The sequence below is a fragment of the Pogoniulus pusillus genome, chromosome 4, assembly GCF_015220805.1.
Source record: "Pogoniulus pusillus isolate bPogPus1 chromosome 4, bPogPus1.pri, whole genome shotgun sequence".
In the NCBI taxonomy this organism is placed as follows: domain Eukaryota; kingdom Metazoa; phylum Chordata; class Aves; order Piciformes; family Lybiidae; genus Pogoniulus; species Pogoniulus pusillus.
Genome location: NC_087267.1, coordinates 6,359,865 through 6,467,600, shown reverse-complemented (window position 1 = coordinate 6,467,600; position 107,736 = coordinate 6,359,865). Strand labels below are relative to the sequence as shown.

The window sequence follows — 107,736 nt, the reverse complement described above, 5'->3', positions numbered from 1 at the left end:
AATGTCCTTTTATTTTCTTTCCTGGCTTAATCTTTGAAGAACAAAAGTTAATGATTTCCATTACCCCCTTTCTTCTAGCCTTCAGTGTTTCTACTCTTGCCTCAGTTAGAGTTCATGGAACACAACCTTCTACTGTTTTTTTGTATCTTTGGTGGTTTTACTGGTGTTTTTAATTATCTTATCTCTTAGGGAAGGAGGTAAGAAATCACACCACACCTCTGTTTAACTACTTTCTAAAAATCACAGATGCCTACTTCTTCCTTTTTTTTTTCACTTTTAACTTCTCTCTTCTTATGCATCCCAGGCATCCTCCCACTCTCCCAGGTGTGCCCTGACTGGGTGGGCCAGTTCCTGCAAATGCGTGTTTGACCTGATTTATTAAAGCAGCAGAAAGATGGTTGAGGTTGGGAAAAGGCCCAGCCAGGACCCTGTGCAGTGAAAAAAACGAATCTCAAAGCATACGAAAAATAGCTGCAGTAACAGAATGTTTTGTGATAGGGTGCACATACAGATATTGCTCCTTACATTCACGTAAACAGAGATTGTCTTAAGATGAAGGATTTCAAATGTTGATAAATAACCAGCATAAACACATTAAATATTTTCCTTTTTATCTAAATATCTGTGTCTGTAGTCCTCCTAAACTTAGCAGTTATGGGTCATTGACTTTCACAGTTTAATTTTGTGTTGAATAACGAAATAATTTCCTCTTACTTGTGTACTATGCAAAAGTGCAAACAGAAGTGCTTGATATTCTTTCTCCTTCACATGTAGTATTTACAACAAATTTTTAATTGTTCTCTAAATTCTACTCTGCTGCTGCATTATTTCTGAGAAAAGATGAATGAGACCAAATCAAATATTTAAGAAATTGTTACATTTCTCTATAATAAAATGAAATGCTTTAATTCTTAGCTTCTACCTCATAAATTAGATTTACATCTCCTGTTGTCCACCCTGTTTCCTTGTGCTGTGTACAATTAGACCCGCAGCTGGTTCTTTCCCTCAATGGTTACACTAATTCATAAGCCATTACAGTGCATGAATAGATCATATTGTTCCTTTCATACTGGCACGGGGAAGTGTAAATTAAGCTTTTGTATGCCAGCAAGGGAGAAGTTTATCCAGGGGCAGAGTATTAAATTCATGTTTTTAATTTCTGTGATAAATGCAGTTAGAAATAAAGCTGCTATATCTGCTAATATTTTCTATTTCTTAAGTAATAAAACTGATGTGTGAGTTACAATTATTTTAATGCATACCAGCTTTTTAAAACTCTAAGAATATTGTGAGTATTGGCTGTTTTGTGAGATAATTATGAGCATATTTTGGTATTGCTTGTCCACTTAAAGCTGACATTAAGCAATATTATAGCCCTTACTGTAGCTACCTAGCTATAGAAACCCCTGGACAGGAAAGTACAAATGAACCTTTAAAATAGCTTTTGTAGATTCTGGAATCTAATCTGCAAATGCTTTCTCCAATAAATGCTTTAGAACTATTTGAATTTATAATTTCAATGCTCGATGCTGGTGTTCTGTTTCTTTGTTTTTAATTGTTGTTACTATCTCTCTCCAATCTCATACTGAAGAAAACAAGTGAGATGATCCATTTTCTCATTCTGCTGTGGGAACAAACTGAGACTCGTGTTCGTCATCATAGAATCAACCAGGTTGGAAGAGACCTCCAAGATCATCCAGTCCAACCTAGCACCCAGCCCTAGCCAGTCAACCAGACCATGGCACTAAGTGCTTCATCCAGTCTTTTCTTGAACACCTCCAGGGATGGCAACTCCACCACCTCCCTGGGCAGCCCATTCCAATGGCAAATCACTCTCTCTGGGAAGAACTTCCTCCTAACATCCAGCCTATACTTCCCCCAGCACAACATGAGACTGTGTCTCCTTGTTCTATTGCTGGTTGCGTGGGAGAAAAGATCAACCCCCAATCTGGCTACAACCTCCCTTCAGGTAGTTATAGACAGCAATGAGGTCACCCCTGAGCTTTCTCTTCTCCAGGCTAAACAACCCCAGCTCCCTCAGCCTTTCCTCACAAAGTTTGTGTTCCAGGCCTTTCACCAGCTTTGTTGCCCTGCACTGGACACGTTCCAGCACCTCAACATCTCTGATATGTTTTGTTTTTCTTCTGTGAAGAAAAGTACCTTTCCTTCAAAAGTAAATCCACATAATTTCTCATTTGAAAGACAGAATTCATGTAAAGAAATGGATCTTGGGTGTCACTAAGCAGCCCATGACTGTGAGTCCTTGGCTGTCTTCAAATGGAACCAGGAGACTCACCTCAGAATGATAACCTAGGTTGGTCTCTGACAATATGGTAGATCAGAGTTCAGGTTAATGGTCAGAATGTCGTGGAGCATGGGTTTCATCATTAAGGAGCAGATCTCCTTAACCTTTAGTTAACCAGATTCCTTTACATATCAGCCATTATATCCTCACTATGGAAAGCTTGTTTCTTTGGTAACTAACTGAAAAGTCAGGAGCCTGAGTTGCTTTATTCCTTGCCCCCTTACTTTTACAGTGTTATCTGTGGTAGCCAGTATTTTACAATAAGCCTTATTTTTGTCTGGAACACAGGAAGTGTTTTCTTGCCTGCAGCATCTGGAAGTATGCAGTATTGAAATGCTCTGCAGATTTACTTGCAACAGTGGCAGGTAGAGCTTGATCAAACTTCACATTCTGATGGTTTAGCAATTTTTTTAACTGTCATCAGAACTCTTTCTTAAGTGGAAGAATGTGTCGGGTTATTTGGAGGGGGGGAATCAGTTCTGCAGACAGTTTCTGAAAGCTGATACCTACTTTGTACTGATATCAGTGTGCTGTGATTGTCTAGCATGATTCTTACCTTCCTGTAATGTAAGCATTTTTTTTTCTTGCAGAAAAGTCATAAAGTATTTTGTAAACAGAAGAAAAAGAAAAAGTAGTTGTCTTCCACAGCTAGCTAATAGTGGGCTTCTCTTACTGTCACTTCTGTAACATAAGTTTACACAAATTCATAGGTTTGCTTTTAGCTTTTGAAGTCTGAATTGTTTAAAATACAGCTACACCTGTCTGGGTTAGCAGAAGTAGCTGCAAGATCACATCATATGAATTTTCCATTGTGTACAACGTGAAAGGTTTTTAATCAAACTCAGTAATTCATAATATTGTGCTGCCAGCTGCCATTTAAAAAAATGTAGTCCCAGTTCTTATTTTGGCTGAGAGAAAATCCTTAGTGAAAATGTCAATATGTACTCAAAAACATTGTAAGTTTCCTGGAGCCTGAATAAATAAAGGACTGTAGCCTACTAACCTGAATCTCAGCATGTCCTCTGGAAATGGGATGGATATGGGCTGAGAATGCTGAGAAAACATGGTGGAGAACAGGGTATTGTGTAACTCCTGGCCTTCTGTCTCCATTTGGAAAGCTGTTTGTTCCTTTACCTCCTCAGCAAGCAAAAAGTCCTTGAGCATATTGAGGGAGATAGTTATCCCTCCTTCTTTTTATTTTTTTCCCTTCCCAATTTTTATTCTGAAGATTAGGACAACTTCCTTACTGAAAAGGCAGTTGCAGAAGCAATTTTAGGCTATTTCAAGAAGGGAAGATGAGTAATGGTGGTGTTCACTTCAAACTTTTTCTGTTAGGATCAGAAAATAATTGAACCCATATGGAGTTATTTTGAGCAAGAACAGCATAGAGCAAACTGAGCACACTTTGAAAAGCACTGGGTTAAGGATTCACTGTATTGCCTGGATTCAGGTGGCAGACTTTATACTGCATGATATTTGTGGTAAGATTCCGGTAAAGAAGATGCCAATCTCAGTGCTGTCAGGAACTTGAGTTCTTTCTCTTTTAAACAGTTGTAAATAATTAAGCACTTTTTGTTACGCTCTAGGTGGTTCAATAATCTTTGTTGCTCAACTGTTTAAGATTGCCAGCATGTGCCTTTTATTGAGTCACACAAGGTATCAGTCTTGGATTTTTGCCCTTTTAACTTCAGTGAAATCATTGTTCTAGTGTTATTACATGACAGTATGAAGAGGAAGAAGTTAAAGCTATCTTTGGAAGCATAAACCTTGCAAGCTTGTCAGACTTGGATTCTCAGACTGTTAACTCCTCTCACATTTATTCTAGACTGAAAGCAAACAAGCCCTGAAATCTGCAGAAAACCTTATCCAACTCATTTTCTACTTTGTCTTCTGAAGAACCAGATATTTTTTACTGTGAAGTGCAAGTGTGCCTCTACATCTGATAACTGTTCTGTTTTACTGCTACATCATCTTGATTCAGTTTGGTTTTTTTCTTTAGCTTCAATATTTGTCAACAATATATTTTTTCTTTGTTTCTTTTTTTTTTCCCTAAAAAAAAATTAAAATTAAAAGGCAGCTGCCCTTTCTGCCAGGACAAATCTCATTTCTGATTAAGCTGTGACAAAACCCTCCACAAATCTTGATATTATGAGAGTTATTACCAGCAGAACTTTAACCATTTGAGCAAGTCTTTGAAAAGAAAATTGCTTTAAAATTAATAGTGTGACTTTTGTTCATTATCATGGCCTTAAGACCACTATCTAAACTTCCTCTTCTCAGATTCTAGTTCTTTCAAGGCTTTATTTGATGCAAACTTAGTCAGCAAGGCCTTGGTGAATACTTGTCTGGATTGTGTAGCAAGGCAGATCAAGACAACGCTTCAGCAGATCTAGAAGTTTTTACTAGTTTTGACACAGTGAGGTTCATCCATCAGCACAAACAGAAATGGGTTGCCACAGAATACTGTGCTTCTGAATGAACAAAATGTATTTTCAGTTCCCTTATTGTGCATGAAAAATTCCATAATGCTTAAAATATCTTACAGTTTCAAAAGGTATTCTTAAAGTTGTTCTTAGCTTCATAGACCAAGTGGCAGCCTATGAACACCTGCCTTTTGTGTTGTGGTTCCTTCTAGTGTGATGTTCTGATTTTTGTTGAATATTATACACAGTTTGAAGTGCTTTGAAGAAATTGTCCTGGAGTGTCTCTGGAATCAACCTCTGCAAATTCAGTATGAGGTGCACTAAACACTAACACACAGCTGTTCTTCTGTTCATAGAATCAACCAGGTGGGAAGAGACCTCCAAGATCATCCAGTACAACCTATCCCCCAGCCCTATCCAGTCAACTAGACCATGGCACCGAGTGCCTCATCCAGTCTTTTCTTGAACACCTCCAGGGATGGTGCCTCCACCACCTCCCTGGGCAGCCCATTCCAATGGGAAATCACTCTCTCTGTGAAGAGAAGATGTTCTTACATCAAGCCTGTGGTACATTTATCACTTTCATTAGTTTTATGCAAAAGCATATCATATGTGATCTTCTGCCCATTTTGCCTGTCCAGAGTTAAAAGTTATGGTACTTGCACAGCATTTTACCTTCCAGCTACATACCTTGTGTCAAAAAAGTATGTGCCTCATAGAAAATCTGCTTAGTTCACCTGCAATACTAAACTGTTTTCAGGATTTATTGAGACTGTACACTGAACTGGCACAGATACTGATGATGCAGTGTGGGGAAGCATACAGGACTCTGTTTGACAGAGTATCTGGTGTGCAAATGCTGGAAGCATTGGTTGAAGCAATTTTGGCAATAATAAGACAACACATTGAGGTACAGTTTTTGCTTGTGTAAATAATTCAGCAGCTGTCAGGCAGGCATCTCCCACATCTGCAAATAAAATATTCTGTCCATCTGCATTCTAAAAGTATCATGGATGTAGACTCAAAATCTATATGCCTGGTAAATATCTGTGAACAGTTTAGGTTTTTTTTTGGTGGTTGTTGTTTGTTTCCTCCCAAGAATGCTGATATAGCTTTTGTCTTGATTCTGAGTCAGTTTTTATTATATTTCCCAAGAATAAGAAAGCTTTGTGGAATTGTAGTAGTGTAAGCCAAAACGGACAAACAGTATGAAAAGCAAGACATTGGTAATCTATTATCCACAACTAGAGAGCACTCTGGGGACTACAACAACTAAAAATATTTGCAATCCATCAGATAGAATACTTTTGCTGAATATTAAATTATATATACCATTCTAGTTGGCAAAGTTATTTCATTGTTACTGCTTTACTCTTTTGAACTGGTTTTTAAGATGACCCCTGTGTTAGTATGTAAGTGGCTCTGAAATGGAGGAATCATTTGTGTAAATTAAAACAGTAAGGTAAGGTAAAGCCCTACATTATGGAAAGGTGCATAGATTGTTTTTTTTCTGCTCCCAAGAATAGTTGGAATTCTCATGAAGTTAAGCCATTTCTCAAGAGATATTTAAGAGCTATACCTTATCTTAAGGACATATCCCTATATGTCTGAACCTATATCTTAAGGACATCCCTATAAGATGACTGGAAGAAAGGTCTCCCACCATTATTTAAATCACTTGGAATGAGGAACTAAACCAGCTAGGAACATGGAAGCTTAAGGGAAAGACTATAGTGAGTTTTGTAGATCAAGACTCAGAAAAATTTGCAGGTTTGGTTAGAAATTTGATTATTAGGTCTGGTTGCTTCAATCGCTGAACAAAGAAAGATCAGAATTACAAGACTGAACAGAATACTTTTTAAGCAACAACAAAATTATCAGTGACTTGAAGTGGTGTTTTTTAAGGAGAATGAGTTTAATATAATGTTTTCTCTTTCTACTGATTTCTAGACCATTGTCCATTGACGTTAGCTAATCAAAATTTCAAATATAATTAATTTTTTTTCCCTTCTTGAAAATCAGCACCTGGATAAAGCCCAAAAAAGTTCCAGACCCCAAATGTACCTAAGAAAGGGGATGAGTAATTCCATTGGTGATTCCATGGCAGCTAACACCAGTCATTCCCAAATTCCTGCCTTTCTCCTGCCTTGGTTCTTACCATAGGGTTCATACTCCTATGAGCTCTCTATTTGGCACCAGTGTTAAGCAAGTTTTCCTCCTCCTAGGTTCAGATCTCACTGAAAATGCACCACTCTGGTGGTGTTTTCTGCTAAACCAAAAGCCTCAAGCAGCTTTGTATGCAGTCTGGTGGTCCTGGAAGGGAATGGGAATGTTTTGCTCGAGGGTAGGAGAGAAGCCAGAGTTTTGGCCCTGAGGGCACACATCACTTTAAATTGCACATGAATGTTAAAGCCAAACATGAAAGCATCTAACCAGCCAGTCTGTTTCCTGTGTGTGCAACTTCAAACTGACTATGGCATGCTGGTTCTTGTCTGGTTGAGGTACCCCACACACAAGCACAGTAGCCAGAGTTACTGCAGTGATGGCACAGGAAAGCAGCCCTCCCTTGTCCTCCCATTCACCTGCCACCTGGCTCTGTAACAACCTCACTGCAGTTTCTTCAGAGATACTCAGAAAGACGGTGGATGTGGATACAACTAAAGGATAAAGTAGCTGTTGTCACATCAGGTTGCATTTCTGTAGAAGTAAGAGAAGATCATGTAAATGAAATTCATAGATAATATTGAAATTGGAGGTATTTCAGTCCCTAGAGAGGAGAGAAATACTGCAATTTATTCCTGCTCACAGTGATGCTAATGACAAGTTTCACATTCACGTCAGCTGAACGTGTTCAAGATCCCTGAGAAGATGAGGAGTAACAGTTGCTCTGAAACTACAAAATGTTCAGTTGAAAAAAAAAGAAAAGAAAAAGGCAAGGAAATGTACCATTGGAAACTTTGTAGTCATGGTCAAGATACAGATAACACACAAAAAAAATCCATAAAACACAACTAGTTAAGGGGGCATGAGTGTGTGAAGGCAGCTGAGTTAGCTGCAAACTATCAGGTCACAGAGCAGGGCTAAAGAACGACACCCTCAGTTCTGGTGGTATTGAGCAGAGCCCTTGTTGATACTGCTTTAAGTAGCCCAGAGAATACTCTTATAGAGAGAGAATAAATTTTCAAAATTAAGCATTTAGAGAGCTTAGTATGTAAAAAGTGGAATTTTTCGTGTAAAAAAGCTACATAATAACAATGAGTGATGGGATGTCTTTGTTAGTCCCAAATTTGCTATGAATGCTCATAAGTCATCTCTGGTGTGAATAGCAATGGGCAAATACTGTTATGAAAAACTCTTCCTTTAGCCATTGACATTTTAAGCCGTTTGAACCTGATCCAGGAAAGGTTTTAAATGACTAACATACCTCACCTTCTAACGTAAGTTACAAACAAACCCCTGATCCATGCTCGGTTTCTGCTTTGTTCACCAGCACCAGAGATCTGAAGGCTAGGAAACAGCCCATAGTAGGGGTGTGTATATTGCTTGGAAGAACCCTACGGGGAGAGGCTGAGGGAGCTGGGATTGTTTAGCCTGGAGAAGAGGAGGCTCAGGGGTGACCTTATTGCTGTCTACAACTACCTGAGGGGTGGTTGTGGCCAGGAGGAGGTTGCTCTCTTCTCTCAGGTGGCCAGCGCCAGAACAAGAGGACACAGCCTCAAGCTATGCCAGGGGAAATTTAGGCTGGAGGTGAGGAGAAAGTTCTTCACTGAGAGAGTCATTGGACACTGGAATGGGCTGCCCGGGGAGGTGGTGGAGTCGCCGTCCCTGGAGCTGTTCAAGGCAGGACTGGACGTGGCACTTGGTGCCATGGTCTAGCCTTGAGCCCTGTGGTAAAGGGTTGGACTTGATGATCTGTGAGGTCTCTTCCAATCCTAATAATACTGTGATACTGTGATACTGTGATACTTGGTTTCCAGTTTGCCTTTAAGTTGGCATTTCACCGTTTTCTAACGAAGTGAAAGACTTTTGGAGGCTCAGGTGGTCTGCATGCCACGGCCTACCCAAAGAACTTCCTTCCAAGGTGCATGGAGCGCGTGGGGTCATATCTGTGGTCCGGCAAAGGAGGGATCTGAATCCCGATCTGAGTCCTCATTTGAACATCTCGACCTCTACGCGCGGCTGTCGCCACTGAGTCAGAGAACGGCGGGAGCTGCCTCCGTCGCGCTCCGGCACCAAGCCGCCCTGCGAGGCCGGGCCTCAACGCGGAGTGTGGTGCTGGGTGCAAGGTGCAGGGCAGTTTAGAGTGCGATGCTGCCCCGGATCCGGCTCCACTAGGTGGCAGGACGTCGAAGAGCTCGACGTTGCTGTCCAGAGCCAGGGCGGGTTAAGCCCTGCCTCTCCGCATTGTCTGAGGACGTGATAGAGTGCGGACAGTTTCCTGGAGTCCTGCCTGCCTCGTGCTTCTTACTGGTTTTGTCGTTAATAAAGCAGAATCGGAAAGGATCGGAGGGAGGTCTGAGACACAAAGGAGCGCAGTGCGGTGCCAGGGTAAGAGGGCACTTCTGTGCTATCCGCAGTCTGCGAGGCAGAATGGCCAAGGCAAAGAGAAATTCTTTATGAAAACACGGCGGGGTGTAGCGAGAAGTTGTGAAATACAAATTGTCTGCAAAGTTTGCAAAGAGTGACAGCTGGTTAAATTGCAGCACGATCTGTAAGTCCGTGAAGAAGCACGTTTGCCTCTGCACAGAGCCAGTTTTAGAGGGGAATGGCTGCACGCTTGGGAAAACGAGACATTTTCCGTCCGTACTTTTGTAAGTTACAGAAATGGAAGGAAACCGGAGTGCTCAAATGTCACAAAGCTTTAAATAAAATGAAGTTTTATACAAAATTAAATTGCAGGGTTTTCTTTTTCCTTTCCTGTTTCTTATCGTCTTTGTTTTAAGCATTCTTCTACTGTGTGTTCTGAAAGCTGCGACTTTGTGCGTACGGCAAGTGTACAACGCCTCAGAAACAGCGTTAGTGTTAAGCTCGGGGGCTTGGTCTGGGCTTACGAAGGTTACACCTTCCGTCCCCGTTTTTCAGGGTTCAAATGGCTGCGCCTGCCAGTAAACTTGAAAAACTGAAGCAAGAGTATTTAGAAACGGTTACGACCGCCCTCCTGGGCTCACTGTCCGCCCCCTGCTCTAAGTCCCCTGCGGTGCCGCGGGACCGCGCACAGGTGCAGGGAGCAGCTGAGGAGGGTATAAAGGGGCTTCTGGCGCAGACGCCGGCTGAGCAGCAGAGCGGCCGCAGTTCTCGCGGGTCTCAGGTGTTGCAGGCGGACGGTCGGTGTGCTGAGCAGGCTCCGCGGCGGGTAGCTGCGCGCTCGGGAGGCGAGGGGCTCTCCATGCCCCGTGAGGTGGGTTCTACTAGCTGCGCTGTCCTCGCCTACCCGGAGCGAGGGCAAAAAGCATGTCCGGAGAGGAATAATTTTCTCCCCTGGACAGAAGAGGGACTTCGTGTTAGAAAGAGACTGGAGACCTGGCTGGGATGACTCGTGAAGAGAAGTCGACAGGTGGAGTTAACGCGCTGGCCGAAGGCCGACGGGGAGCCGGTGAGGGGGAGGCGGCGGCGAGTGTCGGGAGGGGGGAGCCGCGGGGCGCGCCCGATGCGCGGTGCTGGGGGAGGAGGTGGCGGTGGCGCTGAACCGCGGGCTCCAGCCTTCCCGCTTTTGAACCTGGCAGAGCAGAGGCGGGGAGAGGAGTCGGGGCAGGCGGTGACATCAGAGTCGGCCGGGCGGATAAGGTGGGAGAGCCGCAGGAGCAGAGTGAGTGAGACGCCAGTGCTTAGCGGCTGCCGCCGGTCGCTGCGCACCGCAGCTGAGGGCAACATGCAGAGGTCCCCCCTGGAGAAGGCGAACATCTTCTCCAAACTTCTCTTCAGGTGGGAGCCTTGGCTCGGCGGGACACGCGGGCTCAAGGCAGCGGGCTTACGGTGCGGCTCCCTTCCCCGCTCCGCTCGGTGGGACAAGGGGGCCGAGCTCTGCGCTGCAGTTAGTTCTGGAAAGGTTTGCGAGGAGAGCGGTGGGAGTCTGTCTTGTTGCCACATGATGAGATCTTTCTCTTTTTTTTTTTTTGTTGTTGTTGCTGTTGCTGGGGTTTTAGCACAAGGAATGGGCTCTGTCGGTCAGGTGTCATAAATCTTCCTTGGACATGGACAGATGAATTTATGGCATAATTTGAGCAACCTTTGGTAAATTGCTCAACTAACTAATCTCTTATTTCACTGTAAATGGTGAGAACACGACGGGGAGTGGGGGTGGGGCAGCAGAGGGGAAATGCTTTCAGAGCAAAGATTCTGTTTGGCTTTTCGGGTGTCTCAGCATTTGCTCATGTGTATGAGTGGAATATAAGATCTTACTGGAAACGGTTTCTTATAAGCCTTGAAAGTGTTCTGGTGAAAGTGAAGTCCCTGACGTCTTTTCTTTCTCACAAGTTCAAATAAAAAGAGAAGAAGGAGCAAATACCAACGCCTGGACACAAAGTACTTTCTAAGACAATATAGAAGCCTGAGCATGTTTTACATGACAGTGCTAGAAATGACGGTGCCAGCTGACTTTGGCCCACGTACCACTGGTTTTGCCAGAGTGCTGGTTCCCCCCACTTTTGTTATTTGAGGGTCTTTCAGAGAGCAGGGAGAGGAGAGAAGAAGTCTTGTGTGAGATGTGAACGTGGTGACTGAAATGGGAACACGTGATGTAAAACCATAACATTGGCACGAGGTCTTTGCTTCAGCAACTAAAGGCTTTTAGCTCACTTTTGAATCCTTTCGGGATAGCTTTCCTTTTCAGCTGGTTGCCTTGGACCTTTTTTGTCAGTGTCTTAGGGAAGTGTATGAACTCTGCCTTCCTCTCCCACCTCAGCTCATTTTAGTGGGAAAGGTTCCCAAATGTAACCTGTTCCTAAAGTTTTACAAGCATCCAAAGTGACGATCGTAGAGGTGTCCTTCAGTGGTTCTGCAGTGGTAGAGAAACTATACCTGCTCTCAAATACTGTTAGAGCCAGGGAACGTGGATGATGGGAATGTAAGACTTTAATTTTCCATAGACAAAGCTTCAATCAGTGTTCTTGTCAACTACAACATACAAATACATAGGAAATAAAGCTGCATATTAAGTTCATTTTTGAGGAGCCACTTGTGTCCATTTAATTTCAGTTATTTGTAAAGCTTTTATTCAAGTTGTTCTCTTCTGGAACATCTGATGCTGAAAGTGTCAAGAAAAAAAAAACCACAATAAGATGAAGCAAATATACCTCTGATTAGTTAAAGTTCCTGTGTCTAAAACTTCACAGCAATATTGCTTCATAGAAAAAGCAGGCTATCAAAGTAAACATTATAACTGCTGGCTGGTTTTACCCAGCAAACAAAGTATCTAATATGTTTTTCATATCTTCACAAAGATGTTTCTGTGAATGGCAAAGTTCTTTGCTTAACTTGTGGTTTACCACACACATGGTGGATGTCTTTGCTTTATCACTAATGTGCAAAATAACTGAAAAGGTCACAAAAGTGAATGCCACAAGAGAATAGAATTCATTGCATCTGAACTGGAAGCAAGGATGTCTTTGTTTTAAAAATAAATAAGCATTTTGAAAACAGACATTATTTCCAGTCATGAAACATGCTCCTTTGTGTTAAAGTGTATCCAAAGGACTTCATCAGTTTCTGCCTCGCCAGAAGTAGATCAGAATCAGTGTTGTAGAATATTTAAGATATCACAGAACAATGATTCCTCAAGGTATGAGAATTCTGCAGTGTTTTGAAGTGTGTTATTTGGGATGAGCTTTCCAAAGTCAGAAACACTTGCTACATATCAGTAACAAGACACCTGTCCACTCAAGAGGAAGCATTTGCAAAGTCATGATTAATGAGTGGGGTTGGAACAAGGTTTTCTAAGATGTCAGAATATTCTGTTAGCATTTTAACATGTCATTGCTTTCTGATAACTGCTTGTATTCAGTAAAGCACTCTAGAACATCCCTACATTGTAGTACATACTTCCATGACAATGTGTGAGACAGAACTCAAAGGCATTGTATCTGAAATAATTAATCAGTTGTCTCTTTTTGATAGTTGCTTCTAAGTACAAATGCAGAGTGCTTCAGTGAAGTAACTTATAAGAGGCTCCTATGCAATCACGTGTGAAGTACCAGCCTGAATATAATGCAATAGCTTGCACTAGCAGAAGTGCTGCTGAAACATTAGAGGTTGTTATTCAGGATTTTTTTGCTGACAGATGTAATATTACTATTTAATATTATACGAGCTGCTATCAGCACCTCGATACCAGGGTCTGTAAACATGTTGGCAAGGTTATATTGCTTCATAATGTGCCATGTTTGACATGAAGGGATAGATTTAAATGTGTCAGAATGGGACTCCTTGCTCACAAGTGGGAAATTCAGACATATTACAGTATTGTTTGTACATTTTTTTTCTTAATTCTTCATACTCAAAAGTGAGAAACTGTCATGTGGATACAAGGAATAGTATTTTACAGAAAATGTTACTTTTTTTAATTCCAAGATTAATGACTTTGATGTAATAAACCAGGATAAATCATTGGGATGGTAGAAAACATTTAGATGTTAGAAATCAACTTTCATCCTAAAAATTGAACCATTTTGTGTTTAGAAACTGAGTTTTGATGCTTAAGAAATGAGGCATGGTGACAAGTGTTTTGAGTTCTTCCATTAGGATAAGACTTAGATATTAGTGTTTGAGGTTTCAGGGTTTCTCTTGCAATTTTATTCCATTTTCCTTGCTGCACTCTCAGAGTTGATCCCTTTTGTTTCCAAAGACATACCAAGACATTCTTCTGTGCACTGGAAACTTTATCTTGTTTAAACAGAACGCAGCTCTATGCAGAAGCAGTTAGGTGTTCAAATGCTTAATTTCATGTTCATTTTGAAGCTTCACTTTTGTCTTTATAAGAGTTACTTAAATTCTCAGAGCTTTGCAGGGTCAAGGCCATACCTTTTGTAGCAAATGACATCAGAATATTTTACAGTCTCTTAGTTTTTATTGTAGATTAACTGGGCTCAGATATGTTATGATTTTATTAAGGCAAGTTTGGTGTTTGGTTTGTTTGTATGTTTTTAGCTGGGTACTGGAACACAGAGTTATTGCTCAAGTTTCAGAAACAACTGTAGCTTTGAGACAATGATGGTTATTTATTTATTAATATGAATATTTAGCTAGTTAAATATAAATTCACAGAAAGTGATCCTTGTAGTCCTGTCTCTAACCATATACTGTCGCTTTGATACTTGCCAAATGTGACAAGTGTCTTGGCAAACCAAGTAGTTTAGTGCCTGGTTCATTATTTGATCCAAATGAGAAATGCAAACTAAGCCAGCTGTTGTCATGCCTTCTTGTGGACATCAGACCTGCTGCAGTAATTATTTTGTTTCCAGATTAGGGAAGAAGTAACCTACCACCTTTTTATACAGATGTTCAGCCATTCAAAGAAAAAAATAACATGTAGAGCATAAATATTGCATTCCTTTTTTCTGCCTTGTGTGTACCAGGAGGGGTGGGAAAGGGATTTAAATCCTACACTTCACCTCTGATAGGAAATAGGATCAGTGTTACCTTTGTATGGTAATGATGGTGGTTTAATTCTCTGTCTCTGCTACTCTTTCTAAAGCATGAGAGTAGTCTACTGGGTAAGAAACTCACCTGCAACTTCCGATTTCTATTCTGAGGGCACTTTCTATGATATCTGTTAATAGCCTTTAGGGTGGATACCAGAATCTTAAGTTTTGAGTACCAAAGTCATGAGCCACAGTCATGATTATCGTTTCACTCTTTCTACCTTAATCCAGTCATGGTTGCAAGTTTGAAAGTGCTTTGACCAATACAGTTTCTCTTTGGAAAAGGCCTTCTCATGAGAATTAGTTTGAATCCCTTCAAAGAAAGGAAATAAAGCCAGGCCTGCCCTATGCAGTCCCTGCTGTGTCTTTGAGCTACAAATCTCAGGATTTAATACCAAGAGAGTTTTCATTCCCAAATAGAGAGAGATTTATGTTCCTGTTTTTTCTGGAGAATTTTGGGATTAAACATCTAATGTGTGTGCTCAAAGCTTTCACTGAAAACCCTTCTGTTTTCCTAAAAATCCCAGAAATTGTGTAGGAAGCTTAATGACCTAATTCATGTTTATAAATTTTACTCTAGAGGGCAGATGGTTTGAAAGAGTTGTACCCAGACTGTATTTAGAGCATCCTGTATCAATACTTAGCTGTAACCTGTTGCTCATTTTTCCTCTCCAAGTAGGGAGCCTCTGTGTATGTTGGTGGCTCTCATCTGGTGGAATGAGTTGCACAGTGTGATGGTTCAGTTGCTGGGGCAGCTGGCTTAGGCACTATACAAGGCAAATTTCTTATAGCTTGTTCTTAGGACCTTTTATGGGTCTATTCACTCATCCCAGGTAATCTCAAATCCTGGCCGTTAGTGATAACCAAGCACAGATGCAGGCACAGCAAGACTATGGCCCCCTGAGGCTTCCTGGTCATTTGTCTGGTTGCCACAAGTGGTCCTTGGATACCCATTGGCCTTCACACCTGATTGAAAGAGTAAGCTTTCAATACAAGTCAGCCCCTGGAGACTTCAAAGATGTACACGGAGGTTTTGGATTCCTTTTGAAAAATTTAGTTCTATTAATATTTACAAGGTAAAATATAAAACTTAAAGTGGAGAAAGGATGCTGAGTTTCCTACTCTGAAATAATTTCAGCCTTATTATGATTATTTAATAATAAGGCTAATTTTTTTCCATTGCTCAACCTGATAATGCATCTTTGGACTAATGTACAGAAACGCAAACCCTGCATGGTGCAGTGACCTTCTCTGACTGCTTTGCCCCTGTAAAGCACAGTTGCCTGTACCAATTTGCATCTGAGTTTCTGAAATTTATAAAAATCTTCTTTTCCTCCTTCAGGAGGAAGAATTTCCCTCTTTATATTTAAAATAACACAAGCATTTGATAGATTTGCAGACCTTTTTGTTCTCTCTATTTGATTTTGGTGGGATAGAAAATAATTTGTCAAAGTCCTTTCATTCTTTTTTAATACTGTAGGCAATGACATGGAAAGTAGTTTTATTGTCTGAATTATTGAGGTTTCTATATGCCCTAGCAGAAATTTGACATCTTCTGTACTGAGGACTGGAAAATATTTGATAAGGACCTCTGTTCTAAAGATCTTGAAGACGAAGTAGATAGCACAAAGAATGAGCTAAAAGAAAACTTCCTTATTAGTTCTGTTGAGAAGAAAGTGAGGTGTACAAGGATTGTGATTTGTCCTAGGAGCTTGTGGTGGAGTCAGTGCAGACTGAGATCTGCTGTCCAGGATTTGAATTGCACGAAGTTATTTTTGAATAATTCTATAGCAAATAATTATCACTGCTTCCTCCCCTCCCAGTTTGTTTTTATTTGTTTGTTTCCCCTATTAAAAAAAAAGAGTATCAATCTCTGAACACCTGCATTTTTTTAATATGGTGATTTTCAGACTGGTGATAATAGTATGACCTCTTGCAGGAGAGCTCTGCAGGAGGCCATTACCTTAGTTATCACTTTTTTTCTTCACCTCCTCCTGCTTTGCAGCATATGTATGTAGGTATTGCAGTTGCAGGGAAAGGATAGTGCCAATTTGACATCTGGATATTAAACATGTCATGTTATGTCCTCTAAGGTCAAACTAAATCATAGCATATAAGAAAACTTAAGTGATGCACACTGCAAAATTTTGCAGTGTAAGCCTATAGATGCAATTCATCTGCCTTCTGGGAGAGGAGTTATGGCTCCTCTCCTTATGTGAGATGAGCAAGAGCTAACAGGTTGTGTTTACATATTGCTCCCTCTCATGTAAGCAGTTTTCACAGTAAGCAGTCAAACCAAGGCTGAGTTGTCCAGGAGCTCCCCAAATTAGGAGAGTATCAGTAGATTTTTAAGAGACGTTTTCAAAGAGCATCGTTTTCCCATTGAAACCAGAACCCTCTCTCTTTCAGGAGAGAGGGTTTGATCCTGAAAGACAGTGCATGGTGTGGCATGCTGCTATACTAATCATAGGTTGGAAGAGACATCCAAGATCATCCAGTCCAACCTATCGCCCTATCCTGTCAACTAGACCATGGCACTAAGTGCCTCAGCCAGTCTTCTCTTGAACACCTCCATGGATGGTGCCTCCACCACCTCCCTGGGCAGCCCATTCCAGTGCCAATCACTCTCTCTGGCAAGAACTTCCTCCTAACATCCAGCCTATACTTCCCTTGGCATAGCTTGAGACTGTGTCCTCTTGTTCTGTTGGTGGTTGTCTGGGAGAAGAGACCACCCCCCACCTGGCTACAACCTCCCTTCAGGTAGTTGTAGGCAGCAATGAGGTCCCCCCTGAGCCTCCTCTTGCCTTGGGCGAGTTGTGCTTTAGGAGGAAATCCTGAGTAAGAGCTGGGAAAGGTGCTTGACTAGTTTCAGGTATATTCCAATGTTTTAATGTTGGTATTGATCTTTTACTAATTTTTTCCTGCCAACTTTTAGGATAAAAGATGTGAGATTTGAGGCAGTCTGATATTTCACTTGTTTCAACTTAATTCAATTTAAGGTTAATCTATAAAATCTGTGATGCCTTTAATTCTCTGAAAAGAACAAATACAAAGAAGTCTAAACAAAATTGGCCCGAACTTGCTTTGTTCAAAGCCCAAGAGCACTTTGGAAATCAGAAGATGTGGGACATTTTCTCATTAGCTGGCAAGGGTCAGACTGAAGAGTAGCAGCATAAAATACCAGGATACAGAGAAGAAGGCATAGAGCAAGTATGAAGAAAAGGGTCTCCTAATTCAGGATTAATTCTATATTAATCTAGTCACAATTTATGCTTTGATACTTGGCATTTAAGTAAAAATCCCCAAAGCAATCTTCCCACCCTTGACTTCCTGCTTGAACCATCACAAATGTGTTCACCAGTTTGTGAAGGTGTTCACACACTGATCACCATGGTTGGAACAAATAACAGATTTGGAAAGGGCCATTACATGTGCTGTGTAGCTGTATGCTGATTTATTATGAGGTGTGTCTATAAATGCATGATTTAGGTGTTGGAGTGCTAAATTGAGTGAGATTCATTACTGTCACATTAGTGACATCTGGGAGATTTTAAAACTCAGTTCCATCATGAGTTGCACAAGTCTGCAGTGGTTTTGGTGATGCAAGCTTTCTGCAATGCTCTGACTTCTGAAAAGACTAGGAGAAACAGATCTCTTTCTCTTGTTCTTGCTATGGGATACGTGACTGCGAAAGAGTAAAAATGAAGAAGCATCCTGTCCAAGATGGTCTTTCACAGAATATTGGAAGGGACCTTCAGAGATCATCAATATCAAGCCCCCTGCCAAAACAGGATCACCTAGCATGATCCACACAGGAGTGCATCCAGGAGGGTTTCAAAAGCTCCAGAGAAGGAGACTCCACAATCTCTTTGGACAGCCTGTTCCAGTGCTCTGTAACCCTCCTCTTAACGAAGTTTCTCCTCATGTTGATGTGAAACCTTCTGTGTTCCAGTTTGTACTCATTGCTCCTCGTCTTAGCACTGTTGACCACCAAAAAGAGATTTGCCCCATTCCCTTGACACCCACCCCTCAGATATTTGTCTACATTGCTCAGATCTCTCAGTCTTCTCTTCTCCAGATTAAACAGCCCCAGGTCTCTCAGTCTCTTTCCACAGAGGACATGATCAAGTTCCCCAATCATCCTCATGCCTCTTTCTGTAGGCATATGCTGAAAGTCTTGCAAACCCTCTTCATAGCATCACCACTCTGTTACCTTGGTATCTTCGATAAATATTTGAGGCATATATTGTGCTTGTCTTTGCTACATAAATGATTATTTTAAATACATTAAATTTACAATTATGTTGATTTTAATGAAGTGAATTTCTGCTAAACATTTAGAGATTAGATAAAAACCTGAGCAAGTTTCACTTTGCAAAAACTGGGCATAAAAAGGCAATCTTTCCCCAAGAACTGCTGTGGAGTAATCCTAATTAAGATTCGCTGCTGAAATCCTGGGGTTTCAGCACAATATTGATTATTCTTAAAATGGTGCTGCTCACAGCTAGGGGCAGAATCAATTTCATTGCAGCTAAATATTTTTCCATATCAAATAACACCTCCTGGAGAAGAATTGTTTATTGGCAAATAGATGGAAATCTTAATCTCTGTGATTTGGCTTAAAACAACGAAGCAGAACTTAGTAAGGTCTGCGTTTACCTGGCGTTGTTGAAGCTCTGCAATAATGATGGGTAAATATTAAACTCAAAATTTTGCCCTTTTATTTTTAATAAGGGAGAAACACTGACATTTTAATGTAGTTTTCAGAGTATGTAACATGTTATTACAGAAGGTTACCCTCTGAAACAAAGTAACTGCCACTGCACTCTGTTGAGGGTAACCAAGGTGCAGGAATTCGGCTGCCGTGCGTGGCAGTAGTGCTCTGTGAGTATGCTGACTTTTCTCACCAGAAAGAATCAGATAGAGCTAAGCTCACCCTTGGTGGCTACATTGCTGGGTGCTCAGAGAAGTGAGCCTGTGGTGCAGACACTCTTCTGGACAAAGTTTTGAGTATGATAAGATGGCCACCTCCAGTATAAAATAAGCAACAATTTACAATGTGTTCTGCCACCAGAGGGATTGGGAACTTTTGGGAGCGGATGGGAGTGCAGAACCTCTGACAGTCTAGTCTGGTTTTACCCTTTGGGAATGCACATGGTACCTCAGTCTTTTCCTGCAGTCAGTAGGACTTCTTGTCTTTACAAGCACCTTGTAGAAATTAGCCTCCAAAGAATCATAATCATGACGTGATTATATTCCCAGTCCCTCTGTCCCTTTTAACTGTTAAGGGATAAGATAAAGCTAGAGGAATTTTCATTCTCTGTCTCCCTTAGAATTTAGGTCCTGTTCCTTAGGAGATGCAGGCAACGCACCTAACTACACAATCACAGAATCAACCAGGTTGGAAGAGACCTTCAAGATCACCCAGTCCAACCTATCCCCCAGCCCTATCCAATCAACTAGACCATGACACTAAGTGCCTCATCCAGGCTTTGCTTGAACACCTCCAGGGATGGTGCCTCCACCACCTCCCTGGGCAGCCCATTCCAGTGGCAAATCACTCTCTCTGTGAAGAACTTCCTCCTAAATACTGTGTAGAAGTGTCAGTACTTCATAAGTGAAAGAAACAAAGCTGTGGCCACTTTGGAGCTGCTGAATAGATAGCGTTGTGCACAAGACACTGGTTGGAACGGCATCAACCTGATCAGAGACCCTTGCAGGAGAGCTGCTCTGCCTTGTGGGTCTTGAGTAGTCCTGTCCTGCTGCTCTGTCACTGTCCAGACACCCTGTGCTTCTTGACCTGAAGGGCCTAGTGGAGCTGGGGAATCCCTGTGTCTGGTAGGAAGATCTGGGCAGTTGGCTTAGCAACACAGAGGCTCCTTCTGTCTCCAGTGACATGCAAAGCAGCCTTAAGGGAGAGTCAAATCCTATTGACAAGTTAACAGTCTGTGTTAATACTCTCTGGAAAGCAAAAGACATCTGTCCTTTCAGTACAATTTGCTTGAGTGGAATGGGACTGAACAGGCTGGAGAAAGAAATAGCTATAGTAGGAAATCTGTTATGTATTGCCAAAGTGAATGGCAAAGGAAATGGTCATTAGAAATCCACCAAAAGAGATGTTAAATGATATATTATGTATGTGATATTTACATGTCAATCTTGTAAGGTATTTTTTGCTACAGGCAATCAATAATAGAAGTGGAACTTGTTTTCCTTCTTTTCTTCTTTCCTACTGTACACCCTTGAAAGTTGTTCCCTGCTGCGTTCCATGTGTGTGTACCCATAATAACATTCCTAGTTAGTGGCAAAACTGACAGCACTACAGGTTTCTCTTTGAAAGAGTTCATTAACTGCCAGCCAGTAATCCGGTGGCATTTGCTAACGTAATGCTCTAAAGCCAATCTGTTTCCCTTCTTTCTTGCTCTCTTCCTTTGAAAAGAATTTTCTTGTTCTCAGCAACCGCAACAAGTGAAAACTCAGAAGCAGCCCTGGCAAATCGCTTCTATTAAGCCAAAAAAACTGGAACAGCCATAATCACTGACAAACTCTGACAGAGCTGTGTTAGGTGGTGATAAAGAAACATTGGTAAATACAGATGATATTGCAGTTAAAATAAATGTGTAGCCATTTTGCATTGTGAAACTCTGCAAAGAATCCATCGAATAGCGACCAACTGGATGCTACTGGAATATGGCAAAAGCTGAAGTCTATGAGGTATTTATGTATTCTAGGTCTAAGATACTGCTTTTAATAAAATATATGCTGCCTCTCACACTTCTTGACAGCATAACCCTAGCAGCTGCTAAAAAATCTGCCTTGAGCCAAACAGCACATGACAGGCCAACTCTTCCCATGATTACCACTCCAACCTGAAGCCACTTGGCACAGCTTGCAAATTGGCTAGATCTAGTTAGGGAGGGACTTTCGAGCCAGGCCAGGGCAGCTGATAGATTAACATCTTTGTGCAAGCCCTGCCAGCAGCCTGCGGTAGGAACTTGGCTGTGGACTAGGAGGACCCTGTGGAAAAGTGTCAGCGCTGCTCCTTTAGATGTCTGGAGGATTTAATCTACCATAACTGCAGTTACCACGAAAAGCAGAGAGATGAGTACTGCATTAGGCTTGTATCAAACTTCCTGCCTTGTGAGAATAGGATGGATATGGGGCCACGTTATTTAGTTATCACTGATAAGTGCACCTGGTCAAGCTCGGAGTAGAACAAGAGGGGAGCAGTAGATCTGCTAAACATTCTGCATTCCTCAAATGATTAAACAGCCACTTCACTCGTTTTTTAAAGGTGGCCACATTTTGTTACTTCAGGCAGTGGCAAAACGCCAGAGCAGGTGCTAATCAAAAGTATAAATAAAATCAAATGTGTGCAAGGAAACAGTGCAATGAAAAATGTTTTCCCCAAACACAAAGACTGAAACTGTAAAGCATGTCTCTTGTCAAGATAAGTCGAGAATTGCTTTTTGCAGCCTCAAAACATTATTAAGGGACTCGGAGATGTTATTACTTAGCTATCATCGTGGGAATTAAAGAGGTTGCTTAGGAAGTGCTCTTGTGCTACTTGCAGTAGTGGTTTAGTGCCCTGTAACTTGCATTCATTTTATCATTGCTGATATATCTATGTATAGAGAACTTTCAGTGAAGCCCATCCATGAGAGTTCCTGTTCCCAAAGGACAAAGATTAGCCATTTCTCCATAAGATGTGTACAAAATCAATAGCAACTGGTCCTTCCTGACATCGGGAGCTGGCAAAATGCAAACTGATACCTGACTTACCACTTAGAGTGACCATTAAGAACTTTAGCATTATCTGTTCTTTCACGTTCTCTACATTAAAGTTTTCTTCTCATCCATTTTTAAAATATCCCTGAAAACACTGTCCCTCACTTCCAGTTGAAGTAAATCTTGTGGATGTTTTACCAGTCATTCTCTCCCAGCTGCCTTGCTGTCAAATACCATGAATTGTCTGTTATTTCTCAGCTACAGCGCTGTCAGAAACTGAGCTGGAGCCTATGTGATTCATCTGAAACCATGATATGACTGCAGAACTTCTCACAATCATGCTTCTAATGCTGTGCTTACCAACACAGTTTTGTGAGTGTAAGGCAGAGTTGCACTGTGCTATGTTACAGCGTCACAGTATCAACAGGGTTGGAAGAGACCTCATAGATCATCAAGTCCAACCCTTCACCACAGAGCTCAAGGCTACACCATGGCACCAAGTGCCACGTCCAATCCTGCCTTGAACAGCTCCAGGGACGGCGACTCCACCACCTCCCCGGGCAGCCCATTCCAGTGCCCAATGACTCTCTCAGTGAAGAACTTTCTCCTCACCTGAAGCCTAAATTTCCCCTGGCACAGCCTGAGGCTGTGTCCTCTCGTTCTGGTGCTGGCTGCCTGAGAGAAGAGAGCAACCTCCCCCTGGCCACAACCACCCCTCAGGTAGTTGTAGACAGCAATAAGGTCACCCCTGAGCCTCCTCTTCTCCAGGCTAACCAATCCCAGCTCCCTCAGCCTCTCCTCGTAGGGCTGTGCTCAAGGCCTCTCACCAGCCTCGTCGCCCTTCTCTGGACACGCTCAAGCATCTCAGTGTCCCTCCTAAACTGGGGGGCCCAGAACTGAACACAGTACTCAAGGTGTGGTCTAACCAGTGCAGAGTACAGGGGCAGAATGACCTCCCTGCTCCTGCTGACCACACCATTCCTGATGCAGGCCAGGATGCCACTGGCTCTCTTGGCCACCTGGGCACACTGCTGGCTCATGTTGTATTGCATGTGTGTGTATATGTATGTCCATTCAGGGTGTGACAATGCAACTCCAGAAGTAATGTCAGAAACTGTTTGGCTCTTTTATATATATATAATTTTTTCCCCTCTACTTAGATGGACAAAGCCAATATTGAGGAAGGGTTACAGACGACGGTTGGAGCTGTCAGATATTTATCAAATCCCTTCTGCAGACTCTGCTGATAATCTTTCTGAAAAGCTAGAAAGGTATGGAAGATTCATGAAATAACTTTGTTGCAGGAACCACATGGAAATGTTTGTGAAAATCTGTTGCATTTAATGTTTAAGCAGCACAGGGTGCAAGCTCATTGGCTGGTTTAAGTGTCTTCAGCAGTTGTCCTTTGGAGGTAATTGGGATCCCTGGTGCAAGTGTATCACTTAGATGACCTAAGTTACTATATACAGTTACAGCTGACATCTACTCTTTGAGCAGGCTAGACTCAGCTTTAAAGTGAATTCCCTATTCTGCTGTTTTTTCTTCCCAAAATATCCTTTGTTTGAGTTTTGGCTTTGTTTTGTTCACTAAAAAAACATATTTTCTTTTGATACCACTGCTGAGAGATTGTTTCTGCAGCAGTCATACCCTGACTTCCCTCATTTAGGCTTCCTCTCGTATCTGCCCTATTTCAATTGGTCCTAATTCAGAAACGGTGCCGCACTTGGGATTAACTCTCACAGATACAGGTGCCTAAACCCAGTGCCTCTATTCACTCCTCTGGTGTAGCCTTCCCTGGTGTGCTGGGGACAGCCCAGGTCTGCACTTTTGTGCCAATCCAATTAAATTTAATTGCAGTGTGACACGTATTCAAAACTGGTGAAATGTGCCGAGAGCATTGTTATGCTTAATGCATTTTGATGATTTATAATTGAAATATTCTCCTTACTTAGCTGTTAAAAAATGGAAAAAAAGAGAGGAAATTCTTATGAGTGCTTTAATCTGTGAATTGAATTTTGACTAAACATATGCTTTATGTATATAATATTGCTTCTGATCAGCAATTTTTTTTATCCAGTAGAAAATTATTGTCCCAGCAATACCAGTTTAAAAAAAGAAAAAAGGAAAGCAGTACAATAGTTACATTTTTGATGCTTTGTTGGTGTTTTCTTTATTGCAGACTGGAAGAGCTCCAAAACATTTATTTGCCTATTATTTGTGCTTTGGTCTTAAGTACAGCGGGTTTCTTTAAAACATACAATGTGACCTTTTCATGAATTAATTCCCTGTGGGGTGATGTATGGCTGAGTATTTAAAACTGCCAAATATGTGGCTGAACTAGGTTTGAACTTCTATTGATCTACCAAGTCAATGAAGGCCAGGTCTTTGGGGTCTCTGCAAAGCTTTCTTTCATTAGTCACCTTAGCTAAATCTCCTTGGATATACTTGAGTGAATTGAAGTATGTCAGAGCCATAGACCCATGTATTTGCTCATGCAACTTAATGGTCTTGTTTTTTGGTTCCTTTTCAGAGAGTGGGACAGAGAGCTGGCAACTTCAAAGAAAAAACCCAAACTTATTAATGCTCTGCGACGATGCTTTTTCTGGAAGTTTATGTTTTATGGAATAATATTATATTTAGGGGTAAGAGTGTTTTTCTTTTTGTTTCTTTTCTGCAGACTTTCAGTGTCCTGTAAATAGGTACAAGTGTTAGGGATTAATACATTAATGCAGAATACTGTGAATAACTAAAGATTTTGCTCTGTGTGTGGCTTATAATAAGAAATACAGAGAGATATTTAGAGACTTTAATTTAAAAAAAAAAAGTGTTTTCTGACAGTGTTTTAAAGGTGCTAAAACATTAATCCTAATATATGGTAACGTTTTGAAATGTACATAGTGCTAGGTGCTGGTGTATGCTTCTCTAAGTGCAAGTGGAGCACCCAAAGCTTTACATCACTGCTGAAACCAGGTTTTTTCTCATGCTTCCATTTCTTTTAAGAATTCTCTAAAGAATTTCCTGCCCTTAAAGTAAATAATAGTGTGATGTCACATGATTTGATCAGCTTTGTCAAAGTGACTACCAGCCAGATTGATAGTTAATTGCTTTATTTGGGCTTATGTACGCAACAATCAAGTTATTTTTGTTACTGGTTAACAATTCCACATAGAGAACCACGTGAAAAGTACTTGGATCTCGTTGCTGTTTCTGCCACAAAGTCTGTGATCAGAAATCTGATGTGAAATTCTGAATTGATTATGTTTATCATGTTTCCAACATGCTAGATAAGATTACTTTGTAAGTGCCAGCTGCTTGACAGTCCTATCGCTGAGTTTAAGAGCTGTGAGAATAGTTTATTATTGATGGTGTCTCACCAGATCTGTTGAATGGGCAAACTGAAAACTGCAGTTAACAAACATGCACATTAAATATCCATGTTATTTTCAAGTATCTGCAATTTAGAGGTAAAACTGAGATAATAACACTCCATGCTGCTTTGTTCAAAATGCTGAGGTAAGAAAACCTGCAGTTGTAATAGCCTGGATGGCCCAAAGTTATCAGAGGTACTCAGACACTGTTTTCAGATGTGAGATGGATCTCTAGGCTAGATCTTTATTTTCAGAAGGCTGATACAAAAAGGAATTAATTCCACTTGCATTAGTATTGAATGTGGTCTGGTTTAGCTGTACTTTCAAGACCTGTGGATTTGACAGAAGTGGAGTGCGAGGGAACATCTCCCTAATATGATGAGGAAAGGTTGAGGGAGCTTGGAGAAGAGGAGACTGAGGGATGACCTCATTAATGTTTATAAGTATGTGAAGGGTGAGTGCTGGGAGGACAGAGCCAGGCTCTTCTCAGTGATGTCCAATGATGGGACGAGGGGCAATGGGTGCAAGAGTCCATGTAAACACAAGGATACACTTTTTCACAGTGAGTGTGACAGTGAAAAATCTTGGAAGTCACAAATAAATCGACAGAGATTAAATTTTCTAAGAAAATGGAAATTGCTTCCTGTTAAAAGGAAACATTCAGATACTTTTTATTCTACAGTAAATTTAGGATGTCTCTCAGCCTGTCACCTTGCTTCAGGGATTAAAAAGATATCACATAGGCATTTAGGCTGTTCCCACAATACAGCTCATAAAGAACAATTCTGAAATTTCTCAGTGCCAGGAGTTGATTTTAGAAAATAAAACCAAGAGTGAAAACGTTCTTTACATTTTATCACTTTGCTTCTTTCCTGTGGATAGAGGTGTTCCCAAGTGTGGACATAAAATCTGACTAAAAACAGAGGAATCAAGAAATTAGCTCCCAAACCAACTTTGTCTCCCAGTTCAAGTCTCTCCCACTTGTCAGACTCTTGTCATTAGTGAAGAGCCTCGTCTATCTTCTCACTGCCACTTGCCTTAGTCTGAAGTTGCCACTGATGCAGATCTGGCCCAAAGACACTTGCTATGCTGTGCTGTGCTTATCTTCTCCATACGAAAGGACTGCACAAAGAGAAAGGAGATGAGCTGATCTTTATGATACCCTCTGTGTTCGCTGTGGAGGGCTTTTCTGTCCTCCGTTTGAGCACCATGGAGGTATGACAGGAGGCAATGTGTCTAGAATGGAAGATGGTGAGTCAATTAACTGTTTAAGTAGGGCAGTTAACCATCTAAGACAGGGCTTGTTCTCCTATTAAGGAACTGTGTGTTAATCCTTCTCTTTAAACTCTTTCATGTTGTTTGGTAACTTCTTTGTGATGAGAGGCTTTCTTTGTGGATTCCTACCCCACTACTTTTATATACCCATGTAATCTCTACCTTCCAAATTCTAAACTTTTTCCCTTGCCAAGCAAGAAACTCCTTATTCCTGACAGTTTTGTATTTTAAATAAACCCAGCAGTTCCACGAATGTAGCCTATCACAAGTTACAACAGATGTTCCCACAGCATCTGCCTGCTGAAACTTCCAGGGTCATGCATTCCTGTTAGAAGTTAAGCAGCATCTAAGGGTTTTTATAGGCAGTTTTAAGGATAGCTTCCTTTCCCCAGTGTACAGGCAAGCAAAGTGCATGTGGGCACGCACGTGTGGGAACTGTGCAAGGTTTATTTCTCTGTGTGGACTTTTCAAAGGGCACAGAACTTTAGACCAGGTGAGGCTAGAACAGGACTGCAGGATTTTTGAGTCACAGTCTTCATTTTCCACTTAGGTAAGAAATTGCAGATGTGCAATTCAGCACACAGTAAAATTTTGCACCTTTCACAATGAACATGGAAATGTGAGATCTTTGTTTAAATTCTTGGTTCTGTTATCATCAGTCTTCATAGTATTGAAAGCTATAAGAGGAAAAACTTGCTGCTGAAGCTGCTGGTGTTCTTTTCAGGCTCTGCTCACGGAAATTAACGGGAGCTTTGCCATTAAATTGAATGGGGACAGGATGTTGTGCCGTACTGGCATAGGTGCAACCAAGTTGTGCATTCTTTTGAACTTCACTTTCCTTTCAACTCTTCTCTTGTCTAATCCCTGAGCTGTTCTCACTGCACCTTTCTTGGAACACGGTTTCAACTCTGCCAACATCCCTGCTGTTTGTGTAGTTGTTGCTGCAACTGGCATCACAGCTTTGCTCTCATTAGCTCCAGTAGTTTTTCTCTCTCCCCCTTTCCCCTCACACGCCGTAGGTAATGATGTTATTGCAGGGTGGACACATGCGCTCTGGCCCCCTAGAGTACTACAGCTCTCCCTCATAAGCAGCGTTGCGTTAGGCAGGTTGATTTGATGCACTGAATGTATCTGCTCCCCTGCTGTTTGCGACGGCTTCCACACTTCACCTCATCAGCAAATGCGTCTTGCAAGTTAAAAAAAGGCTGCACAGCAGCGAAACAAAAATCCTGTTTTTTAGCAGCTGATACCAGCTAACAGATTGCATTCTTTGCTGCGAGGATCAGTTTGATTCTACTTACAGTTTTCTTTGACATTCATCCCCATGAAATGTATATTTCCACTCAGGCACAGCAGCTGCTAACGTTAACTTAGAAATGGTTTTACTATCATATCCCAAAGGACCCTAATGAGGATTTCCTGAAGTTCTTGCATAGAGGTCATGGGTGTGAGTGAGAAGGCAGGGAAGGATATGAAAGTCCTGAAGCACTTCTTGGGCATATGCCAAAACAGAGATGTGCATTATTGTCTTTAAATGCAGAGTGATTGAACATATGGGGGATACACACAATGTAAAAGTTCTAATTGCATAAGAATAGTCTTACCAGCTCAGATTAGCACAGTATCCTGTGTCATGCTCTCATTTCTCTTCAGATCTTTGCTCTATTAATTAAGATTTCTATGAGAGGGATGTTTCTGAGTTTCTCAGTGGGCTATGATAGATGCAGAGTAAAGAGGGACAGGAGAAGGAAAAACATAAATCTTGAAAAATGTATTTTCTGTCAGGTTCATTAATCCCCCCCTTTCTTTTTTTTTTTTAGTCAGGTCATTCTAATCAGTTTATTTATCCATATTTATATCAGTGGGTAATTTTGAGGCCACAAGAGAAAAAAAGGGGTAGCTCTGCTTTCATCTGTCTGCAGATTTGTATCTTCAGAAAGCAAGCTGATAAATCTCCACTGCAAACCAGCAGATTTTTATGCCCCATGAGATAGAAAATGATTTGGCTTATTGCCAGTCATTATTCTACCCCTTAGTCTGTAATCACCTTTTTTTCCCCCAGTGAGCTAGGCATGTATGCAATATCTTTATAGTCATAACAAACACAGCAGCAGAGTGTGGCATTTTCACTGGAATAAGAGTAAATACAGGGGAAAAAAACCTGTCTCTTTTAAGTCTATATTTGAAAGCTTATCTTGAAATCTCTGAGAGTATGAAAGCACTGCATTGTCCTTGAGAGGTGACTGTTTCATATTTTGTGAGTTTTTGGGGAGTTTTGTTTTGCTGCTTGGGGATGCATATGGTCTAAGCACAGCTGACTTGGGTCATGTGTGTTTTAATAAACATCCCCTCCCTTTGCCCACTAATAACACTGAAGTCTTTGTCAAAACTGGCTGCAGATTTACAGCATTTGTGTTGAGACAGAGTGGTGTTTAATTTGGGAATTGTGGTGCATAACACAGGTGTCCTATTTGAGATGTAAAAATTCATCTCTTCCATGGGAAAAGCTCCACCAACAGTGACATTTAAAAGGAATTACAATACAGGTTGTAGAAGTACTTGGGATTGGTCTTGGAGAAGAAATCAAGAGGAACCCAGAGGAGAAATAAAAGAAAATTAAAGGAGATTTCCCCAATCTATTTATTACTGTAAAACATTAATTACAGATGAACTTTGCTGGTTCACTTCTCTCTGAGTCTCTGTATGGTGGTCTGTGTGAATTAAAGGCTATACTAATAACTTAATGACAGAATTTAACACATATGTACAAAAAAATTATACAGTTTCTTGCTATTTTTGCAGTATCAAATGCTTTCTGCTGAGAACAGAAAGAAGAACTAGGCAGCACTAGGTATTTTTGTGCTGAGTACAACAATGAAGCTAAAGGAGCACATACATGCTTCATATCTTTCAGATGCTCATGCAGAAGGTGAAGCAAATCATTTGACCTCAGGACACTGAATTTTTTGCATTGTTTGAGGAAGGAATAGGGAAGGTGTGCTAATTTGAGGCAAATTGGAATATTTTAATGAGAAAAATTAGATTATAGGCTGTGAAAAGGAAACAGTGGTGATGTCTACTTCACTCATAGTCTTGCTGAGATGTATAAAAAGAAGAACATAAACATAGATAAGACAGAGTGTGTGTCTCTGTTGGAGTTGGTGTCTGTGCTTTTCTCCCTGGGCGTCCTCTGTATAACTAATCCTTCTGTCTCTAACCCCACCTTACTGATCCTCCAAACTCACCTGCACATTAGGCAAACTGGCACAAGGTAGAGGGGTGGAAAGGTGGTTGAGAGCCCCTCCTGGGGGCTCTGATTTCTGGGAGGGGTGTTGTGTTTCTGTATTACCTTTAACTTGTGCATTGTTGTATATAGCTGTAAATATTGTACATACCTGCTTGTATATTACGCTAAGCTGTAAATATAAAGCTTCATTCCTTAACTTTCAGCCAGCTGAGTCTAGTTTGGGTGATTTCATAAGGGGGGGGGGGGAGGGGTGGGCAGGTAACTCCCAAACCATTACAGAAGGAAAAAATGGGCAAGAAGCAGAACTGAAAAAGAATGAGTTTATGGAAGTGAAAATATGAGGGTGACGAGATCGTGAAGGGACATGGAAGGCAAAGGTGAGATAACGCTAAGAGAGTTTAATCGCAACAGAAAAGGAGGCTAAGGCTGAATGTAATAGCAGATGAAAGTCAAGTCAGGACCATAGCAGATCATTTGGATGGCTTGTGGTTTTGCAGTCTGATACTACCTCTTTCCTCGCCTACTTTGGTTCTCTACCGTGTTGCTCATCCTAGGATGGGAAATACTGAACTGCCAATGCAGGAGGGACTGGTTTGGCTTCTCTCTGGGACCTTTATTAAATTTGCCTCAGCTACCATTTAAGCCCTCTCATCCTGCTTTTGGTGCAATCCTGGATGCAATGTCTAGAACTGTTTAATAGGATGATCCAAACTGTTTATATTTTATGATGCTGCTATTTCCTCTTACTTTATGTCTTAGCTATCTCCTTACTGTATTCTGGTGGTGAACATTTCAGGAGCAATCTGTCTTCCTGTATGTCTGGTAAAGTGTACTGAGAACTGTTCCCTAGAGGCCAAAAGAGAGATGCTACCTGCTAAACTGGATTCTGTTATATGATGTAGTTAATCCATAATCCTTTGCAACTCTGAAAATTAAATGTGCAAGCTAATTTCAGTTATCACTTCCATAGGAAATGATCAAAAAAAAGTTGCAAACTAGAGTTGTTTTAGCAGAGTTGCAGGACCATCACAGAGTAAGACAGCAGTGAGTTGCTGTTCTCCTGTGCAACTCCTCTGAAATTACTGCAACTTTCTTTAGTTTGCATAGCAAACAGATCTGGCTCCTTCATTTAAGATGTAGAGCTTGGTAAGAGTTGAAATTAAAATGTTAACCTTTTTGGAAAAAAAATCAATTAATTGCTGACCAAAATTATTTTCCCTATTTTTATCTGCAGGAAGTAACAAAATCTGTGCAACCACTTGTGCTAGGAAGAATAATAGCTTCTTATGATCCAGACAACTCTGATGAAAGATCCATAGCCTACTACCTGGGCATTGGCTTGTGCCTTCTCTTCCTTGTGAGAACACTGCTCATACATCCTGCTGTATTTGGCCTTCATCATATAGGAATGCAAATGAGGATAGCTATGTTTAGCTTGATTTATAAGAAGGTAATTGTTTAATTTACACTCAAAGCCAAACCTCTGTCTGTAGCCTACATAATGTTTAGGCCAATTTGTTGAAAGATTGATAGATTTATTAGCCAAGGTACACAAAGTACACAAAAGAATAATGTGACTAACATCAGTTTCTGACAGCTCTCTCTTTCCTAAGTTCTAAGCATTAAAGACTTGTCTACAGCTAGTTTGACTGGATATGTGGTGAAATGCCATAACTGTTCTGTGCTCCTATTATGCACTTGTATTTCAAAGGAAAGGGAGCATATGCTGTTGGCCAGAGCACATTTTCCAAAGCAAAGCTTTAAACAATGCATATAGCATAGAAGGAATTGAGTTTGAACGATACTGTGTGCAATCTCTGATGGAGAGATCAACAAGATACTGATGCATCACGTGTTCACCAACCCCAAGATTAAAAAAGGCATTTGGTTTTGCCAATACCAAAGCAGCTAATTTAAACAAGCATGTTAGTTACTCTAGTTCACAGCTCACTGTGAAAACAGTTCTCAAATATATTTGCCAAGACAGGCACAGTAGGAGACTATTGAGGATGCACAGCAGCACACAGCATGCATGCCTAATTAAAACTTAGATTTGCATATATATCTATATGCATAAAATATTCAACAGAAAGCAAGGACTAAGTCAATAAATCAATATTTGTAAAGCAGTTTAATGACTACATAAAATTCAAGTGACATAAATAACAAGTTTAATGAGACTTCCTTTACAGCATAAACAGATAAGTGAATTGTTATATGTACTACTGTACCATTGCTTATTTTATCTGTATTTGTTCTGGTTTATGGGAATGAGTTCTGTGGGTTTGTTTTCTTTTACAGATATTAAAACTGTCAAGCAGAGTTCTAGATAAAATAAGTACTGGACAACTGGTCAGTCTTCTTTCCAACAATCTGAACAAATTTGATGAGGTATGTCATCAGTTGTTTTATCTACTTGGTCATCCACCAAATACAAATGCAATGCTCCAAGTGCTTCATGAAAAATATTAAGGAAGGAAGGGGCATAAATGATGAACCACACCGGTTGCTCGTTGTAGATATAAAATGAATCACTACCTTTAGAAAATATGTTGGCATGTGGTCATGGAAATGCTTGTTCTGGTGCTTAATAACATCCTTTATCTCCTATGCTGATTAGTAGAGGAAACCTAAAAGAACAGGTACATCAGAAAAACATGTTTGTTCTACAGTCCCCTGAGAACTTGCCAGGAAAACTCTGGGTTACACAGTTAGTTTCACAGAGGTCAGAACTTGCTGCTTCAGTCCTTCCATCCTTTTTTACTGAACACTGTACCTGTTTACTAAAGTGACCCATTCTGTTCATATCATCGAACAAGTGATGATGTTCAGCATCCTGTTGGTACTATTACCCACTGTCCTAAAAGTTAGTAAGGGTTGATGTAAACCCTTATTAGGAATCATTCCTAACACATACATCTTGCAAAATATTCCCAGAGTCTCCTGTAAAACTTGTCTTTCATTAAAGACAGAGGAAAAATCCCTGGTAATGGCTTTGAGGACCATAAACTCTACTAACTTCTGTTTAGTATGTGTGTCTAATTGTCCCACTGACAGTGTGAGGTTTGCTTCCTATGAATCATAGAATCAACCAGGTTGGAAGAGACCTCCAAGATCATCCAGTCCAACCTATCTCCCAACCCTATCCAGTCAACTAGACCATGGCACTAAGTGCCTCAGCCAGTCTTTTCTTGAACACCTCCAGGGATGGTGACTCCACCACCTCCCTGGGCAGCCCATTCCAATGCCAATCACTCTCTCTGGGAAGAACTTCCTCCTAACATCCAGCCTGTACTTCCCCCAGCACAACTTGAGACTGTGTCCCCTTGTTCTGTTGCTGGTTGCCTGGGAGAAGAGGCCACCCCCCACCTGCCTACGACCTCCCTTCAGGTAGTTGTAGACAGCAATGAGGTCACCCCTGAGCCTCCTCTTCTCCAGGCTAAACAACTCCAGCTCCCTCAGCCTCTCCTCATAGGGTTTGTGTTCCACGCCCCTCGCCAGCTTTGTCACCCTTCTCTGGACATGTTCCAGCACCTCAACACCTCTCTTGAACTGAGGGGCCCAGAACTGGACACAGTACTCAAGGTGTGGTCTGACCAGTGTAGAGTATAGAGGAAGAATAACCTCCCTTGTGCTACTGTTCCTGATGCAGGCCAGGATGCCATTGGCTGTCTTGGCCATCTGGGCACACTGCTGGCTCAAAGAACAAGATCAGAAACTGTAGACATATGGCTGGTGCTGTAGGCTGTATTTACTTTAAGCACTATATTACTACATAGAGAAATATAATTTAGGACCTAACAAGCTAGGACAAGCTCTCCATCACCGCAATAGTGTGGCTGCAGTAACACAGACCTCTGTGTAATCTGATCACAGGATCATATCTGTCTGATGTGATCATGACTGATGTAGGCAGCAATCTGAAATTAGCTGTGTTCACACAGTGCTCATCTCTCCACCAAAAGTAGCATTTGCCTCCTGTATCAGATGAAATCACTCTTGGGAGATTATTTTGTGTATTTTTCTCATCGGGCAGTGGTTGAAAAGGCCAGCATCAATGGCAAATTCTGTTTGCTTTCACAAAGCCAGGATTTTAACTTGTGCAGATACACAGCAAAGAGACAACTGCAGACTGAACTTTACCTTACATAAATCACACTTCAGGTGTGGAATGTCTATGTGTTACGGCATTGTCACCATAATTAACACCCAGAATGCTATGTGCTCAGGATCACATATCCTCCTTCATAAACTCGTTTTACTACTGGAAATATTTGTACCATTCTTCACTACCTTCTTCAAAGTGTCACTTTAATGACTTCTTTCTTTCCATGTAATTTTCAGAGCACATCCATAACTTGTATTACTATTATTTTCTGCTGTGGACTTCCACAGGGTCTTGCTCTGGCTCATTTTGTATGGATTGCACCTTTACAAGTGGCACTGTTGATGGGACTGCTCTGGGATATGTTAGAAGCCTCTGCATTTTCTGGACTTGCTTTTCTAATAGTCCTGGCCATCTTCCAAGCCTGGCTGGGACAAAGGATGATGAAATACAGGTGATGAAGCTGTTTTAAAATATTCCAGTGTATTTGTCTGAAACTTTCTGGTTTAAGAAGCATATGCCACTGGATCCAGACTCTCTCATGATGACATTGTTACAAAAAGGGACTCTCAAGAGTGTTGGCAGCTCTGCGAAAACCACAGCCAAGCCTTTACTTATATAGCGGCAGCTGTCTAAACTTAAAACGAAAGGCCTAACATGCAGTGAATAGTGCTAATGCTTTGTAGAATTAAAACTTCTTGTTACTGACTCGATTTATTCTTTTCAGAGCTTGTTTTTTCTCCTTAGTAAAACAATTACTCTGTTTCTAATAATTGCTCTCACATTCTTCGCGATAATTCTGTTAAAATGTACATTTCAAGCACAGGCTTGTAGGGGAAATGTTTCCATAAAACACCAAGAGATAAAAACTAACTTTACAAGATGAAAAAGATGAAGAGCCACCTACTGCCATTTTACTTTGTAGGAATAAGAGGGCAGGAAAGATCAACGAGAGACTTGTCATCACATCAGAAATAATTGAAAACATTCAGTCGGTTAAAGCCTACTGTTGGGAAGATGCAATGGAGAAAATGATTGAAAGCATCCGTGAGTAAGTGTTCTCATTTGTTAGTCAATTTGTTTTATGTGATTGGGGGAAAAAAAATGTATTAGATGTTTATGAACACCATCTGTGATCTTATTAGTTAAGGCAGAAAGCACATCAACAACTCCATAAACTAACTGCATTCCCATTCTGCAGCTTGGCTGCAATTCCCCCTCCCCTCCCCCCTCCAATTTGTCAAGTTCATTACAGAAGAGAGAATCATTTTTTTGTTTTAATTATTATATGCTTCCTCATTCATTGTAATGGTATTTCCCTGGTGAGTTTGCACAGGTAAAACAGTTGTGGCATCTGTGTTTGTTTCCGGCCAACCCTATCCTCACCTTACAATAAAAAGCTCTTTTGTGATGGGTGCTTAAGATGTTGCAGACTTTCCTATTCTGTGGTGAAGGAAATAGTATGAGTTCTCTGCAGCCATTCTCTGAGAAATGCAATAAAGCTGGTTTCAAATGTTGCATGAAGGATTAAAGTAGTGCAGCTTGTACCATTCATCCTCCATAACTGCATTCACATTTATTATCTGTAGATAGCCTTGGGTAATGCTTATTTCTTTAATATAAGAATTGACCTGGAAGTGCCAGACCTGAAGCAGTAAGGAGATAAAAGCTCTAACCTAGCTATCTGAGAGCTATGAGAAGGATATCTTTGTTATTGACAGGGAGTCCTGAGGGAAGGAAGAAGTGACATATTGATTGGTGGGTGACACTGCAGTAAAGCTGTCACATGTATTTGTTTAGTCCTTTACAGGGAATTAAAATTCTGTGCCAGGTGTGTTATTGGGAAAATAAAGTAAAAGCAAAGAAATGAAGGTGTCATATTATCACATAATAAAAGAGATTAAATGGTATTGTAACACAAACACTTCATTGTTCAGCTGATTTCTGAAAGACAACCTAGGGAAAGCAGAGTCATTTTAGAAGAAGGAAGATCTTGAGATTGGTAATGATCTACAGTAAACAGAGAAAACTCATTCTGAATCTAGGTTGGGAGTTCTAGCTTGAGGATGGAACCAGGTTAGGATTCCTCCGGTCTCACATGCATTGCATTCAGGAAACGGGAGATCATATCTTCTGAGAAAATACTGTAGAAATTATGAAATAAACTTTAGTCTACAAAATGGTCACAGAAACATGGAAAAGGAGGAATGCCACTTTATGGTCTATGCTTTCTACAATAATTTGTGGTGTATTTTGTAATGCTGGAACTAATTTTTATTGCATTATGAATGGGTTCTTAAAAGGCAAGTGTGTGAGCAATACGACAGGATCAAAGTATCTCTCTTCTGCTTCTCTGCAGCAAAATAACACATTTTTTTGAGTGATGCAACAGGTCACTTGCTGAAAATACCACGAGTATGTCATCCCATGAATGTCAGGTTCAGCTGAATTTTTGCTTTACTGAACCAGCTCTGCAGGGCCTCTCAGTCAGTTGACTTGTCAAGCTGGTGGGACCTGAGAGTTTGTGCTTGAAGCCGTATCTGTGTTTTAGCAATAGTGCATTATAACTCAGCTGTTACCAAGCCATTTCTGTATGCAGTCATCTTCTGATGTCAAACAGTTTAACCAATTTTAGTGAACCATACAGACTTGTGCTCTTAGCTCTGGTAGACTTGACCTACCAGGACTAGCCATCCTGCAGGTATAACTCTGCTGCAGGCAAACTCTCCTGGGGAGACTTTAAAGGGACCAGTATGGACTGCCTCCTGTGTGCCCTCTTAGGTGGTAATTAGCTGGTAATAACTGCTCCTAACAGCTGCCTGAATAAAACATACCTGCAGTCATATGGGATTTGCAGTGTATTCAGCAAAATGAAAACCCACCACACCAAACACTTCCCCTGAGACATAGGAAAGCACTAGGGAAGATGAAGTCCAAGGCTGGAAGTATCTACACTTTTGTCAGTGGAAGTCACATCTTTATATTAAGCAAAGAATCTGAAGCTCACATATTTGTACTGATTCCTGCAGCATCACTTCATGACCAGACACAATGGTCTGTATATGCAGGAGCCTCATCCTGTCCCTTGCATCACTTCTCCAAGTTGCCATACTGTATCAGCATAACCTGTCCTGGATCATAGAATGATTTGGATTGGAAGGGACCTTAAAGATCATCTAGTTCCAACCCTCTGCCATAGGCAGGGACATCTTCCACTAAATCAAGGGAATCTACATGATCACAAGAACAGGAAGTGATGCTTTTGGGAGTGCATTATATATCACAACATTATATGCTTAAGTAGGATTGTGCCAGGAATTGTAGAGGCTTGTGGTTTACAAGGTATCTAAATGATGACATAGATGGTTGTTATTTTGCCTGATATCCCTGAACATTCATCTCAAATTTTGAGTCCACCTTTTTTTTTTTTCCTGTTGAACCTTGTTTTTTAACTGCAGTGCTAGAAAATAAGAAGGATGGGATGAGCCTCTGGGTTAATTGTTTTACCAACAGTTCCATTCAAAACATTTGTAAGATGTAAACTGTAGACTCTTATATTAATTATTTGTTTGTTTGTTTGTTTTTTTAAACAGAACTGAGCTGAAACTTACCCGAAAAGCTGCTTATGTGAGATATTTCAACAGCTCAGCCTTCTTCTTCTCAGGCTTTTTTGTGGTGTTTTTAGCTGTACTTCCATATGCTGTGACCAAAGGAATTATTCTCCGCAAAATATTCACCACCATCTCCTTCTGCATTGTTCTTCGAATGACAGTGACCAGGCAGTTTCCTGGGTCTGTGCAGACCTGGTATGACTCTATTGGAGCAATAAACAAAATACAGGTAGGGCACATACACTAAAATCTTCCCAACTACGTAAGCTAATTCTTTATAGCGTGTTATCTTGTCACTTGATCAACAAAAGCACACAGCATTTGTGCAGACTTTTGGAACATACTATATATTGCTTTGACTGTGCACCATGAAATGTTGCTATCAATCTTCATGTTATGTGGTTCCCCAGGCAGCATTACCACAGGACTCTCATGCTACCTGCACCCTGTTTAGTGTTACTTAAATCGTGGTATTTTGGTGTCTATTCTCATTGCAGAGTAAGAAAAATGATAAAAATGTATCATGAGTTGTGGTGCTTAGGAGATCTTTTTCCTTCATAAAAGGAAGTACAGAATTAGTATGTGTTTTATATAGCAGAGCTTCCAGTAGGTACAGCCACAGATCTTCTTTTGGAGAAGAGGAGGCTCAGGGGAGACCTTATTGCTGTCTACAACTAGCTGAGGGGAGGTTGTAGCCAGGAGGAGGTTGCTCTCTTCTCTCAGGTGGCCAGCACCAGAACAAGAGCACACAGCCCCAAGCTACGCCAGGGGAGATTTAGGTTCGAGGTGAGGAGAAAGTTCTTCACTGAGAGAGTCATTGGACACTGGAATGGGCTGCCTGGGGAGGTGGTGGAGTTGCTGTCCCTGGAGCTGTTCAAGGCAGGATTGGACGTGGCACTTGGTGCCATGGTCTAGCCTTGAACTCTGTGGTAAAGGGTTGGACTTGATGACCTGTGAGGTCTCTTCCAACCCTGATGATACTGTGATACTGTGAAATTTGTGACTCTTATTTTTTTCCATCATACCAGATTCTGGCTTTTCCAAAAGGCTGAGTAAGAAGTTTCTGGTCTTGCAAAAGACAGATGCCTAACAGTATGCTTTCTGCACTGAGGGTTAAACTACTGTATCTTCTGTCATAAAACATAAATGGAAAAAGAAAAAAACAACCAACAGCCAAACAAACAAAAACACAAAACAAAAGAAAACCCCAAAAACAAATAGAATCCAACCCTATCCAATATGGAAGCCATATTAAATACCTAATGCCAGGCTTCATACCTGGAATAGATAAAATGACTGCCCAACCTTGGTGATACTGTGATACTGTTTTCCTACCTATTAGTGGTGAGAACAGCAGGAGATTTTGCACATCTTATGCAAATGTGCAACTCATTCATTGTGAGTAGTAAACATAATTAAGGTACTGGTCAAATAATTATTATCTACCTTACCTACTGAGTCAGTTGTCCATATATCAGCTTGAGAAGCTTATCTGTAGAGCCAAATCAGGATGAATTCTCATGAATTCTCTCTGTTTTTTCCTGTGGTTTTGAAATCACTCCTCATGAAAAGAACTTGTACTGTATTTCAGGGAGAAATCTTAGGCTTCTCCCTCCTGGTTTTTAGATTTTTATAGTAGAAAAAATAGATTTTATTCTATCTAATGCGATAAAAATGCCTAATATGGAACTTAAATCAGAAACCTGAGCATTAATATGGAATACAAAGCAGCTGTCATATTTTATGGGCAGAAAATTTGAGAAATCTGGCCAAAAACTTTTCTATTCAACATGCAGATGTATACTTGTAGGCAGTCCTTGTGCTCTCAGGTTGCCTAGGCATTAGTGGAGGTATCCTCTCTCTCCTTGTTCCTGAAAGAGTATATCCAGTGCTCTGTCACAGAACTGGCAAACCCAATTGTCATACAATTGCCCTCACTTTGCTGTGTCCTTGTCTGGGGTTATTAGCTCTGTGGGTGTTCCAGAACCCATAAATAATCATCTCTTTGTGGCAGATTCAGTATTGACTCCACGGACAGACTGCAGACAACACTGATGCCCTTCATTTGTCAAAAGAAACAAACAAAAATAATAAACCACTCATATTTTGCAGCTATGTGCCCTTGGTTATTGTATTTTACCTGTAGCTGAAGCCATGTTTTCTAACCCATGAAGTGTTTTGGGGTTAGTGTCCTTCCTCTAGCTACAACTGCCCCTGCAACTCCACTGGATCACCCCACCAGCGTTGTTGTGAAAGCCTAGCTATGATTTTTTCCCTTTAATTTTTACTTTTATAAGCTGCATGTTTTGCCTGAGCTCCCTGCCCTCTCAGTCATCTGCTTTTTACCTTCTCCTTGTTATAACTGGGAAATTCCCAAGCATACCATAAAGAACTGGTGTTCTGCCATATCTGCTTAGTTTGTCCAGTGTACTGCCTACATAGAGACACTTAGCTCTACACACACATTTAAAAGACAATTCAGAGGAGATGTTCCCTCCAGACTGCATAACCTTAATAAAATCATGGAACAAAGAAGCTACCTTTCCTCAGTATCATACAGTTACTCTTTTTTCCTGACACAAGCATTGGGTTGCTGATGCGTGTCACTTGAAATTACACTATTTTAGTGCTGCACTGGCTGGGATCATCATCTGTCTTCTTGGGGTTTTTTGGTTTGTTTGTGGGTTGGTTTTGGTTTTTTTTTTTGGTTGGCTGGTGGCTGTTGTTGTTGTTGTTGTTTGGGTTCCCCCCCCCCCCCCAGCATAGACATTGTTCTAACTGTTATAAACTCTTACCACTTTGGAACAGGCAGATAGCAGCATGTAGTTGCTTTGACTGTTTAACAGAAGGCATCCTCCCACTTGCCACTCCAAACCCAAAGCTTTATTTGAAAGGGTTTAAGGTGGAAGGGATAATGGTGCCTTATATAAGCCCTGCAAGTACAGGAAATGGCAGGTTTTGATAATCTTTCTAAACCAGAAGAACATGCATTTGTGGTTATGCATTCAGTAGCAGTGAAAGAATTGTTAATTTCCAAAACATTTCCTTCTGCATCTGAAAGAAGTATGAGCTATATTGATGTCTCTTTTTAAGATCCTATAACTCAGTAACACCATTAGAAATACTAGGTAGTGCTCAATATTGTCAAGTGTGTACTCTTCATGCAGTATTGTCAGTTATCATTTCTTCTCATCTGCTTTCATGGTGTTTCTAGGATTTCTTGCTGAAGAAAGAATATAAAACCCTGGAGTATAATCTAACAACCACTGGGGTTGAGCTGGACAAAGTAACAGCATTTTGGGATGAGGTTAGTACTTTCACTCCAACTAAATTATAACACAGAGTGTATTTGGCTTCACTTATCAGCAGACAAGTAACTAACACATGATATCTAAGTACCCATGTTTGAGAAACTTTGGAGGAGACCGTTTAATAAGTGCTGAGGTCTGCAAAAAGGAGCTATATCTGATAGAAGCCTGCCTGGAAACAATCAAGCTGTGGCATGTGTAATCATTGGAAAGCAGTTCTACAACAGGCAAATTTTGTTCGTGTCCACAAATTTAGGAGCAAGTTCAACACCTACAACCACCTGAAGGGAGGCTGTAGCCAGGTGGGGGTTGGTCTCTTCTCCCAGGCAACCAGCAACAGAACAAGGGGACACAGCCTCAAGGTGTGCTGGGGGAGGTCTAGGTTGGATGTTAGGAGGAAGTTCTTGCCAGAGAGAGTGATTGGCATCGGAATGGGCTGCCCAGGGAGGTGGTGGAGTCACCATCCCTAGAGGTGTTCAAGAAAAGACTGAATGAGGCAAAAAAAGACTGGATAATTTAGTGCCATGGTCTAGTGGACTGGCTAGGGCTGGGTGCTAGGTTGGACTGGATGATCTTGGAGGTCTCTTCCAGCCTGGTTGACTCTCTGACTCTGATTCTATGATTAAGTGTGTACATATATATCTATTAATGAGCATATGTAATTACAAATATAATAAATGTTATACATTGTATATCTGCATGTCTGCATATACATTTCATTTATTGTTTTACATGCATACAAATACATATCTCTGTGTGGTTGCAGGGAGTTGGAGAGCTGTTCATAAAAGCAAACCAGGAAAACAACAACAGCAAAGCTCCTAGCACTGACAACAGTCTCTTCTTCAGTAATTTTCCCCTTCATGCCTCTCCTGTTCTTCAAGATATAAATTTCAAGATTGAGAGGGGAGAGTTATTAGCTGTTTCTGGATCTACTGGAGCAGGCAAGGTATTTCTATTTCTGCTGTTTTAACAAAAGTCCTAATAATTTTAAGAAATAATATTGGGTTGTTACCTGTCTTGGTACTGTATTCTTGCTGTGCTCACTGTAAAAATGATGGCTGCAGTATGAATAAACTGTAAGGTTCAGTAAAATGGCTGAAGCTGGTGGTTTTCTGAGGAAAAACTCTGGTTTAGAATAATCATCATTTGAGAATCTCTAAATGTTACCAGTACATTTAATTTGCAGATAACACATCTGATTAACTTCATTAATATTAATTAATATTACCATTGAACGGCAAATCATTAGATGAGTCTTCCACCTTCAGTGAGTTTTCTGAGTAGGCATGCAAGTCAAATCAAATATTCACTATGTGTTTGTTAACTTTACTTTTCCTGTTTAACATCATTGGTGAAAGTATTCTGACTTCTTTTACTTCATGGGGTAAAATGTTTTGTCTACTGGAGCAAAGAACTCACCAACTTCAATATTATCTCAGTATCATCAGGGTTGGAAGAGACCTCACAGATCATCAAGTCCAACCCTTTACCACAGAGCTTAAGGCTAGACCATGGCACCAAGTGCCACATCCAACCTTGCCCTGAACAGCCCCAGGGACGGCGACTCCACCACCTCCCCGGGCAGCCCATTCCAGTGTCCAATGACTCTCTCAGGGAAGAACTTTCTCCTCACCTCAAGCCTAAATTTCCCCTGGCGTAGCCTGAGGCTGTGTCCTCTTGTTCTGGTGCTGGCCACCTGAGAGAAGAGAGCAACCTCCTCCTGGCCACAACCACCCCTCAGGTAGTTGTAGACAGCAATGAGGTCTCCCCTGAGCCTCCTCTTCTCCAGGCTAACCAATCCCAGCTCCCTCAGCCTCTCCTCATAGGGCTGTGCTCAAGGCCTCTCCCCAGCCTCGTCGCCCTTCTCTGGACACGCTCAGGCATCTCAATTCCCTCCTAAACTGGGGGGGCCCAGAACTGATTTCATAAGAAAACCCCACATATTGTGCAACTTGTCAAATGATCTCTGGGCTTGACAGCATGGAACTGTGACTTAGACAGGTTTTTAGATCTTTGGCTCTACGTCCTAGCTTTGCTAACTGTTTATTAGTGATAAGAACACCAGTGGAATGGCATTGTAACATATTTTTCCTTGTATTTCTCAATTGTATTCTTTGATCTAGTAGCCAGTGCTGTGTGGCAAGGTTACTACAAGCTACTGATTAACTTTGAAATTATAACATGTCAGTACTGAAATTGCAATCAATTCTTTTATGAAGGGAAGTGCTAAATATCCTTAGGTCATGTATTCACGTAAATGACTTAACAGCTATAGAGGAAAATTCAAATCACACTGAGCAGTTTGTGAGTAATTGTATACGTATACACATAGAAGTTGCATTTTTCAAGGCAATACAGATAGAAGGCTTGTAAATGCTAGCCAAATTGTAAACATAAATTGTGTTGTACAAAGAACAAGCCAAGCAGTCACTGACAATCTTAAAAGTTTAATTTCTCCGTAAATAATAATACCCTAGGGGACACAGTCTCAAGTTGTGTCGGGGGAAGTATAGGCTGGATGTTAGGAGGAAGTGCTTCAAGCACCTTTCCCAGCTCTTACTTAGGGTTTCCTCCTAAAGCACAACTTGCCCAAGGCAAGAGGACGCTCAGGGGGGACCTCATTGCTGTCTACAACTACCTTAAGGGAGGTCGTAGGCAGGTGGGGGTTGGTCTCTTCTCCCAGGCAACCAGCAATAGAACAAGGGGACGCAGTCTCAAGTTGTGCCAGGGGAAGTGCAGGCTGGATGTTAGGAGGAAGTTGTTGGCAGAGAGAGTGATTGGCATTGGAATGGGCTGCCCAGGCGGGTGGTGTTCAAGAGAAGACTGGCTGAGGCACTTAGTGGCATGGTCTAGTTGACTGCATAGCGCTGGGTGCTAGGTTGGACTGGATGATCTTGGAAGTGTCTTCCAACCTGGCTGATTCTATGATTCTATGTCTTGCAGATACTCACATTTTTACCTTGTAAAATTACTAGAAGCTTAATTAAAAGGACAAACTCTTGCAGCTGCATGCCTTTTATACAAGACATCTTACACAATTTTTACTACTTGTTGAAATAAGTTCCTCTCATTTCAGAGGCCCTTCATGTGTAACATGAAAATCTCCAGCTTGTACCAGATCAGTGCTTATAGTGACACACTTTGCAAGACAAGTGTGCCATTTAGTTGACACAGTAGAGTGACTCTCACCTTGTTTAGCATTTCTTATGGTTGTACACATCTCTGATGTATTAATCAAGTATTAATGATTTTTCAGACTTCTCTTCTGATGTTGATAATGGGAGAATTGGAGCCTTCACAGGGTAAAATTAAACATAGTGGAAGGATATCCTTCTCGCCTCAAGTCTCTTGGATCATGCCCGGAACAATAAAGGAGAACATAATTTTTGGTGTTTCTTACGATGAATACCGGTACAAGAGCGTCGTCAAAGCCTGCCAACTAGAAGAGGTCAGTGTCCTAGCTAAGGCTTGTGATACAACCCACATGAAAAACCCTAAACAAAAAGTCAGGGAGTGGACCTTTATATAGAAGTGAGACATTTCTGAGGTTTAAGGAACTCAGCTTGGTATCCCGGTTTTGTAGAACTGCATGACAGTCTGTTGCCAGCTCCTTAGGAAACAACAATGACGGTGCCAGCATTGGTAGTTCACACAATAGGAGCTTAATAATCTGGCCCAGACATTATAAGGTGACTGCCTTCTCAGTCTTGTCTGCTAGGTAAACATTAATGCTAAAGAAATTATGTGAAAAGTATTGTTCCTACAATTATTTTTCCACGTTTCTTCCCTCTAAAGAGTTTCCTTAAAATCTTGAAAGTTAACTTGTTCTGCTTCTTCCTTTTGCAGTTCTAAAGTGTCTCCAGAATAATTACAAACCTTAATTATTTAGAGGAAAATCTTGGTTGAAACTGAATTTTTCTGTGTATGGAGAAAATCCTCACAATGGAACTTATGGCGGGATTGATCTTTATGTGACATGCAGCTCTCAGTTAGTACAATGATGTGGAAATGCCCTTGTGTGTGTTTGGTGTTGTCAGAAGGTAGTGTAGGAAAAGATGTCTTTTCACATTGCAAGATAAAAAAGGAGTGAAATATTTAGTCCTTTCCACCCTTATTGCAATAGTTTAAGATTATGCTTTTTGACTGTTACATATGGACAAAACCAAATAGATGTTTACTCTACCAAATGGGATCTGTCTTTAGGCCACACAGCGAAACATGTTTCCTTTTAGTGCCAGTCAAGCAAGAAAACAATAGGCAGTCTGTTTAGCAGTGAGATGAGGTTACTGTGCTTTATCTCAGAGGAGGGTATAGTTAAGCGATAAACTAATCTTTTCTTGTATGATTATGGCCATTTCACCTTGTGTTTGCATTGAAGTTTGCTGGGAATCTGTTTTGAAAGCTTCTGTAGTCCTTCACTCTCGTTGTAAAAGACGTAGCTAGTGCCAAAGCTCCAAGAAACAACTGACTTCATCTATTCAAAACTGTCTTTGTCCAAAGAGGCTTCCCAGACCAGCTGTTCATAGGGCAAAAGGTGGTTATCGAGCTCAGTCAAGCCAGCTTTGATCTGTGTGGAATGATATGCTTCACCTCCTAGCAGGGCTCCTCATTTGAGATCTTATTTAATACTTGTAAGGATGTTTTCTTCTGGACTGAAGCTGAATAAATTGGGCTGGCCTGAAGAGAGGGGTGAATGGTCTGGAAAGAAGCCAGATGCATTACCTTATTGCTGTTATGCTTTCTAGTCTCTGTAGCTGCTGCATCTTAGTTGCTGAACAGAACTCAGTTATGGCAGATTGAAGGGCATATTTCAAATAACAAGGATTAGTGCTTTGTTGAATTGGGGTTGTGTGTCTTCTCATTCTTCAGAGGAGAGAAGTACCAGAAGATTTTTGCCTAAGGGAGTTTACTTTGCCCCTTTCTCTTCAACTTTCCTAGGTAGACCAGAATGTCAGTCTGCTGCCGAGTATAGTTCTTATGTGGGCTCTTCAAGGTGAACTAAAGATTGGAGATAAAAGTGCATTTGTTTCCTTATTGCATGTACGCTGAAAGTCAGTTAACATACAGCTCTTAACAGTAGCTAAGTGAGATTTCCTTCCAAGCTCCATGCTTATAAAACCTTTTTGGGAGCACAAAGCCATCTTTGACCCCAGTGGGCAAACGATTGTGCTGCTGCTGCAAAAAAGTAACACAGCTGCAAAATGTCCCCTTCGCTTTCCCATCTCTGTTATCACCCTATAGAGAAAGCAAAGGGAAGATCTAGTCCAGTTCCTAAATTCGATGTCCTTTTTCCTTTGTCTTCATCAGTGCCAACAAAATACTGAAGGTTACTCAATGTGGGTCCTATCGTAGCATCTATGTATGTTTGGGGCTGTCTGACAGCCAGTAAGTAGCCCGTTCTTGTCTATCAGCAGAACAGGACACTGATTCTGGGTGACTTCATACAAGATACTCTGTATTTGGTTTCAGGGCTCTGGAGGTGTGTAAATGTTATTAAGCAAGTGTAAATTAATTTGGAGTGCATGACAATTTTCAGAAAAGTCAGTGCTATGTTCTTCTGATTGACTTTTTGGATGGGTACATAGTTGACTTACTAAAGAGTTACCACAGCCTCTTTAGAGTTGCTAAGTACTTGAGGCAAATTTATCTTAAAGTCATTATGAAAGTTGGAAAGTGCAAACAAATATTTCAAAGAGATTTCCATATTTTTTTGCTTTTCAATAATAAAATGGGATGATTTTTAGTCCAAAGAGTTCAGGTGCACAGCTACACATTGTACCTCCTGCTTGCTTTCTGCCTTCAATTTCTTACTTTTGTTGCCTTGCTGCAATTCAGCTACCTTCCAGTTGTGCCAGTACACCTGCTTGTGATGTCCTTTAGCAGGCAAGCAGGGTAAGAACACATCTTTCAATATGAAGGTCTTAGTCTGCAAATGTGGAAGTTAAGGTTTTCAGTTGCTACAACAAACCATTCTGGTGTAGGTCAGTAGTCCTTACCACTTGTCCTTTATTCAGAAACCTTTTCCAAATAAATTGATTGAAGTGGGTTAATTTTGAGTCTGCAGCTGTTATCACAACTCTATTGCCTTTAACATTTTACATGCTATGACAGAGAGAAGCCAAGGTCTAATTGGTGCAGATTCTGATCTAATTTCCTGAAGACAGTCTGCTTAGTAAAACTTAAAGGTACTCAGTAAGATGAACTGATGCTGCCTTACCTTATGCTACCTTTGGGGTTTGTGTTTGGTTTTTTGTTTGCTTGTTTGCTGTTTTGTTTGGGTTTGTGGTTTTGTTTGTTTATTTTGCTGTGGGTTTTTTTTTACAAGGTGTTTTACCCTTTTTTCTCAAGTACTTTTCATGACATTTATGACAAAAATCAGTTAGCAAGAGAAGGTGAACTTTTTGCCTAGCACTTCAAATTAAGGACACGGTGGGAAAAAATTTAACACTGAGCAACTATCCTGTGTAGTTATTTGATTTTTATTCTCATTGCTCAATATCAAAAGCCACTGGGACATATGAAATGGATGAGTTTCTATGGATACTTGCTACTTAGTTTGAGGTAATTCCCCAATGTAAATTCCCCAGAGATGGAAGGGTTGTATTAAAGCGATATAAGGGGTGACATGAATATAATTTTGAACCTGTAGGAGTAGCCATTGGGTTTGCAAACTCCTTATTACTGATGAAATTGGAATGGGAAAGCAATAAGGCTTGATTTTCACATTTTTAGGTTGAAAAAAAAATCAATATTAATTGCTTACTATGCACAAGTTTAGCACTTGCTGAGTTAAAAAGATAAAACATCTGGACAGTTGAAACAGGAATCTTTGTGTCCAAGATCTGTTAACAGCAAGCAAAATCATTCTAAATGAACATGCACCTCCAATCCAGACTGCAGGAGCATGCCTGCTATCCTTGTTAATAAATAAACAAGAATTGTATCCCATTTGAAGGGGTGCAGTAATACATTAGTTTTGAAGCCATAGTCTCAGTACTTCTATCTTTGTCATTTTATAATGTAGGATAGATATTTTCCCAGCTTGTTAGTTCATTTAATCCTCCAATAGTTACATAAGAGACCATAAACACATAATGGCAAACCATCTTCAGTAGATTATCACTCCTAAAGTAAACACATATACTGATCTGAGAGCCACCAGCTGCTCCTGAACATAATGTTTAACACTGCATGCAAATAGAGGAAGTATTCCCATGAAAAATCAAATCATGCACTAAGAAATTTGTGGCCAGATGCATTGTTTTGGCTTTTCTTTTGATCTGGTTTTAGTGTGAATTCAGGAGATTAATTTTCACCTAAGAACTTAGATTACCAAGAGAATGACTAGAGAAAGAGAGTGAGCATGCCAAGCCTTGGTTTGTGTTTGTGCATGTTCAACATCTCCTTGTGAAATATGGCATCTATTCCTGGATGATGAGTCCACTGCAATGCCAAGTATGCCCCGAGACACAAACTCATATCCTTGCATCCTGCTGTACTGCTCTTGTACCTTTTATCTGTGCTGGCTTTTTGTGGGTAAATTGGTTGGTTGGTTTTGCTGGTTTTTTTTTTTAGTGAATAATTAAATCAGTAGGAGTTGAAAGGTTATGATGCCAGTGAGTGAAACACTTTGTGCCCTGATTTCGTGTCTGCTTTCCACAAGTGACATTGGCAAATTACAAAGTGTGTGGAAGAGAGGAACAATAAGAGCTAAGTCTGGAATTGAGTGTTTTGTAGTAGGTAATTCTCTACAAGAGGATATTAAGAGGTAGCTTGATTACCTGATCAGGTACACGTCTACAGTGTAAACTATGTGAAAGCAAATTACTTACCCTGTCTTCATACCTGGCTAGCGCAACAGGCATGTCAAGGTGAAGTTCATCTCATCCTAGTGTAAACAGCTAAAATAGCATAAATACCTCTTTCAGGAAAAAAAAATCCACAAAATATGTCAAATCTCCCACTGCAGCAATTACATCTTGGACACATGGGCCCAAAAGCTGGCTACTTTTATACTTTTTTCCACCTTGCTCTGGTATGATCTACTGGCATGAGCACACTCCTCTAATTGTAATTCTTGTCCATGGTCCAAAATCATGGGTAGGTCTGCTGTGAAGCTGCTGACACAGCCATTTTCTTAGGGAACTGGAAGTAAATAGGCCAGTACAGTGTCTTTATAGCAGGGAAGCATCTCTACTAGAGAAAGAAATAGATTCAAACTCCTAAATGCATCGACTTCCAGAAGTTTGTCAGCAATCAAGTAAATATGTTTGAGAGACCCCCTCTGCAATGTTCAGTGATGATATAATTTAGTTAAAAACCTGTTTAAGGCAAGACAACTCTCCCCACCTTAGGTACAGGGCTCTGAACTGATTACATTGGATGTTGTCCTATCTTCTGTGTCACTTCTGGAATTGTGTTTAATTCTCTTACCCTGGGTTTAACCTACCCACACGCAGCATATCAACTACTTCATGTTTCAAAAATCTGCTCCATGGGAATGTTTCCCCACAGAGAGAGCGAGTTTTGCCAGCATTCGTGTGAGTTTTGGGTGAGCCTGACACTTTGCTCAAGGTCACAAACTCTTGCGAAAACAAAGCTTGTGATTTTCGCTCACGGATCCTTCAAAAAGGGTTCAGCTGAAATCTTCACAAAAGCCTCAGCTTCGGAATCGTAGCCAGAGAGTGACCCAAACCAAATCAAGTCTTTAAAAGTCATTTCTGATTTTAAATTATTTAAATGAGAGACACACTTTTTTTCTGACTTCTGGCCCAAGAAAATGAGGGCTCAAGGGTGTTCAAGCTGTAAGAAAAACTGAGGTAGAAAAAAAATTACTAAAAATTCTTCATCTTTTAAAAATTAACAGAAGTGTTCCCTAGTAGGTGTGAGTTTGGAACCCAAGTCTTTAAAAACTTTAAAACTTCAAAGCTTTAAAACTTCTGGTTTTGCAGTTTAGTTCATATCTGTCTTACTGATAGGCAACCACCAATAGAACAAGGGGACACAGTCTCAAGTTGTGCCAGGGTAGGTAGAGGCTGGATGTTAGGAGGAAGTTCTTCCCAGAGAAAATGACTGGCATTGGAATGGGTTGCCCAGGGAGGTGGTGGAGGCATCATCCCTGGAGGTGTTCAAGAAAAGACTGGCTGAGGCACTTAGTGCCATGGTCTAGTTGACTGGCTAGGGCTGGGTGCTAGGTTGGACTGGATGATCTTGGAGGTCTCTTCCAACCTGGTTGATTCTATGGTTCTATGATTCATACTGAAAAATAGGAAATAACAGTAAATTTTCCTCTTAGAACTGAGGAGAAAAATGATCAAATAGAGTGGAACAGATTTGCAGGTCATGCTTAAAACCCTTGATGCTCCTTCTGTATACTTAGCATTTTATACAATAAATGCTTCAGTATTATTTTTTTTTTATGTTTTATTTCTGAGAGACCATACTACATAAAGACAACTGCAAAGTGTGTTCTCTAAAACACAGAGAGAAAGAAAGTAAAAAAAGGGTGTACTTTGGTGGGTGAGGAGATAGAAATGGAGGGGAGGGGGGGGTGAGGTGCCAGGGATAGGGCTGAGTGATGGGTTGGACTTGGATGATCTTGGAGGTCTCTTCCAACCTGGTTGATTCTATGAAGATGTTCTGAATCTCTTCCATGCTTCCAACAATTTTCAGAGTCCATTCAAACCAAGCACAAAGGAACTGTAAAAATAAATATGGGGAGTGCTTATAGCAAAAGAGGTACCTTCTTGAGTTTGCAACTTGAGATTTAATAGCTCCTGCTATCAAAATCACCCAGAAAAGGACTGAATGCCTGTGGGAACGGTGAGGATGTTTTCAGAATAGTTACCAATAGTTTTCTCAGTTTAAGCATTCAGAAACAACCACGTTAAGGAAAACCCATGGCTACTTCATTAACATGCTGGATTTTGTGCTGCTCAGCATCATTACATCAGGCTTGTCCCTGACTTGATTTCACTTCCTGCATAAAATGGCAGCAAGGATGTATTTGGACCAGCCCTATGTACTTTTTCACAATAGGTAATGCACGTTCCAACAAACAGCATTGTGTGCCTATTGGACTTCATCACACTGTTTACACCTTTGAAAGAAATCACTAAATAGTTTTTAATTATTATAATCACAGCCTGAAAAGTTCTTTGTCTGTTCCATCCCATATATTACCCTGAGGTGAAGGGTGGAAGAGAGCAGAAGGGGAACTCATTAGAAGTCTAATTAAATTTCCATGTTGACACACATGCAAAGAAATATATCTGATGAAGTCTCACCACCATTTAAAACAATGGGAGCCCTGGAATTAATTTCAGCAGGGCCAGTATTTTACCCTGTTCTTTACCCAGGCCTTTTTGGAAGGAAACACAAGCAGCACCATCACTGTTATAGTACTGGTAGAACTGGGCAAGAATTCAATTAATCTTAGATATCTCTATACTTAACCATGCACATCCCAATGTTCAGGAGAAGTTACTTGGTAAATGTCAAATAATAACCTGACTCCTGTATGCAAAAGGAAACCACAAGTGATCTGAGCAGATCCTCTCAAATAAGTGCTAAAAAAGCTTTTATGCTGGAATCATAGAATCAACCAGGTTGGAAGAGACCTCCAAGATCATCCAGTCCAACCTAGCACCCAGCCCTAGCCAGTCAACTAGACCATGGCACTAAGTGCCTCATCCAGGCTTTGCTTGAACACCTCCAGGGACGGTGTCTCCACCACCTCCCTGGGCAGCCCATTCCAATGGCAAATCATTCTCTCTGTGAAGAACTTCCTCCTAACATCCAGCCTAGACCTTCCCCAGCACAACTTGAGACTGTGTCCCCTTGTTCTATTGCTGGTTGCCTGGGAGAAGAGACCAACCCCCACCTGGCTACAACCTCCCTTCAGGTAGTTGTAGACAGTAATAAGATCACCCCTGAGCCTCCTCTTCTCCAGGCTAAACACCCCCAGCTCCCTCAGCCTCTCCTCATAGGGTTTGTGTTCCAGGCCCTTCACCAGCTTTGTTGCTCTTCTCTGGACATGTTCCAGCACCTCAACATCTCTCTTGAATTGAGGGAATTTCACATGTTCTCCCTAAATACTTCATGATCCATAAAAAGATGTTTCTGTCATATTGAGAAAATCTTCTGTTAAAAACGTTGCTGGCACTGACTTTCACACTCCTCTTCCTATCAATACCTGAGCTGTTTTGTTAGCATCAGGGATTTGCTTGTGTGGCTCTTCTTTTATAAGAGTGAAATAACTAGTTAATGTCAGAAGAGTTTTAAAATCACCTGCAATAGATTTTCCATGCGGAAAAGCATCTTGATTTTAAGCTCAGAATCTTCTAAGTCAGGAAGTAAATGCTATTATCAAATTAAAGAGGTGGGAGAATCTCCCATTTCCTGGCACACCAGGCAGTCAATTTCTAGCCCTTGAGTGGCTGGACCTTGTATCTGTCACTGATCCAGGCCTGAATAGCATTGTTCACTCTGTTCCTGAGGTCAGGGCAATTTACAGGGGAGGAAGAAGGAAACACTTATCTGGAAGGATATTTATTTATTTACTCATTTATTTATTCTGCAAAACTTTTGAGACTTGAAATGCTAAAAGGCTGACTGAGAGTGATTAACCATCGAAGATCCAATAAGGGTAATCAAAATTGGATTATATCTGATTTTGTGTGACATGTGATCTTACAGAGGGGTAGCTCAACTTAGCATCCCAATTTGCTTGACAAACTGCCCAGGTATTACTCACTAGGTATTTTGTGCAAGCTTTTTAAAGCGAACCTGCCTGAAAGCATAAATCTCCCTGTGTTTTGAAGAGAGTAACTCCAGGGTCTGCTCCTTGCTCTATCTTCAGTGGCAAACGCATTTATCATTATTATTTCATGGAACACTCAAATGGTTAACACCTTGGATTCCTGTTGTATGAAGGTACTTTCCTTGCTTTTGTGGGGATTTAGCATTAGGATAAATATTTGTGGTTGAGATCTTGCAGCTCATGATTGCTCTCTGTGACAGAGAGATGTTTTCTTCTATCACCATTCCTGCTTATATAAACAAATGAAAAGCAATAAACCTCTATGAGACTTTTTTGTTTTTACAACTTCTTTCTAACCTGTCTGTACACTGTTGTACACTATGCTCCTGTCCAGCCTGTAGCTTCAGTTTCTTGGATATGGAAAATACATGTCTGACTCATAAAAATAACACTGTTAACAGGACATCTCCAAGTTCCCAGACAAAGATTATACAGTGCTTGGTGAGGGTGGGATCATTCTGAGTGGAGGACAGCGAGCACGAATCTCACTAGCAAGGTGAGTATTTTACTCTCTACATAGCATACTGTTTCATATATAAGGAGAATGTTATGATTAATCACTTAAATACATGTGGACCAAGTCTTGTTAAATAAATATCCTCATTTGATGACCAGGAATCTGAGTTTTACTGTGCAATTGTGTTTGTGAGACACTTGCATATTTGTATATGGAATTTAAGGAGTTTGACTGCACATGCATGGTATGGATCAGCTCTGGAATCTTTCCCTCCCTGATGCAAGATGCTGTTTGGAGATTTAGACCTTTAAAGATAGCATACTAACTTTGAAAAAAATCCATAGAAAGAGACATTTAAATACCCACTCCTGCTATGACACTTCTGTGAAGTAGTTCTGATATTGATTAATGCCATACTTTCTGACTACTGGTAACAAAAATGAAAAAGAAAGGGCCAGGTCTCCAAACATCACTAATTATTTACCTGTAAATAATTATTACCTGTGAGTAATGATTTGGCCTTGTCCATTTAACCTTCCAGTGTTAGTAAGTAATTCTGAAGGTCTACAGAACAACAGCATAGATGATTGTCTTATTCTACTGAAACACGTAAGTAATTTGTCACTTAGCTCCCACCAGACATCCGGTGATGACAGCTCTGATTTGTAAATGACCCCATTTATTTCTGTGCCAAGTTGTGCTGGTTCTTATGCTTAGAATACTGGATAGAAGTAAAATCACCTTGTAATGATCCACACTAGCATCCCATGAAAGATGTACATGTCTGTGTGCAGCTAAAAGATGGGGAGAGGCTCTCAGTGTCAATCTTTCTAGTGGATTTGTGAGAGGGGAAAGACATATGAATGATCCTTTTCTGTCTTATCTGTAAAATAAGAGAGGAGGAACAGGCAAGGCTTTCAGAGGAAAAAAACCCAACCAACACAACCTATTTAGATTTTCATTTAAAATGCAACATTTGCATGAACTATCTTCTAGGTTCTACAAATAATCATACCTGCACTTTTCCAGTTGTCACAGTTCATTTATTGGAGAGTCACAGAACTGATATAATTATTGTCAGCTGTATAATTATCAATTTTTTTTTTCAATGATTGCATGTCCCAAAGGCAGTAGCTGTATCTGATATACATTTTGTTTGGGCTCCAGTCTAAGCTCAGCATGCTGCAGGGTGTGCAGGTCTTGAGGTGTAGGTTGCAGATGAAGATCTGAGAAAGCTAGAGGAGAAAAATGATTATTACAGCCTCAGGTTGTGACTGTTTGCACTGCTGATAAACTGGCAATTATTGGTTGGACTCAGTGCATGCCTGTGTCTAATGTACTCTGTGCAAAGTCATGAAATGAGAGCCCTTGTTGGCAGTTCCATCAACCACTTGTCATGAGAAGCAGATGGAAATTGTCTGAGGCCATCTTTCTTATAGAGCACTGTCGGTGCATGCAATTCCAGCTTGGGAAAAGAAAGGACAAAGGAGAATAAGCTGCATGCTCTGGATTTGAGCCAGCTCACTGGCCTGGTACCCTAAAGCTAGTTCATGTGTAGCTACTAAGTCCAATGTACAAATTGTAGCACTAATTTGAGTGCTACCTTTACTCCTGGAAAAAAAAAGAACCTGCAAACTTACTGCTGATGAAAGTGCCAAGAATGGTATGACCTTTTTTGTTGTTGTGCAACCACTACATCATAATATATGGTCAGTGAAATCCATACTGATAGAGGATTTTTTTCAGTAAAGTTGTTTGATTTATTAGCAAAATATACTATTACTGAGGCCTTTTTCTTCCAGTGGATAATTTTCACATCATTTAATATAGAAATTTAAACCCAAAATTTTAGAGTAATTCCCAAAGTACTGAAATGCAGCTGTCCACATTTTCTTTACTAATTACTCCCTGATTCATATCACATCATCATTTTCATACCCACAGAGGAAGGCAAGGGTCTCTTGTGAATTTGTGTGGAAACTGATTTGAATAAAAACCTCTTAACCACAAGTTGAGGTCTCAGTGAGTCAGATGCAGGCACATACAGCTTAAGGTCCAAATGCTACAAACAGGTTTTCATTCCCAAACCCAAAATATTGTGCAGTTCCATTTTACATAATGTTTGCAGGCTCATTGCTCACTAATCATAGAATCAGTCAGGTTGGAAGAGACCTCCAAGATCATCCAGTCCAACCTAGCACCCAGTCAACTAGACCATGGCACCAAGTGCCTCATCCAGTCTTTTCTTGAACACCTCCAGGGATGATGCCTCCACCACCTCCCTGGGCAGCCCATTCCAATGCCAATCACTCTCTCTGGCAAGAACTTCCTCCTAACATCCAGCCTAGACCTTCCCCAGCACAACTTGCGACTGTGTCCCCTTGTTCTGTTGCTGGTTGCCTGGGAGAAGAGACCAACCCCCACCTGGCTACGACTTCCCTTCAGGTAGTTGTAGACAGCAATGAGGTCCCCCCTGAGCCTCCACTTCTCCAGGCTAAACACCCCCAGCTCCCTCAGCCTCTCCTCATAGGGTTTGTGTTCCAGGCCCCTCACCAGCTTTGTCACCCTTCTCTGGACGCGCTCCAGCACCTCAACATCTCTCTTGAATTGAGGACCCCAGAACTGGACTGTAAAAATGTCATCTGCAAGTTCTTCAGACAAAAATGGAAAGACATTGGATTTAAGTTATTTATGTAATTTTATTAGACTTGTGGAAGTTAATGTAATTTCTGTTTTCTCTGTTCAGAGCAGTGTACAAAGACGCTGATTTGTATCTCCTGGATTCTCCTTTTGGACATTTGGATATTTTTACAGAAAAAGAGATATTTGAAAGGTACTCTGTGTTTATTGATAGATTGCATTTAAGAATCTCACGAAGCAGCGCAAAGTAAAACCAAGAACAGAAATTTAGTAACTACAAAAATACCAAAGTGATCAAAATTACACCTTTTGGGGATTAGTTTTAGAGATTCTTGCAACTGAGTATTTTGTGCTAGCAGTAGACAGCACACTGTGCTGGGAACAAGCCTGGGCCAGATGTAAACATTACTGCTCGCTCTCCCACCTCAACATAATGAGCTTGCTACAACCCTTCACTCCCAGAGTACACAGCTTTATATCAGCTGTATCTGTGTACCAGAAAGGCTTTAATTTTAAAACACTTACCTGCTCTCATTTTTTTTTCCCAAATAGCTGTATTTTATCCTTTTTATATTATTAAAATTCCCAACCGCTGGAATACTGGTCACCTGAAAGTGCCCACTGACCAAGGCATCTGCATGCAGCAGTTTGGCCAAAGACAGAGACTTACGTCTTGTCCTGGTTGGGTAGCTCATAGAATCAGCCAGGTTGGAAGAGACCTCCAAGATCAGCCAGTCCAACCTAGCACCCAGCTCTATCCAGTCAATAGACCATGGCACTAAGTGCCTCATCCAGGCTTTTCTTGAACACCTCCAGGGACAGTGACTCCACCACCTCCCTGGGCAGCCCATTCCAATGGCTCAAAACGATAACAACACATGGTGCCATCCATGAACTTTTCAGGCATCATAAGATTAAAGCTTTGAAATTGAGATAATGCTTTTAAGTTTGGAAGCAAAAGATCTAAGTAACCCTAGGATGAAAAAGAATATTTCATTTTCATGTTAAACTGATTGACCTGAAAGTGATTAAAATGCCTTCCTTTATGTTTTTTGGGTGGGGGGTGTTTCTGTAATAATGGACTCACCCTTTACACACCTCAGCCTTAACACCATCTTTGTAGCTTGAGGCAGTACCCAAGACTGCTCATAGTGGGAAGGGGGCTGGTAAAGGCAAATAAATTCAAAATGAAAGGGAAAAAAACCCAACCATTTAATCATGAAGAAAGAAAATGTAATTTTAAACATTTTCGTCTTTTATAGCTGCGTGTGCAAGTTGATGGCAAATAAAACTCGGATCTTGGTTACTTCAAAACTGGAACATTTAAGGATTGCTGACAAAATATTAATTTTACATGAGGGGAGCTGCTATTTTTATGGAACATTTTCTGAGCTCCAAGGTCAACGGCCAGAATTCAGCTCGGAGCTGATGGGATTTGATTCTTTTGATGAGTTCAGCGCGGAGAGAAGAAATTCAATTCTAACCGAGACTCTCCGTCGGTTTTCCATCGAAGGAGAAGGCATGGGACCACGGAATGAAATAAAGAAGCAGCCTTTTAAACAAACATCAGATTTTAATGACAAAAGGAAGAACTCCATCATCATTAACCCCCTCAATGCAAGTAGGAAGTTTTCGGTGGTGCAGAAGAATGGGATCCAGGTCAATGGGATAGAGGATGACCCACCAGAAAGGAGGCTCTCACTGGTACCTGACTTGGAACAGGGAGATGTAGGCATGCTCCGGAGCAGCATGCTGAACACTGACCATGTGCTGCAAGGTCGGAGGAGGCAGTCTGTGTTAAACTTGATGACAGGAGGCACCTCTGTGAACTATGGACCAAACTTTCCCAAAAAAGGCAGTACAACATTCCGGAAGATGTCTGTGGTGCCTCAGGCAAACCTGTCCTCTGAGATAGATATCTACACCAGGCGCTTGTCTCGAGACAGTGTCTTGGACATAACTGATGAAATCAGTGAAGAGGATTTGAAGGTTTGTGTTATTTACAAGTATCTTGGGTTTTGATCTGGTGATGGTTTAGTTCAATATACTTCTTCTATATTACTCTGTTTGACTCTATCATTCCTAATGCAGCATTTCTCTGCGGGATGTCTTTTTGGAGTATAGAATCATAGAATGGTCTGAGTTGGAAGGGATCTCTAAAGATCATCTTGTCCAACCCCCTCTGTAGTAAGCAGAGGCATTCTCAACTAGATAGGGCTGCCCAGAACCCTGTCAAGCCTCACCTCAAATATCTCCAGGGACAAGCCCTCAATCTATCACCTCCCTAGGCAACCCATTCCAGTGTTCCCCCACCCTCATGGTAAAGAATCATAGAATGGCTTAAGTTGGGAGAGACCACAAAGGTCATCTAGTTCCAAACCCCTTGCCATGGGCAGGGACACCTCCCACTAGACCATGTTGGGCAAAGCCACACCTATCCTGGTCTCAAACACTTCCACAGAAAAAGTATCCACAACTCCTTTGGGCAACCTGATTCTGAGTCTCACCACCTTCACCCTAAAGAGTTTCTTCTTAATGGCCTAAATCTGTCCTGCTCTAGTTTCAAACCACAAACAGCAAAACCCTCCAAAAGGCTGAGGTGATGCCTGCTGGTTGAGGGACAGCTCCCAGCTCACGTGGAACTTGTTCCTAACGTGCAATGTGAATCTAATCTTCTCTAGTTTGGAACCATGGCCCCTATGCTTGACTGCCAAGGATAAACCCTGCCCTCTAGGCAGGAGCTTTATCACCAGCATGGCACCACAGCCTGCCATGGAAAAGGTAGCCTGCCTAAATGACACGGTCGTTGAAGAGTGTGGATAATATATATTTTTTTTAACTCAAATATCATCTGAAAATTATTGAAATGATTTTTGTCTTATTTGTAATGGTTTTTGAACACTATCTGTAGAAAAGCTCAAAACAGAATTTCAATATTCTGCACTTTAATCTACCTTTTAAGTTTACTTACACTACAATGAAATTTGAAACCATAACACAGAAAAAACATTGTTTTAAAACATTTGTGCAAAACTGACACCTGAAACCTTAAGGCTCATGGAACAAATAAAATACATTTGAAGTACCAGCACAGTTTTCAAAACTGGAATCTGATCAAATTGGACAAATTTTTTTCAGACTGTTTAGCCCTCATGTTACAGATCATGAACAGAGGAGTAAGATGAATGTTACTCTGTTTTGATGGATGTGCTGGAAGTGATGTAATTAAGGTTGAGTTTTATACCAAAAACTGGTCCAAAATTCCCTTTTTTCTAATAACTATCAACCAGTCATAATGAACTACTTTCATTTTCAAAATGGACTTCTCCAAAGTAATTTTCTAGGTGGAAAAGTATCTCCAAGAAATACTTCAACTTGTAATTTGAGGAAGCATTGCCCAATTTCTCTCTTTATTGATCTCACTGGGAAAACAAACCAAAACAAACCCATCCCTCAGTTGAAAGAAAATAGCTATTGATTAACCATTTCTGGACTTTAAGTAGTGCTGCACAAATCTTGGTTGTTTCCTTCAGTGTTATCTGAAAATTTCAAATATCTCTAAACGTTGTTGTTGTTGTGTCAGATATGACTCAATCTGTCAGTGCCTCCATCTCCAGCCACTATCAGCTGCAATTCAGTTATTTGGAGTAAGTTAGCAAAAGGAATGACAGCATTCATAGAATCATAGAATCAACCAGGTTGGAAGAGACCTCCAGGATCATCCAGTCCAACCTAGCACCCAGCCCTAGCCAATCAACTAGACCACGGCACTAAGTGCCTCATCCAGGCTTTGCTTGAACACCTCCAGGGATGGTGACTCCACCACCTCCCTGGGCAGCCCATTCCTATGCCAATCACTCTCTCTGCCAACTTCCTCCTAACATCCAGCCTATACTTCTCCCAGCACAACTTGAGACTGTGTCCCCTTGTTCTGTTGCTGGTTGCCTGGGAGAAGAGGCCACCCCCCACCTGGCCACAATGTCCCTTCAGATAGTTGTAGACAGCAATGAGGTCACCCCTGAGCCTCCTCTTCTCCAGGCTAAACACCCCCAGCTCCCTCAGCCTCTCCTCATAGGGTTTGTGTTCCAGGCCCCTCACCAGCTTTGTTGCTCTTCTCTGGACACGTTCCAGCACCTCAACATCTCTCTTGAACTGAGTGGCCCAGAACTGGCCACAGTACTCAAGGTGTGGCCTGAATTCTCATATACAGATACTATTAGAATTCTTACTATGGTCTTATCTGTGCTTTGACAGGAATGCTTCACTGATGATGCTGAAAGCATGGGTACTGTTACCACATGGAATACCTATTTCAGATACGTTACCATCCACAAAAACTTGATCTTTGTTCTGATTTTCTGTGTGACTGTCTTCTTATTTGAGGTAAGAAAATCTGTGCTCTACATCATGTAACTAAAAATGATGTTTGTTTAATCTGCTGTTTGTGGTTAAATGATAAATGGATAAAACATAATGGTTTGAGCTCTTGTATGTACTGCAATTGCTGATAAGTGATATTGCAGTGACCTTCCTACAGTTCAAGAGACAAAATACCATGCCAAGTTGTTATGTGGCCTGTGATAGCAGCTTGAGCTCTTCTAACCTTAGAAAAATTTCCTCAAGCTGCACCAGGGGAAATTTAGGCTCGAGGTGAGGAGAAAGTTCTTCACTGAGGGAGTCATTGGACACTGCAATGGGCTGTCCGGGGAGGTGGTGGAGTTGCCATCCCTGGGGCTGTTCAAGGCAGGATTGGACGTGGCACTTGGTGCCATGGTGTAGCCTTCAGCTCTGTGGTAAAGGGTTGGACCTGATGATCTGTGAGGTCTCTTCCAACCCTGATGTTACTGTGATACTGTGAAAAATGAAGAGAGGCTAGTGATGAATATCCAGGTGCTGAATTGATAAAGTGGCAAACTGAAAGTGAAGTTTTGACAGCCTTTAAAGCAGTGTGGGGCTGATGTGGAAATGCTAGAGATGCTATTTTACATTTAGAATGGATTGGTTTGTATTGTAGCTTCCAAGGAGAGTCCAGAGAGATCACCATAAAGAGGGTATCAGCTGTACTTGCAATATTTGGATTGTGTATAAGTGTGTGTGTGTAGCTTGCTTAGGTGGCTTAACATTGTCCTGAGATGTAATATCCAGGGAGAAGGGTTGCTGAGCCGGAAGAGTAGTTATGAATGGAAGCCTAAATAAAGACTTTCTGAAGTTACCCTGTCACAATATTGCCTACCCTCATCCTCACAGCTGAAAAACTTCTGCTGTTGGGAGTTGAGCTGAGACCAGAATTCTGTCAGGAGATGTAAAGATATGACTGTAAAAGAAGCCTGATCCTTACAGATTCTTAAATTCAGGACATCACAGTCAATCTTGAGTTATTTACTGTAAGATCTGCAAAAGTCACTGGTTTCCAAGGAGACTTTAACTATGTGCTGAACTGTTATTGAAAGATTCCTGCAGCAGTGCTATGATGGCTTTAACCCTCATTGAGAAGATCATAGGCAGAAATAGAACAGCTGGAAATGTAGTGGACTAGATGAAGATCTCCAGTGTCTCAGCAGGCAGACAACAAAATGTCTTGCAAAAGAATCATCTCACAATGAAAAGGATTTAATTAGGTTATGTGGAGAATGATGTAAAGCAACTGAGCTATTTCAGACAAATAGATATATTGAATGTAGATATCAGCAACAACAATACAAAATAGCAATGTTAAGGGTTTGACACTCATATTTGAGGAGCTGCCTTTGAAGATATTGACAGACATTCTTTTAGGGCCATCAAGAAATATTAATGTTTAAAACTTGAAATATGTTAAAGCATAGAGTGAACTTTCCTTGTCATTAAGAATACATAGCAAACCTTTGTTATGGTAAAAACCAATAAAAGAGTATTTAAGCACTTGAGAGCCCAATTGTAATACAAGTCTAAATGTAGCTTTCCAGGTGGGATGTACTGAATGGTTTCTGGGAATGAGAAGCAGGTATGACAAGGGTTTTGCTTCAAGAAAGTTTGACTTCGATCAGTTTATGTTCTCCCTAAAGACAATGATATATTCAGTGAAAGAAGATAAGTAAGAAAAAAAGACACAATGTGACAAGGCAAAAAGTGACTCTCTTTTCTTTGACCACAGGTAGTTGCTTCTCTTGCTGGGTTATGGTTTCTGAAAAAGTGAGTAACGATGATAATTTATTGAGAAACTGGGGACTCCTATGGTTCTTTGTGGTTTTGTTTGTGGGTTTTGTTGTTCTTGTTTGTGTGGGGTTTTTTCTCCTACATATATATAAGTAATAAATCAATTCCCCTAGAATTCCATATGGATAGGCACTATCTTATATTGAAGAAAAAAAAAGAGGTACATTGATGGATGATCTAAATACCTCATATAGGTGGTATCTTAAGCTAGTACTTTAAGTGCTGATGATCAAATGGTTTGTGCCTTGTTATTGAGCATATAACTCATGCAAGACTTTTTCTGGGTCAGCTTACTCCAGAGATGCATGGACTTGATTATCCTGAGTACAGTGTGTTTCATCGCTGCCTTTCAGAGGTGCTAGGTGAGACATTTGCTTAGGAGCATTTTAAGGGAGAAGTTTCTCTTGTTTGTACAATTTCCTCTGCTCAGGTATAAAAAAATTCCCAGAAGTTGTAGGGTCAGGCAGGCGAAGGTTAAAACATACTGAGCAGTGGTATGGCTTTTCCTGGGTTAAAGCCTTTGATCCTTCTTTTTGTCCTGCAGAGCTAAGTCTGTCTGTTTGAGTATAGAAGGCATATGGTGACTTAGGTGTAGTCTGGAGGAGGAGGGATTTATGTTGGTATCCCCTTACAATAGATCACTAAGGTCTTTGGTTTGTGTAGTACACCTAAAGCATTTGGCTTCCATAATAATTCACTTTTTCCAACACTTCACACTATTTTTCCTGGTTGAAAGAAGTGGATGCATTTTCCTTGACTGGGCTATTTCACCAGTGATTAAACAGGCAGTAGATTTGCAAGAGACTACCAAAGCAGTACATTTTCACAGTGCTCTGCTCTGGAGAAAACTGTTGAAGGGGTGGTAGTTATATATCAATGGCTTAATTTCCATCTTGGTCAAAACCCTTCATTGCACAATTCCAACTAATGTCAGAAATGACTACAGATACTGATAGGAGACATTTCATAGGCACAGGACAAAATTTTAAACATTAACATGTATGTGTGTATGAAAAACCCATCAGCATAGCTCTAAAAGAAATGAAAATTTAGTACCAGTTGTTTAATAAAACAGAGAAACCTCACCATTTCCAGTAATGTGTTTGCCTTTAATTTCCATCACACAGGACAGCTTTGAGAGCAAATGGAACGCAATCAAACAACAGTACCTCTGATAAACCTCCTGTGATTGTCACTGACACTAGCAGCTACTACATCATCTATATCTATGTGGGAGTGGCAGACACCCTGCTTGCCATGGGAATATTCAGAGGTTTGCCCCTTGTGCATACACTCATAACAGTGTCCAAAACTCTCCATCAAAAAATGGTTCATGCAGTTCTTCATGCCCCTATGTCAGCATTCAACTCTTGGAAAGCAGGTAACGTAGATGTGACCTCATTGATTCATGTATGGGTTTCACTGCAGTTAAATGGTTTTCACTCTGCCAAAGGCTGTTGTTGTTTTTCATTCATATTTTCAGTCAGGCTGAAAGTTAAGAATTTCCCACATAAAGTAATCTGTGAATCTTTTAATGAACCTTGATTGCACTTTAAATGTGATGTATTTCAGTTGTCAATTCTGATTCTGAAATGTTGCCTTCTAAATTGAAGAAAATTAGCTTTTAGCTGTTTGAGCCAGTAAAACTAGAATAACTTCTAGTGAAAAGGCTGACTAAAACTGTAATAGAGAAGATATAGTCAACTCTGTGGTGAGTGACAAAGAGTCAGGTGTGGATGATAAATAGTACTTTATTTCACAAGCAGCCCTACTAAAATGATATTAAACATCAACTACGGTGAATAATGGTGTGTCTATTCAGATGTGGCTCTGGAGTTGATACAGAGTTCATTATATAACTGCTGCAACAAGCTCCATCTCCCATTGTACATGAAATTCCTACCCCATACCCTTCCTACTGGTGTGCACTAGATTACAGGAGACACTGGTAAATGATAACCTGGGATTTAGCCTTTATTTTCCTATTATGTTCTTAATTCTGTTGTTACCTGGTGGTTAATGCAGTAATTCTACTCAAGAGCTAAAAAATGTGATGTACAAACTTATTGCAATGCTGGTGTGCAAATTACCTGTGTATAAGCAGAACCTGATACACAGGAGGTGCAGACTTTATGCTTTGTGCCTCTGTTTCTGTCCTGTTTCCTTATGTTTCTTGGTATTCCAAGAGCTGAAACAGAAGCCAAATTCCTCAATGGGAAAAGAAACCGGGGGGGGGGGGGGGTGTGTGGGGGTGGGGGGGGGGGTGTTCAAAACAAGCCAAATTCCACAATGGGGGAAGAAGCTGTAGCTGTAGTGATCTTTTATATTTTTTTACTTAGAAAAGTTGTACTTTTTGCTAAAGTAATAAATGTAGGATCTTTAGGTGTTAAACTATTTGACTATTTCTTTCCTTTCCTTCTCTTTAATCCACAGGTGGTATGCTTAACAGATTCTCAAAAGATACAGCAGTACTGGATGACTTGCTTCCACTTACAGTATTTGACTTCATTCAGGTTTGTAGAATACAAGATCTGAGTTTTGCTTTCTTACAACACCATAAAGTTTCAGCTGTGCATCATGCAAAAGAAACCATAATAATAATAATAAGGAATAACAAATGCAATGAATCCTTCTTACATTTATTTCAATATGTGCATCTGTTTACTTTGCTGCTTGTCAGTCTGCTTCTTTTTTTGAGCACTTGCCTGTATATGTACCTCTAATGTCTGTGGAAACCACTTTCTGTACTCAGGCTCAGGAACATTTTTGCCCTGCAGGCCCCCAAAGTACAAGTATCCCCACTGCTGCCCACATGCAACTTCAAAGATGCAATGGGCATTCCTTAGTTTCTTTCAGTTATTTTAGCCCAATATTTTTTTTTCCAAGCTATCTTTAATTGCATTCAGTCACTTTTGTGACTTTACCTCCTTAGGCTCTTCTATTCCCAGTTAGCTAGCATCACCCTTGATTTACTTCTTCCCTTTTGTTGAATGTAGTCTTTGATTTTCTCTTCTTTTATCTTCTATAGAAACTCTTCCAGGTCAGCCTTACTGCACAGTTTGCCCCATGAGGATGTGCCTTCAACTCTCAACTGGGCAGTTTTGTCCTTTTTTTTAAATATATATATTTCCCCAGCACAAGTTTGACTGTCTAATTCTGTCTTTTATACTTCATGTCTTCCTGTCTTCTTCTGAGTCTCTATAATTGAAGCTGGGTCTGAGTCCGTCAGGCACTGGATGGGTTTGTGATGGAGCAGAGCTTTAGATGACTCTGAGTCAGCGCAGAATTTGATACAAGCTGGGGTCGGAGTGGCTGGAGAGCAGCCAGACAGAGAGGGATCTGGGGGTGCTGATTGATACCTGCCTGAACATGAGCCAGCAGTGTGCCCAGGTGGCCAAGAGAGCCAGTGGCATCCTGGCCTGCATCAGGAATGGTGTGGTCAGCAGGAGCAGGGAGGTCATTCTGCCCCTGTACTCTGCACTGGTTAGACCACTGTCATGGAAGATAGTTTGGGGGGATTAGGGGAAAATACACGAAGGCTCATTTGTATAGTTCAAGTGATTTATTGCTCAAACACGGAGATCCCCCTCCTGAACTAAATTCCCCACGTGAGTTCTTTTGATCTGAGGTTGTAGAATAACACTTCAGAAAATGGCAAATAAAAGAGAGTCTGTGATTTCTTTAGAGTTCCTTTGAGTCTTCAGAGTTATTCAGTTTTTAGGTAGAAGAGTCTTTTCTTTGATTCACTCACTGTTCCGCAGTTCAGTTCAGCCAGATTCGAAGCTTTGGGCAGTGTCCCTCTGTTGGTCAGGATCGGGCCTAAGCGGGCTTCAGGCCTCTGCGGCCCCTGCGTCGGGCAGGCCGAGGCAGTATCACAGTATCATCAGGGTTGGAAGAGACCTCACAGATCATCAAGTCCAACCCTTTACCACAGAGCTCAAGGCTAGACCATGGCACCAAGTGCCACGTCCAATCCTGCCTTGAACAGCCCCAGGGACGGCGACTCCACCACATCCCCGGGCAGCCCATTCCAGTAGCCAATGACTCTCTCAGTGAAGAACTTTCTCCTCACCTCCAGCCTAAATCTCCCCTGGTGCAGCCTGAGGCTGTGTCCTCTTGTTCTGGTGCTGGCCACCTGAGAGAAGAGAGCAACCTGTCCCTGGCCACAACCACCCTTCAGGTAGTTGTAGACAGCAATGAGGTCACCCCTGAGCCTCCTCTTCTCCAGGCTAACCAATCCCAGCTCCCTCAGCCTCTCCTCGTAGGGCTGTGCTCAAGGCCTCTCACCAGCCTCGTCGCCCTTCTCTGGACACACTCAAGCATCTCAATGTCCCTCCTAAACTGGGGGGCCCAGAACTGAACACAGTACTCAAGTTGTGGTCTAACCAGTGCAGAGTACAGGGGCAGAATGACCTCCCTGCTCCTGCTGACCACACCATTCCTGATGCAGGCCAGGATGCCACTGGCTCTCTTGGCCACCTGGGCACACTGCTGGCTCATGTTCAGGCGGGTATCAATCAGCACCCCCAGATCCCTCTCTGTCTGGCTGCTCTCCAGCCACTCCGACCCCAGCCTGCAGCTGGGGCAGGCAGCGAGCAGGCATAGAGCCGAGAGCAAAGCGAGCGAGCTCCCGATCCAGGCAGGCACACCATTTTGTAATGTATTCAAAGAGGTGTATCCCACCAGTCCAGGCTATTTTATGTTATTCTTACAGATTGGCACAAAGTTATAATCAATCCATACAATTGGAGAATTTTTACCAAAACAATTTCTAAGACCACCCCAAGCTCGGCCCACACCAGGTGTGGAGCATGCCTGGGAAGCAAGGCCGACAGTTAGGAAAACAGTGGCCAATGTTTACCTTTTATCTCGACTAGGGAGAGACTTTCTCATGGGACTGAAGGATTGTTTTGGTTTTGCGATGCTCTTGGCATTAATGTGAGACACTATAACTTTCACAACAGGGAGGCCTGCTAAGGGCCTCTGCTACTCTCCATGACAACCACACCTTGAGTACTGCCTTCAGTTCTGGGCCCCCCAGTTTAGGAGGGACATTGAGATGCTTGAGTGTGTCCAGAGAAGGGCGACGAGGCTGGGGAGAGGCCTTGAGCACAGCCCTACGAGGAGAGGCTGAGGGAGCTGGGATTGGTTAGCCTGGAGAAGAGGAGGCTCAGGGGAGACCTCATTGCTGTCTACAACTACCTGAGGGGAGGTTGTGGCCAGGAGGAGGTTGCTCTCTTCTCTCAGGTGGCCAGCACCAGAACGAGAAGACACAGCCTCAAGCTGTGCCAGGGGAGATTTAGGCTGGAGGTGAGGAGAAAGTTCTTCACTGAGAGAGTCATTGGACACTGGAATGGGCTGCCCGGGGAGGTGGTGGAGTCGCCGTCCCTGGAGCTGTTCAAGGCAGGATTGGACGTGGCACTTGGTGCCATGGTCTAGCCTTGAGCTCTGTGGTAAAGGGTGATGATCTGTGAGGTCTCTTCCAACCCTGATAATACTGTGATACGGTGATCCCTGAGGTGTAGAATTGCCAACATTTCTCTGTTTGATGGAAAGGCTTATTGCCAGCATGCATCCTGACGAACATTATGCGCTACCAAACCTTTGAGTTTTGAAACTCCTTCCAGTTCATTGACACTGAAGAGAATGCTGAAGAAATACAGAGGGAATTCCAGCATTTCTCAAGGAAGATGCCTTTTTGCTCCCCATCCTGCTTATTCTGAGTGTTCGTGGCTGTGTATCCCAGCACTCCTCACTAGTGTCTAACCACCAGTGCTGCAGTATCATCTTCTCCTCAGCTATCAGATGGTTACCAGAACATTTAAAAAATGAAAGCAAATGTTCCCCAGCTCTTCTGTTTCTGTCTTTATTTAGGGGATGTGCAGGCATGCCTTAATCAAACCAAACACTCTGCTGCACAGACTGACTGTTCCATCTGTGAGTTCGCTCTGCTTTGCAGTCCCTACCACCATGACTGCCTGTCAAAATTGAATCCTTTGACTCATTACTTTAGAGGGAGAAGTGCAGCTCCACTTGCAGAAGTTCAAGGATACCACAGCTCTACCTAATGTCCTGCTGATGACACAAAGATTTACTCAATGAGTAAACACGGACATTGAGACCTTCTTTGAATCCTTCATGTCATCCTTGGTGTGATCAAGATTCACTACTGCCTTTTCTGGTGTGGCCATTTTTTTCTGATAGTTTGGATCTGCCCTGCGGATTTTATTCCAAAATTATGCCTGTCTCTTATATTTCAAACTCACTGCAAGCAGCTGGCTAGTTTTTCTTGTTTTCAGGGATAAGGACAATCCCTGACTTGATTTTTCTGTTCGGGTGTCTACCAGAGGCTAATTCATGTTCTAACGTCCCATAGGTTCAACTCTGTTTCCTCAGGCTCAACTGCAGAGGCTCCAGATGTGCATGATAAGCTGCACTGCTTTTCCAGGTCCTTCTTATGCAGATCATTGTCTTGAATGTTTTCTTATAAGCCATCCCTGCATAAAATGTTCCTTCTGGTCCTCCATAGATTCAAACTTATTTGGCAGCTTCAGACCTCCATTGACTCTGCTAATGAACAAAGTCCGTTTCCTCTGAAAGATGTAAAAAAGTTATACTTGCTTCTTTTGTGCTGATCATTGCAGACACACAATGTGGAAAGGATCTTCCCAATCCTGCTCAAAGCAGGTTCAGGCAGAGCAGATTGCTCAGGATCATGTTGTATTTTGGATATTTCTAAGGGTGGTGACTCCGTAAGTTCTCTCAGTCACCTGGTCTTATGTTTTACCATCCTCACAATAAAAAATGCTTTTTCTTATGTTTAAATGGTATTTTTGCAGTTCACTTCGTGCCCATTTCCTCTTATCTTCCCACTGGGTGCTACTGAGAAGAAGCTGGCTCAAGCTTGTATTCTTTGCACCAGATACCAAATGGTGTTTATGAGAACAAGAGGACACGGTCTCAAGTTGTGTCAGGGGAGGTATAGGCTTGATATTAGAAGGAAGTTCTTCCCAGAGAGAGTGATTTGCCATTGGAATGGGCTGCCCAAGGAGGTGGTGGAGTTGCTGGCCCTGGAGGTGTTCACTTAGTGCCATGGTCTAGTTGATTAGATAGGGCTGGGGATAGGTTGGACTGGGTGATCTTGGAGGTCTCTTCCAACCTGGCTGATTCTATGAGTCTATGAAAATATGTCATTTATACAGTTATTTGCATAAACACACAATTTGTAATTTATATAAATATAATAAATGCCATCAGGTACTTATGCAAAGTGATAAGATCTCCCCAAACCTTCTCTTAAGGCTATACAATCTCAGTTCTATCAGCCTGTCCTTGCATGTGAGGTGCTCTACTCCCTTTTTCATCTTCAAACCTTTCACTGGACTCACTCCACTATGTATGTCTCTTGTATGGAAACACCCAGGTACTGTCTCACTGGTATTAAAGAGAGAGAGGAGGCATCACCTCCCTTCTACGAAAATGAGCTGGTAAACTCTGTCTAACTTCTTATTTAGAGACATTGCCTTCTTCTCTGTTGCAGTTATGGATTTAATGAGATAGTTTTTCTTAGGACTTTTATAGGCATTAGACACACCAGAGAGCAGGGCTTCTCATGCAGGGTGAGGCTTAAAGATAAAAGAGGTAAGAGCTAATCTCCAGTCACTGTGACATAACTACTTTCCCATAGAAGAAGTGGTATCAAACTTTACATCAATGATGAGAGATAACATCTGTGTTGTATTCTTTGACAGTTATCAGACCTGCTTCCCTATATCTTGGGTCTGAATTGAAGCCAGGTAAGGAGTGTGCAGTAGTGTTACTACTAGTTACACATCTTGGTCTTTTACCAGTGCTTACAGTGGGGGCATCATTTCTTGAAGATCCTTCATTTGAGATGCTGTTGACATATATTGCTTGTCTCTAAGGTTTAACATAGTTACACTCAAAAAGCCATACTGAATTCATTGAGCATTTATGTCTGTGGTCATGACCGACTTCCCCTGAATTATATACCCACATTGGTCAACCACATTAACTGCTGCGGTCATCATTTCTCTGAACCAATGTTGAATCCCTGCATTTTCCAAACAGATGACACAGAAGAAACACTGGAACATGTCTCCCCATCTAGCCTCTCTTCCAGGCCTGAAAAATCAGCACCTGGGGCCTCTGCAGCACATCACTGTGGCTTCTAACTGGGCTGAATGAGCCTTCTGCTGCCATTCACTGACCATGTGCCAATATCTGGCTTGTATGTTGAGTTTTGCTACCTCCTTTTTAGAAAAGGTGTCATCTTGTGTTCAGTTTTACACGGGAGGTTATTCTTCCCCTGTGCTCAGCACTGGTCAGGACATACCTTGAGTCCTGTCTCCAGTTCTGGGCTCCTCAATTCAAGAGAGATGTTGAGGTTGTGGAATGTGTCCAGAGAAGGGTGACAAAGCTAGTGAGGGGCCTGGAACACAAACCCTATGAGGAGAGGCTGAGGGAGCTGGGGTTGTTCAGCCTGCAGAAGAGGAGGCTCAGGGGTGACCTCATTGCTGTCTACAAATACCTGAAGTGACATTGTGGCCAGGTGGGGGTTGATCTCTTCTCCCAGGCAACCACCAATAGAACAAGGGGACACAGTCTCAAGTTGTGCTGGGAGGAGGTATAGGCTGGATGTTAGGAGGAAGTTGTTGGCAGAGAGAGTGATTGGCATTGGAATGGGCTGCCCAGGGAGGTGGTGGAGGCACCGTCCCTGGAAGTGTTCAAGAAAAGCCTGGCTGAGGCACTTAGTGCCATGGTCTAGTTGACTGGCTAGGGCTGGGTGCTAGGTTGGACTGGCTGATCTTGGAGGTCTCTTCCAACCTGGTTGATTCTATTCTATTCTAGTTTATGTTTGAGGTTACTGAAATAGCACACATTCTCATTTTCAATCTTTTAGTGAAATAACTGTTGGGCCAGCAGTGAGAACATTATGACATTATGGTGGCTTTTGCAAAATTTGAGTAAATGTTAGAAACAGGAATTTAAACAGTCCCTGTGTGATTGCTCTCTCAAGTAATGTGAGAGCTGAAGCTAGGAAAATGAAGAAATCTTAAAGTAGTTCACCTGTTATTTGTTTTCCCCCATAAACTTTGGCACTGTTAGAAATGGGGAGGAAAGCTGGAACACATGCACCTGTTTGTGAAACACCTTTGACTTGTAGTACCAAGAATTTACATCCTTGGATCTATGTGAATGTAGTAGCAAAGGCTCCAATTGCAGCTTTCTTCCTAATGTGAAATTGGTTTTGCTTTCCATCTCCTTCTTTTCTGACTGGTCATTTGCAGTGATATTTCAATGTGATGCTCATAGTTTTGTCCACATTGTCCATTTGCAGTCGTTTTAGGCTGGTAAGTTTGCTGTTCCATGTAGCTGTTTAGCGTGAAAAGTAACACCCTGGTGCAAAGCAGTTTTGCTATTCTGTGTACACTGACATACTTGATTCTCACCAGATTAAGGTATGAGACAAAATCAGTTTAATTTCTTAAGATTCTTCTAGAGTAAAGATCAAAGCCTGATACAGATAAATCTGGAGCTACTCTGGAAGAGATCTTATGAGAATGGTAGTAGTTTCTTGTGGATTAAATACATTACCTCTTAAACTATTTTCTTCCTTTTGAGTCATCTGCCACCTTGAAACATCTTTCTCTTCTGAAAACTGCTAACTTTTCGTACCACAAGTCCTCTTATGACCCATTTCCTGTCTTCTGATCAGGACAATTAGTGGTGCTAGTTTCATATGTGGGTTGCAGTCCCTTGACCAAGCAATGATATATGACTTCCCACTTTTTCTGGCCTTCAGAAAAGCTGCTTGGCCTGAGTCTGTTATTGAGATCCTGATAGTCTGGCGTGGCGAGTGCAGACAAGACAGAGATAACACCAGAAGGGTTGGGAGGTTGCTGCAGATACTGCAAATGTTTTTTCTTACAATTTTAGCTGGAGAGCGAGTGCCTAGCTACCACTGATTTTGTGTGACTTCATAATTTAGAAGCCTGAGATCCTGGTTGTACTGCAGAAAACACTTCCCTCTATCAGAAAAGATGGCAGCTTATTCTGGCAGGTTATGCATCTGATCTCAGTTAATCATCTTTTCATGGAGGTTTGTTCTCAGCTGCAAATTCTACTTAGAGTAGCACTTTGTATTTGTTGAAACAATAAGCAGTTGCCATGGGAAGAAGATTCATCACCAATCTCTACTCTATAAAATGACAAGTTTACTGTATCAATAGTATTTTTCTTTCATTCTACAGTTAATACTGATTGTGATTGGCGCTATAACAGTAGTCTCAATATTACAACCCTACATCTTCCTGGCATCAGTGCCTGTGATAGCAGCCTTTATTGTGTTAAGGGCATACTTCCTCCACACTTCTCAGCAGCTGAAACAACTGGAATCTGAAGGTAGGAGCAGCAAAATGGGTAGATTTCTAAACCCACAACAAATCAATTGAGAAGTGATTCACCCTTTTGCCTCTTCTTTGTCTTTCTCTTGCAAGATGCTGTTGTGTCTCTGGGAGCAGAACACTTACCTCCTTAAAGCCAGGGCTGTTACTGATGCAGCCAATGCGGAGTGCTCTGCTGCCAAAGACCAATGGAAAAGATCTTTTTAAAGGTGGGCTTTATCACCACTGCAGCTGAAAACAAATAAAGTCCTGACATACAATTTTCTTAAGAGTAAACACAACTTCAGATATTGTGGTCAGACTTGGTATGTGTCCTGTGGGTTTTTTTCTTTATGAGAAAAACTTAGAAGGGATATGTCTTGGTTACAAAGAACACTTATTTCTGATAAAGTTACTTGACTAAATTTCCTTCTTCCCCCCACATTAAAAGACTAACGTGTTCCCAATAAAATGGAAAACCTTATTCTGAAGTGTGGGTCTGCACATCAGGCCCCATGGCCTGGCTTTACAGCAAACTGGCAAATCCTAAGCAAATCAGTCCTGAGTCTTAAAACACTGATGATCATCTTCCTTTTGCTTAAGTGTGATTCTGAAGTTTCTCAGGTCTAAATCTGAATATCCTTGATATTCACAGGGATTGAGCATTGGCTTACTATTTTTAATGTTATGTGAGATCTGCTTAAAATTACCATGTCAGTACAGTTGAATCCAACGCAGTACAGTACTCCCTGAGATGAAAAAAAGTTCACTTGACGGAGTTGTCAGGATTGCAGCAATTCATTTTGGCTGGGAAAGGGCCATCTTTCTCTTATGGCATCTTACAGCAGTATGTTAACTATAAGGAATTAATATGATCCCTTCCTGGCAATACACTGGATGGAACTTCAACCCATTGGTGCGAGAGACTGCTGTATATCCTATGCTAGGATTACTCCAATCAGGTCCTCCAACAACATGCAAATCAATCACTGGCATTAGCTAGAGCATAGGGCTGTGTATTTGCAGTCTATCAAAGGTATTTGCTTATGAGTGTTTACGATGTTTCTACTTTAAACACTTTACAGCTCGGAGTCCAATATTTACCCATCTTGTTACAAGCTTGAAAGGGCTGTGGACACTGAGAGCTTTCGGACGGCAGCCGTATTTTGAGACCTTATTTCACAAAGCCCTGAACCTGCACACTGCAAACTGGTTTCTCTACCTGTCAACACTGCGCTGGTTCCAGATGAGGATAGAAATGATTTTTGTTGTCTTTTTTGTTGCTGTGGCATTCATCTCTATCATAACTACAGGTATAATAACCTTACCCCACTGCTGGAATGGAAGTCTTCTGTTTCTGCATAACAGCTCAGCTTTAAAAACTTGTGAAAAATCTAGCATACACTTCAGTCACTATCATAATAGTAAACACACTTGCAATAAAACAGAAATTAAGCTATTATTATCTGCAGCCCAGTGCTGTAGAGAAGTCATCAAAGGGACTAATCTGGAGACAACATCTGAAGAACTTTCCTTTTCTTTAATTGCTGTAGAAGTGATCTCATGTGTTTTAAACCTCGCTCATCTAACCACATTAACATACTGAAATGCTTGCCTGCTGATTACGGTGCATATAGGTTGGTTACTAAGTCAAAGATAATGTTCCTCTTATTTGCAAATGGCTAAGATGTGCAAAGTTTTAATGATCTTTTACAGCCACACTAGCAGCAGAAACAGTCATCCAGTTCTCTAATTCCCAAGGCACTGACCTAGTTTCCAATGTGAAGTTTTGCAACTTCCATTAAAAATCCCCTCAGAAATGGCTCACCGCTCCTAGTAAACCCACTGCACAAATGGGAATCACTCTGTACCTTGCTACTTGCATTGGAAATGCTGCCTGTGGCTGATGAGTAAGATCTCAGTCCTTTAATATGATTAACAAATCCATGTTTTCTCCATGAAACAAGAGCAAATATGAATATGTATGTTAAAGCAGACATGCTAAATTTCTGATCTCTACTGGATTTTTATTTGCATATAACCTGAAATGTGTTTTACTCTCTGCAGGTGATGGCCCAGGTAGAGTTGGCATTATTCTTACATTAGCTATGAACATCATGGGAACCTTGCAGTGGGCAGTAAACTCAAGCATAGATGTGGATAGTTTGGTAAGCATAAAATATCTGCTGCACCATGCATTCTTATTTTGTGGATTATGGGTGTTCAGTGAGCAATCTTCAGAGTTGGGTGTCAGGCAGATGCGTCAAGAAAGCATTTCTCATACTTTTCCTATCAAACTACCACAAACTGAATTATTCTGTGATCATACTTTTTCTAGGACTAGTATAGGCAAAAGCAAACAATTGCATTTGAAGATTCATATTGCAGTGATGAGAAAACTTCAAAAATGATGAGAGTTGGTTTGTTATCATTATATATACCTTACCAATATATATGCCTTACTTGCTATACTTAAGGGCTTTGCACAGCAGATGATGATGGATGTTTCTGAGCTCCTTTCATGCAAAATCAATAGTGGTTTAGCAATTTGTGCTAGACTTCTCTACAGATGTTTTCCTGGTTTTGTGTAAAATATCACAGTATCACCAAGGTTGGAAGAGACCTCATACATCATCAAGTCCAACCCTTTACCACAGGGCTCAAGGCTAGACCATGGCACCAAGTGCCACGTCCAATCCTGCCTTGAACAGCTCCAGGGACGGCGACTCCACCACCTCCCCGGGCAGCCCATTCCAGTGTCCAATGACTCTCTCAGTGAAGAACTTTCTCCTCACCTCGAGCCTAAATTTCCCCTGGTGCAGCCTGAGGCTGTGTCCTCTCGTTCTGGTGCTGGCCACCTGAGAGAAGAGAGCAACCTCCTCCTGGCCACAACCACCCCTCAGGTAGTTGTAGACAGCAGTAAGGTCCCCCCTGAGCCTCCTCTTCTCCAGGCTAACCAATCCCAGCTCCCTCAGCCTCTCCTCGTAGGGCTGTGCTCAAGGCCTCTCCCCAGCCTCGTTGCCCTTCTCTGGACACGCTCAAGCATCTCAGTGTCCCTCCTAAACTGGGGGGCCCAGAACTGAACACAGTGCTCAAGGTGTGGTCTAACCAGTGCAGAGTACAGGGGCAGAATGACCTCCCTGCTCCTGCTGACCACACCATTCCTGATGCAGGCCAGGATGCCACTGGCTCTCTTGGCCACCTGGGCACACTGCTGGCTCATGTTCAGGCGGGTATCAATCAGCACCCCCAGATCCCTCTCTGTCTGGCTGCTCTCCAGCCACTCTGACCCCAGCCTGTATCTCTGCATGGGGTTGTTGTGGCCAAAGTGCAGCACCCTGCACTTGGATCTATTGAACACCATCCCCTTGGACTCTGCCCATCTGTCCAGGTGGTCAAGGTCCTGCTGCAGAGCCCTTCTGCCCTCCAACCCAGCCACATCTGCCCCCAGCTTAGTGTCATCTGCAAACTTGCTGATGACTGACTCGATGCCCTCATCCAGATCATCTATGAAGATGTTAAAGTGGATGGGGCCCAGCACTGATCCCTGAGGGACACCTCTAGTGACAGCCGCCAGCTGGATGTGGCACCATTCACCACCACTCTCTGGGTCTGGCCCTTCAGCCAGTTCCTAACCCAGCACAGAGTGTTTTACAGCAGATCTTGGAGATCATTAAATCCTGATTAGCTGAAATGAGTTATGATTAAAAAAAATAAAATGAAGAATTTGTGCAGATGGTTTACAATGAGGGAAGATTTGGCAGTGAAACATAATTTTTCTAATTAAGTGATTCAACCGCCCTCATCCTGAAGGAAATCCTTAAGAGTCCCCAAACTGGGAATTAACCACTTACAGTATCTAATCTCTTGTTTACGCATGTGACTGGTGACAGTCCAGAAAGCTGACTGCCATTCAGGGACACGTTTTTCCCTATCCACCAATTGTTTTACACTGACTCTTTCTTTGATTGCTAGAACAGCCTGTCTTGAACAGCAAGCACTTTGCAAAAGGGCTATTTGCCATCACTGCAAGGCATGCTGAACAACAGCTGTGTGCTTGATAATGAAGTCAAACATGCCATTGGTGAGGCACGGCAGTGACAGCAGCGTTCAGTCAGCTCTTGTTGGCAAACTTCATTTTAGGCCTGTAAGGCATAATATGATCACTTTCAGCATAACAGTCTGTACAAGAATCCTATGCATGTTTTATACAACTTACCAGAAACTGATATTTCACGAGAACAACAGAAAGTCTCACCGTGAGATTCAGAGGGCGCTGGTCACACTGGTGTTTTAATAAAGAAGAACTTCCTGTGTTTTAAAATACAGTGATGGTAAAATGTCATCTACATAGTAACAATAAGGAAGCAACTCATTTTCCCCTGCAAAGGAAGTCTTGAGTTGCTTCAAACATTTGTGAATACTTTTCTCTATATTAAGACAAACTGGAGCACTGGTTATATTTTATTAACGATAGCCTTCTGAGGTGCATCAGTTTAGAGACGGATTCTCTAGACTTCTTTCAACAAAGGATAGCTGTCACTTCTGTCTCATGGATTTTTAGGTATCCCAGATGACAAACCAGCATATATTGTTGGCAGGATGGTTTTCCTGACATTCAAAAGTTGCTCCTGTGCACAAGCAACTAAGAATAGCTTCACGGTTTCATGATAATAAATTTGCTTCACTGGGTGATTCACTGTATTGTCTACATTTAATACTTCCCTCTTTAAAGTATTTCACAATTATTTGGGTACAGATGTCCTGCAAAGGCTTACATGTGTGCCTGACTTAGTAGCTTCTACTGTTTTTCTCTCAAGGAGTACTTTGAAGCTCCTCACAGGACCAGATTACTAGAATTGCATCTCCACATGTCTCCAGTTACAGATGTAGAATCACAGAATCAACCAGGTTGGGAGAGAGCTCTAAGATCACCCAGCCCAACCTATCACCCAGCCCTGTCCAGTCATCCAGACCATGGCACGAAATGCCTCATCCAGTCTCTAAGATCACTAAATGCCTCATCCAGATCTCTAAGATCCAGACCTCTAAGATCATCCAGTCCAACTTTTCTCCCAGCCCTATCCAGTCAACCAGACCATGGCACTAAGTGCCTCATCCAGGCTTTTCTTGAACACCTCCAGGGACGGTGACTCTGCCACCTCCTTGGGCAGCCCATTCCAATGGCAAATCACTCTCTCTGTGCATGCATCAGTCTTACCCTTCCTTCAGCAGCTGTAATATTTGTGCTTCCAAGCCTGTACACAAGCATACCTGAGTGCATAGTGCATTTGCAGTTACCAGTCTGTGATTGTCAGATACGCTGGAGTTTTATACAAATGATTAAAACCCACGTCCAAAGGCATAGCTGCTGTAATTGCTGCTGTAATTTGTACATAACAGTAAGCTCATATTGAGTTGTTTTACAAGATAGACAAGGCACAGAACATCAGTAAAATTAATGCAAGCAAAAGGTTAGGAAAGAGAGTAGGAAAGCAGAATTGCATGAAGAAGTTAAAAAGGTACTGGAAGAAATACTGAGCAAATAGATGGTTAGGTGGCAAATTTGACTTCATTCCACATGATCTCCTTCTTCAGCTTTTTGTGACACTGGCATGCATGTTGAAGATATAGGAGTTTCTAGATTGGATTTTTTTTTTATATATACACATGTAATCTCTTTCAAGCAATTTCTGTCTAAGTGGCTTGAGTTTAACTGAAAAAGCATAGAATCATAAAATCAACCAGGTTGGAAGAGACCTCCAAGATCATCCAGTCCAAAATATCCCCCAGCCCTAGCCAGTCAACTAGATCATGGCACTAAGTGCCTCATCCAGGCTTTGCTTGAACACCTCCACCACCTCCCTGGGCAGCCCATTCCAATGCCAATCACTCTCTCTGCCAACAACTTCCTCCTAACATCCAGCCTGTACTTCCCCCAGCACAACTTGAGACTGTGTCCCCTTGTTCTATTGCTGGTTGCCTGGGAGAAGAGACCAACCCCCACCTGGCCACAATGTCCCTTCAGGTAGTTGTAGACAGCAATGAGGTCCCCCCTGAGCCTCCTCTTCTCCAGGCTAAACAACCCCAGCTCCCTCAGCCTCTCCTCATAGGGTTTACGTTCCAGGCCTTTCACCAGCCTTGTTGCCATTCTCTGGACATGTTCCAGCACCTCAACATCTCTCTTGAACTGAGTGGCCCAGAACTGGACACAGTACTCAAGGTGTAGCCTGACCAGTGTCATGTACAGGGGAAGAGTAAGCTCCCTCATCCTACTGGCCACACTGTTCCTGATGCAGGCCAGGATGCCATTGGCTCTCTTGTCTTTTAATACCCTGTAATGGTTTTGGCATTTTGTTCTCTGCAGCCCTGATATTTTATCCACTCTACCTTTTTTTTTTTTTTTAGAGTTATCTTTTCACTTTGATCATTTCTGCTAATGACCTTTTTCCTAGGTTTTAATCTTTTTCTTATACCTCCAGGCAGTTGTGTAGTATCCTTAATATTTTTTCCTTTATATCAAAACAGAAAATAAGTTTTCCACTAAGTGCTGCTTTCGCAGATAAGCATTGGTTAGTTCCTGTGGACTGTTTTAGCTTTAGAACCTCTTTCACTGATGTGTATCCTGCAGTAGCATCACTATAACTGGGAAGGACAATTCCTTTTATCAAGGAAAGAGAAGATGCCATGCTTTTACAGTTGCCAAGATTACTTATGTAAGGAGATATAAAAAGAATCCCCCACAGAGATATTAAAACCACATTTGCTAAACCTCCCAGTGCCCCACCCTACATATCAGTGATGCTGGAGAATTATAATACATGGTGTAGAGAAGAGGCACAAAGTGAAAAGTAGGACTGTGAAAAATAATGGTGCTTTTATGGATTTTTTTCATGCTTTTATTTCTCCCTTAACCTGTTTGATTGCATCTGTTGAATTTGAGAATTCTATTCATTTCCAAAGTTTAAGTAGGCTAAATATTTCACTGCAAAATCTGCACCACAATGACAGTTCTCTAAATCAGATGTTTACCACGTGGAAGAGAACAGAATCAGGAAAAAAAGTATTTTAGAACGTTTCCTTTTCTTCCTGCAAAGCAGTGTGAGAAAGAATAAAAAGTTCAATACAACTTTGACATGAACTAAATACTTCATTTTCACAGTTTGGAAGAGGAGTACATGTGCTGTAAGGGCACCCCAAATGTAACAGCAGAAGAGGTGAAATCTCAGTAAAATAGTATGGTTGGCCTTCATTTTGGCAGAGTTTTTTCCACAGTATGTGGAAAAAGGGACTGGCCACTTGGGAGGAATATCAGAATGTTGCCAGCATATGTAGGGATGCTACAAGGAGATCTAAGGCCCTCTGAACTAAATCTGGCAAATAAAAAATAATAAGAAGAGCTTTTTCAAGTAAATTAACAGGAAAAGGAACTTCAGGCAAAATGTGGGGCCACTGCAGAATGAGGTGGGTGTCCTGGTGGCAGAGGATACAGAGTAGGTGGAGTTCCTGAATGCCTTCTCTGTTTCAGTCTTTACTGCTAAGGCCAGCTCTTAGTCCGTGGAGAAAGCAGAAAAAACATTTAAAGGAAGGAAGACTCTCCCTTAGTCAAAGGAGGACTGGGTTAAAGTTGGACACCCACAAATGCAGTGGTCCTGATGAGATTGGAGGGACTGATGAGTACTGAGGGAACTGGCTATGGTCACTGCAAAGCCATCATTTTTCCAAGGTCACGGAGAACAGGGGAGGTGCCTGAGGACTGGAGGAAAGGCAGTGTTGCTCCAGCCTTCAAAAAGGGCAAGAAGGAGGAACCAGGAAACAACAGGCCAGTCAGCCTCACCTTCAGCCCTGGAAAGGTGATGGAACAGCTCTTTGTGGAGGTCATCTCTAAGCATGTGGAGGAAAAGAAGATTATCAGGAATAGTCAGCATGGATTTACGAAGGGGAATTCATGCTTGGCCAATCTGATTCCTTCTACAATGATGTGACCAACTGGATAGATGAGGGGAGAGGAGTGGATGTGTGTCTAGCTTGACTTTTGCAAGGCTTTTGGCACTGTCCTAACATCCTCTTAGGTAAGCTCAGGAAGTGTGGGTTAGATGAATGGACAGTGAAGTGAATTGAGAACTGGCTGATTGGGGGTGGGGCTGGGCTCTTTTCAGTGTTAGCCAGCAACAGGATAAGGGACAAGGAATACAAACTAGAACCCAGCTGGACAGGCTGCTGTGCAACATGATCTGGGTGCACCTGCATTAGCAGAAGGGTTGGACCAGATGATCTCCAGAGGTCACTTCCAACCCTTACCACTCTATGTTTCTAATGCACAGGGCTTTTTGAACATGAGCCATTGGAATAACAATAAGATCTGTCAGTTGCACACTGCACTTTACAGTGCAAAAAGGAAATTAAAGAATTTGCAATGTTATTAGAATTTCAGTAAAATATGATTAGATGAGACTAAAAAGAGATACTTTTAGATGGAAATAGTAAATACACTCCTTTATTCTAAAGCATTAAAGACTGTGACTATAGCAGGTGCATCGTTGATGAGAATAATGGATAAGAAACTTGCTGTCAACTACACTATACCTGTCATTATGAATGACAGAAGAGTTCTACCTGTGAAAGGAAGAATGGATATCTTTGTAAAATGTTACTGACAATTATGCTACATTCTGCCCAGATCTAAATCACAATTCAAACTGCAGAACCAGGAAAGCATCCTTTTCAATTGATTTGAAGTATTAAGCTGTCTAAAATATCAGCATCTGTGATGTGACTGATCAATCTGTCAAGGAACCTGAGATATAAAGATGAAATTTTCTATTGTAATGGAAGGCTCACTGTCCAGCTGGCTTCAGAAGATTTTAGTTAGTATGTAATGGTAGGATCTCTTGGACAACTATAGATAATCCCTGCCTGTACCAACATTTGCAGCTCTTGATGAACTCAAGCAAGTCTTTCATTTTAGAAGTGGGGATATTTCTATAAAGATAGGATTTGTGAGGAACAATTTATCATCATACACCAATTAAAAGAAATGCATGGTGCTCACTGTGGAATTTACTATAGAAAGATAGGAAGAAAATGGTCAGTCTGATCCAAGGTCTTCCTCACCAAAATGAGATGACATTCCTAACACGATGATGCCTTTCCATTTTGCACAATGATCGAGATGGAAATTGTAATTGAAAGAATCAGAGAATCGTAGAATCAACCAGGTTGGAAGAGACCTCCAAGATCATCCAGTCCAATCTATCCCCCAGCCCTATCCAGTCAACTAGACCATGGCACTAAGTGCCTCATCCAGGTTTTTCTTGAACACCTCAAGGGATGGTGCCTCCACCACCGGGCAGCCCATTCCAACGCCAATCATTCTCTCTGAGAAGAACTTCCTCCTAACATCCGGCCTGTACTTCCCCCAGCACAACTTGAGACTGTGTCCCCCTGTTCTGTTGCTGGTTGCTTGGGAGAAGAGACAACCCCCCCCCCCCGGCTACAGCCTCCCTTCAGGTAGTTGTAGACAGCAGTGATAGATTTGGATGCTTTTCAAAATCTCTGTCACCACTGTCAGATGTCAGATTGCATGCAGCATTTTGGATGCTGAGATGTGAGCTATGTTTCCTCACATTTGTTTCCACTTAGAAAATCACCTAACACTTCCACTTGGGGTCAAAATGCAGGAAGGAATGGTGAAACATCAGGCAGAATCACTTCGCAGAAGGAATACAGAAGCAGTTAAACAACATCAAAGACATACAAAGAGTTTTCCATAATGCTAGTGAGAAGAGATATATTACTGGGAATATATCTTAGAGAATGAATGTTGATAATAATCCTGGCTGCAGTATCTAATCAGGTATCTGTCTATTTGCTAGTTTATTTTTCTAAATAATTTCTGACAGTAAGAACTGAAACTGTCTTACTCTTGTTACTTAGAAGGACATATTTTGTTATACTGAGGAATCAAGTTAATTTAACTGGACCAAAGCACTTAGGAACCTGATTGTAAAGTCATGTCTTCTTCAAGTGAGGAGCTAAAATTCATTTTTCTGAAGAGAAGAGAAAAAGAACAGGAATTTTTAAAGCCCCCAGGACTACCAGCATGAACAGCATTCTCCTGAAGTATATTGGAAATTACAGCCTCTACAGACTGTTAACCAAAGCAAGCTATGTATTGGAGGTCAAACAGCAGGTCACACCTTCAGTACTGTATCCAGTTCTGGGCCCCTCAATTCAAGGGAGAGGTGTTGAGGTGCTGGAACATGTCCAGAGAAGGGCGACAAAGATGGTGAGGGGCCTGGAACACAAACCTTATGAGGAGAGGCTGAGGGAGCTGGAGGTGTTTAGCCTGCAGAAGAGGAGGCTCAGGGGTGACCTTATTGCTGGCTACAACTACCTGAAGGGACATTGTAGCCAGGTGAGGGGTGGCCTCTTCTCCCAGGCAACCAGCAATAGAACAAGGGGACACAGTCTCAAGTTGTGCTGGGGGAAGTACAGGCTGGATGTTAGGAGGAAGTTGTTGGCAGAGAGAGTGATTGCCATTGGAATGGGCTGCCCAGGGAGGTGGTGGAGTCACTGTCCCTGGAGGTGTTCAAGAAAAGCCTGGATGAGGCACTTAGTGCCATGGTCTAGCTGACTGGATAGGGCTGGGGGATATTTTGGACTGGATGATCTTGGAGGTCTCTTCCAACCTGGTTGATTCTATGATAGAGAAAAAAGACTTGACAAAATGTGATCTAGACTTGCAAATGGCCCAAATTCTGGGTGAATATTTCCTCTCAGTTTTCAGTAAAAGGGCAGTGGAAAAGTAAAATGGCATCCTGGTGACTGAGAAATTTGAGTGGAAAGTGGGCATGGGATTTACAATATCTGAGGTGGAAACTATGCAAAAGCCAGCCTAGCTGTGAGCATGTAACTGAAGTACTTGAGTTAGAGTCCTGGTTGCCCTAAATTTCCTGTACCCATGGAGGCACACCTGCACCACTTATGAGAGAGTCCCTCTGAATCGGGAGTCTCAGCTCAGTGTGATTGGGTTCTGCAGTTGGACATCCCAGTTAAACATGAAACTGGGGTGGAAAAAATGTATGCAGACCAGGTGGGCCAAGGCATTTTATCTAAGGGTTCAGGAAGAACTGGCTGAGAAACTAGAGATCTTGTAACAGCCGCTGTAACAGATTGCATGGTAGTAGCCCATGATAAAATAACAGCTGGCACGTTTAGGTAAGAAGGAGAAATGGGAAGTCATTGATACCATCATCAGTTAGTTAGTCTGATGGCAGCAGACTTCAAAAGCTATTTTGAAGAAGTAATTAAAGATGTAGTACTTAAAGTGAATTCACTCAGGTTTGCTGACATTAGGGTCACATCAGACTGATAACTATGATGCATTATTTATTTTCTATCAAAAGTAATATAGTAGATCTCACTTGTCTTCAAGAAGGCACCAGCTGCAGCTCTGTTTCAGAAATTAGAGAAATTAAGAAGATTAGGATTATTACAAGAACTGTAAACTAGTTAATGAGCTGGACAGAAAGGAAATGGCATTAAGAAGTAAGTATTAAGCTGTAGGGAGGCTATTCAACCAAGATTAGATTTGTGGCTGAGCTCATTTTAATCTTTTTTTAGTATTCTCCACAAAGGGGAAAAAAAAATTGCATTGAAGAAATCTGCCAAAGGCACAAAGCTGAGAGGCAATGTTAGCATGCAGGATGCTGGGAGTGGAAAGGTATTAGGTGACCTCAGATGGCAGATAAAAAACAGCTTTCAGCAACCAAAGTGCAAAGGCTTGAATTTAGGGGCTGCTAAAAATAACTGCTGTTGTAAGTAATGATCTCCTTGGTTAGAAATGGCCAAGACAGAGGAAAGCTGGGCTGAACACTGCTCAGCCAGAGGGTGACCACAAGATGTGACTGTGAAGAAAAGAGCATATGACCCTAGGATGTGTTCTTTGAAATACTCAAAATGCATGTAGGAGACCATCAATGCCTTTGTACAATGTTCTTGTGAAACATCATCCAAAATGCTGCTTGCAATCTGATCAGGCAGGGAAGATTAATTTGAATTGGGATGTTTGAAGAAGGAGAACATATGTTAAGAAAGAGGCTTAAACCTGGATTTTCTTTAGTCCTGGAGAACAGGTCTGAAATTCGTGAACTACAGGATTTGATTATTGTATATTTACAGATGTAAGATTAATTATCTTGGAATTTCCTATTCATCTTTTTGGTAAAAACTATGGATAATTTCTCATAGATACACAGATGTTAATATCTGGTGATTGTTCCTCTTAGTGCTACTGCTTTACAGCTTTCGAATTCTACACAGTCTGCTTATCTTTAAGAGATCAATTACTATTCAAGGAATTTCAGGTTTTGGGTTGGGCAGCCTCCTACAGAAGGAAGGAGTCGAAGACTGCAAGATTGCTTTCATGATCAGGGTTTGTTTTCATAAATACAGGTCATCTGTAGTTTTCAAAATACACTGTTAAAGGCAGAAGGAGCTATTGCACATTCAAAAGTGAGGCAAGCAGGAATCACATGTTGAGTCTCAATGTCAATAGTACAAGAGCAATAGAATCCAAAGCCCTATACAAGAAGTATTCTATCTTTGAAAATTATATCATGATATAACTTGCACAGAGAAGTCAGCCACTGTTCTGGGTAGGAACTAGGAATCATAGAATCAGCCAGGTTGGAAGAGACCTCCAAGATCATCCAGTCCAATCTATCCCCCAGCCCTATCCAGTCAACTAGACCATGGCACTAAGTGTCTCATCCAGGCTTTGCTTGAACACCTCCAGGGATGGTGCCTCCACCACCTCCCTGGGCAGCCCATTCCAATGCCAATCACTCTCTCTGGGAAGAACTTCCTCCTAACATCCAGCCTGTACTTCTCCCAGCACAACTTGAGACTGTGTCCCCTTGTTCTATTGGTGGTTGCCTGGGAGAAGAGGCCACCCTCCACCTGGCTACAATGTCCCTTTATGTAGTTATAGACAGCAATAAGGTCCCCCCTGAGCCTCCTCTTCTCCAGGCTAAACACCCCCAGCTCCCTCAGCCTCTCCTCATAGGGTTTGTGCTCCAGGCCCCTCACCAGCTTTGTTGCCCTTCTCTGGACACCCTCCATCACCTCAACATCTCTCTTGAATTGAGGGGCCCAGAACTCGCCACCAGTACTCAAGGTGTGGCCTGACCAGTGCCAAGTACAGGGGAAGAATAACCTCCCTTGTCCTGCTGGCCACACTGAATGCATTGATTGAATTGTTTTGGTGCCAATTACAGCCAGAACACTCTGTTTTGATTTACAGATGCGCTCTGTCGGACGAATATTCAAATTCATTGACATGCCAACAGAAGAGATGAAAACCATGAAACCACGGAAGAACAACCATCTTTCAGATACCCTTGTAATTGAAAACAAGCATGTGAGGGAAGAGAAGAACTGGCCATCTGGGGGGCAAATGATTGTGAAAGATCTTACAGCCAAATACGGGGAAGGAGGAGCTGCTGTGTTAGAAAACATTTCCTTTTCAATAAGTTCAGGGCAGAGGGTAAGGCACTGTTTTGTTGTATGTCATCTGACTTCTATTAAGCTTACCTACAAAACTGTCATTATAAACCTATCCATTTGACTGTACAGTAGGTTGAGGTCAGTAATACTTTGTAAATTAAACTGTTGCAAAACAACTGCAAAGTGATCACGTAAAGCAAATGAAGAATGGAAATGTCTTATGTCTCTTCTTAAAAAGAGATGATCTGTAGGATTATTTGCTACAAAAGGAGGGGAAAATCTGTCTCAGTTATCCTAGCATTCTTGAGGCTGTTTACACCTCAGTGAAACACAGTGGGGGTGTTTGCTTGCGATGAGGATCAGAATATACTGATAAAATATGTATGCAGTATTCCTTCAAGTTGTATTCCTGTGCCTGAAGCTATCCACCTTCTCTTCCTGGGGAGAGGGAAGCTTGCTGGTGACTGCAGGTGCTGGGGGCAGCCTGACCCAGGTGGAGCAGGACTTGAAAGAATACCAGCCACTGTGCCAAGGGTAATGCTCCACTGGCCAGAGTGTGGAGGTGCCATTCCACCTGTTCGATGAGGGCTTTACGCCACCCTGAATTACTATGTAAGAAATCATAAACAACTCTATTCTTTAGCAGATTGACAAACCTTTAATTAATCTTCATGTGTGTTTGGGCTTGCATTCAAGAAAGAGCTTTAGTTTCAGGACAGCACTTAGGTAAAGGTTTAACGCTCTGCTTTAAGTCCGTGCTGAAGGCCAATCTCCGATGGGGTGGGGAGAAAGGCACACATGATTTCCTGTGCTGGAGCCATAGAGATGAAAAGGAGATTTTTAACTCTTCCTGTGTAGATGAGAAACCATGTTCAGTGACAGCTTCCTGACCTTGCCCCAAGGCAGCTCTTCACTCCCAGTTTGGATAGCACCAGTCCTTGCCAGGTGTGGTAGATCTGTCTTGGTTTATATCAAATGAATGTTTAATCTACTAAGTCTGAGAGTGTTCAGATTTTGAAACTGGAGACCTGGCTGCCTGTAGCACTGCCCTGAAACTGCTCTGCCTTTGGAAGAGAGGCACTTGTGAATCCTGGAGCGTGGGGGTGTAGGTGTCACAGTTTTCTGGTGGATTTACTTCCTGGGAAATCCCTTGAATCAATGAAGTATGGAAAATAAAAGGTACTTTTGCACTATACAGAGAGAGGACAGAGCAATTAAAAGAAAGATTCTATTTTCAATTGCTTTGGTTTGGGAACTTGATCCAATTGTGAACCACAGACTCAGAGGTAGTATTTCCAGAATTTGAGCATGCTCTTTAAACTGGAGAGGATTTGTCTCAAGCCCACAAGGAAACATGTAAAACAAGCAGGAAAGGGGAAAGCTCTCCTTTGATGAAGGTAGAAACCTCTCCTGATGCAGCTTTGAGCCATTCCCACATGTCCTATCGCTGGATACCAGGGGAAAGAGATTGGCACCTACCCTTCTACATCCTGTCCTCAGTAAGCTGTAGAGAGCAATGTTGCTCTTCCACCTCCTTTTCTCCAAACTAGACAAGCCCCAAGTCCTTAGCTGCTCCTCACAGGACATTCCTTCCAGTCCTCTCTCCAGCTTTGTTGCCCTCTTCTGGATACAATCAAGGACCTTCACACAAAAGCATCACAGAACCACAGAATACCAGAGGTTGGAAGGGACCTCAAAAGGTCACCTAGTGATATGTGAACAATACTAAATGTTTGTTTTTATGATCTGTGTTGCAGGTGGGCCTTTTAGGAAGAACTGGCTCAGGAAAAAGCACTTTACTTTTTGCATTTTTAAGACTGCTGCATACGGAGGGGGATATCCAGATTGATGGAGTCTCCTGGAACATGGTCACCGTGCAGCAGTGGAGAAAGGCATTTGGAGTGATTCCTCAGGTAATGAGATTTTGGCATATTTGTGTGCCTTTATTTTTGTGGGTTCTATATCCATATGCATATAATTACCCTTGAGATGGAAGGTAGTTGTTTTATGCTGAGAAACAGAAAAATGCCAGATTTTGTGAAAAGGGGAGTGGGATGGGTGGGTGGAATGAGTTGCAGCAAACTACTTTTTAGGGTCTCTATGCCACTCACAAAAGAACTCTAGAAATGTGGAGGTGCAGCACACTCAGAAGTATTCACAGCCTGCGTATCCCTCTGAAACAGTTTGTGTGTTGATTCAAGATAAGATAGTGCCACCTGGAGAGAAAAATACAATCAGTGGTGTTCTCAGCTAATGTTTTCTAAAGCCTCATCTCATGCTATGGCTAACATGTGGTTGTTATACATTGCCTGGTAGCAAAATTACTGCTTTTCTCCAATTTTACTGATCCCCAGCTTGGACTCATCACTTTTTTAGCTGTTACCTCTCAGTACTGTGTCACGGTGCTTATATAAGGGAGCACTTTGTGTTATTTAAGCTTACAGCATAACACTGGCATATGGGAAGTAATATCATTTTAGAGATGAAAGAGGAGGCAGCTCCTCACATGGGTTTAGGCACCCTAGTACTCTCAAATAACTGAAATAAGGAAAACAGTCTCAGCAGGAGCAAACAATTAAACCTAGGTGTTCTGACTCCCTTGATAATATCCCTGCCACTGGACCAGTATCCTGTCCTAGTTACAGCTCTGGATTATCTGTTTCAAACAATAACAACACTGGCTGCATGCAGTAACACTAAAAAATGATTGCTCAATATAAATGTAAGAATGAAAACTGATGGAATCATAGAACCAGTCACAGAGTGGCTTAGGTTGGAAGGGACCTTAGAGATCATAGAGTCATAGAATGGTTTAGGTTGCATCTCCCAGTAGAACAGGTCACTCAAGTCCTCATCTACCCTAGCCTTGAACACCTCCAGGGAGGCAGCATCCACAACCTTCCTCAGCAACCTGTTCCAGTGTCTCACAACCCTCACTGTAAAGAACTTCTTCCTAATATCTAGGTTAAATCTCCCTTCTGCCAGTTTAAACCCATTACTCCTCATACTGTCATTACAAGACCCTGTAAATAGTTCCTCCCCAGCCCTCTTGCAGGCCACCTTCAGATACTGGAAGGTAAGGTCTCCTCGAAGCCTTTTCTCCCAGACTGAAAATCCCCAACCCTCAGTCTGTCCTCATAGCAGAGGTGCTCTGATCATCTTTGTGGCCCCCCTCTGGACAGTTTGATGTCCTTCTTGTGTTGGAAGCTCCAGAACTGCACGCAGTACTCCATCTATTCCAGACAGGGACACCTCTCAAATAGACTTGATTGCTCAAGGCCTCATCATAATTTTAATGCCATGATTTGTATTTTGTTGTTGAAAGTTGTCAGTCCTTTCCAGCAACACTGATAAAGAGTATCACACACTGGCCTTCTCTTCTTTGAAAGCTATACAATTAGATAGTTCTGCAGATACTGGACATGCTCAGTCTTTTCCATAACAGTGTTCATTCCTTTGGAAATCTCATGAGTGTGGCAGATTAACTGAAGTAACAGTTGATTGAAATCTCACCAGTGAGTCACTTGTGATACTGGGAGAGAGAGGGACACCAGTTGCAGATCAGGCTGCCACACTGCAAGGGGACATGCAGTCTGTCCCAGCTTTATCCAGCCCTGAGGGGTAGCCCCAGAGACTGGTAAGTATGGTTTGATCCTTGGTCAGTCTGATTGGCCCACTTCTTGACTCTGTGAGTGGGCTCACTCCTTGAGTCCCTACCAGGGTGACCAAGGATCTCCTCTTGACTGTCAGCTGTCAAACACTTGCTGTGCTATAGCCCCTGTTTCCACTGTAAAGGACTTTCCAGGTGCTTTCTGTGTCCAGATAGTCTACTGTTTCAGAAGGGTAGTTGCTATCTTAGAAAGCTGGTGAGTTGCAGTGGACATATGTGTGGTATAAAGCTGTTGTATGCTGTCTACATGAAGCACTTTAAAGTAAATGGAGAGACTTGGCTTTGGTAGCTATGAAAAGATACTGAAATGTTCATGCTAGAAATACACTGTCCTTGATTTGCAAACATGAGAGGGACTCAGTGGGTTGGTTTGGGTGTTCCCTGCCCCCCCACACTTTAGAAGTTACCCAGACTAGACTCAGCTGGCTCTGGAAATATGAATGAAACTATTTATTTACAGCTAGCACAATACACAAGCAGATATTTACAGTATATACAGTTATAGACAGAAATATACAAGGTAAAAGGTAATACAGAAACACAACTCCCCTCCCAGAAACCTGCGTCCCCAGGAGGGGCTCTCAACCACCCCTGCACCTTCCCCCTGCCCCTCTCAACCTTACCCCAGACCCAAGGAAGAACAGAGGTTTGGCCAAGAGGTTAAGAAGCAAAGGTTAGTCCAAATGGAAAGTGAGGTTAGGGAGTAAGATGTTGCTCAGCCAGAAGCCCAAGGCAGAGTGAGTGACAATGGCAAGAGTGTTATCTAATGTTTTCATTTCTCCTTCAGCAAGACTCTGAGGGCAGTAGACATCACCACTGTTTTCCTTTCACAGCCTATGATCTAGTTCTTCTCACCAAAACATTCTACCCTGCTTCAAACTAGCACACTCAACATTCAGTTTTTTTACTTAACAATCAGTTTTCAATTGTTGTTCCCTTTAAAAAATATTACCTCACAGCAGCCTGGGTGGCATTTATTTAAAGTAAGCATGCAAAGAAGGGAGAGCTCTCCTCTGTGCATTTCCACAAACACTCTCAGAAATCTTTCCAAAGGCAGCAGTTTTTTAACATTTTGACATTGCTAGAACGTTCTCTTTCTTCATTACCAAGTTACACCTTCAGCAAAACAGCACCAAGAAAGCAGTGACGAGTCCACTGGTGGCTTTGTTTCTTGACTGACCTCTACCAACAGTCTGGCTAGTCATAAGCTGCTTACTGAACTGAAGCTTGCTTTGCAAGCTGTCCTTTGGTAGCTGACCTGTCATCACCATTTCTGTCCTCTCTTCAACATTTTCATCTCTATCTATTCCTTTAATTTCTTTATTACTGGTGCAGTTCTGCAGCATAATTGTTGTTTGCAAGTAAAAAACAAATCATACCTTCAGATAAGGCAACTGTGCCATGAACTGCAAGTGCAGCTGCACCTACTTAGTTTGGATGACAGCTGTCCCCCAGTGGATAGTTGTATAGGATGGAGGATGCTTTTAGCAGTATAAGCTATGTTTTCATTGCAAAATTTTCTTGTATACTAAAATATCACTTTCTCTGTTGAAAGGGGCTTCTCTGCCTCTCCCATAGTCATCCTTTTGCTCTCAATCCTTTCTTACTCTGGGTTGTGGTTGCCCAGCAGGGTTTTGCTTTCCATCTCCAGTGCCTTTGGAAAGGCATGGGCTGTGGTGAAACCCAGATGCTTGGTAACAAGTGGCCTTGTTGTCCCAGTGAAAAGTATGATGAATAATTCTTATAGCTGAGTACTTGCTGTGTATTATGAATGGTATAGAGAACACCATTCTGCTGTCACCAGCAAAATGCCAAGAGGCACATTGGAATATATTCAGCTCGTCCTTCTGACGGTCTGGTGCATTGTCATTTCATTGTTAAAATTACTTTTAGCTGGAAGTTCCTGGTACATGGATCAGTACCAAAAAAATCCTTGTTCTCCATTCTCTGGAAGGTCACAGGAGCTGCCAGCTTGTTTGTGCTTCAGCAAGCAGCTCCTGCCTCAAAGCCTTGCCAAACAACCACACAGTATGCACGAAAGGTTCCCACATTCAGAACAAAATGAAGTTTTTACCAGCACTTTCCCAGCAGGGATGAGAAATTGTATATACCACCCTGCCTTTCCTGGCAGAACAAAGGGAGCCTTTTGTTCTTTGCCACTCACCTATGGCTTCAGAATGAAAAAAAAAAAAGGAGTTGCCTGTCCTTTCCTGGAAGGCTGGCCTGCAGCAGCACCTGGACATCTGCTGTCTCCAGCAGAGCAGGGGAGGCTTTGCTAACAAAATGGGAATGAAGCATTACCAGAGCTATGCTTCCTTCTGAAAACTTTCCCAGCTTGGAAGAAAAGAAGTAGTTTTCCTCTGTGGGAACCTCACTGACATGCACTTGCCCAGCACAGGCAGCATCCTAACACACTGCTGTTCACTCTGAGCAGGCAATGCTGTAATGGCCTGCAGGGTGGTCAGGGATCACATCGTGCCAGAGCAAAGGTAAAAGCCTCTTTCTTTCACTATCTCAAATCCAGTTGGTGCTGCCTTGCAGGGATGTGAAGGGATAAATCACATAAAACCTGTTTCCTGCAGCACCCAAAATGAATTTCCTTCCTGTAGCTGCTGTTGGGCTTGTGCTGCTGAAGTGCAGCCTCACCACAGTCCTGCTCCTACAGGATGTTTGTCATTCCCATGCAAAGCAATGACTGCAGCTACCAGGTTGTTTGAAGTACAGTCAAAGCCTGACATCCCTTCTAGAGTTTGCTCACCACATTTCCAAGGTGAGGATGTCCATCTGCATCTGATTTCAACACACTGAGGCTTCTTTGCCTACAGGTCCTCATGCAGTTTGCATCCTAAAATACTGAACAGAGTCAAATTGAGGAAATGTCTTCAGAAATTTGGGGTTGAATGGAGGACAGGAACCTGTCTAAGACCCCAAGAGGGTACAGGCTTGAGATGTGAGCCCAAGCCAACCTCATGATGTTCAACAAGGCCAAAGGCAAGGCCTTAGACCTCTGGGTCAGGGCAATCCCAAGCACAAATATAGGAGATGGACTTGGGGCTGTCAGCTGATGAGAAACTCAACATGAGCCAGCAATGTGTGCTTGCAGCCCAGAAGGCCAACTGTGTCCTGGGAGGTATCAAAAGAAGTGTGACCAGCAGGATGAGAGAGGTCCATAGATCTGACTGTGGACCTCCACATGAGTTGTCTTGCCAGGATGCTTTCATTACTTAGCTGCCTTTTGCCAGCTCATCCTTTGCCTTTCTGTATGCATTTACTCCATAGTCTTGGTTCTCCATAAGCCACTTAATCACTTAGATTATTGCCACAAGCTGTGTGTATCCCATATCATAAGCCATACGTAGAGGCTCGTGTTGCTGAGGGAGATAAATGCCCTTCAGAGGGGCTGATTTATATTGGGGTGATCAGAACATAGCCATATTCATATTCTGGAGTGTTTTGCTTGTGGGTGGATGTCAGGCCTGAGAAACTATTCGTTGTATGGTCACACCCATCCTGGGTGAGTTTGAACGAGTGACCTAGAAGAAAACAATTCTGAATTTGCTACCAATCTTCACAGCCCTCCATTCCCCCTTTCAATCCCCCTTCTCTTTAGGTGGACCCTAAACTGCCCATGTGACTCACATGATATTTGCTCAGGTGAACCCTGTGTGGTTTGTAATGAGCTAGGAGGAAGGGTGTGTTGAGATGGAGAAAGGAGCACTAGAATCCAGGACAATGAAATGTTTGCCTTGTGTGGAAAAATGGGGGGAAAAAGAAGTACTTTTGTGAATGGCTCACTTTTAGAGCCCTGCTTCTTGAAAGCAATAATTAGGAATAGCAACAGTTTCTGAAGAAAATGGTTCCTTTTGCTGCCCACTGCACTTCAGCTGCAATGTTGTTCAGCTGTGTCTTATTTAAACCAGGTTTGTTCAGTTAACTGCTCATCAGCCCTGAGAAATGGATACATCTATGCCATTTGTTACATCGACGGTGCTCAAAGTGTGCAGACCTGCATCTCGTACTGTTCCCACAGCATTATTATTTCCACCATGCCCACTGCTTGGAGGAATCTAATCCTGCTGCAAACACATTGCCCTACTCATGCTCTGAACCAGGGCACAGGAAAAGGGCTGCCCTATACTTCACTGAAGCGTTCACTCTTATGAATCATGATTATAAGGGAAAAAGTCTACTTTTTCCCCTGCTACCTACCAAAAGTGCTTCAGTGGCTGAGCTGTGTGTGCTGCTGCCCCTGCTGTAGTGAAAGTATCGTGACACTTCCAGGTACCCTGCTGACTGCAGGGCATCATGGTGCAGCTGCTATTCTCCTCTGGTACTTCCTTCTCTCTTACACGATGTAAGTTATTAGTGAAGGCTTACATATCTTAATTAAACAAATTCATTAATGTAATTTATTTTCCTCTGCCACTTTAAAACGTTTAATTAATCACAATTAAACAATTAATGTAAATGTGTCTATAAATCACTTTGAAACCCGAGGAAAGAATGCCAGGTTCCCAAGTTAGATTAGAAGGATGTTGTGGTAGACTGGCCAAACTCGGGGAAATGACAGGCTAAGTGTTTCTCTCAGCCTTTTCCTGCTGGTACAGCTAATCCTTGACTGCCTTTAGTAGCATTTGACTACCAAGAGTCTGATAAATTATATGGCTGTGAACCACTGGCACTTCAACACATTTTTCTCTACATAAATATTTTCTTTAGTAAGACAAGAGAAAACAATTGTCTCATTTTTTTCCTCTTGGTATTTGTTCTGTGTGTATAAGGGAAGAGCAAGCAAATGGTAATACATTTCAAGAAGGCACTTAAGTTCTTTGAGAGCAAGTTCTCCCTTCTACAAGCAGCAGGTGTATCTCGCAGCATAGAAAGCCACAGCTTCATTTTCTCTCATCAGAAATGTTGTTCACCTCAGTGTCCCTTGAAGAAAATAATTTTCACCAGACTATGACACACACACCATGTGAAAAGAGATTAAGCAAATGTTTAGTTTTGTCTGAGTCACTGTTTTTTGAGCTACAAAATGTATATCTAAGTGATATTCACTTACATCTACTTGCCTAAGCTGATGAGAAAAGCAGAAGTGAATAGTACACTTCAGTGCAAGAAGGATGTGCTGTCAGGGCCAGGATATGTGCATCCCCTCTGGGCTCCCCATTGCAAAAGAGACAGGGAACTACTGGAGAGAGTCCAACAGAGGCTACAAAGCTGCTGAGAGGACTGGAGCATTCCTGTGAGAAGGAAAGGCTGTGAAACTTGGGACTGTTTAGTCTGGGGAAGAGCAGCCTGAGAGGCGATCTTCTCAATACTCAGCAAGAGCTAAAGGATGAGAGTCTAGAGGATATGGTGTGACTCTTTTCAGTGGTGCCCAAGGATACAACACAGGGCAATGGACAAATATCCACACAAAGAGACTTCTTTATGGTGAGGGCGACAGAGCACTGGAACAGGCTGCTGAGAGGTTGTGCAGTCTTCTTCTCTGGAGACTGTCAAAACTTGCCTGGATGCACTCCTGTGCTGCTTGCCCTAGGTGAACCTGCTTTAGCAGGGCAGTTGGACTAGAATCATAGAATGTCAGGGGCTGGAAGGAACCTCAAAAGATCATCTGGTCCAGGTAACCAGGTGCTCTCCAGAGGTCCCTTCCAACCCCTACCATTCTATGGTTCTGTAATCTTGTGTGGCAGAAAGGAGGTGTGGGACAGAGCAGGGAGAGAACACGAGCTGTGGGAGCAGAGAAGTTGCTGCTACAGCTGTGAATCAGATTGTGCTGGATCACACCTCAGGAACATGACAGTGTAAGAGATCTTCTGAGACAGGACTGGCACATTCTGAAATGTCAGGTAACAGAAAGATGCTAATATATATTTGGCTAGAGTTGATTAGAAAAAGAAAATTCACTGATGAAAACCAACCTAGGACACAGTCCCAGTTAGTACTCAAGAGTTTGTTTTCTCCCAGAATAAAATGGTGGAAACATGAGCTTTGGGGTCATGGCCCTTTTTTTGTTTGAATATGTTTCACTGAGTAGAGAATCAAAATTAGGTTTTCAAAGTCTTGTTCCAAAACAGGAATCTTTTATCCCCAAAAGCTGTCAAACTGTAATTTCTACTGTTTTGGTTTGGTTGGTTTGTTCCTTTCCAGATAAAATTGGGTAAGTTTTTAATAAGAAAATTGATAAAAACTGAAAGTATATTAAAAAAAAAGAAGTAAAAACTTTTTTAGGAGCAATCTTTTCCAGAAGTTTTAATGATCTGCAGTAGGTTCTATCTGAGAACAGTGGGAGGTGGTACTGATAGACAGTAGGCTGAAGATGAGCCAACAGTGTGCCCAGGTGGCCAAGAGAGCCAATGGCATCCTGGCCTGCATCAGGAACAGTGTGGCCAGTAGGACAAGGGAGGTTATTCTTCCCCTGTACTCAACACTGGTCAGGCCACACCTTGAGTACTGTGTCCAGTTCTGGGCCCCTCAATTCAAGAGAGATGTTGAGGTGCTGGGACATGTCCAGAGAAGGGCAACAAAGCTGGTGAAGGGCCTGGAACACAAATCCTATGAGGAGAGGCTGAGGGAGCTGGGGTTGTTTAGCCTGGAGAAGAGGAGGCTCAGGGGGGACCTCATTGCTGTCTACAACTACTTGAAGAGAGGCTGTAGCCAGGTGGGGGTTGGCCTCTTCTCCCAGGCAACCACCAATAGAACAAGGGGACACAGTCTCAAGTTGTGCCAGGGAAAGTATAGGCTGGATGTTAGGAGGAAGTTCTTCCCAGAGAGAGTGATTGGCATTGGAATGGGCTGCCCAGGGAGGTGGTGGAGGCACCATCCGTGGAGGTGTTCAAGCAAAGCCTGGATGAGGCACTTAGTGCCATGGTCTAGTTGACTGGATAGGGCTGGGAGCTAGGTTGGACTGGATGATCTTGGAGGTCTCTTCCAACCTGGTTGATTCTGTGATTCCATGATTCTATGACTCTCTGGTTCTCTGTGTGCTTTACAATTTACACAATTACACTTCACACAAATGTTTCAAGGTATCTGTCTGCTCATGTCCATACATCTTTTTTCTCATAGAAAGTGTTCATATTTTCTGGAACTTTTCGGATGAATTTGGATCCTTATGGGCAGTGGAATGATGAAGAAATATGGAAAGTTGCAGAGGAGGTAAACCAGTTCAGTGTTATTTGTATACCTCTCCTGAAGTGCTTATGGCAGAGTGCAAAGCAAGTCAAACGTCTGTCACATGTTACATTTATATGGAGTCTTACCAAAACAAAGTGCTGAGGAGGAAATGCTATGCTGTAAACCATGTTTCCTTATTCCCTAATATACGAACTTCCATGCAGCACAGTCTGGGTTCCTCATGCAGCGATTTAGAATAGGTCAGGTTTTACATTTAGCTCCTCTGGGTGACCCTGACAATCAACAAAAAAAGGGGAGGAAACTGAGACAGCAAATTGTCCTGTTAATCTTTTCTCATTTTAATGAGTGCTGGGCCCTGTCCTGTTCAGTATCTTTATTGATGATCTGGATGAGGGGATTGAGTCCAGCATCAGTAAGTTTACAGATGACACCAAGCTAGGAGCAGGTGTTGATCTGTTGGAAGGTAGGAGAGCCCTGCAGAGGGACCTGGACAGGCTGGATGGGTGGGCAGAGGCCAATGGGATGAGATTGAACAAGGCCAAGTGCAGGGTTCTGCACTTTGGCCACAACAACCCCAAGCAGTGCTACAGGCTGGGGACTGAGTGGCTGGAAAACAGCCAGGAGGAAAGGGACCTGGGGGGCACTGGTAGATAGTAGGCTGAAGATGAGCCAGCAGTGTGCCCAGGTGGCCAAGAGAGCCAATGGCATCCTGGCCTGCATCAGGAACAGTGTGGCCAGTAGGACAAGGGAGGTTATTCTGCCCCTGTACTTGGCACTGGTCAGGCCACACCTTGAGTACTGTGTCCAGTTCTGGGCCCCTCAATTCAAGAGAGATGTTGAGGTGCTGGAAGGTGTCCAGAGAAGGGCAACAAAGCTGGTGAGGGGCCTGGAGCACAAACCCTATGAGGAGAGGCTGAGGGAGCTGGGGTTGTTTAGCCTGGAGAAGAGGAGGCTCAGGGCTGACCTCACTGCTGTCTACAACTACCTGAAGGGACATTGTAGCCAGGTGGGGGGTGGCCTCTTCTGCCAGAGAACAAGGGGACACAGTCTCAAGCTGTGCCAGGGGAAGTATAGGCTGGATGTTAGGAGGAAGTTCTTCCCAGAGAGAGTGATTGGCATAGGAATGGGCTGCCCAGGGAGGTGGTGGAGTCACTGTCCCTGGAGGTGTTCAAGCAAAGCCTGGCTGAGGCTCTTAGTGCCATGGTCTAGTTGACTGGACAGGGCTGGGTGCTAGGTTGGACTGGATGGTCTTGAAGGTCTCTTCTAACCTGGTTGATTCTATGAATGCTTTGTCAAGTATATGTAATGTCTAAAAGGCATTTTTCTACCTAAATGTGTAGAAATAATTAGCAAACACTGGAAACCAGAAAACTTTTGGTGGCCTGTCCTAGAAACAAGACTGGTATTATTGCACTGGGCCGTGGTCACATTCAGCTTAGAAAAACCTTTCTTCCAAGTGCTTTCCAGGTAGTGATTCACAGAGTACTAGATTTTGTGAACTTGAAGGTTTCCCCCTAATTTTATTTTGAGGTTTTAGAACTCTCCTGCCCTTCAAGATTAGGGGCCAGATTTTGACTTGTCTCTTTCCCTGCTGGCTGGAACCGCATGCATTATGGTTGTCAGATGCCACCTATTGGCTCTGATAGCACTTAATAGTTCACACAGGTGTATGTCATGCCTGGAGACAAGGTAGGTGAGAATTACAGGAGGAAATGAGCTGCAGTCTAGAAAGCTGATTTCTATTTCCAAGGTAGGGATGCCCTAATTAATGCAGACCCATTAATTGGTGCATTTTTCTTTCACAGCAAGTCTTAAGAGTATCAGAACACTCAGGTGTTGGGCTTAATCCAAAAATGTCCTCATTTTCCATCCAGGAGGTTAGCTCTGTCTTTGCCTTCTCTGTCTTTAGGCTTTATCTGATTTGTTCTCTGTGTTTGGAAAAGAAGAAAGTAGCCACTTCCTATGAGTAATCTACTGTAAATAAATTGTCCTAGCAGAGGTAGGGTGCTCAGGGCTGCTTCTCCACTTCTCTGAGGCAAAAGGGAATGTGAGTTAACATCCTCTTTCTTAAAAAAATGACAAGCTCAGCTTCTGCTTTTGAAGATTGTTTTCACTGTGTGTGTGAACCAAGCCTGGAATTTTAAAGAGCTAAACCTCCTCTGCAGTGCATGAGAAGACATCACATTGAAGCATTTGTTGTTAAGGAGTTTGGCATGTCCGTATGCGATACCATTTTTCATTGCACAGGTGAGAGAGCAGAGCAAATAGAGAAGATGAAGAGCTTTTTATTGGTTGTTTACAAAGCTCATGCTCTTCAAATCTGTCTTACTAGCAAAGTGAGTTAGTCCAGCTCTGGGAGTTGGACCTTTTTCAGTCATTGATTGCAAAATTTAATTAAAGGACACAATGTGCATCCAAAAGAGGAGTGAGAAACAAAGCCTTGGCCCCAAACTCAACACATGTGCACACCCCCTACAGTTTAATAAGTAAAATGGAAACACAAAGGAGGAATTCCACTCTTCTAACCCCGGAATGCAGCTGAATTGCAGAGCAGTAATATGTAAAAAATCCAAGAGAGAGCAGTTCATAACCACTTGGGTTGTATCACATGTGTGTACCATCTGCCAGAGCACTGCAGCTCAGATGTGTTTCCCACTTCTCTCACTTGACAAAAAAAATCTCTGTAAGTGCTGCTGATTTTGCCAATGAGGTCAATCACTTTGGACCTATGGGAGATGCAAAGCTTTGCTTTGACATGTACAAAATGCATCTCCCAGTGAAAGCAAAAAGGAGCCCTGGGGTAAGCAGTGAGAAGACATCCTGTGGGCTGGTTTCTGGCATAAGTGAAGCAGCTTCTCTTGGAATATGCTCCCCTCAAAATATTTTGTTAGCAATGCTGGATGGAAGCCTGTGATGCCATTAGGATGAACAAAGTGCACAAGACCTTTGGGACAGCAAAAGAAACAGGGAAATGCTCTCAGAGCCATGAAGGTAATGGCTGTGGTCAGCTGGGTTATTTTCACTGTTGCTGTAGTATAGCATGTGAAATTCGGTCATTTTTTTTTTACCCTTCCAGTAACCAAAGTGGCCTGGTGTCCTTTCAAGAATCACACTCCTTAAAATTATTCCCAATGACATACATCACTGCTGGATAAGATGTTTCAGATACATTGCTTTCTCTAGCCTCCTAGCTCCAAATGTTTTGGTCACAATGCTAAAAGTCATTGTATGTTGCAAAGAAATGAGACACTAACTGTCAGCTTCTCTACATAAATCCCATCATGTTTTCACTTTGTTCTCTGAAATGAAAGGCAAAGGAATTAAAGGCATTGGTTGCTGTACCTACAGCCAGCAGTAACTGCATCTCACCATCTTTTCCTGTCCTTTTTCCTTCTGGCAGGTTGGGCTGAAGTCTGTAATTGAGCAATTTCCAGGCCAGCTTGATTTCGTTCTTGTGGATGGAGGCTGTGTCCTCAGCCATGGCCACAAACAGCTGATATGTCTTGCCCGGTCAGTTCTCAGCAAAGCTAAAATCTTGCTGCTCGATGAACCAAGTGCTCACCTGGACCCTGTGTACGTCTTGATCATTTGCTCTTTCTAATATGAAACGAGAATAACCAGTGAGGCAGCATCATTACAGCAGTCCTCCTCTAACTTGTCTGGTCCATTACTAAACCTGACTTCAGTAATGCGTGTTAGTAGTTGAGCATGAGGGCTGAGAGCAGCCTAGGTTACAACCTTAGCTTCATGGCTGGTAAGCATTTTCACAGGAGGAATGCAGCATACTGAGGCACTGCAGGACGTTGTTGTCTGTGCACGTGAGTTTTACAATATGCAGCCAGACTTTTCAATGCCACCAATATAGCTATGAGTGCTGCTGTCATATACATCACAGTCTAAATACATGTCTTGTTTGTCTTTCAGAACTTCCCAAGTGATCAGAAAGACCCTGAAGCATGCATTTGCCAACTGCACGGTGATACTCTCTGAACACAGGCTGGAGGCGATGCTGGAGTGCCAGCGGTTTTTAGTGAGCATTTCCCCATGTCTCCTGTACTCTTGTTTCTTTACATGCAAAATACACCACGCAGAGCTGCTGAGGTTGGCTGGATTGATGTGGGGCATTCAGGACACACTGGGCCAAACTAGTCACTTGCAAAAGAACATCAGGGTCCTGTTCACTTTATAACCTGAGCTGTCATAGACAGCTGTGTTCAGATGATCTGGGTCACATTATAGAATCAGAATCACCCAGTTTGGAAGAGACCTCCAGGATCATCCAGTCCAACCTATCACCCAGCTCTATCCAATCAACTAGACCATGGCACTAATACCTCCCCAACACAACTTCAAGCTGTGTCCCCTTGTTCTCTTGCTGGTTGCCTGAGAGAAGAGACCAGCCCCTTCCTGGCTACAACCTCCCTTCAGGTAGTTGTAGACAGCAATGAGGTCCCCCCTGAGCCTCCTCTTCTCCAGGCTAAACAACCCCAGCTTCCTCAGCCTCTCCTCATAGGGTTTGTGTTCCAGGCCCCTCACCAGCTTCATTGCCCTTCTCTGGACACCTTCCAGCACCTCAGCATCTCTCTTGAGTTGAGAGACCCAGAACTGGACATAGTACTCAAGGTGTGACCTGACCAGTGCTGAGTACAGGGGCAGAATAACCTCCCTTGTCCTGCTGGCCACGATGCCATTGTCTCTCCTGGCTACCTGGGCACACTGCTGGCTCATCTTCAGCCTACTGTCTATCAGTACCCCCAGGTCCCTTTCTGCCTGGCTGCTCTCCAGCCACTCTGTCCCCAGCCTGTAGCACTGCTTGGGGTTGCTGTGGCCAAAGTGCAGAACCCTGCACTTAGCCTTGTTAAATCTCATCCCGTTGGCCTCTGCCCACTCATCCAGCCTGGCAAGGTCTCTCTGCAGGGCTCTCCTGCCCTCCAACAGATTGAAACCTGCTCCTAGCTTAGTGTCATCTGCAAACTTACTGATGCTGGACTCAATCCCCTCATCCAGATCATCAACGAAGATATTGAACAGGATCAGGCCCAGCACTGATTCTTGGGGCACACCACTAGTGACAGCTGCCAACTGGATGTGGCACCATTCACCACCACTCTCTGGACCCAGCCCTTCAGCCAGTTCTTGACCCATATCAGAGTGAATCTGTTCAAGCCACAAGCTGCCAGCTTTGCCAGGAGCTTGTTGTGGCAGACAAAGTTGAAAGCTTTGCTGAAGTCGAGGTAGACTACATTCACAGTCTTCTCCACATTCACTAGGCAGGTAACCTGATCCTAAAATGATCAGGTTGGTCAGGCAGGACTTGCCCTTCTTAAACCCATGCTGGCTGGGCCTGATCCTTTGGCCATCCTGTAGGTGCTGTGTGGCTGCACTCAGGATGACCTGTTCCATCACCTTGCCTGACAGGTTAACAGGTCTTCCAGCCCTTGTTGTGGATGGGCATCACATTGGCCAGCTTCCAGTCTTTGGGGACCTCTCCAGTGAGCCATGACTGTTGATAAATGATGGAGAGTGGCTTGGCCAGCTCAGCTGCCAGCTCTCTCAATACCCTAGGATGAATGCCATCTGGTCTCAGGGACTTGTGAGGATCCAAGTGGTTCAGCAGGTTTCTTACTGCTTCCTCCTGGATTGCAGGGGGACTATACCATTCCCTGGCTCCATCTGCCAGTGTGGGAGGCCAGTTGTCCTCGAAGCAACCTGTCCCACTATTGAAGAATGAGACAAAGGTGTTAAGTACCTCTGCCTTTCTCTCATCTTCTGTTACTATATTCCCCTCTGCATCTAGTAAAGAGTGAAGGTTGTCCTTATCCCTTCTTTTGCCACTGATATATTTATAGGAACATCTTTTATTCTCCCTTACAGCAGTGGCCAGTCTAAGTTCTAAAACTGCTTTTGCCTCTCTAATACTTTTCCTATGAGACCTAGCAACATCCTTAAACTCTTCCTGGGATACCTCCCCTTTTTTCCAAAGGTGATACACTCTCTTTTTCCTCCTTAATTCCTTTAGAAGCTCCTTGCCCCTCCAGTCTGGCTGCCTCCCTCATCAGCTCATATTCTAGCACACTGGGACAGCCTGTTCCTCTGCCTTCAGGAGCTCTTTCTTGAAGCAGGTCCTGCCTTCCTGGACCCCTTTGTTTTTAAGGGCTGTTTCCCAAGGAACTTTCTGAGTTAGTTCTTCAAATAATCCAAAGTCTGCCCTTCGGAAGTCCAGTGTGGAGGTTTTGTTGATGCCCCTCCTGGTTTCACTGTATATTGAAACTCTATAATTTCATGGTCACTGGACCCCAGGCAGCCTCTGACATGTCCCACCAGCCCTTCTCTATTGGTGAACAGCAGGTTGAGCAGGGCTGCATCCCTGGTAGGCTCACATAACAGTTGGCATAAGAAGTTGTCCTCCATACACTCTAGGAACCTTCTAGACTGCCTCTTCTCTGCAGTCTTAAAGTCACCCACAAGAACAAGTGCAGGTGATCTTGAGGCAACCTCCAGCTGCTTAAAGAATGATAAATCAACCTCCTTTTCTTGGTTAGGTGTTCTATAACAGACTCCAACCAGGATGTCAGTCTTCTTGGCCTTCCCCTAATTCTTACCCATAGGGACTCAACCTGATCATCCTTAATCTCCACTTCCATGATGTCCAGAGCTTCCCTAATATACAGGGCCACTTCTCCAGCCCTTCTCCCTCTCCTGTCTCTCCTGAACAGTCTGTAGCCATTGATTACAGAGCTCCAGTTATGTGAGCCTTCCTGCCACGTTTCTGTGATGGTGATGACATCATAGTTTTCCTCTTGCACCAAGGCTTCCAGCTCCTCTTGTTTATTACCCGTACTGCATGCATTAGTGCTGGGCTGCTGGTTTTACCCCTATCTCTATGGTCTACCACCCTCAGCTTTCTTCAGTTCACCTCCAGTACTGCTGTCTTTGATCCCCTCCCCCTTCCAGCCTAGTTTAAAGCCCTTTCAACAAGCCCAGCCAGCTCATGTGACAGGATCTTTCTCCTGGTCTGGGATAGATGTACCCCATCTGTCGCTAGCAGATCTGGAATCATATAAAGTTCCCCAAGGTCAAAGAGCCCTAAATTTTGTGGGTGACAGCAGCCTCTGCACCACCTGTTAATCAGCCATGATTTCCTTTTCCTCTCAGCATTCCTACGTGCAGCTAAGGGTATTGATTACCTGTGCCCCTGATCCCTCAACTACTTTTCCCAGTGCCTTGGAGTCCCTTTTGATTGCTTTTAGACCTCTGGTATTGACCTTCTCATTTCCCACCTCTATAACCAACCAGGGATAGTAACCAGAGGGCTGCACTATGGTAGGCAGCCTCCTGGTAACATCCCTGGCCCGGGCCCCAGGGAAGCAGCAGACTCCCCTGCCAGCATATGGGGCCCTCTAGTCCTTTCAGAAGACAATCCCCAGGTACAATGACCCTCCTCTTTTTCATTTGGGTACAAGTTCTGACGTGAGTGGGCACTGATTTACTTTATGGATTCCTTCTTTCAACCAGAAGGACAGTTGTGTCACTTAGCTACCGACTGCTACCTTACCAGTTGGCTCAGAGGCTTCAGAGCAATCCCAGCGCCTCACAGGGCTTCACCACTGCTTGTGCAGACACAGCTGCACTTGCTCTTGAGCAATGGGAGGCTTCGTGAGGCAGAAAAGATCTGATGGTCAGAACCACTGATTTCTTTCATTAAGCCACTTGAATATTCCCTTCTCATTTAATCAAAATGACCAAGCATCGAAAGTCTTGGGTTATTTCCTTTGTTACGTAAAAATGGCTAGCAAGGAAATAAAAGGTAAGTTATGAAACTGTTCTTAAAAACGGGGTTCCTTCCTCTGTGAGTTCTTGGCTCTTCCATAAGGGAGGACCTTTATTTGACTAGCAGAGTGAAGTATTGTTTTCCACGAGTATTAGGGTGGGTGTATTAGCACTGCATGAGGAATACAGCCTGAAGCTGAGTCAGGACAGGCAGGCTGGACATCTTTTGGACGTGCTGTTTCTATACCCGTGCTGGACTTCAGCCCTGCTACCAGCCCACAGGCTGTGTTGTGCTCGACTGTGCTGGCAGAGCCCTGGCAGGCACACTGCCTCTGTCCAGAGCAGGCATCCCATCCTCCAGACAGTATTTTAGCAACCCATCTTTAAAAGCCTTTTCCCTTCAGAGCAGTGCCCTCGCCCGAGGTGCGCAGGCATTGCAGTGCCAGCAGAGGAATCTAATTTTTCTCATCTCCAGCCTGACAAGAGAGTTTGGCACAGCCATACAGGGCAAACCTGTTGTCTCCTTCAAACACAGGCCAGCAGCACTTCCTTGTTTGGTGAGAAGAAAGCAAAGAAGGCCTGGCACCTTGCTGGCAGCCTTCTCCCCCTGCTTGTCACACAGCTCTCTTTTCTGCAGTTAACGCTTTCCTAACCCAGCAGCTTAGCAGTGCTACAGCAACGCCATAGTGCCTGGATACAGAACAAATACATCTCAGAGGTAGAAACCAAGTTGCATGAAGAAATCAGCAAGCCCTACAGCATTTTGTAACTTGAGCAACCGGCACGTTTTCCACGTTAAAACTTTTAGTGTCTACTTTTGTGGTTGCAATTAGAAATTACAAACTGCAGCTTTCCCTGTTAGATGTCCATAACCTTCGCCTCGCTTCCCTGCTCCATTAGTTCTGTTAGCTGAATTTTGTCAGCACCACCACCCACCTAACAGCCTGAAATGTTCCTTCAGGTAATCGAGGACAATAAATTGCGGCAGTATGAGTCCATTCAGAAGCTGCTGAATGAAAAGAGCTCCTTCAGGCAAGCCATCAGCCACGCGGATCGCCTTAAGCTACTCCCGGTACATCACAGAAACTCCAGCAAACGCAAACCTCGACCCCAAATCACTGCCTTGCGGGAGGAGACGGAGGAAGAAGTGCAGGAGACAAGGCTGTGAGACGTGGTGTGGGCACTCTCTTTGTGGACTGAATCGCTGGCAGTGCCCCACAGTGACAGGAGCAGCACTTCTGAATCTGCGGGAGCCACGCACAATCTGAACCTCGCAGGAGGTGTTCACTGCAGCGGCTACACTCGGGAATCGCTTCCCTCCCGTGGCTAACAGCGCACAAGTTAGTGCATGCTTTGAAATTTTGCCACTTTTAATGGTGAAAGCAGATTTTCTTTGCAAAGCTGCTCTGATTTGGTACAAACGAGATGGCAAGCAGAAGTAACCTGCCGGGTCCCACACAGTAATTTCAGCAAACTTCTAGAATCGCTCTGGCTGAGGTGAGAGGACCAGATAGCAGCAAGAAGAATGTCAGAAGAAATAATCCAATCTGGGTGAAAAATAGAAAAATCAGAACCTAAAAAGATTCTTTGGATTCACTTCCTGCAAACGAATTAAGGGACAAATCTCAAGCAAGGCGCACAGAAAACTTCCTCCTCTTTGTTTTCCATGCAGCAACTAAGTTCAAATCAGCAGGACAGGCCAAGTGCCCTTTCATAACAGCGCACAGCTCCGTGTGCGTAGGTGAGAATGAAGGACGAGAGGATATTGACTTGCAAGCCAGTCAACATCTGTCACTTCTCCACGGTTAAGGGAGGATTGGTATTTCCTTCTAAAACCTAGGAGGCTGTCAACCCAACCCTGTACACACTCCCAGTGGGATGAGTGCAGGCTGACGTCAGTGTGTAGTGAAAGGTAGGACATCTGTCAGTGGATCTCTTCATATAAAGTCTGCATAGGTCTGGCACCTTTACATGCTCTCTACTCTGGTCTAAAACCACAACCAAACCTATCAAAACTAGACTTTAATAATGAAATTAATTTTGATACTCTTCTGGTTGGCAGTTTTATGATGAAACTGAACTTTCTCTAGGATATTTTATTTATTTTAATATGGTTGCAAACATTTGCTAAGGAAATGATGTTATTTTAAGAGTGATTATGTACCATAAAGAAAAAAAAATACATTTGTACAAAAAGTTTTATATTTGGATTGTTTGGGGGTAGGGTGGGTTTGCTACTAGTCTTTGATGTTATGATAGAGCTGTTAAAAACGAGGGCAGCCCTAGAGTTAGGCCAGGTGCTGCCCGATGCTGTCTTTGTGCAATTCTAGTGATTAGGCGGTTTAGATCATTTTTTTTTTCCCTTGAAATAAAGAAACAACCAAAATGTAAACGAACCTGCCTGTATGCCCTGCTCCAGCACACGCTGCCCGCCATCCCCGCAGCCCCCGGGGCAGACGCCGCAGACCTAGCCTACTGTTTCCGCTGTAGTCATTGCTGCCTATCAAAGCCCGCGCAGCATTTTGATGGTAAAGGGTTGGACTTGATGATCTGTGAGGTCTCTTCCAACCCTGATGATACTGTGATACTGTGATCCGTACCTGCGACTTAGTACGAGCCGAGTGGGTAAGAGCCAAGGCGGTCTCCGAGCCTCAGCCGGCGCAGCGGTGGGGCCGTGCGGCACTAGGTGGCGCTGCGGCGCTCCGCTGGCGGCAGGGCTGCTTGTGCTGGAGCGAACAGCTGCTGCCCGCAGCCACGTCCGAGTGCCTACCTGCTGCCTGCGTTCCCGCGCCGTAGTCCTTTGGCAAAGGCAAGGCTCAAAAAAGAGTCTATTTAAGGCCACCACCAGCAGCTGCTTAGCAGCCCTGGCACTCAAATGGTTTACAAATATGAAGCTTTTTATTTCTCACACCACTGGAGCCCTAAAGCTGCCAAGTGCCCGTGCAAGTCTTGAAAAGGAACTCTTCGGCATTCTGTAGCAGCAGCAGCAGGTATGTAGTGAGCCTGGGAGAGGCTGGGTGCTGCGCAGCAGGTTGAACCTGCGAGCACCAAAGCCCACTCCCAAACAGCTACTCACCCTGCTCTGCTTGTTCTCTCTAGGTCTGTTGTCACACATTACCT

The 107,736-nt window shown here is 42.5% G+C and overlaps 1 protein-coding gene across 5 annotated transcripts; it reads left to right on the top strand.

The window, feature by feature from the left end:
* The first annotated feature begins 10,013 nt into the window (after positions 1 to 10,013).
* On the top strand, positions 10,014 to 107,012 carry CFTR (CF transmembrane conductance regulator). 5 transcript variants are annotated; one of them, XM_064142069.1, is made up of 29 exons: positions 10,014 to 10,126; positions 10,215 to 10,321; positions 10,452 to 10,650; positions 23,252 to 23,362; positions 24,622 to 24,733; positions 31,216 to 31,431; positions 32,283 to 32,372; positions 34,377 to 34,540; positions 35,012 to 35,137; positions 37,680 to 37,926; positions 40,912 to 41,004; positions 41,772 to 41,954; positions 44,265 to 44,456; positions 53,231 to 53,325; positions 56,033 to 56,119; positions 57,189 to 57,915; positions 60,181 to 60,309; positions 62,060 to 62,097; positions 63,249 to 63,502; positions 64,555 to 64,634; positions 72,396 to 72,546; positions 73,613 to 73,840; positions 74,595 to 74,695; positions 85,834 to 86,076; positions 87,794 to 87,949; positions 96,778 to 96,867; positions 100,247 to 100,419; positions 100,771 to 100,876; positions 105,578 to 107,012. In XM_064142069.1, exons 2-29 carry the CDS (start codon positions 10,258 to 10,260, stop codon positions 105,782 to 105,784), a joined length of 4,662 nt encoding a protein of 1,553 aa, XP_063998139.1. In that variant the 5' UTR covers positions 10,014 to 10,126; positions 10,215 to 10,257; the 3' UTR covers positions 105,785 to 107,012. The 5 variants fall into 5 exon arrangements, with proteins under 5 accessions (XP_063998139.1, XP_063998138.1, XP_063998140.1 ...); XM_064142068.1 differs by having other exon boundaries at positions 10,428 to 10,650; XM_064142070.1 differs by having other exon boundaries at positions 10,014 to 10,282.
* The last annotated feature ends 724 nt before the right edge of the window (positions 107,013 to 107,736 follow it).

Bases quoted from the DNA above. Each gene is read 5' to 3' on its own strand.
- CFTR (XM_064142068.1), top strand. From the start codon at position 10,258: ATGACTCGTGAAGAGAAGTCGACAGGTGGAGTTAACGCGCTGGCCGAA. The intron at 23,363-24,621 runs GTATGGAAGATT...GTTCCTTTTCAG, and splicing joins CTTTCTGAAAAGCTAGAAAG to AGAGTGGGACAGAGAGCTGG. The intron at 73,841-74,594 runs GTATAATAACCT...TACTCTCTGCAG, and splicing joins CATCTCTATCATAACTACAG to GTGATGGCCCAGGTAGAGTT.